This window comes from Oenanthe melanoleuca, chromosome 6, assembly GCF_029582105.1.
Source record: "Oenanthe melanoleuca isolate GR-GAL-2019-014 chromosome 6, OMel1.0, whole genome shotgun sequence".
Classification (NCBI taxonomy): Eukaryota; Metazoa; Chordata; class Aves; order Passeriformes; family Muscicapidae; genus Oenanthe; species Oenanthe melanoleuca.
Genome location: NC_079340.1, coordinates 25,570,159 through 25,714,337, shown reverse-complemented (window position 1 = coordinate 25,714,337; position 144,179 = coordinate 25,570,159). Strand labels below are relative to the sequence as shown.

General features: G+C 42.1%; 3 protein-coding genes and 2 long non-coding RNA genes across 11 annotated transcripts; 1 reads left to right on the top strand and 4 right to left on the bottom strand.

Moving 5' to 3' along the window:
- Positions 1 to 29,783: 29,783 nt before the first annotated feature.
- Positions 29,784 to 33,368, bottom strand: ADRA2A (adrenoceptor alpha 2A). Its single transcript, XM_056494677.1, has one exon. The coding sequence runs from the start codon at positions 33,101 to 33,103 to the stop codon at positions 31,769 to 31,771; it is 1,335 nt and encodes a 444-aa protein (XP_056350652.1). The 5' UTR covers positions 33,104 to 33,368; the 3' UTR covers positions 29,784 to 31,768.
- Positions 33,369 to 45,612: 12,244 nt separating this feature from the next.
- SHOC2 (SHOC2 leucine rich repeat scaffold protein) lies at positions 45,613 to 111,249 on the bottom strand. 4 transcript variants are annotated; one of them, XM_056494402.1, is made up of 10 exons: positions 111,126 to 111,249; positions 110,244 to 110,394; positions 86,436 to 87,370; positions 72,996 to 73,133; positions 60,700 to 60,830; positions 57,798 to 57,986; positions 56,409 to 56,531; positions 54,209 to 54,346; positions 53,611 to 53,728; positions 45,613 to 51,724 (listed from the first exon to the last, which is right to left on the bottom strand). In XM_056494402.1, exons 3-10 carry the CDS (start codon positions 87,136 to 87,138, stop codon positions 51,516 to 51,518), a joined length of 1,749 nt encoding a protein of 582 aa, XP_056350377.1. In that variant the 5' UTR covers positions 87,139 to 87,370; positions 110,244 to 110,394; positions 111,126 to 111,249; the 3' UTR covers positions 45,613 to 51,515. The 4 variants fall into 4 exon arrangements, with proteins under 4 accessions (XP_056350377.1, XP_056350380.1, XP_056350379.1 ...); XM_056494405.1 differs by having other exon boundaries at positions 110,178 to 110,394; positions 111,126 to 111,228; XM_056494404.1 differs by lacking the exon at positions 111,126 to 111,249 and adding an exon at positions 110,514 to 110,821.
- A 4,682-nt stretch (positions 111,250 to 115,931) lies between these two features.
- On the bottom strand, positions 115,932 to 122,950 carry LOC130254650 (uncharacterized). The gene is made up of 3 exons (XR_008840792.1): positions 119,847 to 122,950; positions 118,976 to 119,083; positions 115,932 to 117,682 (listed from the first exon to the last, which is right to left on the bottom strand). It is a non-coding gene; the product is annotated as an uncharacterized LOC130254650 (long non-coding RNA).
- Positions 122,951 to 123,262: 312 nt separating this feature from the next.
- Positions 123,263 to 123,899, top strand: LOC130254649 (uncharacterized). Its single transcript, XR_008840791.1, has 2 exons — positions 123,263 to 123,543; positions 123,577 to 123,899. It is a non-coding gene; the product is annotated as an uncharacterized LOC130254649 (long non-coding RNA).
- A 2-nt stretch (positions 123,900 to 123,901) lies between these two features.
- On the bottom strand, positions 123,902 to 142,880 carry PDCD4 (programmed cell death 4). Of its 4 annotated transcripts, none has more exons than XM_056494410.1 (13): positions 142,750 to 142,880; positions 138,531 to 138,678; positions 137,288 to 137,384; positions 133,681 to 133,977; positions 133,078 to 133,172; positions 131,330 to 131,443; positions 130,845 to 131,066; positions 130,484 to 130,581; positions 128,881 to 128,995; positions 127,926 to 128,033; positions 126,738 to 126,848; positions 125,853 to 125,992; positions 123,902 to 124,656 (listed from the first exon to the last, which is right to left on the bottom strand). In XM_056494410.1, exons 3-13 carry the CDS (start codon positions 137,325 to 137,327, stop codon positions 124,596 to 124,598), a joined length of 1,401 nt encoding a protein of 466 aa, XP_056350385.1. In that variant the 5' UTR covers positions 137,328 to 137,384; positions 138,531 to 138,678; positions 142,750 to 142,880; the 3' UTR covers positions 123,902 to 124,595. The 4 variants fall into 4 exon arrangements, with proteins under 4 accessions (XP_056350385.1, XP_056350383.1, XP_056350381.1 ...); XM_056494408.1 differs by lacking the exon at positions 142,750 to 142,880 and adding an exon at positions 142,490 to 142,652; XM_056494406.1 differs by lacking the exon at positions 142,750 to 142,880 and adding an exon at positions 142,437 to 142,587.
- Between the last annotated feature and the right edge of the window lie 1,299 nt (positions 142,881 to 144,179).

The following is a 144,179-nucleotide window of genomic DNA, read 5'->3' as shown; positions in this document are numbered from 1 at the left end:
GATACACAAAAATGTAATTTAAAATCAGGCAAGAGGAATCCTTGATTGATATTCATCCCTCCTCTTTTGTGTGTACATTGCTTCAATTGCAAGTCTGGACATTGCCCAGTGTTACCAGGATCCCTGCAGATTTTCTTTACACATTTAATTGACAGAAACCAGATTCTAACAGAAGAAACAGCAGTATGCCATTTGTCACTCCACGAAGGACTTTGGGAAAGCAAGAGATGTGAGCTATATTCCCCAATAATTCAGCAGGACTGCACAATCTGTAACTTCCTGCTCTGTTTCCAACTCACTCCCTCTCATAAATCTATCAACATCTATAATGAGCTTTTGATACTTTATGTAATAGGGGATACCATACAAAGGGCTTAGTTGCATGTAGCTAGTTTATATCTCCAATTATTCTTCTTTTTAGTTTGTTGTTTGTTTTTTTTTAACACTGGCCTTCCCTTCCTTTTTCCCACTGCTAAAACTGGTCAATATTAACACCACTGATGGTCAATGAACCCAGAATGATGGTAATCTCATTGACATACACACAGCAACAAAACCACTGTCAGCCACCAGCACATCTTTCCACAACATCCAAATCATTCAAGTCCCTCAAAACCCAAGCAGAAATTACATTTCCTAGTGAAGTCTATGGCTTGTTTCTGACAAGGTAAGAAATGCCCATGAGTCGCCATCTGTTGCACATCACTTCTCCCCACACCTCACTAAACCATTCCTTCACACAGTTTGAGAAATCTATCCCAGGTCAAAAGTATCACAAAGCTGGAAGAGAAGCATTAAATTGATTTTCCATGACAATTTAGGTGAACATCTGCTGTGGTATGTTTGCACTTTGTGTAGCAGAGCAATGACCTATTTTAATACCAGATATATTATGATCAAAAAGACAAGTAGCAAGACCCAAAATGTTTCTTGGATTCCTTAATTTTTTCAGTCTGGTAACATAATACTACAGAAAACCCCTTTTCCTTCTGTTGGTTCTGTTGGTACATCATATCTGTAATTATGGTGTCAGTAACATGGTACAAACTCAGGAGAAAATAGGAAAGAGAATTGCCCAATGCCTCTTTGCTCCAACCTTGTTCAGATGCTATTGCTCTCTCTGCTTTCTTATTTACCTTCATATAACACATCCCAACTGATATTAAATTGCAGTTTCTTCAAGACAAAAAGCAAAACTTGTGGCTTTATTTCTGTACTAGCTACTCAGTATTACTTCTTTCTTATTCAAGACAGTACCAAGAAAAGACCTTCCTTCATGTTGCCCTGCCATTAATCCCTATCAATCACAGCCCTGTCTGCACTGAGTGACCAGCCCTGAATCTCTCAGAAAAGGTTACAAAACTTCCATAATTGGGTAATAATTCACCTTAGGGAAGTTTGTGCCTAGTGACAGGATGCTAGTGGGCAGCTTAAGCACTCATAGGCAGAGCTAATGGAATTAGAGGCTTTCTGCAGTGTTTGGGAGGCAGCAGGCAATACAGTGAAGAAGGAAACAATGAGATGATTGAAAAGGATCTTGGACCACAGACACATTTTCCTGTTTTTAAGCAGTCATTCTGTTCCTTACAATAATACATGCCAGGTGATCAGAGTCCTCAGAATCTGTATAGCTAGAGATGAAGAGAGTTATAACATGTACAATTTGAGCATCACAGACCAAGGATATATATTTTAGATATTTATGTCCCCATAAAAGGTCTTGCTTTTCCCTTCCTGAAGCTGCCATATGCTGCCATCATGAGAGCTGACAGCCAGACTGGTTTGGAGACTGAGTCCATCTAACACAATAGGCTGTCACCAACAGCCTTGAAATTTCCCCAGCACACCTTCACAGCCTCTGGTAGTTTTGTCCTGAGTGCACATACACTTCCAGATCCAATAACACCTTACAGCAACCAGTCCAACAGCAGAACTCCCCTGAACTTCATCACCTTTTCTTTAGGTGATGACAGGCAACTAAGCTAAGGCTTTCCAAGAAAATTTGAAAGGCTTGAATTAACACAAACTACAAAATGAGTAATATGCACCTATGTCTCTTAATAGACTTAATAATTAGTGTATCAATGGCCAATTTGTTGTACTTTAGACCCCAGGTTCCACAAGCAGTTGAATAACAGTGTACTTCCCTGGAATGCAATAACAGTAAAGGAGGACTGACCAAAGATGAATCCTTTTCATCTGAGTCACTCAGTAACACACAACTACTCTGTAAACATAACAGTAGATGTTGCTTCATCAGTTCCTTCCAGGTTTATCTGCTGTAGAAAAGGTTAAGCATATTGACCAGGTGCTGCCTTTTGTGATATGTTTATTTTATTAGTGCATGTCCTTGAACTAACACTGCATTCCATGTACCTGTCAGATAAGTGACTGAAGGAACTGAGATCTGGGATTGAGAGCTCAGGGGAGGGAGAAGGGTGAATTTCAGTACAGATAAGGAGTTCCAATTCTCACGCTCATGCAAATGGCAGGGACAGAAGTGTCTCACCTTGTGGAGGACAGATTTGAAAACATTTTACTCTTCAAAACCAGGAATCAGGTCCCATTTCAAAATCTTGGTTTTTTTCCTAATAATGCTCTCATCTACTTTAGCCTGTAAGGCTGTCTCTGTTAGATGAGACATTTTGGGATAAAAAGACATACTGAGCAATTTCCCAAAGGTTTATCCATAGCCTAAGATAGACAGGTGGGTAAACCTGAAGAATTCCTTTCTGTGAACAGTCGCTGATGGTACTAATGGCAGGCTGATGGCTGAACCATGCCATGGTCACTTCCCAGTGTAGACTGGTTTGCAGTTTGCACACACCACCTTACATGGATTCACTGCTTCCAGAGGAGCCTGGGGCTGACCTGGGCTCAGGCATGTGCCAAGCTTAGAGACAAAAACTACTCTAGCACAGTGAAGGCTTAATTAAGTCCTCAGCTACCAAGTTGAAGACTTAAAAAAGAGAATCAGAGACATTGAAAAGCATGTGCTTGGCACTGACCTTCTGTCCCATGGTCCCAGTTTGACCCCCTTGAAGGCACTGCTGCAAAGGGAGCTCAGCATCCTCCATCAGCTGACAACTCTTCAGGTTCAACCTGGCAGCCAAGTTCAGGTTGGTCCAGCCCCACACCGAGGGGCTCCCTGCAAGTCAGCTCTTTGTCCTCCTGCTCAAGGCAGACTGCTTCTCTTTCACTCCTGACTTCTGCACCTTTCTTCCTTCAGGAATGCAGCTTCAGCAGCCCCATCCAGCAATGATAACTGCAGCTCCCCAAGTCCTTTTATTCCTTTTGTGTGTGTGTGTTGCATATGGAAGCATAGCAAGGGAAACCTTCTCCTCCCAGGTGTCTCTGAACTCAAATTGCTGCTTTGTTCCAGAACTAGCAAATGTCTTTTATTTTAAATAACCTTTTTGCCTGATACATATTTTAGAGGCCACTACAACACTTTGTGGTTTTAAATTATTTCCTTTGCACATGCCCACAGTTAGCCACTAGAGTGATTTTCTCCTTCCTATCCCTCCAGTTGCCCACAGCTACTGGCCTCACACAGATTCACTCTCACTTTACTCTGGGTGCTTGGTTTCACAACTCTCCAGCAGAAATTAAAACAGAGATTGAGCAGATCAGCTGGGAATTTCAAGACTTCTGGTTTTGCAGAAATTCACTTCTGTTAGAAGGTGGAGACAGAGACCACTAGATCATCTCCTGTCTATCACTAAATGTCTCAGTAGGTAAACAACATTCCCTAACAAGTGCTATGGAATCTGTGGAATGTGTTCTCAGCTCATCTGAATGCAGATGCTGAGGTTTGATGCTTTTTATAAACCAAGCACAGTTAGCACACAGGCATTAGGTCTGTGGTCCTGCAGCATCAGAAACTCTACAGCTTCTCTCTGGTGTTCCCCTCTTTTTTCTTTCTCTTCCTCCACACCATTTTATTTTCCTTACACTTTCTCAAGCCTGAAAAGGCCTCCTGTTTTATTATTTCTGTCTACTTTGGTTTTCTTTATCAGGAATTTGCCCTCCTTCTCTCAGTTCTTTTGGCAACTCTCCATCTTCCCTGTGCGAACCAAGAAACTCCTGACAGCTGCACTTCCCATCTTGTGTTTTGCCATCGTTGTCATTTTGTTTGTGTGCATGTACAGGATCATGAGAGGAGCCCAGCCAGGCAGTGACACGGTTTGAACCCCACAACAACTGCAGGTGGAGCCAAACTCTCCCTCCATCCTTGCAGCAGCTGCTTCCCTGGAGAAGGGCAGCCCCAGCTCGGTGACAAAAACCAAGCTCAGAGCCCCGAGCACCTGGGAGAGCCCAGAGCTCTGTGCCTTGGCACCCACATTTACCACCAGATTTGTTGGAGCTGCACGTCCCCCTGCACTGTTCTGCTATTGCTCTGTGCTGGCTTCCCACTTTTATAGCAGACAGCTGTGCTCCATGAAGAGACTGGGCAGGATTTAATCAATCAGTGTTAGAAAACTGACTGGTTTTTCCCTTATTCACTCTCCAGATCTCAGCACTGCTTTCCCCCCTATGCACTGGCTGGTTTTATCTCCCTCCAGCCCTAAGACCTGCACCAGCTGGTGCTGTTGCTGTGGCAGGGTCAGATGCTGCCCCACATTGACCAGAAATTATAACTGGCATTGATTCTGGACAAGAAAGAACCATTGGTGATATATATTGATGATTCTGAGTAAAGATAAATACTGAATCCTACAAACTCTATCTATAATCCATTACCTCTGAAACATCTCTCTCTTTATGACTCAGCATCTGGGAGTCAGCTGAATCCAAACTTTTATAGTATTGCATTAAAACCATCTTCAGAATGTTTTCTTCACATTCCTAGAACTGTACAAAACCACAGGAGCAGTCAAGTAAAATATGCAATAATTCATAGTTATCACTGCAACAATGGTAAAATATAGGCTTCCTGTTTTTTCTTTTTCTTTTTTTTTTTTAATTAAGAAAATTATTCACATGGCATCAGATGTTTGGAAAGAAATCCATCTTGTGGTCTGTTAATCAGAACAATAAACTCTAGACTATTGAGAGAGAATTCTCAGGGCTGAAAGGCTCTGCCAGTTATTTCCTATAGGAAGATGATGAGACTACATGCATTGTTCAGCCTGGAATTTGATGCTGCCTATCCATAAACATTTTCAACCTGAAAGCACTGATTAATTTTAAGCATATAAGAAGTGACAAAAAATTCAAGCTGAGCAGTTATGACCTGGAACACAAACTGCATGAGTAGCTGAAAACTCTCAAAAAAGCAAAGTGGCCAACATACCTCAGAGATTTGGTTGGAAGTTTTATATAGATTACTTTTTTCTCATATTTTGTTTTTATCATTAGCCCATGCATGTGACATCCCCAAGCACTACAGTCTCTCTCTTGAGGAATGGCTGCATTTCAGCTGTCTCTGCATAGCTTATCAATTTTGGTGTTACTCTGGGGCTCCTGGTAAAGCTGTTCCATAATGGTGTGATCTTGTAAATAATCCATTATAAATTATCCTTTGTCTGCACACAGGTAAGCAAATGTCTCACACCTTGCAGATGTTGTTAGCTGAGGTGAAAAATCACCAGCTGGCTGTTGGTTTCAGCAGAACAATCAGCACAAAGTAGCAAAAGGTGGTTTTGTCTCCACCCTACCCAGTGGTGTGATCAGCTCGAGGCTGATGCATTTTTTAGGTATGTCCTTTGTTTAGCAAAACGAGACAGCTGAGGACAGGATGCAGTCCTAGAGGCATGGTGAGCAGATCACATCTATCTTGTTCATCCATTTTTCCAGCTTCTGAGAGATCCACTGGAACACAGTATCACCAGAAAGATACGTGTTTTATAAATAAGCAATGACAGGCAAAAAGCAATTGAATTAGATCCCCAAAGCTTTACTAAGACAGATGATCCTTGAAACCACAGCTAGGATATTAAACATAGTGAAAGTATAATTCTTAATTTCTAGGCATCTGTGAGAATAATTACCATTCTTTTGGGAGCATTGTAGTGACTGTAGCTGGTAGATGTCTAAATGAGACAATATTTCCTTTTGATATTGCATCATTAAGATAACTGATTCCTGTACCCAGACAAATGCTTCATATAACTCTTTCCTCCCTTTTCTTAATGTGTGCAATTGTGAAAGAGGAGCACTGTGGGGATTTAGTGGCTGTATCTCTTTATGAGTCTGAACTGTGACATGGAGAACTTGGTGAGTTTATTGATTTTAATTTCTTATATTTGGGATTTATCTTCTCAGCTTTTACTTACAGCTGAGAATACTCACAGTATTGATACAGAAGGCTGTCTACCCAAGGGCAAATTTCAGATCCTCATTTCTACACCTGTGTACTTATTTTTCTGTTCCTGGATGGATACCAGCTGCCAGGCTTTGATCCAGACTTTGATCAAGAGTGGCTGACTGGTACACTGTGAGAGAGCATTCCTCTCTCAGCCTCCATAACCAGAGCTCAGAGTAGGGAGGGACATTAAGGGGATTTCCATGAGCAGCAGAGAGAAAATCAGGCATTCCCTTTGAAGGTCCTTTGTTATTGACATTGAGATTACAACCTCAAATTTGGCTTGAAAACCCTTAAACTACAAGGCACACAGTACTTCTAGGGGGTAAAAGGGTCTGAAAGGCAGGGGTTGGTAGCTGTAGGTGCCAAGATATTTCTTCTTCCCAGGAAGACAGCCAGAATGGTCTTAAAAGCAAAGACAGAGAAAACCTGGTGAGAAATCCCCTTTCCAGGCTATTACATAAGAACCACCATCCTGTTTTGCAGCAGTGAGGAAAAGTTTAAAGTTTTTGTTTAAACCAGACTCAGCAATTCTCAGACTGTTCCAGTATAGGAAAGAGTGTTAGGATGATTTACTTACTGGACCATTTAAAGATCAAGCTAATAAGGAGCTTTATGACTGAGAAATCTTGTGACAATATAAAAAAAGTAAAGAGATATGAAACAATAGATGGAGCTCATCTGTCACCCTCAGAAGAGGTGTTTCTTCCTGTGGATCACTGAACTCTGATGCCAGAAGGAGCAATATCTGTCAATGATTTGTGGTTCCCTTTGCTCACTTAACTGTTCTTTTCCCCTTGGCACCATTTTTATCTTCTTCAACTTCCTTGACATCTATGAGGAAAATACTTGTGCCCTATGGTGTCTCTGCATTCCAGCACTCAGAGCCATAGTCTGGATGTTCCTCCACCCTTAGGTATTGCTGCCAGAGAGAATTAATGGCCATAGGTTGCCAGGGGTAATGAACTCTAATGACTTCTCACTTGAGACTGTCTTGGTTCAGTAGCACAGGGATTGATGTAAGATTTTCTTTAAAAGGTATTTTACTCACATGATTCCTCCCCTTCTTTGGTCACTCCACCCTCCCTTCCTTTCCCTTCTCTCTGCCAGTACTGCCAAGCCTGGCAGACCATTACTGCTGTCTCCATCTTCTATTTTGGGATGGGTTCAACACCAACCAGGCACAGGGCTCCACCCAAATGCCTTTTCAGCCCTCCCTTGTGCAAAGGGCCAGCACACATTTATGCCCATTATGGTGCTACAGTGGGCTCATTCATGGACTTCTTCCTGCTGTGAGATTGCCTTGCCCCAGTGCTGTTTTCTTTGGCACAATCCATGAGCCAAGAAGGAATTTTTACATCAAAATTGCTCCATCTCTGGGAAACATTTCCCCATGCACACATCCTAGCAAGAGATCTACTGCATCCATAATTGCACTCAGCACTTGGAATGCGGTGACGTCCCCACATTTCATGACCAAATATAATCTTTGCCCTTGCCCAAGGGTGGAATAGGTTCTACCAGCATTGCCCTGTGGTCCTTTATCTCCTGCTTTCCTCATGCTCATTTTTATGTATTTGGAGGAAAGTTGTGCTATGATGCCCCACTGCCTGGCAAAGGAGATTTGCTGTATTTGTGATATTTCTTCTCTTCTCCTTTCAGCTTTCTAGGCAGCAGCAGGTCAGTGTTCTGCTTTGGGGTTCTGTCCTTCCCAACGCTTCTGGTCTCATGAAAGATTTTTCTAAAATTCATGAATGCTCATTGCAAGCTGACCCATAAGAGGCTCAGTGCTCCAGCTTTCCTTTCTTCTGGGACAAATTAAGTAAGGACAAGCCACTGTTTTATCTGGTGAGAGGATACTGCACAGGGATGCAGTTCTACCACACAGTACTCGAGCCTGGATGCCACACCAGCTGAGACCAGTGTCACAGTAAGTCTATCATCAGAGGTGCCAGAATGCACCCTTTGGACAGTAGCTTCAGGTTAATCCTGGTATTAGTGAGTCCTGAAAACGACCACAGCAAGTTTCAATCAACCAAAGCACAAAGAGTTCTCACCTAGGATGGGAGGGGAAATAACAAGGGTGATTTCACCCCTCCATGGCTAATGCAGACTATGACAGATGGGGGAACCATGAAGCACACCAATAAAATGGGATAGGAAGGAGAGCCTTCATGGTGGGAGCATCTGACTGCTGTGTTATCCTTCATCCCAGGTACCTCCTGGGTGTTTGAACAGGAGTTGCTTCATTTGCAGTCATGAGCACACACAGTTCCTCCCAGAAACTGGTTGTGCAGTGCCCCCTGCCCATCTCAGTGCTTCTCACACACAGTGCCTTTCCTTGGGTAAAGCTACTTCAGGTTTCCCCACACTTAAAAGTGAGATTTCTATTTCTAGCATCAGACTGGACATGTTCACTGCCAATGGCTGTCTTACATCTCTGTGCCCAGCAAATAGACCCCACTGATTAACACAGATGCAAACTATCCTTTTAGCACTGTGATTAGTAAAATCAGAACTAAGAAACCAGAGTTTTCCCATTTTTCCTTTTTTCCCTGCTCCACGAATAAAATCTAAGGATATATAATATGAATAAATCTATGGAGTGTTTGGTAAAATATTAATAAATCTATGGAATTATGGATTTATTCATGATAGTTTTTTTGTTTCTTCTGCAAAGTGTACCTCAGCTTGAGTTTTGGATGAACATTCAAACATTTGGATGAACATTCATTGCACCTACCAAATTAAGATTTGCCTTTGCTGATCTTATGAAGGGGTAAATGAACTCTTTAGCAGCCCCATGGCAGCCTGACTAAACTGCTTATTGTGCTAACTAAATTGATTATGGTTAGTTTGATAAATCTCCACTACATCATGCAATATAGATATAACTCAAGTCAATGGACAGCACTACCCTTTAATGACTGCACTTGAATCAGATTGTAGGTGAGCTCATGAGCTGCAGTCCAGGAGAAGCAGTTTGCTCCAGGCATCTCTGCAGAGAGATGGAGGTTGAATATGAGAATTGAGTCAAATAATTCTGAAAGAGTTTTTAGAGGAGCTTCAGACAGAAAGAAGAGAAAGGTTTGGTAATAAAGAAGATGTACAGGTGAGGGCTGAATAAAGAGAAAGCAACCACTGTCAAGAACAATTCCACAGCCCAGCAGTCAGCATCAAACCCCTGTCTCTTTTTCCATGCTCTCAAGACACTCCTAAAAAAGCAGCAGAGCTGTGCACTGACAGAGATGTTTCCCTGCTTGAGCACACCAAAGCCTGACCCCTGCACAGGGACTGAGCCCTGCAACAAGGCTGGGGCAGCCCAGAGCTTGGAGCAGAGGAAATGTCCTACAGGGACAGTTTTTCCCTGCATCACTACATCAGACCAGCACTCATGCAGGAGGCATAATTAAAACACAGTGCATTGACAGATAGCTGCTTAATGAAAAAATTAACGAACCTGCTCTGGAAGATACAAATCTAAGGAAAAACAAACAACACACTGGTGCCCAGCCTGACAGTCAGGCTATCACAAAAAATTGGTTTCATTATTTAACCACTGTTTTGTCCTTCCCAACACTTACTGTGCTGTGCATTTTTTCCATTTTTCTAGCAGTTTGCACCCTTGAAGCCCAGCTCTATATGGTTCTGGGGAGAAAATGTTCAGTCCAGGCTCCCTCTGCAATGACAAAAAAGTGTTTCTAGGCAGAGGAGGGCAAAAGGTATATATTCATTCCACTTTTTAGGTTATTTCACTGCATCAAAAGAAATCTGAAAGACAATGATGTGGGAGATGAGCTAAAATTGGAGATGAGAGTTAGCACCATCTCACTGGGGAAGGAGATTTCCAACTGGCCTATGCAAACAAAGCCAGGGGTGAGTTCAACTCATTAACTCAGCATAACCCATCTTCTTTCCTCTTGTACTGTTTGTTCTGCCACATTAGTGAGCTGAATCAGCATAGAGAGGGTCCTACTGGTGCCAGAGCTTGGATAAATGGCAGAATCTTAAATGCTGGACTAGAAAGAAGCTTAGTGAGCAGCAGGCATCAAGGAGATCTTACCACACCTGAGGGTACTGTTAGTCTGTAAAATTGGTGAGACAGCACTTCTGTGCACTTTTTGATCTGTGCTTACATCTGTGGAAGACAGAATTAATAATACAACCAGAATAAAGTATAAGCAATGATGAACACACCACCACCTCTACATAGAGTATAATATAATCTCTACAATAAATTTGGTAGGTGGGTGTGAAAAGTGGAGATCAAGGTTATGTACAGGAGCTGCTGGTCCTGCAGGACCAGTGACACTTGTGAATTGTGCATGGATCCTCCCAGAAGTCTGTCTAACATCTGCTGGGTTGGCTCCAGCTGAAGTACGAGCCATTGACATTTCTGCTCCTTTGGCTACTGGACAGAGATCTCCTCCAGCCTCCACAGAGGACACCTGGCCTCCCTAGGACCAGCTTAGCAGGACTGTGCTCATCCTGGTCTCCTGCCTGCCAAGGGGAGTGGCAGAGTCCCCTGCAGCACCCTCCCCTACTTGCTGCACCTATTGTCAGTGGGAGAGATGCCTCGAAGGCAGCAGAGGAGAACAGGCTGGCTCTTCAGCACCAGCCAGACACTCTCACACTGCCAAGCTGCCCTCCAGACTGGCTGGGGTAGGTGCCACAGCCACACAGCCACTTGCATCGAAGCCAAACAGCCTCCTTGGTGCCACTCAGCCCTGGTCATTCAGGAGTGAGTCACAGCCCTGGCCATGGCTTTCCCCTGCTCCAGAGAGCCCCAGCATGCACATTTGTCACTTGCTGGCCATACGATCAGGGATTTTCTCTTTTTCCTGCTTTTTTTTCTTTTTTTTTTTTTTTTACAAGATAGTGAAGCTTATGGTGTATCTGATTAGCTAACATCTTCCTGGTGCCTGTGGGAATTACTATATCCAATGCTTTTAGAGAAGGTATTTATACCTCTTTTACCTGCCACTCTCCATATCGATCAATTGCAGCTTTCAGGAATTTATTTCTGCCATATTACAAAGATCACCTTGCTTCAAATCCACTCTGTCTCCTGGATACATGCTAGCAGGAGAAGTATGGCTTGTGTTGCATTTTCTTAGACTGTTATTCTATATTAAAAGAAGATTAATTATAATGACTTTGCTTAAAATGTCATGGTGCAGTGAGATGACTTTAGTTCCCCCAATTTAAGGTACTTAAGGCTACTCCTCCTGTTGTGCCTGTGTTTGCATTATTTATATATATCTTTTTTCCCAGTAATTTTTCCTTCTGGTGAAGTCTGCTGGGTAACAGCCCTGGAGCCTGCAGGCTCACATCTGCAACCAGCTCTCACCAGAACTCTGAGTGTCCCCTGGGAAGGGTGACTGCCAGAGGAGCAGCTCTAGGAGGAAAGCAAGGTGCTTTCTCCTGGTCCAGGACTGCCCCACCCCTGCCAGGCTTTGGCAGAGACACACACTCAACACAGGGAGAGAAATTCAAAACAAACCCTCTGCCAGGTAAAATGTTATAAAGAACAAATAATAAAGAGAGTGAAGAATGCTAGTTTATAATCGCATCTGGTACAGAAATTATATAATATATAGTGTTATACTGCATGATATATAGGATATTTCAATGGGGTTTCAGTGTCTGGAAACAAAACTTCAAAAGAACTGTTTTCCAGTTTTTATGATGAGGTTCATTCTTCCCTTACAAGGTCCCCATGCCTAAAATCCAAATACTGGATCAAAAAGTAAGGTGACTTTTATTCAAACCTTCTGCTTCTCAATGCATTCTCACGCTGAAATTTGTAATTTTCTGCTCATCCTTTTTTACCAAATAGTAAAAATTTGAAAGTGACCTAAGCACAGTCATTATTGCTTGGCTGCTTGCCATTTTAGACAGAAATCTGCTCAGAAGGGTATTGCAGTCACACTAGCAGGACATATTTGTCCATGGTGAAGACCTCCCTGAAGACAACAGCAATACATCATTGGTAAATTTAATCTGTGGCATCAGAAGTTTGACACTCCCAGCAGCCACTTGCAGAGAGTTCCCAGGGACTCAGCACTGACCCCACTCATCTCCTGCCTGTATCCATGGTACCATGCCAATCAAGGATGAAGTGGGAAGGAATGCTTTGGAAAATACCACCACATAAATGGAAAACAATGGAAAATTCCTAGTTTGGGTTAATTTCAGAAACTGTCCAAGAATCTAGTGTCAGCAAGCTTTCAACTTGATGATGAAGTGGAAAAAGAAAAAAAAAGCAAAGTTAAAAACAAATATTCCTAGGTGGAAAGAGAGATATATATGTATATATATTAAAATTCATGGAAATATAGTAGCTTCCGAGTCAGTTACTGCCAATAAAGCAAGTGCTGTTGACTGCAGAGTATCCAGGATATGTCATTTGTTTATATTAATGAAGGAAAAAAATCCAACAAATTGGGAGCATGGTGCAGAGAGAAACTTCCTGGGTCATAAAGTCCAGACTACAAGTATCCCAGGCACCACATAATTGACTCCTTTCCATCTGAGTTATCTCTGGTCTCTCAGATTGATGTGGAAAGAATGTAAACCAGGAGATATTAGCAATCAGAAAGTAAAAAATGACTGTATCATAAACAAAGCCACACCAGCACTGAGAGCAGCCACAAACATAACAATGTGTAAGGCTCAGACAGGTAAGGCAAAGACTAAGGTGTAATGAAAAGTCTGATTGATTTTTGAAGAAATGTGTTGTGGTCTCAACACACATGTACCCCAGGAGGGCTCCTGGCAGGGCACTGAAGAGGGACCATGGGTGGGGATGTTGGGTGCCTCACTCCCCCTGTGCTCTGGGGTTTCCTCCACTCCCACCTGATGGTGTGAACACTCTCCACTCACAGAGTTTCAGCCCACGGTGATGAAATGTTCAGCCCGAGGTTGTCAGGGATGGGAGCACAGCTGTGCCCTGCAGGGATAAACCACGTGTCTGCCAAAAGATGTTCAGATCTGCTGATTCACTGCTTTTACCAAGTGGTTTACCATCACTGTAGCAGGCATCAGCATCACCCTCTCTTCCCTGCCCTGCAGTGCCCACTAAGCTGCAGAGTTCTATTTCCATTCAGTCTTCTTGCCTCTATCCCCTACAATCACCTCTAATTCACCTCTGTGAAAACTGAGATTTGGGAGCTCAATTCTCCTTGGATAGAGGTGGAAATCAAAGTCTTTATCTTTTGTCAAATTAAAGCCTCGTGTCTTTTACAGGAAGGGAAGGAAAGGGGGAAACAATAGCAAACTACATGAGGCAGAGGAAATTGATTGCAACCAGCCATATGTAATTGCATTGTGGAGGACATTTAATATTTCAGCTTGATCTTTGCTGTATCAGGAGAGCAAAGAAAATCAACATATGAGGAAGAGAGAGGCTGCAATGTCTCGATTTGAATTGTAAATGCCCACAAGCAAAGCCATGAGGTGCTTTACAATCTGTACTGCTGTTGACTGAATGTATGTGACCCAGACTGCAGGGAGAACCAGAAAGACACTGCACCTGCTTGGAGACATCATGGCAGGTATTTAATCCAATTCTAGTTATGAATTTCTCCCTCCCCTTCACTCCCAGGTAGCTACAAACACACTGGCAAAGGCTCTCAGACCCCTGCAAGGAGGAAAGAGCTTTGCATCCTACAGTCTTCTGACTGTACTCTGACTGGACCGACTTGCCTGTAGCACTTTGGCCACCTACCACAGAAATGCAGCTCCCTGAGGTGGATCAGAGCTGGCTGGAGCCACAGTTTACATCGCAGAGGGAATAATTGCCCCAAGGGCTCCATATGCTCATCCCTTCCCACAGCCCAAAGCTGCCAAACACCTCTCTGTTTGCCTTGATCATTTCCACACTCACTCAGCCAACTGCAGTTCTGCTGTACATATTCATTATTGCAAAAGAGGGGGAGATTTACTCATTGCTCCAGATGATTAATCAGCTAGTCAGGCATAACACCACCCATGCTATTGTAATTGCAGTCAAATAATAATGTTCTATGTACTGCAATCATAGCCATCATCAAACACCAGAGGAGCCTGGTAATATTAGCAATGTAATCTGTTCACAGTCTCTACAACCTGAAATTATCTAGAATGTGGAAAAAATTCTTAAAGACAGCTCATAAGATCAAGGTCTTGGTACAGAGAAAGACTGGAAACAGACCAGTGATGGAAGCCAAAACAAGAGAGGTTTTTTGGACAGCATGTGGGGACAAGGATGCACATCCCTTTCAGTTTTTGTTCTCCTGAGCTGCTAGCACACATGTGCAGACAGGAGTTGGTCAAGAGGTCAGTGCACTACAAAATGCTGCTGCAAGCACTGCCCCAGTCCCTGCTGCTGGGACACATTCCCCCAGCCCTGAGCATGCTGCTCATCCCAGGGTGTGAGGTGGGAGCCACCCCTCACCACCTAAGGGAGAAGAGATGGGCAGGGCCAAGCTCACCAGCATTCCATGCATCCAAAATCTTCTCTTGAGAGTGACCCCCACAGAGGTGAGCTGGAGAGAGAAGACAGATTTCTTGGCTGATTACTCCCTTAAAATAAACCTCAGTCTTCCTTTCGTTATCCACTCTGCTTTTGAAGCAGCCTGTGAATAGTCAAGACAGGGAATTTGTTTAACAGAATTTACCAGCTTTGCATCTTTATTTGTAGCTCTTCCTGGTTGGCTGAGTAAATACCCAGCTCTTAGGTTACCTTCTCAGTAATTCTCCATGCACAACTGGTCCTCTCATCTCACTGACCTTGTCACTGGACCTACTGCAATGAAATGCCTCCACTAAATTTCTGTTCATTCATTCTCTTCATCCAGAGCTCAAACCACAACCATAAAAATACAACTATTTAGCCCCCAATCCTATTGCTCAGCAGTCACAATGTGAATTTTTTTCTCTGCATTCTCCATTTCACAAAGTATCAATACTTCCTCCAACTTTCTAAACTAGCAAACTTCTGCGAAGGGATGGTAGTGTTGGATCCTGAAACTGGGCTGCAGCAAGGAGCAATTTTCACTGCCTATATATTCTTATGAGTAGCCAAAGTACATATTTACTAGGGAATGCAGGTGAGGATGCCCCTAATCCAGATCCTGCACAAACACAGTGACCAACAGTGCAGTCCCCAAAGCCACACACACACAGAGTAGGCAAGGGCACTGCCAACTGTGTCAACCCCTCTCAGATTCCAAAGCTGCTTTGAAACACTTTGAGCACTTACACAAATGCCTTGAACTCAGCATAAGTTTGGGCCCAGCACTTGACTTCTGTCTCACCACTCAAAATAGGCTCAACAAAGAATATTTGGCTATCTGTCAGCCTTGTAGCACTACATCTTACATCTTAGCACTGAAATGAAAAGACTTGATGATGCAGCCAGAGCCTAGAAGAAAGGATATAATGAAGAAGCAGCATGAGAGCTTACAGTCATCACAGCAAGTGTAAAAAAGTGTCTTCTGTGTTGTTACTTTTTTTTCCAGTGTGTATTTTGCCCAAGGCTGGTGGTATTCACTTGTTGAGCAGCTCTTTGGTGGTCTGCAGGAAGCTGATCAGTCTTCTCAGTGGGGCAGTTTTGGTTTGGAACAGATAATTTAAGACAAAGGCCATCAGCCTGTTGTCTGGCTTACAAACAGTGGCTGAGCCTGCTCAAGGCCTGCCTTCAGTGGAACTGGCACAGGGATCTTTTCTCAGCTAAGTAATGAGCTGTATTGATTTTCCTCAAAAAGAAAATTGGACTTTTACAAATAACACAACAACCTGCTTGAGTCAGGATGTTGCTGAAGGGGTCTTGTGACCACCACAGGCTCTTGTGCTTATCATGAAAGAGAGAAAAAAAACAAACCTCAGCAGGTTTTCTCTGCCAGGGCAGGTTACACTGTCAAAAGCAAATCTCCCTCTTATTACCTTGGACAGGTACCAGACTAACATACCCAGGAAATGACATTTACTCATTTGAAAAGCATCTGCATGAACAACTTTGTGCTTGTTCTTGTGAGTGAAGGCCCAAAGATGCACCAGGAGGCCACATCTCTCTCCAGCCTTCTCCCAGTCTCTTCCCAGTCTCCTGGAAATGCACCCACTGCTGCTGGACACCCCAGCAGCAAGGAGCACTGGGCCACTCCATTTAGGACACCTGGTGGATCACTGCTGTTCATCTGGGCAAAATAACTCCAAGGGTTGAGTTCCTGGCAACATCTGTCTGCTCTTCCCTGAGCTGTTGAGCATTTTGGACCTTCTGAGGAATTCTCATCACATGGCAGAACACATGGGATTGTCCCCTTCATTTACACCAGACTATTCAGGTCTGGCCATCATAGGTTTAGTTCTTACCTCCTAAAGCTTAAAATCATTAACTGTGATCTCCATTCCAATCTCCAAATCTACAGCATGTTCCTGAAGCTGATCTGCCAGGAGGAGAACATTCAGCCAGCTCCTCAGTGGTCACCACTCCTGCCCCAGCAGCTCTCCAGAGGTTCTGGTGGCCTGGCACAGAGCACAGAGCTCACACCCAGCACCTGGCTGTGTGCACAGCTTGCTCACACACCTCTGTCCCCTCTACCCTCCCCAGCTGCCAGGACAGAACCATCTCTCTGGCAGAGGGTGCCACTCTCTGTGCCCCCTTCCACCGAACCTGGGCACCCTGATGTGCAAGGATGCAAAGGAAATCCCCTTCCTCTGCTAAAAGGGATCATTGCAGAGCACCTGAAAGAATGAACCTGACCATGATGTGACAATGAAGCTGGTCTAATGGGGTCAGGCTGCCCCCAGAACCAAACCCCACAGGGTTCCCTTGGGGCTGTCACATCCTCACATCAGCACCAGCAGTGCCATCTCCAGCCCCCCAAGAGGCACCACCAGCACCAGGGCAGGCAGGAAGGCTGTGAGGGTATTCCCTGCACATCCCAATCCCAAGGCTTTGCCATGCAGGCATCCAGTGTTCCAGTGGCCCCAGAAGGCAGCAAGACACCCACCCAAAGCAGGAGGCAGCTTCAGCCTTGCTCTGTCTGTGATGAGGCAACACCCAGAGCCTGTAACTGCCATGCCATCCAATTGTTCTTTGCAGTTTCACTCAGAGATCAGGACTTCTAGCTCTGTCTTAAATTATATGTCTTTGGACTCTGAAATTAAGCACAACCTCTCTGAACAGGCACGGACACCCATAGAAACCTACAGAGGAAAAAAAAAACCTAATAAAAGTTTGCATAATTAGAAAAGTAATGAAAAAAAAATCAGTAGCAGTAAGCTCAGCAGGGACAAGAAGTGTTAATTTTGTGTTGGTAAATGGCAATTACAAGAAAATGGAAAATACATAATATGCAAATTCAAAGTCACAAAAAAAAAAAAAAGCAATTAGAAGAAGTAACTGACATGCTTACCTGGGCCAGAAAGGCAATTAAAACCACAAAATAGGCTTTTCTAATATTTTCCATTTCAGTCATTTTTGTGTATTATTTAGTGCATTATAAAATCTGGAGAAATATTAAAATCTCTCCAGTAAACCAATGTCTTATTATTTCATTTTAACACATGAGGGGAAGAAGGTTTTACAAGACCTCTGGCTTATGAAACAACATGTCTTCCTTCCTAATGGGATAAATAGAGATCATGGCAGTAAGTAAACCAGAAGGAGCTAAATCTGAAACACAAGAGCTTTGGTGATGCATGTAAAGATAAAGGTGAGCAGCACATTGCAGTGATGTGCTCAGGTCCTGCATGGTGCATTTGTTGTACCCAACCCCACTGGCAGCACCTTGAAAAGAGGGGTGGGAAAGCTGAGGTGATCACCAGCTCAGAGCAGGCATAATAATCCCATTTTCCAAAGATTCTCCATTTACAATCCCTCTTCCCTTTAATACAGACTGTGTTGTTTTAATGATGAATGAACTTCTTTGACCTAGTTTTGGGAAGTAACAGGAGATCTCCAAAGCTCAGGCTAGCAATGCCTTTTGCAGACAAAGAAAAAAATAGAAAAATAAAAGGAAAAAAAAAAAAAAAAAAAAAAAAAGTGACAAATTTTGCTCCCTGCCTTTAAATAAGGTGCTGATGTCACCTAACCAGATTCACATGACACCTGCCCTCCTTCCTAAAAATATATTAAAAGCAGCAAAATATCTCCTCTCCCCTTGCTTTCATCCCTTCAATAATTCTGCAGAATTAGGCTGAATGCACTGATTATTTTCCATGTGCATTAATCATGGCTAAATCATGCTAGAGAAGAAAAATGTGCAGCCTGCTGTTCCTTCTCAGCATCCTCCTCTCACCCTGCTCTCAGAACAGTCTCAGCCTGGAGGGCATCCTGCCAGTGTGATTAACAGTGTGAAGTGGGGAAGGGAAAGAGATGGGAAGATGAAGCAAAAAGACCTTTCCTTAAAGCTCAGACATTGCTTTTGGCTTATGAGAGCAGCAAACCCTTGAGAGCATCGTGTACCTGCAGCCATGAGCTTCCTCAGCCATGCAATCCAGGCATGATGGACTGCTGTCATCTTCTGCAGTCTCCTTCCAGTCCCTGTCCAGAGCCCCACTCCAAGCTTACATATCCCAACATTAGATTCATGAGAAATGCCTTTTTTCTTTTTCTGCTGTGGCTGTGCTCATTAAAATATTCAGTAAAGGTTTAATAAATTATGAAGAGTTGAGAATGGTTAGCCTATTGAGTTGGATGAAACACAAGGACAAAAGGTAAAAGGAAAGCAGGTTATTCCCTCTTTGACCAGATTTCTCTCTCCCAGTGTTGCAGCTCTAGAGTAAACATTTTCCTAGAGCTGGCCAGGAGGTTCCCTTCACATGGACCAAGAGAAAGTGAGTGCTCAGGGTGACTCAGCCTTGACACAGACATTTAAACAGGCTGAATCTATTAAGTCCTGGACTGGCTGGTCACTGTGCTGAGGAAGTTCCTAGACTACCTTTTGGCAAGCACTGGAAGACACTCACATTCACCTGCTTGGGCTGGACTCTGGTGTCAAAGTGAAACTGCATATATCTAATTAGAGCTGTGAATGTCACATTTCAAGCTTGATTTGGCTACCACCTCTTCCTGCAGGGAGGCAGCTTGTGCTACCAAGCAAGGAGAGAAGTATAAGCTCTGATCCTCAGCCTGTAAACTCCTCCAAAGAGGATCCCTGCTGCTGGCTCTCCTCCACAGCAGCTGCTGCTGTGTCAGAAGAATGGGTCCTGCCAGGAAGAATTTTCCATTTTGCTTTTCTTTTGCCAGAATCCTTGAGGGCACTGTCACTTAAAAAAATTGCATCCAAAAGAAAGCAGATCTTAAGTGGAGACGACCTGGCAGAAGGAATGGATGGCAAGGCCAGGAAGTGAGCAGTTAGTGCTGGGCTTTTTCCAGAGGCACTGTGGTCATGCCACACATTAATAAGTTGTGACAGGCATAAAGATGGGCAAACATCTGCCTACAAAGCCAGCTGCTTCACCCATAGATACAGTCACTGAGAAGCTCAGGAGAAGGTTTAGTCCCTGCCTTTGCAGCATAAAGCTAGAGAGTGGGGATCCAGAATAGGGGAAACCCAGAGTTCAATTATAAAACCTCCAAAGGCTGTTGATGCAGCTGGGGATGGAGAAACACACTCAAGTTTCATGTACCATGGCAAAAGGATTAAGGTGCATGTCAGAGCACTCAGTGCACGGTGCCTGAGTTTTTCCCAGGCAAGTGCAAAACTCTCCCCTCTACAGTGTCTCAGAGACAAAAGGGGTTTTTGCTGCAGGATGTTCCTCTTCCTCTGGCCTGGCAATCCAAATCCTCCAAGTATTTGCACATGAGATTCACATTCTATATTACAGATGTTTCATGCTTATAGCATAATGTTTTGGGTTGCATCCAAAACATGCTGAAAATTTTGCACTGTGAGGTGGATCAGATAGCAGAAGGCACGGAACATGACCTGAAATTTCAGATTTACAATGGTTTTGTTCTCTGGGAACAGAGACACACAGCAATCTGCTGTGACAGCAGGTGGCTTGAGGAGTATTTACTGAAAGATGGATTTTCCTCCCCATCATGCCCAGAGCAACACAGTTGGGCAAAACAAAGTGATCATAAAAACAACACACAGTGACAGAACCAAAACATGCCACAGAAAAAACACCTTCTGGTGTTGTTTTGGTTTTGAGGGGGGCATCCTAGTTGGGTTCTGAAAAGCTCCCAACACTGCCATCAATCATTCAATCAGTTTCAAAACAGCTCAAAGAAATATTGCAGCTTTGTCCCTGTGATAGTTCAAGCACTATTTGGGCTGAAGTTGTGAGGACTTGAAGCCATCCAGCTTTCAGGATATGGGATGTTCCAGCTTGCAGGGTCTATTTAAGTCCCAGGAACATTTATGTGGTTTTGGGCAAGTCATCTTGGAGACAGGGCTACCGAGCAAGGGCAGAGAGGGTGAGCTTGCAAGGTGGAGAGCTTGCTCACTACCCTCAGCCCAAGGGACTTGCTGTACAGCTGTCTGGCCCTCCCTGTGCCACCTGGCAGCTCCTGGCCTTAGGCATCATGCCAAAGGATTTGTCTGATGGGCTAGCAAAGGTGAGAGCAGCTGAGGCCACTATAAACCCCTGGGGAAGTACAGCTGACACCTACTGACCTTTTCCATTAGATCACCTATAGCTGACTCCTGGTGTGATCTTGGCCTCTCAGTCCCATCATGACATCATCTACATTTTCATGCAGACAGAGGCAGACGAATTAAATCCCTTTAAGAAGATCCAAGGGAAAATTTTCTCTACAGAGACACACTCTGATTCATACCTAGGAAAGGTCCAGTGCTACCCAATGCAAACACTCCACAGGCTGGTGGTCTCAGTGCTTTATCATTGACCATAAAGGACACAGGCAGGCTTTTCCCCAGCATACATTGCAAAGGTCAGGTGAAGCCATCAGGAGAACTGTGCACTCTGTAGGGTGCATGTCCCTCTACCCCTGCCTGAGGTGGAGTGCTCTGAGCAGTACATTTCAAATAAAACACACTCACATTCATCAGCTCCAAAGGAAGAAAAAGCTTCTTGTAACCTTTTCACTGAAGGGCCAGAGGACAGCTGGATCACTGCTTGGAAAGGGCAAAGTTGGAGCAGTGCTTAATATTAGATTAGTGAGAAGTCTATGAAAACACTCCAAAACTGCTTGTATGCTGTCTGAGTTAGTATTGAAGGGTACCCTGAAGGTTTTCAATCATTTGCAAGGTTTTGGCACCAGAACTGATGTTTCCAACCTGAACTCCCTTTGAACACAGTGTTCTCAGCTGTTGGCTGATGAAAAAAAACGCTTGAGATGCTGAGGAAAAGATGTGCAAAAATAAGATAAACCTACCTTGCTGCTTCTACAAGAGTCTCAGGGACAGTGCACCAGAGAGGCAAGGACAGCCAAAAAGGGCTTGGAAAAGTTGAACAGGAAGAGAGCTCTGATGTGGCCTCTCTTGCAAGGACCATTCCTTCTTCTACCCCATCCTTTGATATTGCTCCTGCTTCTACTTAGAAAATTAAAACCACCAGGAGTTACCAGTGGGCTTCTCCTTTTCTTACATCAATGCCATTGCTGATGGGAAGCATGGCCATCCACATGCCATTCCCCTGATCCTCAGAAACTCTCACATACTCTCAAAAATCCTCCCAGAGCATGACTGAAGATGGCTGCTAGCACAAGTGTGAACCTGAATTCAGCAGCCTGTGGGCAAATGCTGCTCCCTCACATCCCCATTTCCTTCCAAAGCTGTGCTTGGATTCCACACAGGCTGGTTTCTGCCGTGGCTCTGAGAGCCTGCAGCACATCCTGCCTCCAATGGGAGGTCTCCATCCCTCCTCCTCTGAAGTGACAAGCTGCATTAGACCGTTCAGAATCACATTTGGTTCTCATTTTCTAACAGACATCCAAGATATTATTTTTAGAAGAAGCTATACTGGTATTTGCAAAAAATAGCCTTCTTTGCTTTTATCCCAAATGGGGTCTTTTCCAAGTTTCTTTTCCTACTTTAGTCATATCTCTAAAGCTGTTTGCATTAAACACTCCAAATCCAAAAGCACATTAATCAGGCTCTCTTTGGGCTCCTACTGCATGTGCCTTTCTCTGTGTCACAAGGCAAAAACACAACCAGCTCAGCTGTCACCTAATTCTCTTCCCCAGCAGAGGAAGCCCCAGTTTGAGGGCCATGTATGAGTGATAGCAAGTCCATTCAGCATTGGCCTGGTGCCACTGACATCCATGCATCAAGAGGGCAGCCTCCCAGGACCTGTGCCCAGCTATGGGGAGTCAGCCCTCACCAGTCCCTCACAGTTAAAAATGCAGATCAAAAGCCTGGTGCAATTCCCCAAAATGAGAGGAGAGCTGCCAGCAAGGGTTGGCTCTCCCAGGTGCTGACCTGCCTGCCTGGCTGTGGTCCTGTGGGGGCCCTCAGAAATCTGCTCTGGAAATGGTTTTCTCTGCTTGGCTATATTTACAGCTCTGAGAAAACCTGGCAGGATAAGTGAAAAAAAACATCCCTGATGGGTATGGGGGTTCTGCTGCCTGCTGGCAGTGAAGCTCAAGACAATTCAGCAGCACAGAGATAAACCATAAAAACAAAGACAGGTTTGTTTGGGTTTTCTTCAGCAGATTCCTAGAAAAAGACCTGGATTTAATGAGGTATTGCTGCAGCATCCAGAGGCAAGGCAAGCCTGGAGTGCTGGTGTCTGGAGACAGACTGCCAGTCAGCCTGCAGCCACACAACAGGAGGGCAGAGAAAGGCTGGAAGCCCCACAGTCTGCATCCTTCCCCAGGGTGCCCCTCAGGTGATGCTGTGAGCACTGGGGATGCACACACCTTAAGCAGGGACCAGCATCATGGACATCTGTGACATTGGAATCCTGGCTCCCTTGCCCACCACCAGCAAATTGTAGAGCTGCCTTTCCCAGGCAGCATGGACAGCATGGACTCACGAGCCCACCCAGAGCAGGGATGCTCTTTCCTGGGAGGAAACCCAGAGGGACCCTAAAGACACCAAAGGACACAGAGAGCAATTGCCACCACACCAAACACAAATCCACCATCCCCATCAATCTCTGAGAGCCACAGTGAGATTAGAAATGGGGTGGGCAGTCATGCCCATAGAGCTTGAGACCCCTCCCAGAGGTCCTCAGCATCCCTTCCCTCCTGCCAAAAAGCTGGCCAGGCACTGCTGCACACCAAGCTGAATGAGATCAGCTTTCTGGTCCTGCTAAGCTCCATCAGCTGGCCCATGCTGAATTATTTAAAACCATCTTTTATTAATCTACCACAGCTTTTTTCCCTCAACCTCTAGCAAGTCACTTAACCATTCTGAATGGGTTGCACTGGCTTCATCCCCAAGCAGTGATGCTGGCAGAGGTGAGAGGGACAAGCCATTGCTCTGCTACTGCTTCTGAAATATTCCAGTAGACCAAAGAGATCTGTTGGACAACAAGAGTACTGGATTTACCCTCACTCTTGACGGGAGGTCTTATCTAAACACACAAGTCCTTTTGCTGGGTTATACAATATTTTGGAAATGCATCCCCAGCCCCTCCCCTCCAAGTGCCCACCATCACCTGAGCCCTGGGTACAGAACAGGCAGGCAGGGGCTGTAGCTCTAAGCCATCATTGCTAGGCCCAAACCAAGGGTCATTTTTGCAGTCTCCACACACTGGCAGGTGGATTTGGAGAGCAAGACCATTTCTAGTTCAGCATTCACCACCAAGGCCAAGCAGCTGATTTCTGACTTGGGGACAGTGGTCCCACTCCTGCTCTGGTGGGGGATACACAGCACCAGCCTGCACCACTGGTGAGGAATTAGCTGCCCTCCTTCAGGCAAGATGCTGTTTTTCCACATTTTCTTCTTCAGGAACATAATTAATCTGTATGAAGCAATGCTGTTTTCTTCTGTTTGTGTCCACTGCCCTGATAAATGAGAAGCACAGGAGAAAACCCTTTCCCATGAGGCCTCTTTCCCCACTGAAGATGAATGTGGCAGGAGAACAGGGGGACAGCCTGCACTGAAGTGGTACCTGAAGTCCCAGCAGGTCTTGGCTCAATAATCCCAGAGGAAGGAAGACCACATTCCCCTATGGGCTGCCAAAGACAAGGATCCAAGAGAAATTTAATTCATATCCACAGATGATACTCCCATGTAGCTCTGATCTTTGAACACACTCTGACATTCAGAAGATGTTCTAGCTTTACTGCCCACATAAACACCACTGGGTCTGCTATGCAGGGGGAAGAGGGATGTAAATATTTAATTTCAGTCCATTTCATCAAATATTTAATATATTTATTATTAATTAAATCTTGGTCTGAATAAACAACAGCTAAAAATTCACCTCTCCCCCCAAACATTTGATAACTTGAAGATGTCAGTCTATGCAATCCCAAGTGAGATGTCAATTAATAAGAGGGGAGGGTCCTATCTTTATGTTCTCTGTTGCTGTAATTGCTGTGGTGGGTTGTTTGCCTCCCATCACATTTCAGGCTGAATCCTTTTATGTACAGTACAAAATCTAGTTTACACCAACCATTTCCACACCCAGCTTCACTGATTCTCATTTTCATGGACTTAATTTGTACACCCCCAGGTGTGTGCCCCCCTCCCACTCCCAGTCACTGCCACATCCTCAGCAGTGGGGATCCACAAAGCCAAGGGGATGAACACAGCTATTGGACTCAGGGCAAATGAAACCCAGGCCCCTCATGGGTGGACAGCACTGGTGTGAATTGTTTCCTAGTCCTTGACCACCCTCCTGACATGGCTGCACATCTCTCACATCCCCCAGCAGCATGGTCAGGAACAATGAGCAGCAGCTGCAGTAGGAGCAGATCATTTCCAATGCCAAAGTTTTAGCCAATTAACACAGGGCTTTAAAGGCAGTTGCCACCATTGCATCTGTTGCTACAACCATCTTATTTCACTGCAGAAAACCCTGTTTGGACCCAATTCCATCCATACCAGTCACACCAGCCAGAACACATTCTCTGATTGCCCCCCACAGAGCCAGCAGTGATGGAAGATTGCCCTGCATCCAGCTCTGCTTACCTTGCTCTCCTCGGTGCCTGCCCAGCTCAGCACAGCAGCATTTGGCTTTTCTTTTCCTCCCTGCTGCACTGTTTAAAAGCCATCTCACCCAAACACTGACTGGTGTTGATGAAAGCAATTATACTGCTTCACAAAATGTATCAGATGAATCTTCATTATCCTGAGACAGCAATGCCAAAGGCCCTAGATGGTAAATCTTTCAAAGTAACCAAGTCAGGTGATTTCATTTAAACTGGACATTTTTACTCTTCTGTCCCCACTAAATTTTGAGACTGGTTTAAAGCCACAAGATATTTGTTTTGAAATAATAAATGCATGGTTACTTTTAACTAATATCCCTGAAGTAGAAATCTTTGGGTTGTGCTTTAGGTTCCAGGTCAAACTCATAACCAAGAGAAAAACAGGGAGACTCCACTCTCTTTTGTTTTGGCCATGTGGTTGACTGTGACACTTCTCTGTGTTTTGGGTATTCCCTGGGGAACAGAAGAGCTCAGTGCTGCACTTGGTGTCCCCTGTGGAAGTGTGCCCTGTCTGGGTAACAGCACAGCAGAGACAAGGAGCATGGAGAAGTGCTTGTGCCAAGGAAAGGCTGCCTAAATTAACAGGAACTTCATTCTGGCAAACCCTGCTCAAGGAGCCATTTCAGGTCAAGTATCTGCATTGTTGAACCAAGAACAAACTCAGCCTTACACAGAGAGGACTTACCACTAGATTACCCAGGAATTGTGACTGCAGGAATAAGCTGGGAAAGGGAAGCTCCAGCAGGGTATAAATCAGCATCCCAGCAGTCAAGCTGCCAGGTCTGCCACACTCAGGGTCCAACCCTGCATGGTTTGGTCTGCAAGAGTAATAATTTGTCCAAATTTTTCTAGTTCCAAAAGTTATCCTGGTAGCAAAGACCAGAATTCAACTTTTCATCCTTCAAAAAAGTTCAGTCAGTTCAGAAAATGAGTTTGGGTGAAGTGTTCTAAATATATATCTCTACACTTATTTCATTTTTTTACTCAGGGAATCTTTCAGTAACACCTTAAGGTGTCAAAATTAAGATGAATACTTTGCAGCAATGCCACATGCACAGATAAAGAAAAGGCAGCCTTCACCAGAAATTATTTTATCAGAGATGTCCAGCAGAGAGAAGCTTGCTCTTTTCTTCTTTTCTGTGGAGAGCAATTGAAAAACAAACAAGAAAAAGGCCATAAAGTCATGGTCCAGCAAAATACAACTGTTACAAACAGCAACAGAGCAATCTATTCCTCCATGTAGCAGCTGACTTAAAGCAAATGTTTCTCATGTCTGGGAGTGAACCCTGCAGCAGGTCACAGTGTTCTGGAGGACCTCAAGGCTGCTGCTGCCAGTGCAATATCCTGGGCTGTGCCCAAACCAATTTGGGCCAAAGGCTGCAGGCACTGCCCACAGGAAAGCAGGGGTGCTCAGGTCAGCTCATCTCACCTCCTGACAAAACCCTTTCACCCCACTGCTCTCACACAGACCCAGCTGCTGCCTTTTGACTCAAACATGCTCCTGAAAGCCATCCAGACCTCCTGCTGCAGAGCACTGCTGACAGGAAACACATGTCAGTGGAATTTCTGCACTAGTGCAAAAGGCACTGCTGACCCCAGGAAATCCCAGAGCACCTAATGACCCTGAGCTCCTGGGAAGGGTTCTTGCTCTTCACTATTCCCTAAAATCTGCTGCAGGCCACTCTCAGAGCCACAGAAGCAAAGCAGGACCTTGGATCCAAGGCAGCTCAGATGCTTCTCTGAGCTTGGCCAACATGGAATTGATGATCACACTAACAGACTAAACTAGGGCCAGCTTAAGAAGTTTTAAGCTAGTTTAAGCCAACAAGTTTAAACCTTTGTTGATGACACCTGTGCTCAAGTGAGGGAGTTGTCCTCCCTGCTCCCTTTTATGGTCTATGCTCATGTCTCTCTGCTGGATTTGGGTGCTGAGACCCACCTCACACCCCATACTTCTGGATGTGAGATGATGTCCTCAATATTTGTGGCCTCCTTGAGAAATGAGTTCTCCTAGGGGACAACTGAAATGGCCAAGAAGGTGTCCCAGGATGGAAGGATGTTGAATGACCAGCTCAAACATCAACATCCATTAACACCTCTCAACAACCCTGCTCCACAACAGCAGGCCTCCTCCTCTGCTTGCATGACACCTCCCTCCTGGGACTAGCCATGGTCTGACACAAAAAAGAATGGAATTTTGTGCCCTCCACAGCCCTGCTCACCATCCCCTCTGCTCAGCCTTGAGGATATTGGGCATTGAGCTGCAGCCTCCCTGCACTGTGCATTCCTGCACTATGATCTCCAGAGGCAATTTCACCTGGACTTCCCAGGGCTCAGACTACAACACTTTCTGTTCCCAGAGGGGTTGGGATCTGGTCTTGAGAATTTGTGAGCTGAGTGAGTACCAGTGGCTACTGCAAGGGTTGGGCTGATGCAAATTCTGTTCTCTCTTCATTCCACTTCTCAACTTGAGATAAGGCACAGAAATCACAGCTACTACTAACATTTCACAAGTCACAGAGATGTTCCTATAAACCAGCTGCAAAGAGCAGTTCAAAGCAGAGATGATGAGAGCTGCAAGTGGAGCTGTCTGCCAGGACACTGGCTGTAATAAAGGAGCAATCTCAACAGACTTTGAACTTTTCCAAAGAACAGAGAACATTAAGAAATAAGACAAAGAGCTTCAACAGGTGAAAGCTGCACAGGCAGCAGGGCTGCCACCCAGCCCAGAGGGAACCTTCCCCTGGGACTGGGGTACTTGCAGCACAGGAAGGCTGATGGACACTGTCTGAAATCCACCAAGGCTCCTCTGGGTCTGGGAAACTCATTTTGTGTGAGCAGAGTGACCCAGGCCAAGTCCCTCCCTCACTGGAAAGAGGCTCCTCTATGTGACCAGCTCCTTGGCCCCCTGAGAACAGGGACCAAAGTCCATGCAAACACATGAACACATCAGTACTTCTACATGAATACATCAGTACTTCTGAGGGGATCAGGGACAAGCCCTGGGCAGGCAGCCACAGGTCTCTGCAAGGGCAAGCCTGCAGCTCATGCAGCTCTCCCAGAAGCATTTTAGGACATTTGCTCCACCAGACCAACTCACCTGAGCCCCTCCTGCACATCCCCTGTCTGGCACAGCTGTGCCCTCCATGGGGGTCCCCACACAAGGGGTGATGGGCAGGGTGACCCCAGAGAGGAAGGTGGTGGAGAAACATCTCCCAGGGCACAGCTGGCAGTGGCATCTCTGCCTGCAGCTTGCTGTGCCAGCCTGGCTGGCTCCCACTCAGCTGGGGACACAGGTCCCTCCCCTCACACCATTAACCTTTCAGCCCCAAAATAAAAGGTTATAAAAAAACAATCCAAGTTCATTACATCCCTTAATGCATCATTTGCAAGGGAATGACCTGGAAGCAATGATGGGGAAGGAGTCAGGAGGGGGAAGGGGAAAAGCCTCAATATCCCAGCCCCAAACCCACCAAAATACTGCAAGCTGTCCACACTAGAGACTTGGCAGGAAGGACAACTGACAGCAGAGGGGTGGAGCAAGGGCAGTCAGTGGCTCTGGATCACCTCATGTCCTAGGAACTGACCCAGAGTCTCCCATGGGATCTGCTTTGTGAAACCCTCCAAGGCCGTCAGGGTGGAAGCAGGACACTCTACCCAAACCAAGCTCCCCTGGCCTGCAAAAGCCACCACGATGTTCATCTGTGGGCCACCATCAGGGTCCTACACCCAGCAGTGATGCTGCCTGCACACCCTGGCCCCCTGACACCTCCCAAGCACCTCCAACTGCAACCCAGGGCACTGGCAGAGTGGGGCCACTGGACCAGCAGCTCCCACACAGGGCTCTGGACATTTATTTTCTCACCAGAAGCAGCTCCACATTCAGAGGGAGAACATTCCCCCATCACCTCCTTCAGGGAGGGTCTTGGCAGCACTGGTGGAAGGGAAACCACACTCTCTCCTGGGGGGTGGGAACAAAGGCAGACTCAGGTGGACACTCCTGCATGTATCACCAAGTGTTGCTTTCCAGCCTAATTGTTTCTAATCCCACTTGCAAACTGACTATTAAAACCCCTCACAATAGCTGCAAACACCATGCCAGGCAGGCATCCCCAGGCTGCACTGCCAGGGTGCAAATCACACCCTCAAACCCCACACTCTTCTCTTTAACAAACACATTAATCACTTATTATAGCACAAAGAGGGGGGGTGGAAATACCCAAGAAATATAAAGGACTCATTTGTTATTATGCCACTGCACAATGAACAGAGCCATTGTTCCTACCTGGGCAGACACAGTGCTTTTCCCAGTGTGTTCTTCAAAAAATGGCAAGACAAAGCTACCAGTGGATCAGTGAACAGTTCAGAAAATAAAATACAATAAAATATCTTATATTATTCAGAGGATTTTCACACTTGATCTGTAAACGCTCTTTTATTTAATAAAAATAATCATCCATTATAGCAACTTCTGCTTGTGGTTTGGTTTTGTTTTAGTTTTTTTGTTTTTTTGTTTTTTGTTTTTTTTTTTTACATTAAAGCACAGTTTATTTGCTTTCCTCACCTCTTGAGGATACAGTTCTGGAAATGCAAGTGAATGTAAACACTGCTCTCCAAGTCCCAAGATGCATCCGGGGATTCTTGGAGTTAATTAGAAAGTCAAAAGAGAGAACAAAACCAACAAAACACTTCCCAAAAGTAAAAACATATTTTTAAAGTCTCTTCCTGTGTACCATACAACTCCAGAGAAGGCAAATTCAATTATACATTCAATGTATACAAACTTTGCTTTCTCCAAACCCTTTTTGTGACTTGTCAGCATTTGATAAAGCTGTTTTCCTATCATTGCAGATTCATTTATTTATTTATTGTGATAAATCAAAAGTTTTTTCCTATAAATGTTCTCCAGAAATTTATTCATGGCACAAGAATGTTAGATTTGTTCTGTCCATTTTTGTTTTGGGTTTTGTTTTTTTTTTAGCACAAAGAGTTGAAAGCCATTTCAGGAAAGAGTGTAAAAGCAGTATTAACTCTCTCTCCTGCTCCAATTCCACAATATTTACACTTTAATTAAAAAAAAAAAAAAAAAAAAAACAAACATTATAAAATAATGGAGAAACTGGAAGTTAAGTTTCCCACTTCAGAGTTTTGCCTTATACAAGACTGAAAGAGGGATGCTTCCCTATTTCCTAGGAAAGATGAGACTGGCAGGTTAAAAACTGAACTCTTTCTTAATTGAGAAAGACGAGTGACCACTGTGCACAAACCCCTTCCTCTCTGCAGGAAATCCTGCAGAAGTTAAACGATCACAAATCAGCACAGATGAGATAACATGATATGCAGAGCCCTGCTGTTTGCTTTGAAACGTTACCTATTTACAGTTGAGGTGGAGGAAGCGAGTGAGCATCGAACACATTTCAGTGCTGCAGAGTGGTGTAATATCAAACAAGATTAACTCGTGGGGAGCTTGGCAGGGTCCCAAGGCTCACGTTGCAAGGGAGACAGTCTCTGTTGCCTGGGACATCCCTGCCTGCACAGCAAAGCCACCCCTCTGTCGGGCTCTGCTCTCATGAGTAACGAGATGGCAGTTGCCATCTCAGCTGTGTTGTGTCACAGGCAACACAGAAATTAAACAGAAACTAAATTAAAAATAGCAACAAAGATAGCCAGTCTGGTGAGGTCTGTGATCATAAGCTTAATAGCCCCACCCCCCCCCCCCCCCCAAAAAAAAAAAAATACAGGAATTTGGGAATTTTGGTAATATTATCAAACTGTCAGGTAGGGGGATGGCTCTAGCTGTTCAGTGGTTTTGAGTGAAGGGCTTTGCAGGGGGTAGGAAAAGAAAGACTTTTTTAAGGTATCAAAGATAATTAAAGCATTCACAGTTTCAAAGCTGCTTGCCTTACAAAAATTAAGCATTCAAATTCAAGAATACAATACTGTATTTTACAAGGGGGTCAAAATTCATTACATATACAACAAGGGGGGGAAAAGACACAACAAAATAAAAAAGCCAACACCTCTGGCGTGGCATACTCCCTCTTTGTTGTTCATCTCGCAGAGCTGCACGACATTTGCCTTTAAAGAGTCAAACTGAGCAGTCATGAGAATATCCACTGAGAGATTCTGGCAGAAGGAGAAAAAAAAAAAAGAAACAACCCTAACAAAATAAACCAAGCAAGTCAAAGGCCATCTTTCCCTGGCAAGCCGAATGCCACAGCTCAGACCTCCACTTGCCTGCTGCTCTTCTCTGCTGCTGCCCCGTGCTCCCACAGGCTCATCTCAGGTTTTAAAGGCTTCCTGCTGAAGGAAACCATCCCACGCAAGCACAGCCCGAGAGAGACTCACTTCTTTACACTCCTACAAAGTCCTGATTAGTCCTGCCGGTAGCACAGGGTCCTTCAAACACTCCTTTTCCTCTCTATCCTGCAGAGGATCCTTTTGAAGGCCCGTCTGAAGTCATGGTTGAAAATGGTGTAGATGACAGGGTTCAAGGAGCTATTGCAGTAACCGAACCAGAAGAAGAACTTGAAGAGGGTGTCGGGCACGGCGCAGCTCTCGCAGACGGCCGTCAGCGTGTAGGTGAAGAAGAAGGGGAACCAGCAGATGACAAAGACCCCGATCACCACTGCAAGCACAAAGGTGAAGCGCTTCTCCCGGTTCTGCCTGCCTCTCCAGCGGGACCCTTTGGTGTTCCTCTCCTCCTCTGTCTTCCTGGGCAAACTGTCCCCGGGCTTAATTTGGCTCAGCTTAGTCTTGGTCTTTCCTCTCGATGGTCTCTCTGACTTCTTACACTGGTTGTTCTCCTGGTGCTCGGAGGAAGATGTCTCCTCCATGTCTATGCCATTGACCTCTCCCTCTTGCCCACCACTGCCTCCTGCTGCCTTCTCCCCGTTGAGCTGGGCTGTGGCTGGCAGGTCCTCCTTGTCAGTCAAGCCATTCTGCTTCTTCTCAGGGCGCTCTGCCCGCTTGTTCGGCGGGACCCTTGTTCTCCTCTTGGCTATCTGGTAGATGCGCATGTAGACCAGGATCATGATGAGGCATGGGGCAAAGAAGGAGCCGATGCTAGAAGAGATGATGTACCACTTCTCATCGTTGATCTTGCACTCTGCCACCCCCTGGTCAGCCTGCTGCCCGCTCTTCTTCTCGATGGAGATGAGTGGTGGGAAGGAGATGACAGCTGAGATGACCCAGACGATGAAGATGATGCATTTGATGCGTCGCGGGGTACGCTTGAGGTTGTACTCGATGGCTTGTGTGATGGACCAGTACCGGTCCAGGCTGATGGCACAGAGGTGCACAATGGAGGAGGTGCAGAACAGCACATCCAAGGCCAGGTAGATCTCACACCAGACTTTACCGAAGTACCAGTACCCCATCACCTCATTTGCCAGCGAGAAGGGGATGACCAGAGTGGCCACCAGGATGTCAGCTGAGGCTAAGGAGACCAGGAAGAGGTTCTGGGGGGCTTTGAGCGCCCGGCTGGTGAAGACAGCGATGATGACCAGGACGTTGCCAAAGACGGTGAAGAGCATGAGCAAGCCGGCCAGGCTGATGAGAGTGATGGTGGTGTGCAGAGGGTACGGCGTGCCCCAGCCCGGCCCGGCCCCGCTGTCGTTGAAAGTCCCATTGGTGCCGGGAGGGGGGTAGCCCTCCTCCTCCTCCAGCTGCCGCTGGTACTCCATGGAGGAGAAGAAGTGTCCCCTCTCCGTGAACGGGCGCTCCAGGTTAAACATCAACCCTGGCTGCGCGGACACCCCCGCCCTTCGCCCCGGCTCCACCCGCGCCGCGCCCGGCTCCGAGCGCGGCTCCTCCGCGTCCTACAGCGCCGGCCGGGGCGGAGCGGCGCGCCGGGGGCCGGGGGGCTGCGGGCGGGCACGGCGCATGCTGCGCGCTGCCGCGGGACCCCCGAGCGCGGCGGGGCGGGCGGAGCGGGGCCGAGCCGGGAGCTCAGCCGGCCGCGGCTGCTCTGCCTCGCTCGCCGCCCAGCAGCTTTATAGCCCCGGATCGGGCCGGGGCTGCCGCGTCAGCCCCACGTGGGGAGCTGCCCCCGGTGCGCGCTCACGCACACACAGACACAGACAGAGACACGCATGGACAGGCGGACACACACGGACACACACAGCCCGACTCGCACATCGCGCACCCCTGCACCGGCACGGAGCCGCGCGTCCCCCGCACAGCCCCTCGCCGCGCTCTCAGCGCACACAGCACCCGCTCGCACCGCCCGTATTTGCGCACCCGCTCGCACTGCTCGTGTTCGCACCGCCCGTGTTCGCACTGCTTGTATTTGCACACCCGCTCGCTCCCCGGCCGCTCCGCGCACACACCTGCACCCACTGTCACGCTGTCCCCATCCCACGGTCTCGCCCAGCCCAGCTCTCCGCCCCGCCCGGAGCGAGCCCCGCTGTCCCCGGGGATGGGCGTGCGAGGAGCGGCTGGAGGCGAGAACCGTGCGGGCGCAGCGCAGCCTCCGCGGGCCGGCCGGGGGTGCACAAAGCCGGGCAGTGAAAGCTGCCGCCCCGCTCCGCCTGTGCGCCGGGGAACGGACGGGCTCCGCTCCGGCTCCTGGCTGCGCTTGCTGGGAGCCCCGAGGGCAGCGCTTTCCCCACGGCCTCGTGTGTCAGCCGGGAGGGCTGAGCTGCCGGCCCCGAGGGCGGGGGAGCCCGCAGGGATGGAGGGTCCCCGCAGGGATGGAGGGTCCCCGAGCACGGAGGGTTCCCCCGGGCGGGCGCTGCCGGCGGCCCCGGGCAGCGCGGCGGGGCAGTGGCACCTGGTGGCCGCGGTGCCTCACTGCAGCCACCGGGCCGAGCGGCGGCTCCCGCTGCAGCATCCCCCCAGTGCAGCATCCCCCCAGTGCAGCATCCCCCCGACGGCCGAGGGCAGGACGAGCTGCCGGAGCAGCCGGGGATGGGGCAGCCCCGCACTGCCGCACCGACCCCGCTGCACGGGGGCCCCATGCCACAGCACAGGCTGAGCACACTCTCAGCACGTTGGCCTGGGGTGCCCCACACCTGGAAAGCCTCCCCAGCAGCACCGGGGCGGGCATCACCCACCTCCATGGCTGCAGCAGCAGCGTGGGAGCTCTGTAACAGCAACGGAACAACACTGACCTCCAGGTATCCCGCCCAGCCCCAGCACTGCCAGCTCTCAGCACATGCAGGTCACTCACCTGCAGAGCACACGGCCTCCAGCCCCGATCCTCTCACTCCTGGCCTCTTTTCCCTCGTTTTCAGGTGGTTCAGGTGATGCTCACTCCAGATTCAGGCTGCTCTCAATCGCCGCGCTGAATGCTCGGGCCAATGAACCGATTTCCTCTGCAAGAGGAAAGCCTTAGGGAGGAAGGCCTGTCATCTTTGTCCCTGTGCCACACACCGTGTTATAAGCCAGGCCCAGGAGCAGTGACGCCCAAGAGAGGGAACGGGAATGGGAGAGATGGGGTCTGGGAGCCAGAGAGCAGAGCCTCTGGGACTGGCACAGGGCTGAGTGAGGGAAAAGGAGGGGGAATCCTATTGCCTGAGTCAGTGAGTGCAGGGCCCACTGCACTGGTGTGTCTGGGAAAAGGGCAAAATGCAGAGTCACTTAAAACCTGTAAATTGAACCAAGATAACTGACATTCCCACAGAAAAGATCTCTGTCTGAGAATAACTGTGACATACGACAGACTTCACTGCAAGGATGAGAGGACTAAGTCACCTAGTCTATGGCAAGGCCAGGTGAGAGGTCAAGGATATGCTGGGCTTTGCAAACACCTCCTGCTGTTTGCAGGGGACTGCTGTGCTCTGCAGGGTGCCTTGCTCTGGCTGGCAGAGGGTCTTCCTCAGATAAGGAGTCTTCCTCACTCTTGGCAGAAGCCTCCTTGGTCACTGCTTGGGAGGAAGGACCCAGAGAGGGAAGGGCGTAGGCTGTGCTCTGTCAGCATGGTGAACCCCTCTGTGGTCAGCTCATCCCAGTTCTAACATTTCACCTTCACTAAGGGCAGCAGGGACTGTCTGAAATTCTTTGCTCAGACCTGGGATGTTGCCTTTCTGGAAACACCCTGCCTTCTCCCCATGCTCTCTGCATTCCCCAACACAGACAGAATGCTATTTAATGCTGATTTAAATGACAAAGCATGACCAGCTGCCTTGATTTTCTGTCTCTTTTTGTAGCTAGACACCCCCAGTCGGCCCGAAGTTAAACACAGCCAACAACCTTGCTCCTGATCCACTGCATGGCAAAAGCAGCTTTCATCAGTTCAGTTTGCTGGGACAAAGAGCCCAAGGGGAACATGAGGCCAAAAGCCTGAAGAAAAGGGTTTGTCCCAGAAACACCACTAGAAAGAGGGCTCTCTGCAAGCAGGGAACAGCTAGGATGGCATTGTGTTCAACTCAGAGAGGGAGAAAACCTGCCTCATCAAAGGCACTTTCCTCTCATTGCCACCATTGTGTGCGTGTGACACCTCTGTGATTTTATTGACACCAGAAGTGCTCAGCACTGTCTGCAAAGTGACCCAGTAATGATAAGTCTCCCCTTGATTTTCTCTGCAGGTTATCTCATGATTCTGCCCAGTTCTTGAGATGAAGGCTGGTCAGAAATTGCAAGTGCTGGCAAATGACCTTAAGATCTCACATGACAACCCACGGCACACCTTTTCCTACAGGACAGCTGTCTTTACAAGTCTTCATGCTTGATGATAATTTGTAATATTCATAAAGCCTGAACTCCCAGAGTCCTGGGATTAGGCAAGAAACTTTTAGCCCTGGGAAGACTGTAGAAAAAAGTTCCACAGGGACAAAAAACAGCTAGCAAAGAACATTTTTATAACAATTCCCTGGCATTTGCATCCAGACGCTCAATTTTTGCATGCTGACAACATTAATATGAGCAATAAGACTCTGCAGATCAAACTCAGTCGACAAGTGCCTGACAAGACAGCCCAGAAAACAGCCTGTTCTCTGCAGCATCCCCCAGCAAAGAGCTGCAGGAGCCTGCCCTTTCCCCAGAAAGCAGCCTGGTTTCTCAGCAGAGCCCCACGAGGAATTGGGCTCTCCAGCCGGGGGGGATGGCCTGGGTGCACACTAATGAGTGAGGCTGAAGCTGCCAAGCTCCTGTGCTGGCTCCCCTGCAGCAGCTCCATCCCGGGAGGGCAGCTCTGCCCTTTCCGAGGCACCGGTTCGCATTCAGCTCGCGTGCCTGGAGCGCGGCCCCGCAAACAAACTGACCTTTACAGCTGCTTTAGGTCATTAATTAGGCATGCTGCCTCCATGGTTGTACATCTCCACTCCAGCATCGCTCCCAGCATCATCTCCGTTGCAGGGAGCTGGGACCACTCTCCCCTGGTGCCTCAGCATCCGTGCGGTCTCGGAGCTGCTCACAGCACGAAGCAAACCACACGTGGAGAGAGGATCTCTGGAAAGAATCGCTATGGTAATAAGGATGCAAAACGTATGTTTTGAGCAAGCAGCCCCGGGAATTGTTTATTTCCAGAAGAGCAGCGAGATTCTGGCAGGGGAAAATTTAAAAAACGCTGGTAAAGTACCAAGGCTTGCTTTTTAGACAGTATGGGCCAAACCTAAGACTCTGTCAAGGCACGGCAGCACAGACTCCTGAGGGGGACCACATGAAAGGGGCAACCATTGGAACAGGGTGCAGAAATTATTGCTCAGCAGAAAAGCTTTCAAGAGCAACTTGACACAAGCATAAAAGAGGGAAGCCTTGTTTACCTCTGGGTGCACAGCACCCACAGCTACAGCAGTCACAGTTTGCTTTGCATGAGGTCTGTGATTTGCACTGATCTCAATATTTGCATATCCATGGCAGGAAGCCCTTGTTGTAGCTGTGTGTTTTGATCATGCTACTGGGCTTATCTGAATGTATCAAAGCAGGGTCTCGTTCAGGAGGATTTGCCTTACTAACTGTTCAGTTGCCCTTGGGAGTAAGGCACTGAAATCCCATGGCTTGTGACACCCTGTGGTGTTAATGACTGCATAGCCCTTCACAGCAGCTTCAGCTTGGTCAGTTTTCCAGCAGAGCAAGGACAAGCCAGCAAAGATGCACCCAAGTCACACAAAAAAATGGTTTTCCCTTTTACTGGCTTAACCCCAGGAGGAGAAACAGCATAGGAGCTATCAGGGAAGAGGCACAGACATTCTGCAGACAAACCTGGCTTTGCTGGGTTTATGATTTTGCTGGGTTTATGCAAAGTAATGCATCAAGCACACTATCATTTCCAGGCAGATGTTTCAAATGTGGTGATTCTTATTTTCCTTCTATTTCTAAATTAAATTCAAAAACTGCCTAATGTAGCCACCCCTCCAGTTGCTTTGAGACCCCAGGCACTTTTCCTCCTACACACATTCAGACCCACAGCCCTTCTATTCCCCTGCTGCACATGAGAGTTTGGGGTTTGCTCTTTTCACAGCAATCACTCCTGCAGAGCCAGGCATGTTTTTCAACATGTTTTCAGGCAAGTTTTTCTGAACTCAGCTGCTAGATGTACTTTTCCAAGTTTTTTGAATAAATCAGTAGGAAAGGGATAGGTGCAGCAGTGGTCTCTGCTAGCACCTAATCCCCTTGTGAGCAGGGATGTTGCTGTGGTATCAGATGTTCAGAGGGGAAGGAAAGGAGACACACTGAATATTACCTACAGTGGCAGCTCTACACTCCCCCATCTGCAGACAGCTGGCTCAAAACAGCACAAGATGGATGCTGTGTGACCACCTGCTCCTGAGGTAGTTTTTTTGCAAACAACTTGAAAGCTCTGCTTGCCTTTCCTCTGCTGTTTGGGTTGCCTGCCCTGTTCAGCAGGATTTTAACTGCCAGATTTGATTGCACAGCCCTAAACCAACAGCCAAGAGAAACATTTCCAGATTATAGCGTGGCAGAGTCAGGGTGAGGCTGACATGGGGATTGTGCTCATGCAAGCCTCTGGTTTATTTGTTCAGTATTTTCCTTCTTGCTTCTGCCTGGTGTCACAGTGGCCTCTGGAACATAAAAAGCTCGTTTCAGCACTGCAGGAGGAGTGATGCATAAGAAACCTCCCTGGCTGCCTGAGTGTTACTGGCTTGTGCCCCTCAGGCACTTCATTGCCTGTGGGAGAAGGGAGAGTGATGTGCATTTTCTCTCTGCAGCACCCACAAATACACACACAAGGTGAGTATGTTTTGATGAATGTTGGTTTTTTTTCAGTTCCCTGTTTGGGACTTCTCCTTCCTCACTGCATCCTGCAACATGGCCAGAACTAAACACCAGGGGGCCATCCCTCAGTGCTGGGGAGCAGCTCCAAATTCCCCTCCCCAGGCTTCCCAGCGTGCCAGCTCACAAGATAGATCCCACTGAAATTAGCCAAGAACAGTGGAAGCACAGTAATAAACAAACCAAACTGTCTCTGGACCATTCCTAATATACTACAGGGACCTTCCATACCACTCACTATCTCGCTCAAGGAACTGAGTCACTGCCTCCCATAAAACCCTGTATCAGACTACAATGGGCTTGCTTTTCCATACCTAAAGACCATAGAGCCAAAACACAGTGAAAACACAGTCAAATCCTTCCAGCCCTGCTCAGACCTAGGGTAGGTAATACTCCCCAACCTCTGGCCCCACTCCTGCCTGGAGGTTGCCCACACACAGCCTTGCTCCTGTGGGCACTCCTTGATCTGCTCCCGTGCAAAAACTCCCCTCAGCAGCAATACCCAGCAAGAAATGACCAAGCCAGAAGCACTACCACACTCCTGGAACCAGGGCAAGCATTCCAGCCAGTCACAAAGGGAATGGCTCTCCAAGCCTGCACTGCAACAACTCACCCCGAGAGGTGGTAGATTGCTGGAAGTGTCCATGGTCAGGTTGGTTGGGAGACTGAGCAACCTGACCTAGCTGAAGCTATCCCTGCTCATTGCAGGGGAGTTGGATTGGACTATATGACCTTTAAAATGCCTTCCAACCCAAATCATTCTATGATTCTATGAAAAGCAGGTTATCCTGGGCATGCAGAATGGTACCCAGGCCAGTATTCAGAGAGCAGAAAGGTTGGGCACCTTATAACCTTCCCTAAATGAAAGCAATAAAGTTTCTGCAGCTCAACAAGTTCCCCTTCATGAGCAGAGTCAGCCTATGTTCAAGACAAAATCGAAACCGTGTCCCCATAAAGCATTTAATTTCCCAGCTGGGAGACACTGACATTCAGTTACTCAGCTGAGGAGTAACTCATTCCTTCAAGTTCCACTCCCCAGTGCCCAAAGGTCACTGCCCAGTGCACCTGTCCTTTCCCCCCCATTCTCCACCATCTACTTCACTGCCTCTGGGGCTGCTGTCACCAACATTCACTGGATCCCTCTTGCAAAGGCAGGAGTGGCCCAGGTGAGCTGTAACTCTCTGGTCTATCACCCATCCCCAGCAAACACCTCTGGCACAGCCAGAGCAAAGCTTCCAGTGAAGCACACAGCTCTGAAAAGGGAAGGCACAGCAGAGAGCAGCCATGCAGTCCTTGCAATTCCCACCTGCCAAAGTGTGGGTCTCACAGCAGGTTCAGGTCCTCGTGGGAAAGGGGAAGCAGGTCATACACCCTCTGCAAAAACCAGTGCAAAGTAAATTGCTACAGCAGGAGGCAGCTTTCTGTACATCCCTGCATCAGGCAGGTTTGCCAGCTCACCATGGCTACATCAATGCAGGGTGGCAGCAGCAATTCTTGAAGGCTGAGCTGTATAAAATGTCCAGGGAATAATTTCCTGAAATTGCCGGGTTCCCAGAAAGCAGAGCACGTCAGCATGGTTTCACAGGGAGGGAGAGAGGCCAGAGAACACAGCATGTGTTTCCCTTATTCCTTACTTCACCATCTAGTGGCAAAAGCAAATAGCACTGAGGAGCCATCCAGGAGCTGCAGCAGCTCTGGAAGGAGACTGTGCTTTGCACCAGCTCCTCCTGCTTAGATCAGCTGCCTCAGCTGGGGACACAGAGGAGGACAGAGGCAGTATCCAAGACCCTCAGTCCTAGATCATGGCCCTGTATAAACACTCCTCTGCACAGGCTGACTCCCCTCCCAGATGGATCACCACCCACCCCGTGCCGCTGTGTCCCCGCTGTCCCCACGCTGGCTGCAGCCCACAGGCTCCTGTAATTCCTCCCCCAGGCACAGTTCTTCCACTCCTACTCCTGCCCCAGCCTCTCCTCAGAATGGCCCCAGCTCCCACGGGGACAGTAAGCACAGACAGCAGGACAAACCCAGGTCTCCTGGCAATCAAACCCAGCACAGGCTGAGACAAGCCTCCAGGAAAAGATGTCATGTTGAGCAGAGCCCTTCCAAGTTGAGACTTTGCCCTCCCCATCTCAGCTGAATTGCTAACCAGGGGTGTAGTAAGTAGAGGACAAAAGGTGGAAAGGGACACATACCTCCAAGGAAAAACCTTCACTGTGGGCTCAGCTGGGTGTTACAAGTACCTGGGGTGCTGGGGAGAGCTTGCCTTCATCAGCTTTCCAGAGCTGCTTTCTCCCTGTGCTGCCCCTTTGCCACCAGGCCATGCCAAAGGGGAGAGTTCCACCAAGTTCCTTTCCACATCCCAGCCACAATCCACCCACTTGGACGTGGCAGGAATGCTTGCATACAACCTGCTCCATGAGAGGGAAGGAGAGGGCACCTGTCTCTGCAGGTGCAGACCACCCAGAATGGGGAGGTCACAGTAGGTTCAGACCCCAGAGCAGGGCCAAGTGTTGCCCCACATTTGAACTCCAGCTGGTCCATGGTCCAACACCTTCCTGGCCTGTGTGCTGTAGTCGGGCAAGCCAAAACCAGAGCAAAACCATCTTCATCTGGTGGGCAGAGGATGCAGGGTTCTTCTTTCCAGGGCCAGAGTTTCCATCCTCACAGTGCTTTGCAGGTTCTGCATCCATCAGCATTACTGTGCTCATTCCCACACTGCCTACAAGACAATTACCCCTATGAAGATTGCACAGGGATATTGCAGACTGCAAGACACACTCACAGGAATATTGCAAAGGTATATTACAGATAGCAAGGCACAACTTGTTTTTTTCCCTGAGAGGCTCAAATTAAGTTTAAACACCATCTTTTGATGTATTTGCTTATTCAGCACTGTCAGTTGCTTTTCAGCAATACAAACTGGCTCTCTCCCCAGGAAATATTTATCCTATCTGGGAATCAAGGGTGGTAATGTGTAATGAGGAAAAAGCACTTAGAGAAGGCAGGCTGAGTGAAGCACTATATCTCAACTTGCACTTTTTCAACTCAGATTTTCCTTTTCCCTGGAAGCATGCTAGGTACCAAGGGAAATTCCTGCCATACAAAATTCAAGAGCAAAATAATCCATGTCATTCCCTGAAGTGTAACAGAAAACTGAGCACATGTCAGCAAGCATTAATCTCTGCTGCTTCAAACTCTTACTTTTTTTTTTCCTGAGAAGTAATTTTTAACCCTGAACGGAACAACAGCAGATTCTTCTGCCACAACTTTGTCTTTGCACTCTGATGAAGGATACAGGAGGTCCATGCTCCCATCAACACAGGACACCACCCCCATTTTCACAATGTCTTTAACACCCTCTGCCACTCCAAGAAAAAACAACAGGAGCCATAGCTGAGGGAAGAGAAAGGAGCAATCTCTGTTATTTCATGTATATTCTGCTGTTCAGCTTGTCAGACCCAGTGAAACTCAAGGGCAGGAGGAGGAGCAAGAGGCAAAGCAATCCATGAGAAACACTGGAGCTCCCCAGACAGGGAGAACTGAACCCATCCTGAACTCTTTCTTTCCACTTGCTGAGGCCAAGCCGTTTGCTGGGCAACAATCACAAAGTGGAAATTGCCATACAGCATACAAGCACTTCCAGAGGCACAGCACCAGTGCCCTCAGACATGCACAGGAAAACAGCACAACTGAAAACTCAGCACCCTTTCATTCTAGCTGGGCTAAAAATACCCCCCAAATCTTCAGAAAGGCATCTCACTGCTACTGCAACTGGCTTTAACTGAAAGCACTCAAAACCACTTTGTTGAGGAGCCCTCCTGAGCTACCCACCCAGATACCAGGCTCACATGCTTCCCTATGCACTGGGACACCCAGCCAGGCCAGCAAAGTCCTCTGGAGCTGAAGTCACTGAAGATCACCATTGATTCCCCACTATAATCCAATTTCAGTTTTCCTTAAGCAGAACAAAAGATAAAAATGGTAAAAAGCAATTGTGGCAAATTTAACAAATATCTTTTAAAAATGCAAATTTTTAAATTTTCTATGTGAAATGAGAATGTAATTTTCTTATTAATACTTCATGAACAATTTAACTGTGGGAGCATGTGGGTTTTCCTAAAGCAGAAGTGATGAATATTATTAAGCATTACACATATTTCAGAACTCTTTATCGGACTGTTAAGCATTTTGTGTCACTTCAAAAATTAAATCATCCATCCTTATTCCTAAATGGTTTGGAGCACAGATTGGCCACAGAATTGCCATTTAATCAAAATTCATTCCTTTCTGAGTCTTGACACGTACCCCAAGCCAAATCTTTTATCTGGCAGGTACTCAGACATCCATCCCTTTACAGGGACTCTGAGACACAATGTAAAAACCTGGCTGTGTCCAAGGAGCCAACAGAGAAGCTGTACAGCGATGCACAGCTGTGCCATGTGCAGCTGATCCATCTTTTTTATTTTCCTCTCCCAGCCATCTGTTCCCAAATCCTGTTTTTCTCTTGGTGCTTCCATTCTGCAATAGAACTGGAGAAAAGGGGCTCATAACCAATACAAAGCAAGTTCAGAAGAATTGGCTGCACCAGCAGGTACACGGGGCAGAAGTCACTGCTCCTACACCATCTTTTTACTCTCCCTGCCTTCCTCCAGCTTAGTGGTGTGGGAGGCATGGGGGTGAGATACCTGGCTGCTGGCAAAAGGATGAAATCTGAAGTAAGAGAATTGGCAGGTAAGAGCACAAGTGAAGAGGCTGAGATCAGAGTTGATAGGAGTTGAAGAGCTCACATGGGGAAAAGAAGCAATGCTAGAGAAACCCCTCCTTCTCATGGGGGATTCTGCTACTTCCAGATATAGTTCTGTTTTAAAGTGACACCAACTCAGCCCAAATTTCAAAAGCTTCTTCAGAAAAAGCAGTGGCCTGGCCTCAGGACCATCCATCTGGTGGAGCCACAGACCCAAGAATCTTGGCTGTGCCTGGAGCTGCAGCCTGGGCTACCAAAAGCATCAATCAAGAGAGGCTGGCAGGCTACCACCCGCTCTCCACTTGGCTCAATTTGCTTTTAGGGAATTGCCTCCAGTGCTTTTCAGTCTTTCCAGGCAAACCTCTGACTCCCTGGAACTGCTGGGACTCTCTCCTGGTCCCCCACATCAGAACCACCATGGCACTGTCTGATGAGGCTTTTTGGGAGGCTGGAAATGCCTGGCAGGCCTAAAAAGAAGTGCTTGACTTGGAGATGATTAAAAAGCCTGAAATCAGAGCTGCCTCACTGACCAGAAGCTCCATACCTAGTTAAATTTCTTGCCCACTGCTGCTCTGGAAAGGATAGATAATTCTAAGTTAGTTATAACTTCCCACTCAGTTAACTTAATTGGCAAGGACCAAAAAAGATGAAAGGCATCCAAAACCTTGGGTCATATGGAAAGGAGTTTTACTGCACTGTCTTTACCATGGCTGTTTTCAAACAACATCTTAAGATTTTCAAGGAAAAAATGTATTTCCATTAAAACTGACCACATGAAGTTTGGAAATCACTTCAGGCAGTACAGCTGTAATAGTGCAGGACAAAATGCAAACCAGCTACTGCTAGGTCAAGCAAAGCCAAGTACCAAACTACAGCAAATTAAGGATTCATTATGAGTCTTAACAAAGAAATACTTCACTAATAGAAAAGAAAAAGAGGGTGTTGTGGAAAGAGCTTTTAAAAGGGAACACTTGTCTGCAATTTTGCAGATAGCATCTTATTTGGAGGCAGTGGGGTAGATTGATCTCTGAAGACTCTTAAAAGGTTTTGCAGCAGAAAAAAAATAGTTGCAAGGCACATAGTCAGATCATTAACTGTGGAGCCCAGGCTGCCAGCTGCTCACTCAGAAACTCCAGATGGCTCCTCCTCTAAAACATCATCATTTTGATCTTGGTAATCAAATTATCTCCCACTCTTACAATCCGAAGTGAGGCAAGGGTTGAAGGAAGAGATGATTTTGTTTGACTGAGATGGATTTTGAAAATGAAACAAATTAGCTTTCAAGGCACTCAGCTGTTCCAGTTGTATCAGAGCTAACCATCTCCAGCCCTCTAACACCTTTTTTTCTACCATGGCCATCAAAAAGAGTTCACAGCACCAGGCATGCTCTACAGAGCTGCCCAGTGTTGATTTTATGCAGTATTTGTACACTGAACAATACACAGTGGGTGTCTAAAATGCTCAACCTCCCACCAGTGGGGAGCAGCACCTGTCACTGCAGAGCAGTGCTGGGACACTGGGTATCCTGAAGCACTTGGGCTGGATTAATCACACAAACATATCATCTGTTTGTCTCTCCACAGACACACAAGACACCATCTGCATATCTCTGAGGCCTTCTGTACAGCCTTAAGGACACAGGGTGGCAGAAACAAGACACATTCTTCACTTTTCACTCAATTAGAGCCAAACAGCGTGGTTCTTGAGGCCAGCCTCAGCTGGGGATGCTCACTTCAACCATCTGAACAAAAAGTGAACAGCCAGCAAGCTCCCCCCAGTCCAGGTGGCTGCCAAGCTCTGACTGACACCAATTGCTGACAGGATGCTCCCTGTCATGGAAGGGTCAGGAAAGGTTCCTTCTGTCTTTTTTAACTATGAGAATTTCTTATGGAGCTTTCTACAAAGACTTAAAGGAAAAAAAAATAAAATCCAACTAGTGCAGTCCCCAATTTCTCTTTCAAAAAAAAGTAATTCCAGAAATTTCCCAGTATTTTCAGAAAATGTTTGGCTTTGACAGTTTAAAAAGGTCCAGTGACATATTCAAAAGTCATCTTTCAAAACAATGAACTATTACTAGCATGAAGAGAGTATTTTATATCCTGGAATTATTTAAATCAGCACACGATGAAAACAATCCATATTAATTCTGGTTTTTTATACCTAGTTGCAAGAGATGATGGAAGACAATTATAGCTAATCAGAGGAAACAATTAATTATGGCAGAGGGTGGCCTGCATCTGAAGTATAAATCCCAATATGATCCTTGTCTAGTGGGAGTATTCCTTACCAGATCTTTAGTTCTAAACTTTATCACCCACTCAATTTTCATAACAGAACTGTACTTTTATTTCACAAACCAGAAGTACACAAAGAACAAAAGAGGTTGCTAAAGGCCAGAAACTAGAAAAAAAAAAAGACTCAGAGCTGGGACTAGAAAACCAGAGAAAGGCATCAAGAATTATCAGAGAATGGAAGAGGTTTAGTTTGAAGAGAAGCAAAAAAGCTAGAATTATGACTTGAAGAAAAAATTTATGAAAATAAACCCTAAACCTTCAAGAGTGGTAAAAAGTAGATAAACAGGAAAAAAACTGCTCATAAATTTCTAGTTCTACAAGAACTAAGGGTTACCAAATGAAATAAGGTGGCGCAGTTTGAAACAAACAAAAGGAAGTACTTTTTCACCCAGCACATAATTATATTGTAGAATTATTAGACACAGGATGTCGCAGAGGCCAGAAATACATAGAGATATAAAACCAAAAAAAAAAAAAAAAAAAAAAAAAAAAAGCAAAAGTAAAGTTTCTTCTGTGAATTTGCTTCATCTATCAAGGTTACTAAATGCCTTTAGTGATGCAGATGCTGTTTCCTTTTTGCAAGCCCTTCAAACTGTGGTTGGTGAGGTCTGGAGCAGTACAGCAGAGGAACTGCACATCCCTGTTCTGCACATCTGCACAGCCCTGTCAGACAGGGGTGGTGGTCCAGCACCACAGCATGGGACTGCCATGGTTAGGACACTGGCTTGTTCTTATGGTTACAGGGACTGACTCACCTCAAAGACAAAATTTAGGTATTTTGATCAGACCCTCTACTGATTTTAGGGATCAGGGATCTGATTAAATGGCAGAAGCAGTCATTATTGCACAGGTGACTGCTGCACACTCTGAGAGCTGTTTCCAGCTTTTTTAAGCACCCAGCTACAGTTCTCTTCCTCTTTCCTCATGTCCAAACTGCTGAGGTCTTTCTATTCTGACTTCCAAGGACACTTGCTTTTTGTTTGCTTGCTTGTAGGGCACAATGTAAGCATGACTTTCTTGAAGCAGTCTGTGCAATGAGCTTCACAGAACTGAAGGTATCAGTTTAATCAGTGCCATGGCAGCTTGGCAATACAGTCTTTTATTAAACCTGAAGATTAAATGCTGGTGTCTGTCTTTTAGGTATCACAATTCTATACCTATTTTAATTTTGTTGCTGCTGAAATGCATTTTGCACTAAAATCCAAGATTGATTTTCCCCATCAGAGAGAAAACTGTGGCATTTTTTACTACATGCCCTACTAAACCATCCCAAAATGAATATAAAAATTTTTACCAATATTTGCTTTACAGGAGGTCTCCTGTCTACATGACTGAGTAAAGAAGTGACTATCATCCAACTTTTGAAGTTTCCTGTAACTGCTCCGCATGAAAATCTGTATTTTGAAGAGTGATAAGTATATAATGAGAAAGCAGTTCTTAATAATTTGAGGTGCTGCAAAAGTAGATTTATATCCAGGTTAATGATAGACTAGAAAACTTTGAAAAGACTCAGTGGCAGCTTATTTACAAATATACTATTTATAATGAATGCATTGATACAGAATGACTCTTTTAAAAAAGCAAGGCAATCTTTTATATAGACATAACAACATTACAATAATTCAGATTAAAAGTACATTTTTGTAGACTGTTTACACTCTCACTTAGCTTTTAACCACAAAATTAGTGTGGTCTGAAATTTTTCCACAGCAAAGGTCCTTTGCAGTCCTGGTTAAGATCTAAATCAGAATAATAATAAACATAATTTTTTTATATTTGCTGATGTGAAAACAAACCCATTCGTAGATCCTATCATTTGTTTGTAATTGTCCTTACTGTGCCTTGAAGTTTGTGTTGTGCAAATTACTGCCAACTGCACATTTCTAACTAGAAGCTATTCTGGCATGTCTATTTGATGCAACTGAGGTGTGACACTGACAGGAAAATTCTTCATTGCATCCAGATATGAAAAGTCTCCTGATATGGATTTGTGCTGATTCAGAAGTTTAATTTATTTTTGGGTTTAAAAAAAATGGTGGTGGAGAAAAAATAACCTCTCAAAGTTTTCTAACTGTTAAATAAAAGATATTTCTTTCTCAGATTCTGAGGATTGAAGAAGACACTTGAATTCCAGGTGACACAATGGGTTTAAGCACTAACCAGAGACAATCTAAGTACTAATTGTCTAAAGCATGTACGTGAGCAAACACAACCTTCAAGATGTCTAAACATGCAAGTTCCTAAAAATACTAAATCAAAGAGAGGCACTGAAGCAAATATTCTACAATCCAAATCTTTCTAAAAAGAGTGTATGAAGGTCAACATTTCTATTGACATCTGCCAAAATGAAACACCCCAATTTTACAACTGTGTGACCCAACTTTACAAGCAGCATTTTCACTGCACTTATACCAGACAATTTTGGTGACAAACTTGAACATGGGACAGAAAGAGACAAATTTAACAGGCTTATGCTAAAAAATGTTGCAAAGAATTATCAAACAAATTCCTATTTAGTAAATTAAAATGCAATTTGTGACCAATGTGAGTCACAATAGCAACTGTTCCTTCTTTTCCTGGTTTAGGAAATCTCTGATCTGCTTTATACCTCTCCAGACTTCCAAAACACTACATAGTCTATAACAATTTAGCTAATTAAATCAAGGCATGATTCAGGACAGTGTCTATGGGGCATGAGTATGTACGTACACAGGCACAGACACATACAAAATTGATATTTTGGCTACGGACAAGCAATCAAGGTCATGATTTTCACCTAAAGTAAAGATTGTCACATTTTTCAATAACCATTTCAAATTCTTTCCCTCATTATAGCAAGGAGGATAAATATTTAATACAAGTATCTGAGAATCGCTTGTTTCTCAATCTTATTTTAAAAATGCTATAAATAATTTATTTCTCCTTGTCTATGCTTTCATACACACATAGATACACAAATACATTTTTGTATTTATGTATACATACAGTTACCAGAATGAAGTTCTTTCCATTTATACTTTAACTGATATGGGCAAATAAAATTCTTAAAGCTATGTAAGCCAGTACGTGTGTTCAACTGAATGTCACCAGGCAATAAAACCATTTAGAATCTATACCAGTTAACAACCCAGCATCCTGGGAAATGCAAGAGTCTTATTTCAGGAGGTAAGACTGTTTTCAATGATCAAAATGGCTGGATTTATATGGATCTATGTATAGATCTGGATATAAATCCATGTATTGTACCTATATGAATTTATATGCATGCATTCCCAATCTGTGCCAGGTACTTAATGCTTTAAACTTTCAGATAATTTTTAAGAACTTTTCAGATTCTTCTGACTTGATTTCTCCTGTACCAGAACTTCTCTCACATTGCTGTTATTCACATCTCCCTTGAGACACTGAAAAAATAAGCATCCACCTGAAAGTGTATAAAATTAAACTCCTAAAACAGGGCTCAGGATTATCTGGCATTGCAACAACCATACTAGTACAAAGATAGTTTGAAAAAAATATCCTGTTTTTAATATAGTAATGAATTAAAACATAGCTTTATTTATTCCTATAAGTGTACTGAAAAGAATAGCTTGTTTTTAAGTGAGTGTAACGAGCACTATTTTGGTAGCCAACTTCTCCACAGGAATTTATGTGAGAGAGGGTCAGCTCCAATCATACAGTCATTAACCATGTACCTTAACAAGGTGAATAATCAACATATTTACAAACTAAACAAATTCAATCCCTTGAACTCTTATAAAAATGGGATTGAGGAGCGGACAGGGAGTGAGACAAAGACGTTTGGAAACACAAGGGGTCGCCACTTTTGCTTTAAGGAACCATAATAATCAAATCAGTTTCCCCCCTTAGTGACCTGAGGGCACAAACACAGACTCTGCAGTATATTCAGAACTTAGATTACAGTCTTGATACTAAGCACTTCAGCATCTTCATATTTTTACACCTTAGTGCTGAGAAAGATTAACTCAGGCAGAACTGTAAGGAACTAGCTTTTTATAAACTAAAGTCTAAACTGAAAAGCTACAGTAGATGTAAAAAAAAAAAAAATGGGAAGGGGGGGGAATGACAGAGTGTGTGAGAAAGAATAGAACATTACTTAGTAAAATCCAGTGACATCTACAATAGTTTTACAGCATGTTTAAGCCCTCTAAGGTTTTATATCTCCACCTGCCTTCCATTTAAAACTTACTCCTTGTTAATGAAAAGACATACAACAAAACAAAATGCAAGTAGATCGAGGAAATATGTCTAAATAAGCATGCCTGAAAGCCAGAAATAAAATTCCCAAACTTCTGCATGTGAAACAGATTTCCCATGGCATCCATTGACTTGATTTTGTGCAAAAGGTACAGTCCTGTAAGTCATACTATCCCAGCAGCAATTCCAGTGAGTATAAACTAAACAGTTCTTGGGTAACCATGGAATGTGACTGCCTCAAGTTCTTACCCTCCTGAAAAAGGACAACTGGCCCTGCAAGTGCAGCAATAGTGTCAATCTCCCCTGAAGCATCTTCTGCCTTCTAAACAGCCAAGAAATTCATGATAAAACTGAATGTCCACTACTTACAGTGTTTCTCTTGAGCTACCAACATCTCTGCACAAATGAAAAAGGTGCCTCTTTTTTAACAGATCGGTTTAATACTGAAACAGATAGGATGAAGTTTAAAAAAGAATAATCAAGATACTGAACTGAATATTTTGAAGCAAGTGCCCCAGCTGTGGGGAAAAGTGCATTTAGTTCAGCAGCAAAACAGCACAGTGTGAAGATATTGTGCTTGGACACAGAAGTTCCATAATGGAAGGAGGTACAAGGCAAGTCAAGATATAAAACCATAGTACATTGTTAACCAACCTTAAAACTTACATATATTGCAGTGTTTAAAAGTAAGACACATTCATTTATTGTACAAGGTCTATAAGGAATCCTTAAAATTGCCTGTTGTAGTTTATGACTCAACATTGTAATAAAAATGTACATATATATTATTTCCTTGTCACTTAACTGTACTGTTAGACCTCATGGACTTGTTACTTCACACAATGAAAACCGCTCTTCACTGAGGATACTCCACATTTTTACCAATCTGAAAAGGTTTACTTGTGCTAGAAAAGACCAACTGCAAAAGGCTCAGTTCAGATATGTTATGCCTGCAACTGATAACTCAGGGAAGCAAGACTTAAAGGAATTCAAGCTTTTTTTTTTTTTTTCTTTTCTTTTTGTTTTGACTGCATCCTTTTCACCTGCCAGTTGTTTCGATGAATATGTTTTTAGTATACAAACTGGTTGATAAAAATTCATCAGCAGAGGCATATAAACTCTAGATATGTTTGATTAAAACAGAGCAAATCAGAATAAAACAAAATCCAGTGATTTACTCTGACTGTAAACAATATAAAAACACCATTTGCTTCAAATCTCAAAATAAGTTAAAAGAAAATCCCAACCTCAGGGCACGTGACCCTTTCAGGTTTTGACACAAAAAAAAAAAAAAGGGGGGGGGGGAAAGAAAACAGAAAAGTTCATTATATAAAGGTTATACATTTATCTTAACTGAAAGTAAATCTAAGAAAAACTGGTTTTTTCCCTTAAATTTAAACTTTGAGTTCATTGGCAATTGCTTTAAATGAACTGGCATTTTCAGATTATTCAGACAACTTCCATCAAGTTCAGCAAAGAAAACTTAGACAAGCATTTTTACAGAATAAAAAAAAAAAATCTAAATGGCTATGATTCCTCTATTAGCAGAAACACATAATGCAGTCTTAAATTTGCCTTTTTATATTATTTATATATTTATATATATATAATATAATATAAACCACATATATTATATTATATATACATATACAGACAATTACAACATTAATGCAGTTTGTATTTTGTACAGTGTATTGGACAAGTCGATGAGCATCAGACCATGGCACGATATGGTCCCTGCATTTTTAGGAACTGAATGATGAAGGAGGGTCCTCCTGCAACAATCTGAGGTGGAAGGTGGCTGAGTGGGCAGTTCTCAATACTCATTATTGACAGTTTGCTGCAAAGAGCCAGCTCAAAGGGAAGGCTGTGCAGATTGGGGTTGTCATTCAAATACAGTTCTTCCAGATTCTCCAGTGTACCTGGTTAAAATAAAATAATAGTAAGTAGTAGTAGTAGTATCTTTTTAATTCATGCAGTTTATAACTTTGAGACAGAGGCTCTGAGTCCACTTGAGGACTCTTTCCTATACAGGACCTTGTGTCAGTGAGACTCCAGTTCTGAAGCACAGCAAGTTCTGTTCACCAGTACCTAAGCAAGGACCAATTTGATTTAGTTTTCCTGTAAAAATATCCATTGGTGCATATCCTTTAGCTAATAAATGAACTGCAAATATAGAGAGTAAGACAACTGAGAGAGACTTCACCACAGCCATTCAAGAGCCATGTAAGTGCAGGCAACATGGAACAGCTACCTAGTGAAAAGGACCTAGGAAATACTGACACCATACAGAATCTATTCTCTCTTTAAAAATATCTATGTCATTCCTTTTATGTCATTAGAATCCATATATCAAAGACCCGAAGCCATAACTGTCGTGTCACAGGAAAAAAAGCAGAGGAGTGTGACTTCTTTGCACAGAAAGAAAAACTTATGAATTTATTAAATGGAACTAACAAGTGTGAAAATTTTCCTGAATTCAAATTTTACAGTCTGCCTCTACTACAGATGCTGATTAACCAGAAGCTGGAAAACAGTAATTTCTTGTAAGATTTCCATTCCTGCTTTCAAAGACATAGAAGTCCTCCGCAAAATATTCCCCACTTTCCAATCTTATATACCATAAACATCTCCTATAATCTAAGAGACTATTTAATCTTTCACAAGAAAATGAAGTAGGCAGGACTCATGGCATGGAGAAACAAAAGGAAAAGCTATAGAAAAAATAACGAGAAACAGTTGATAGTGTGATACATGAAACAGTCACACCTGACAATACAATAGTTACAATAAGTAACTATTCCCTCATCTGTGAGGACAACCAGCTTTAATAACCAAACTGTACTCCTGCAACAGTATTTAAAATTTTCTTACTGATTTTAATTCCACAGTTTGTTTCCACAGCATTCAAACTCTCTCCACTAGCTTATAAATTACAAAATTCTGGGTTTAGATTATTTTAGGTTTTTCTCACATTGAGGCACATACAAGATGAGCAGCTGTAATGGCTCCTCACCAAAGATGATGTGAGAGACAAACCATGCTTTCTTCATCTGTACATCACCATTTCTCACCACATTTTGCTTGGTGTAGCTTGTCTTATAATTTTTTCCTCCATAATAAGCCCAAACTACAAGATTTTAACTTAAGTGCTCAGAATCATGCTCTGGACTAATACCATGGAGACCAATTACAGAAGAAACATGGGCTCTCAGTTTCAGATGCTCTGAAACACACCTAGACTGAATGCCTCAGGTAGGCAAAAAAAAAAAAAATCCTACTCCTTCTTTTCTTTCTGTAGATTTCCTCCACTTCCTTTTCTAACCTCATCAAGGTGAAAAACAGTATGAGAGCTTATAAAGAAAAGTGTGTGCAGAAGGACTACAAGGGGCAACATTTGCTTTAGCAGTCTACACCTTACCACAAGGGTTTTGCCTACACCATGGCATTAGAGCAGGATCAGTGCACTTCCTTTGTCTCTCCAAGAACAAATTTATGAAGTTGAGTCATGAATAACATAAAAATTGTGGGAGAATCAGGAGATAAGGAATGTCACCATTACAAGTTGGTGTGTGTTCAGCAGCTTTCTGCAGCAGAACTGAAAGAAAATAGTGCATCCTTTCCACTGCAGTTCAGCAAGATGAAGATCATACACTCCAGCACTGTTCCTGTGGCACATGCTTCACATCAGGTTGTACATATTTGGAAGTTTCAAATGAATTTTGTGGCTTTTACTGATGAGCAGAATAGCTGGCTATGATATATGCTTTGCCCAGACACTGCATCAAATCAGACAACAGGATCTTACCAATTTCCTCAGGAAGGTGTGTGAGAAGGTTCTCTCCGAGCCCAAGGTGCGTCAGATTGGTAAGGTGACCGATTCCTCTGGGAAGGGTGGTCAGCTGATTGTTAGTCAGAACCAATTTCTAAGGGAAAAGCACATTTTTACAAATTAACTTAATGATTTTTCCTTGGAACGACAACAAGTAATGAGACATGTAGCTGACAAATGAATGGGTTCTACTCTCCTGAATTTGAACAAGACAAATTTCAACCATCCAGCAACAATTCAAATCTCTATTAAGGATCCTTGAATGTAAAAATAAAAAGGTGCCTCATAAAACACATGCCTAAACATAGAAGATTTCATGAGCATGACTGAAATAATTCCTGAGGTGGTACTGCACTCATGATACAACAGTTAAAACCTTCAAAAATTTTTTGTTCAGTATTAAGCTGGGGAACAGTTAATGGGGACTAATTGTGGGTGAAGTTGCACAAGACTCTTAACTTTTGTTTCTATGTCCAGTCTCAAATAGTTTCCATTCATCTAACAAGTTGCAATTAAATCAGCATGGTGTAAATAAAGGACATAAGATGTTTATCTCGACCAATTATTGTTTCACCTGCAGATCCTTGAGGTAAGCTATTTCATTTGGCAAGGATTCCAGTTTGTTTTCCTCTAGATCTAACTCTCGGAGTTTCCGTAGATTTCCAATTCCATGCGGAAGTTTCTTTAGGAGATTGTTTGACAAGATAAGAACCTCAAAAAAGAAACAACAACCAAACTCAGAATTTCAGCAACACAGTAAGTAAATAACATCTTAAGATACATTATTTTTAAAATATTTGCAAGTAATGAAGTCTACATTTACATTAAGGAAGTAGCTGAAAATTTTAAAAAAGAAAACAAGTCAGTGATTAGCATTTTTTTTCAAATCTTTAATGACACAAATGCATACATTTAGGATATACTTCTTTCAAATATTATTATATATAATAATAAATGCAAAGCAAAACCAATAGAAACCCTATTTCTCCAAATGACCGAAGAAAAACAATTTCTTCCTGAATTTGCCTATCATTTTGTAATGCTTCCTTATAGCCATCTTATAATCATGTTTTACATTATTTGCTGTGCTTGCCAAGTTCTCCTTAAAAAGCTTAGTACTTCCTCTTCTCCCTATGTCCCTTTGGTTAGGAGCAGCAGCAGATAAACACACAGATGGGAGAACCTAAGCAGAGCCCTGCCTTTCCAAAATGGGCTGCCATCACACACCCACGCCTACTACAGAGCTGTCCTCTTGTTTTTCTCCTCCTTTCTAAGTTCAATTATAAATACCCCAGATTCAAGATTGTGTATCCTTATTTGCAGGGTCAGTTAACAGTTATTCATAATTCCACAGGCAAGTCAACAAGGGTTATACTAACACACCATTTTTCCTCCAGAGAAACCTTGAAGTTCTTGGAAGTAATCAAGTCTCATAACAGCACTGTGAGTAGTCAGGTAATTAATTACTGATTAAACAATGCTATTATCTAGTTCTTTAAGAAGGCACATTGAAACATGAGGATGTGAAAGAGCAGCCAGTCCACAAGTGGACCCTTGTGCCAGCCACACACAACCAGCCAGACTGCAAGTGCCTGTCTTCTACCGATGATCCCAACTCTCACTGGCTCCAGGCAATGTGAAAACACCACAGGCAGGAACAAAATAAAGACATGGTGAGAATCAAAGTGAAAATCAAAAGCCAATGCCTGAGTATTAGCACAAGCAGCATTTCAGTGACCATCCTTCATGCACCCCACATGCACAGAGCAGTGAGAACAGTCATGTTTTAATCATGTATCAAGAAACAAAGGCAGGAACAGACAATATTACCTACGTGTAATGCAGCTGACTTAGCACTGCTATGGGAACCTTCACTTTTGTGCAAACATTGCCCAAACAGCCCTTTGTATTTGATTTTTTAATTACAGAGAAACACAGTGGTAACAGGTCAGCTCTCCAGCTTCACCAGCCCACAGACCATCAGCAAACCCAGTTTTTAGAGGTTACTAATTTCCCAATCACATCAACCACAGCCTTAACTTAAAAGGGAACTGGGCTATTAAGTAACTATTACTCTGTCATTATTTTTGCCCCACACTACAGGAATAATTAAAAATTCACAGAAGAAGTTACATTGGAAATTTGCAATTTCAAATATGCCGTTTATTATAGTTCTTTAACAAATTTTTCCCAGCAACTCACAGAGCCTACAAAGTCCCCTCAACTGCCCAAACAAGTACCTCTATCTTTCTGTCCCTCCAAGGCAATAATTTGTCTCTGCTGATGGTACCCTGAGAAACAGGATGAGGGGACAGAGCAGGTTTAGTTCATGCTTTTAACCTACAAGTTCTTTCCCCTCAAAGGCTAAGAATTCCCACCTGGCTGCCTACAAGGTTCACAGAGCTACACTCAAGCCACCCCCAGCTGTAGAATACTTCATCATGTTTTTCTGATCCCTGCTGCTTCCATGCTGGTCTCCAGGAATTGAGCCAAGTTCAGCAACATTACATTTACAACACTAATTCCTGTTGAGAAAAGTTTTCTTTCTACACGGCTAAAAATATACCTGTACATAGTGGTTTGTGCACACTCATCGAGAGCCTAAAGAACAACATTCAAAAGCTGTTGACAACAGCCACAAACAGCTGCAACAGGGGATTAAACAGCACATTTATTCAGCTTTATTTGACCCAAAAGTAATATTACTTAAACCTGAAGTAGAGAATCCCTATGTTGCAAGTATTCATTTAGCTGTTAATTTATACTCTTCTCACCTCAAGAGAAACAAGCCCAGATACATCCTCAGGGATTTTTGTGAGCTGGTTAGTCGCTAAGTTCAGTTCTACCATGCTTGTCCAAGTCCCGAAGTCCAAGGGGAGAGATGTCAGCTGATTGTCCTGTGATTTAACATACCAAACATTTAGGGTCTGTCCTTGCAAGAAGTTGAGAAGGCATCTGACAGATTAAACAAACTGCTAACAGAAATACTTCAAAGCAACGTAGTCAATAATGAAATCAGAAGAACAAAATGTTGGTAATTGGCCAATTTTTTTCAAATTCTAAGTATTAGTGGTACCAATCTGGAGTTACAGAATTGACTCTCTCTTACTAATATGAACTGAAGTGGAAAAATTAGAAGCACGTAGTTCTCAAGAATTCACACAGTGGCTAAAACATTTTCTGTTCTATTTCTGCTAATAGAATGGATGGTGGGTTCAAAAAAAAGAACTAAAAGTTCACCATAACTTACAAAGGTGCTATGAGCAAATGTTTGAAACCTAAAAATATACAGAGTTTAGAAAAAAAATCCAGCAAACCAACCAAGAGAATAAACACCACCACTAAAAAACCCACCAGAACCCACACACCAAACTGTGCTAAGGGGAAAAAAAAATTATCAAAAAATACCTGAATACTTTAATGGCTCAGAGTAAAAGCCATTGAAAGTACTCTGAACATGTTACTGCTCAAAATGTTTCTAAAATATATGATTTAGACCAGACACCACAAAATCTGTTTTAAAATGGTCATAAAAAGTTCTGGTAAGCAGGCAAAGTTACAAATGGATATGTGATAAAAACTGGACTCAATGCAAATTGAGGATTCATTTGTGTAAAACTGTATTCTAAAACAGCAGTTGAGCTTAGCTACTGCTCAAGCATTTCTTGAACTAAATCTATTAATAGAAAGATATAGTCTCTTTTCCCTATTTTAACTATATTAGCACACTTAAAAGTTCTTTTTCTGTGCACTTCAACTATTGCCAAGCCTCTAGACTTAGGTTTCGAAAGACTATATTTAAAAAAAATGTATTTTACATAAATCTGTTTATAATGTAAACTGTAACAGTGTCTGAGGGAGAAATAAGCTAATCTACACGCTTGTGTCCCACGTGGATATTCAAGAACTTTGCAGCCAGCTTTCATATTTTCATTTTTCAAACTCAGCAAATGTGACAAAATCTTGACTAACAAACATAAAGACAAATTAGTAACATCTTGACAGCACAGTTTTAGACTAATACATAATTATTTATATATGCGATAGCAGTGGCACTTGAGCGTGATAAATTCATTCCTTACATTTTAAGTCTGCCAGAATTCATGGAGCAGCAAACAGTGCTCCTCATTGATTTTACACAGTAGCATGTTTCTATGCCTCACCTTCATGTTCAGCTTACTTAATACTTTAGCTCTAGAGAAAATTCCAAAGGGGATTTTATTGATGCGGTTGTGCTCCATATTGAGAGAGTAGATTGTGGAGAACTGGGACGGGCCACCCACAGGATAGGACTGGAAGCAGTTCCTGGCCAATGTTAAACTAGTCAGTTTGACAAGGCTGGATAAAAGACCCTGTAGAAAGAAGAAAACCACCCAAGAACTTAGGACTGATTTATGTGAATGCATCTCTTTTCCCTTATGGGTCTAATTAGAAATGTTTATCCCCCCTCAAGTCCATCCCTTGAAGAAGTGTTGCAACACACAAACCAGTGTTAAATTTGATAAAACTTCCACCAGCAACAATCTCTGCTCACTGTCAACAGCCACTACCTTATTTCCCCCTTCCTCCCTGCATGCTGAGAGATACAAAAAAAGCAAACATACCACATTTAAAAGCACAGGTTTGGGAGGTTTGGTAACTTTTCTCCTCTGAAAGCAATTTTTCTAATGACACATTGATTCAGGAACACAGGGCAGTGTGTCCATCCCATCCCCAGCAGCTGTTTTGGCTCCAGCAGCTCACCCACATCCAAACAGGGCCCAAAGAAATATCAACCCCACACAATGGCTCCCAATAGAGGCATTTGATAATTCCAGCACAAATCATTGGTAACTTCATAAAAATCCATATTGTGATCACAACTTGTCAGTGTCTTGTAATTATACCATAATAGTTTCAGATAATCAGACAAAGAAAAAGAATAGGATGGGTTTGAAAATTCAGTTGTTTTTCCCATTTTCTAAAATATTCCTAAGTAGTTCATGCTCTATTTTTCCCCCTTAAAAAATTAAAAGCAAGAAGCCTGTAGTTAAACTGGATAGCAATGGCTGTCCATTGAATTCAGAGTTCCATTTCTCTTGACAATCTAATTAGATTCTGAAATCCCAGCAGCCCATATCTCAGTTTATCTGTTAGTTACGTGCCAAGCACGTTGCTGGAATTGTGGAGATGAATAATGAGATCTAAATTACTGCTGAAGTGTCACCTTTGCTTATTACTACACCAACTTAAATCCAGCCCTATTTGCTTAAGTATTACAGAAATTGGAGATTTATGCATGGCATTACATACCATAAATAATGCAACATCTGCAATCAGGAATGAGCAGTAACAAGATAATGATTCCAACCATATTCCTAATGCCAGTATTTCTGTATTATGATTTGAGCTCCATATTCACTGTAAATGCTTTAAGAACACATCTTTGCTGTTTCACCAGGAAAGCTTGTTACTTTTATAAAAAGTTTATTAACATTATTGTAAATAAAATAGGATCTAATAGGGACTTAACTGCATGCCCCAGCTAAAACTTTAGACACTGGGGGCATCTCAGCAAGTATCAGTGAAGCATTTTCTCCACTACATATAAAATAATGGATCTTCAAATCAGTATTAATCTAACCTAATCATTAATTAGTATAATCTTTGGTTAGGAAATGTTGTTTCTACCTATACTTTAATTAACAGATATTAGTTGTAGGGTTAGGCAGTCCCTGAGCTCTAACACACTTTATTGCTTCAGATGGATCTTGGCATTTCAAGCAGCTGGTTTTGAAGTCTGCTTGTATACCAAAAAAATATCTAAAATATGTTAGCTAATTCACTCTAATAGCCTGGAGTAATTAAATGCATTTGAAGAGAAGCAAGAGAGCTTTGGCAGTACAAAGAGAACAATGCTCTTACATCTATGAGAGCTGTGGCAGTGCTGCCTTCCTCCAGCCCATCCTTTTAAGATAAAATATTTATTAGGCATTGTGTCAGCGGCTTCAGCTATGTTTTGAAATTCAGAAATTTCTTTTACAAATACAGTTCTTTGTCTTATAGCACAGCATGTTTTATTTTAAACAGATTACACTATAAACTATACACTTCTGCAAACTTAAGTGTTAATATATCGTTGGCAAATACACCTGAAGAAGGCAGCACAGTCACAAAGAGGTTTGTATTATGACTGAAGGTGTTTTAAAGCAAGTAATCACCCCTCACATTAGCTTTTTGTAATTACACCGTTGTTGCTTTTGTAACATGTCTGGGTGGAGTGGGCTAGCTTAGCTCTCATCCTAAAAGCAGCCTGGTAGCTTTCATTCTGGCATTTTCTTAAATTATAGTCTTGCCCAAACATTTATTAAATTCTCTGTTTTAGTCTATCATTGCTGAGCTTAGAAATTTTTCTGAGGAAATTTAGTTACTTACTGCCCTTTGTTACTGTAAATACTCTGCCTAATTCTGAGTGCATTTCTTCTCTTCTGTTTATAGTTTGCTATATACATCTTTAGATAACCTTTAAACTCATTTTATACTAGTAATTCAGATGACTTGAGGTCGTGGGGATGACAGCTTAGGAAAGCAGTTTGATCATCATTAATACAGTACAAACTATAAACTTTACGTTGTGTCATGAAATCTTCATCTTAAAAGGTTCTAAAGAAATTGAATAAATATCCAAAATAAGAAACAATCACATCAGATTTTTCTCTGTCATCTGAGCAATTACTTCCAGGCACTAATGCCTCACGAAGCAGAACCACTGAGAAACACTTATCTGGCTTGAAGGGTGGGAATCTGAACTCATTATTTAAGGTTTTCTAAAGATACAGGACAGCAAATACAACCACATGTGTTTCTCCCAGTTTTGATTCAAATTGTATGACATTAGTCCTTCTACACTGATTAAATATACCTAATATTTACACAATTGACATAATTCACATTACTTTTAGTTTAAAACAAAGGGTATTCCTCAGAGTTAAGACACAAGATAATTTCCCGTGTTCCACTCCATTTACAAAACACTGATGCCCTCCAGCAGCACCCCCTCCCCAGTTCACTCCCTCTGCTCCTCACCTCTGGTAAAGTAGAAATGTTGTTGTTCTCCAAGTTCAGCTCATCAAGTTCACTGCATTTTGCTAAAGACTTGGGAATTGCTGACAGCCTATTGTACCTCAGGCCAAGACGACTTAGACTGGACAGATTTCCTATGGGTAGAAAACATGTGTTAATATACTGTGAGAATCACCTAAATGCACAGAACAAGGTTGACTTCTGATTCTGCTGTTGTCTCTCCCTTTACACTTCAGAATTTCAAATGGTGAAATGCAGCTATTATCCCAAAACAGGACATACACAGATTTCCAATGTTGAAGTCAACCATGCAGAAGTAGATTGTGCATATTAAATATTATTCTGAAGTTCTGCATAATAAAAGCAAGCAAGGCTTATGTCCTATTATAAAAGTTCTTCTACCCTGATCTATCAACAAACTGTATTATCATTTTCCAGATGCCCCCAAAATGACTTTTTAAAATTACAGACAGTATCATTCAATGCCATGACTCATATTTCCAGAACCTGGGCATGCATCATACAACTCAAGTCCTGGCAAAACAATTTCCTCTGCAGGGAAAAAAACCCCACAGCTTTCCCATCCTCCAAAAGCAAGAAAGTCTTTAATACATGATAGGAAAGCCCCCAAAATTTCCAAGTTTTTGAACAATACTGAAGGAAAAATCTGGAGGAAGTCTACAAAAATCTGGACAGTAGTACATGTAAAAATACTCCTGAATATTGCTAGGCCGAGGGTCCTAATTGATAAGTCTTTCTGTTAGGAAATAAAAATGTTGAGAAACTTGCAACTTGAAAATTTCCCATCTGAAGCTCCCTTTAGCTCCAACCTTTACCATCTAAAAAGTACAAAAGACCAAAACCAACTGCTCAAGGATGGTGCTGAACTACAGGGTACTGGAGCATTGAGCCTCTCCTGCAGGTAAGCAAGGCCTTGAACTCCACTGAAAAGCCAACTGTCAAAATGTACAAAGAAACTTGACCTCTGGCTCATCCCTACAGTCAGAAAATGTGTCAGTGCAGATGTGGACATGACACTAGGGCAGCTTGTGAACAGGTTCACACAACCAGTTCCTGCAAAACATTTGCTGTTTTACACTCGCTTTTACAACCACTCATGGAACACCACCTTTGATCTGCAAACTGAAGTACCAGATAGACACACTAGAAAGGAAACATGGGATTTAACAGATGGCAGAATGAATAACCAGAAGCAATTTTAAAATATGAAGGGGTCTTAATATGTACAGTGTAACTGCTCATTAAGTGAAGGCTGTATTAGTGTCCATGCAGGTGCACTTATACAAAGGTTACTGGAGCACAGCAAAGGAAGAAGTAAATGTAGAGTATTTCTGCCAGACAGAGAAAAAAAACAAGCAGCAAAATATCTCTTTCCTGAACCTGGTCAAAATATACAGTAAAAATACTCCTACATCACTAAATAGCTGGAAATAAAGATAATAAAAACTTGAAACTGGAAACAATGTTGTATGATTCACTGTAGTTTCTAAACCAGAGAAGTCACAAGAGTAGTGAAAGTAAAACAAAAACAAAAACAAAAACAAAAACAAAACAAAAAAAAAAAAGCACAAGAAAAAAAAATAAAATAAAAAAATAAAAAAGAGCAGAAAACAAAAAAATCTTAGCGCCACCATAAAACTGCAACAGAAAAAAAATCCAAAACCCACAAACCCCTTAATATAGAACAAAAATTATTTACATCTACAAATCAAGAAAAAAAAAATTATGAGTTTTCAGTGCATACTTGATAATTATTTAACAAGCTTGGCAACAAATTTTACTTAGTACAATCAACAACTAAATGAAAGTCAAAACAGGTAGCTACACACCATTGCTTAACTAGTAGTATCTTCAACTGGGATTTTGAGTTCTATTTTTCAAAGTCCTGGATTCTAAGCAAGTAAAACTAATTGTTATAGAAGCAGCAAAGAAAGTCTTAATCAGAAAAAGGCATTTATAATCCAAGGTTATCAATACTGCACTCCAGTGCACAAATTTTCTTATTTTCTTTTTACATCCTGCAATGTATATACACACTAAAGAGAATAATTAGGACCTATTCTGATCCTACAGTCCATTAGTATAAAGACACAGATTTGTACCTAACTTAGCTATTTCATTCTATATGTATGAGATCAGGCATTGCTAGCTGAATAAAAAATTGGCCTCACTTCACACAAAAAACATTCTATTGCAAGGCTCCAAGATCACTAGGATTTGCCATCCCAGGCAACCTCATGTTCTCTGAATTTTTTTTTTTTAATTCTCTGAATTTTTATTTAAGATTTTACTAAAGAATGAACAACAAACTTTACACAAAATAAGATATAAACCGAATATTCTTTTCACTACCTAAAACATGCGCTAGATGCTGATCTGGATTTTTCAGGCGAAAAGGACGACCAGGGAAGTCGACAGCGTGATGCCAACTGTTGCTTAGCAATACAACATTGCTGTGCCAGTTCCAGATTGTGAGCACAGGCTGTATGTATATGGCTCCCTTCCTACCAGCAATGTGGCATTTCAGAAAAATGAAACAAGGCAGCCACAAGAGAGAAGTCAAAATGTACCATAAAGAAGAGAATGACACACGCTGGCGATCCTCGTGACATTATCAGAAAGGAGGCATAAATAGCAGCTCCCAGTAATTTCTCCTTATCATAAGCAGCATTTCTTAATAGAACTTTATCACTGTTTCTTTACTAGTTATCTTTCTTCTCCATGGGAAAGGCACACAAAGGCATAACAGAAGACACATCCTGTGTGTACCACATTCCTTATGTTTGTTTTACAAATCACAGCACTAAATACAATTACTCCTGAGGACAAAACCAGCAAGATTCAAGCTGGAGCTGGATCAGTAGCACCTATCCCACTGCTCCTGGAAGGACTGTCCTGGGCCCAGCTGATGCAGGCAACATGAGCTACCTTCTTATTTCAAGCCAGAATTTATTTGCAGCCAATTTACAGCCACCCAGTCTTCTGTCAACAAGGCTCAAAGACCTTTTCATCTTCACACACCTCAATGTGAATGCATCTCAATATGAAACCCTCATTAGCTTTTATCTTCACATGCTGGACAAGACAGGTCTTAGTCCCACATTCACAACACAGGATGACCCCTATAGCTCTTCCCTCTGTCCCGCATGTACAAGTTAACGTTTCTTTTTAACAGGAATGCACCAGTACAACATTAACACTTGCCTCCACGGTCCAGGGGCCAGCTGACTAACACAAAAACCAAGTGACAAACTGTTTTACCACAGAAACTGTTTCATGTTGCTCAAGACCACACCTAGTGCACTCAACTATCACACATCCCACTTACAGCTCCCTGAGCTCAGGGTTACCTAGCTGATACTCCTGTTTGGAGTTGCTTTACAGTGCTTGCACTCATCTCCATCATTTCCAGCTCAGCTACTGCTTTCCAGGATGGAACAGCACTAGGTGTCTGTGGATGGGCTGTCAGGGTAGACCTAAGGAATAAGGCAAGAAAGGCAACAACTGATCATGGGCTGCTCAGACTGTCATCAGGACCATTTGCAGCCGTACTTCTGTCACTGAATCCGTACCTCAGCAGCTCCTCTGAAACAGCCCTCGAAGGTAATGACTCAGAAAATGCTGCACTAGTTGTTCATGTACGTGACAGTTTGATAACCACAAGCAAAAAGCAGATACCAGCAGGAAAAGCAACAAGCAAAACCTCTTCAACTTGTTTTCTTAGAGAGCCCATTAAGAAAACCCTTGTAAACTCAACTGCCTTATTCATTGGCACTTCTAAAAATAAGATCCCAAAGCCTAAACCCTAAACTCATACTAGGCCTAAGCAAGTCACTGAAAAATTGGTTTAGTTCAACTTTTGACAGAAACAGTCACTCTTGGGAATCAGGTTTCACAGACACCTTGTCTCAGGTCCATTTTCTCACCAGCACAGTATTCACACCCATGAGCAGATCCAGCTCCCATGGTTGAAGCAATCTAAGCATAGAATTATTAATCCTGTCACTGGAGTGACTTTTATGTCTCTCTTAGAATTAGCTGCTTCATTTACACAGAAGTGAATTAAAAATCTTTGGAAGCATGCAAATCCAGAAATATTAAACTAAACTGTTACAATAAAACGGATGCGAAATAGATGGTTTAAATTAATTCTTTATTAAAGGTACTTCAAAAATATTAATCAAAGGAAAAACAGGTGTTTGCCAAACCCAAAACAAAGAGAAGACAGGAAATAAAGCAGGAAACTACACTAACAAAACTATTTTTTAGAAGACCACCTGAAATGGTCTCCACATCTCTTTTTTAAGTATTTCAAAATCAAGAGGAAAAAAAACTTGTAAACTGAATAATATAAAGAAATACAAATTCCTAATTCAAAGTCTTACCAGTGCTTTTTAAATGGAGTGCTAAAAACTCTCTTCCTTCCCTTAGTTAAAATAATCCTCCAAATTCCCTATCTTTAGATGAAGGGAAACTTCGTTCATTGAGCTAATTTGCTATCAGGATCAGTTGCTTTCTTTTAAATAAAACCAAAAGCATCAGATCAATTTAAAAATCTGTACACTAGAGAAAACTTCTATAGATAACGTTAAAAACAAATTGGATTTACAAGAGCTGAGCACATCAAAACCCCATAAGGTCATAATCAACAATATACGTGAGCTTCAGCACACAATAAAAAACTGCAGGAACTTGCTACAAACAACATGGCACTATTAAGCATTTCAGATGGTCTAACTTGCATAAATATTCTAAGATTTTTATTTGACTCAACTTGGCACACAACGAGCAGTCACCTACTAAAGAACATCTTTTACATGGCCACATGTTACTCCATAGAGTGCCATGTGCTTAATTCACTGAGGGATATTCTTCTTGCAAAGAAAAATTGATGGTTTGCATACAAAAGATACCAGGTGTCATTTTTAACTACCTGAAAGCAAGAGGTATATCCAAAATTAATAATACTTAAAAGAAAAAAAAAAATAAACTTGGTGTCACCTTAAAAAAAACCCATATATGAATTAAATTTAATACATCACATGGTGTTAATCTTGCAGTGAGAATAAAGATGATAATATTAAATAAATTTCAAATTGTATGGGAGATAGTAGACATTCTAGGGATGGGCAGCTGTGGACAGAGATTAAACACTGAATTCAGGTATTTAAACAGCAGCTCCTGGTCTAAAATAGCCCTGAGTCAGAAGATGCCTGTACCACACTTTGTACTTACTATATACTAGTTTTCCTGATGTCAGCCAAACTCTGACAACTTTAAGTGTTTAACAGATTTCTAGGTGAAAGGAGCTGTTGGTGTGTTTAATCTAATCTCTTATCAGAAAGCAAACTGGTTCCCCTGATAGCTGTACAGTAAAACGAAAGGCTTCAGATAAAGTCTTTTAACCTTCAGTTGTACTCCACAAGCAGAGAGCATCAGCACAAAGTGGCTGGTCCAACAAGACACCCCCCAAAAGAGGTCTCAATCATCTAGCTGTAGAGGAAACAAGAACAAAATCCCATAGTCATTATTCATCTGGTCTGGGGGCACCTTCCTCCTAAACTGAAGCTTGTAGGTTTTTATGAATTCAAACTTGTGTCACCAATCATTATAAGAGAGACGACAAATCCCTTCTACAATTCCTACATCCCCAATGTTTAATATGCTCTGGCTAAAGCTGATGCCCTAGAAAAATCAGGAATGGGGACAGAAAGGTGATGGTGGTGGGAGGGCAACCACTCTTAGCAGAACTGCAGAAGAGAAGAGAATCCCTCCTGATCATTGCTACCAGCTAACAAAGCCAAAGCATGAAATGTAATTATTCTGTTCTAAATAAAAAAGTACAGTTAAACACAATACAAAATTCAACTCAATCACTGATTTAACAGTGAAGTGACTTTTAGTGTATTTTAGTTTTTCTTTTCAGCCACAAATATGTCCTGATATTCCAGGCAGGCCACGGTAGAATGCAAAATCAAATTCACAAATTAAGTCAGCAGGGTCCATAATTTTTTGCCCTTTGTCAAACCAAAGCACATTATCCTCCTTCTGCAAAGTCTAGGCGTTCTGATGAAGATGTTATCTATTAGAAAGCTACTTAACCTTAATTTAAAATTAGTCTTTACCACCCCTACGAGTTTAAATGCCATCTGAGTATAAAAAAGTTCTTTCTACTTTCAGTCTAACGGTACCACCCAAAGACAGGTTTTCCCTCATTGTATCAATATTAAAATGCTAAACTGTGACCATATCAGCAGTCAGTTATTTTCCAGCTCTGATTCCAGATGTATTCTGCTGACTGTGTGAAAGATGCACAAAAGATACTTGAAAACCTGAGCAACAGAGGCTCAGGTACCCAACATGCACTACACACAACACCTGCATAAGACTAAAGAGCACAAACTCTTAGTGACATGTTTCTGAAACTGTCTGAGCAATGAAAATTCAACTTAAAACTCATTTAATATGCATTCATCAAAATGCATGTAACTCACAGACCTGCTCATCTCAGTTCTGATGTGTTCCTTTGAATCACTCTTCCCTTGTGCCTGCTTCGCACAGAAAGAAAATGAGATTATTGGCTTTTTCTTTCTGCAGTATCAGTAATCATTCCAAAAATGCTGAGCTGCAGTTATAATATATCTGTACACACTGGTCTCCACATCTAATTACTGTGTCATGGTACATGCATTCACTAAAATAAACTGTCCCCACTCTAGTCTTACCAGGATGAATAGCCAACCAAAACACAAAATAAAAGATATTTTCATAAATAGATTGAATCAGTAAACTCAGAATTAATTAGCCACTAGAAGCTATCCTAACCTTTAATGAAAGCAGTGCACATGTATTTAACCATATTGGGTTTGCATTGAAAATGTATTAATTAAAACATAAAATGGAAATTATAATTAGCTGAAAATGATACAAAAATACTAAACCACTTCACGTTGCAAAAGAGACAAAACCAACAGCTGGACCTTATTTTGAGCTACCAATGAAAGCGTTGCATTTTACTCAATTCATGCTGCATACAGTAAGAAAAAGCAACTGGAATTTATTTAATTTAATTTTTCATTGGTAGTCTTTTCTTTTTCCTTTTCAAATGACTATTTAAAGCCTTTCTGTGAAATTAAAGATTTATATAAATGTAAATCATATTGTATGAACAGTTTATACCTAACTGGCAATGCAATAAAAACATTACCCTTTCCTAAATGAAAGATGCGTTTAATTTTTTATGTCTGCCCTACTATATAAAGCAAACATATAAAACGTACAACACACGAATATATCTTTACAATTTTAGCTAATTAAGCAACGTAAGAATTATTTTACGGAGACCAGGGTTCCACTTTGCATCGTCCCTGCAGCTGAATGCTGTCCAACAGCAGATACCGGGAGATGAACCTACAGAAAGGGGAAAGGACACCCTGAAACTTTCTGAAGAGTGAGGGAAGGTTCAACAGTGACTTCCCAAATGTAGAAGCAACTCTAATGATTTTCTTCTGCACAACTGCCATGTCATACTGTGAGTTTTTAGCATCTACATCAACCTGTGCAAAGACTGAGACCCAAATGTCCCCTGCCCATCACATGCAGTACTGTCTGATCTTCACTAGTGACATGTAACACCTCACAGCCTCATCCCTGCCCTTCTGAGCCTGAAGGACAAAATGAGCAAGTCACTTCCCATTTACCCTCCACTTGACATTTTCCAGTCAATTTCGCTACTTTACATTTACTAAGTCTAGAATTGAAGGCAACAAGAACCAGAAGTTTTCCTTTATGAGGACATCACAAGAACCAGACAGGGCTTAAAGTAATACAGAAATTAGGGTAAAAGAGTGGTAGCCACTGCTTTCAATCAGATAAAGAAAAGGCTGAACTTACTGCAATTGCCCAATACTAGCAGAATCCAATTAGAAAAGTTTAATTAACAGCATACTCCAAGAAAAAAACCTTGGACAAAGCACCAAATGTTGATCAGCTCTCCCAAAGTGAGCCTATGGAAACAGGCCTGATGCCACAAAGCACAGAATGCTCGCTGACCAAAGCATGAGGTAGTGCTTAAATGTGGATAATATGAATATTGAATAGATGCTTGTAACTTTGCTCCTTCAGAACAGTGGGTAATTAATAAAATCAAACCCAACGGTTGCATCTGAACATTGCCCCTGATCACTGAGGGAGATGCAGCTGCTCAGACGTTTCAGAACAAAACTACTGCTTTTGCTAAACCTGCCAAATTTAAAATACCCTTTTAAAGTAGTTTCACATTTCTTCAGAAATATCTTTACTTCTAGGGACTTAAAGCTCTTGACCACAATTTTGCATAACCTGAGCTGTACCAATGCCGTATGTGTGGTTCTGGTCAGCGCTTCATGTTTTATCAGCTGGTTTAAAGAGCACAATAGTGCTCTCAGAGGTACACTGGGATTAAACAGGTTAGAAGCATGGTTTGGAGCACAATTTCAACCAGTAAAACCAAAAAATAAATACTATTTAATTTAATGAAAACTGATTTCAGCTTCTGAGCTATAGTGCCACAATGAAGGCAGGAGAGTAGTGCAGAGTTGTAAATACACCTCCCATTTTGCTAACTATCTCTTAGAAACAGTGCTATGTCAGACACTGGAAAGTGTATCCATTGACATAATTTTTTTCTGCTTTTAAAGTATAATTTTGGAACAATTATCACTGACTACTCTTTTTCTTATTTAAATTTCTGTTGCCTTAGATGTCCGTGAATACAGCACATTTGACTACAATCAAACTGCACACATAAGCAAACGAAACTAGAAAATTACAAAGCAGATGAAGAATCTGGTATTTTTAAAAGCTCTAACTCTGTTTCTGTTACATTTCTTTCTCAAGTAAGTTTCTCTGTACTAGTACATATGAAATTGTGAACATATTTGTACACAGTGCTAAAACGAAAAGTTCAAAGAGGGAACACTCACAATGTAGTATTTGCAGGACAAAATTATCTAAGTTATCTTGTAATCATAAGAAACTATTTACTCCACCCAAAATTTGTTTTCAGTCTCAAAAGTTCAATTAATAATTTTAATATAAATGGTATTTTGTTCACCTTCTTCTATATAACTTTTGGATATATTAGTGTGCCAGCTAAGTATACAGAGATAAGACACACTGTAAATAAAAGCTGATAACAATTCCACCACCCTCCAAAAGAACAAAAAAACCCCACCACAACATGGGAGGGGGGTGCAATCTGCAATGAAAACACTAAACAGCTATGATCCCACTATGATTTTGATTCTGGGCTTCAGACTCTCAGAATGTGCTAAGCCATTCCACAAAGCTCATTTTTCTTACAGGAAGTGATCTAATATAAAAAGTACTCTACAATTTTCAATCAACAGAAATACAGATATGAATGTATTAAGCCAATATCTATAAAGCAAGGCATTAGGTCACTTCCTGACAACTAATATCTAAAATCGACATTTGCTACTGCACAAAAGCATGCTCCTACAGCATTAGCTGAGAGAAGAACTTGGTATTTTTACAGAGTATATTGGCTCTGTTACCTCTGTAATCACTGCTGATGCATAATCCCTTCCCTGCCACTCCCCTGCATGTCACCCTCACGTCCCTTTCTCCCAACTCCAGCACATTTCAGTACTGGCTGTTAGTTACCAAACAAGCATTTTTTAAAATTTGGCAGATTCCAAAATCTTTCTGTGGTAAAACCAAAACTTGTTTAGACAGTCCAGCAGCTATTTTAAGAGGGTTTTTTGATGGAAAGCAAGGAAGGGGTCCTTTCTGAGAGGAGAGAGAGACAGAAAGCAAAGGGGGCTGCTTGCTTTTCAAAGCAGCATGTGAAAAACATCCTTCTCAAGAAGAAACAAGGCCTTCATCAAAAGGGTGCCAGTGGGGGAGGAGGGGACAGACATGGCTATAATGGAAAGTCTGGTCCATAAGAGGAGGCTCATGGGCTCACAGAACATCAAATATTTATAACAAGCAAATGTGCTTGGTGTGTTTTGTCCCTGGTCTGTAACCCAAAATTTGACTGAACCGAGAACCATCAACAGCACTCATACAGTGAGTGTCCTGACACCTGGAAGCTGGTAAATGTTGCAAGAACAGCCAGTGGTGGCAAACACCAGGCAGACACCCAGGAGCAGGGAAGAAACAGAAACTGCAGTGAGAGCTGGAGAGGCCCAGGGGCCGCCCCCAGCTGCGCACACAGGCGGCCACGCGCCATTGACTCGCCGCCTTCTCCTCTGCGCTCAAAGCTTCTCGCTGAACAATCCCAACCACAAAGCAAGCTGTAATCTGAAAATCATGCCACAACTTGTTTTAATATGTTGAACCATAACTGTGATGACTAAGAAATAAAGCCAGTGTTGCTGAACTGGCTACGGCTGCTTTTCTGCAACATGCATAAATGTAGGCTGATCGTTATCATTTAAGATGGAACCTAAAGTTCTTCCCTTCACTATTAAATTCTGTTTGCAAACCACTGAGGCACAAACATAGATTTCTGATTTTAAGGTCTTATTTAAATGCTTCTTTTTTAACTTACTGTTTACAAGAGAGATTGTCCAGTGGAGCAAAAACTGAACTAGAATAAGGTTAACGACACAATGGCTCACTGCTGTCTCCTACCATTATTCTTTGTCTTTGGTGGTTTCTTGAGCTCTAAAACATCGATATTCAGCTCAGATAAGCATGTAAAGAGACAGCTACTAACATTTAAAAGCAAGTAACTTCTAAACATTATAGAGACAATGCAAGGGAAAAACAAAACAAAGAAAATAGAAAATCCAGTCCAACCAGGTACGAACCTGACTCAAAAGAAACCACCTAAGCTTACAGGACTTTCTGAAGAAATAGGTGAGTCCAAACTATCTTGACTGCAGAGTGAGCAATTTCCTATCTATCACAAGTGACTTAACTGCCTAATAACTTTGTGCCTCTCCTACCCAAAGACCTTTCCCTCCAAGTATAGTCTTGAGGCATATTACAAGTGAGATTTTTCTGGTCTTTCAACAAGTTCAGTGACTACCAGGCACTAAACAACTTGGTAAATCAAACTACTACTCTGCACAGGAATTAACAGCATTAGTCCATAAGCCTTGAAAATGGAAATCTCACACTTGCTTAGAGAATTTTTCCCATAATTAACAGTTTATCCAGGGAACTCACTCCCTAAATGTGACACATACATTACACATAAGTGTTATGTAAAACAACATTCAGCAAGATTTGCAAAATAGCAACAAAAATAAAGGCTGCACTTATGAATGGTGTAAGTTAGATGCAACCTCCAGATGGAACGGGATCTCCAGATCCCATTAAAATTATCATCAATCCAGGAAGGAAGTTTAGTTCCAGTGGATACATTATCAGTGTAAACTCTGCTCAGGTCAAACTTTCTCAACCAAAAGCCACAGTAACTTCATCCTCAACAACTTACTGCTAGAAGAAAAGCCAAAGTGTCACTAAATGGTTCCCCACTTTACTATGCAATCAAGTATATTAATAAGTGCTCAACACTAAATCCTATTAAACTGACAATGTCCATTCTTCTGAGTATGTTCTGGTGACAGAGCTTAAAATCATGATGGCCTCATTTTTAGTCTTTTTAAATCAAAGCAGCCATCATTTTCTGCCATCTGTTTAAAACTGATTTAATGAGATAGGAAAAGTCATATTTTGTTGATTTATCCCATATAAGATTCTGAAACCAACCAGGACTGTGTTTATCTTAGTCTATTATTCCCAATGTAAGATGCAAACTCTCTGTATTCTATTGCATAAGAGCACGATGACCTTGTGGACTTGGGAGATTTTTTAGATGTTCCACCAAAGCATGTAATATACATGAATAATTTAAAACATTATTTTAGTTCTGTTTTTCTTTAGGCAAAGATGTAAGTTAAAATTATCTGTCAAAGTACTACACTTCAACTATAAGTGAGCCTTTCATTTCTTTATAAGCTCAGTTTCATTACAGAATGAACAAACAAGCAGTAGACATTTGCTTATAACCACAGAACACCTTAAGATTTAGAAGTAATGGATTTAGATTTTTTTTTTATTGTAACTCTCATTCTTAAAATATTTAAGATAAAATTTAAGGCAACAAGTATACCTTGCTTCAAATCTCAAGTGTGAAGCTATGTTGAGCTGAACACCAGTCATTCTACAGTCACCAACAAAAATTCATTCTTAAATTAGTTCCCCTTACTGAACATTTTGAAATAGTGATTTATTTTCTCTTCTCCAGCCTCTTCACATACCTATGGTTTCTGGCAGGTCCAGGAGCTCATTGTGCTGCAAGTCAAGGTTGGTGATCTGCGTGCAGCTTCCAATCTCTTCTGGAAGATGTTCAAGCTGATTGTGCGCTACATCCAGCGTTATGAGGTTACACAACTCACCTAAAAGCACACAGGAAAAGCAAAACATGAAGGACTTTAATGTACAGCTCTCGACAATGACCTCCACACAGAGATTAATAGAATCAGATGGATTTTGGGATAAGCTGAAAAAAAGCTACTGCTACCATAAAGCTATACATATAAAATAAGGTATTACTGGATCATAATTTCATCAGTCAGATCTAAAACCTGATCAACAATTTTTGAAAATCTCAGATAAAGCCTTAATAGATTCTCCAAAGAAATGTTATTTATTGATTGATTTTATTCTGACAGCTCAAGCTGTGGAATTCAAGTACAAAACTCACATCTTATACTTGTTTCAGGCTGTCCAGAAGTTTAAAACATCACTAATTAATTTAATTAAATTTTGAGAAATTAAGAACTGGTTTTATATCATTAACTATTCCTAGGCACAAAATCAACAGTTGAGAAACCGCAAAATTATCTGGCTGACAACCTAGATAATCCAAAGTCCAGAATGCTATTTTTAAACATTTTTAGTCATCACAAAAGACAACTTATGATAAGTAAAGTCTATGCAAGCAGACCTACAGCAAACAAAAGGTTGAAATGAAAGGCTTATCTATTAAGCATTTAAAAAGTTTGGATTTGCTTGGAGTTTGGAGCCACTTTACACAGAACTGCTTCATTTCTGACATTTATAAATTAATTTAAAAGCAGAACTAAGCACAACTCCTTGAACAGTAGTTTCACCTATTTTTATGTCAAACACACTGTGTTCTGAACAGAAGATTGTTGGGTTTGAAGAAAAGAAAAAAACCAACTGTGTGCACCAATACAGGCGTATGTATTCACATTTTTTGCATCTGATGGAGGTGAAATTAATGCATATGATTTGAACAGCTTCTACTCTCTCCAGTAAAGATGAGGTCACTGCATTTGTATATTAGAGTATGACTCAGTGAGTAACAAATTTGGAAGAGTAGCAAATTCCTTTTGAGGAGCAAATGTCTATTTTTAAGCTTCACCATTGTATCTTTGACACAAGGATTTTCTCACAGGCCTACAGGATTATCCTGGGCAAGTTCTGATGTGTAGAGTGTCTGCTCATTAGGTCAGCATATAATCACAACTGCTGACTTAATAAATCATAAAATTCAGACTCTGTTTAGAGTTCAGTGACATGTAGCCACAATACTCACCATGTATCACAGAACAATTGTGAAAGACCAAGAAAAAAGTCAACTTCAAACGTCATTATTCTGTTTTTCTTAGATTGTTAACATACAAACTGATATGTTGTTGCTACATTAATTAACCCAAAATGGGATATTTTTCTAGGAATTAAGCAAATGGAAATGGAAAGCTGGTGCTCAAGTAGTTACTCCATCACTGTGTCCCCTCTCTTACACCAGCAATCGAGTGTAGTCCAGGCAACCAGAGGCAACAGCTAAACGGGGTGTATCCAGCACTACAAAACCCATGTCAGTGCCATTACCATGCAGAAGAAAGCAAACATAAGAAAAAATTGAGCAAGAGTTAATGGTCTGTGGCAATGGCATCTTTATTATTCATGGAAAAAGTGCAGAATGCAATAGGAGGAAGAAAATCTTGAGGAACACTTAACCCTCCCTTTAAACAAACAAAAAAAGAGCCTCACAAAACTTTACTGAGGCAACTCAAGAACCTTAACACACTTCAGAGCAGCAGTTTTAATTTCATGATTGCTGTTTTCATTTGTTTTCGCTTCAGACCTTAACCAATGATGTCAAATTTGAAATATGGCATAAATTCCATTTCATCGCGCTGAGTTCTCATTTACTTGACTCTTCCCACTCTACATCTGCTGAAGTCTAAGAAATACTTGGGGGTTTTGCAGCAACATGTGCTGCACTTCATTTTTGCACCTGCTGATATCTTTGACAACAGCATGCTAAATGTTTGAAACAAACATCTTACCACCTAATCCTGAGGAGGAAAAATAATTAAAAGTAATGCCTATGTCTCTCTAGAAAATTAAGGGCTACCAAACACTTCAGTTTAATTTGGATGCCCATACTTAATATTGTTACCTTAAAGATGCAGGCATTATTTTAAAAAGCAACACTGGTAAGTATTTAATAAAAATATTGAACATTAAAACAGATTGAGGACTGTTCAACAAATTTTAGACTTTAGACCAGAAATCAAAAGTTAAAGCCCTATCACAAAGCATAGCTACTTAAGGAAAGGAATTCAAGAGATACAGAAATACTCAGCTTTTAATTAAATTCCTCAGTAAAGAATCTTGTTCTTGAACATAAAAATACTTATAGTTTGACAGTATTTCATCAAAATGGGTTTATTGCCCCCTTTTAGGGTAGAAGAAGAGGAGAGACAAAATGCTGTTGGCACTGAATTTTTTTCAATACTTTGACTTGAATTACTGAGACACAACAGAGGGCATGCAAGTCAACAAAAATCACTCAAGGTACATTTCTCCTGTTGCTCTCCATGACATACGGCAAAAAAAATCTTACATCCAATATGCTCAACAAGGTGAAAAATGTTTGGGTGATGTGATAGAGACTCAGATCACAGAAGTGAAGAGCATTAACCCAGCCTATCAACATAAACACTCAATTTGAGATAGAAATGAAAGAAAATCTCAGAATCAATTCATACCCCTAACAGTACATATATAAAGAGGTTAACTCAGAAACTCAGGATCAAGTCCAGCTCTTTATGGAATGGTCCACAGGGAGACATGGTATCATGAGCACCACACTCTAATCAACTGAGCTAAATGTTTTTTACATCTTCACATAGAAAGGCATACAGAGGACCAGCTGTGGCCTAAGAACTAAAATAAATAACTGGGTGTCCCAGTAGGTGTGAGACTCAAGACAGTGCATAAATGGAAAGGCTCTTCAGAGCAACTGGCAGACTGAGGACTGTGACTGCATATGGGGCTTGAACACCTACTATGAGCTAAAATGAAGAGCAGCTAGGGATGGTGAGAGCTGCTAGGGAATCTTTACTGAATGGGAAAGGGAAGAATCAAGGTAGCTTAGAAGGGCAAGCATAGGAAATCAGAGGAATAAGGAAATAAAAGGGTCAAGTCCTTTACAAACCAATGCTGGTTACATCCTGTGACCAACCTGCACCACCTGCCTTGTCTTCTCCTCAAGCTCTGTATTCCTGGGTGAGAAGCTCTCTGTTCTGAGGTCTGAGTACCAGCTGCAGCACAGTTAATGTGACCAGCACTACTGAACACATCCCAGGCCCTGGGGTGAGAAGGGCTCTGGCCAGCAGAGCACAGGCACAGAGCAGGGGCAGCTCGTGCCCGGCTGAGTGACCGCGCTGACCCACCGTGAATGGCCACACTGTGCAGGCACCGCTCACAACAGCGGCTCTGTCAGCACTCACACCAGCACAAACACATGGCATCAGCAATCAACACAGCAAATAATGATCTGCAAGCACAGAGGCCAAACTGGAGGCCATCTGCATAATGCTCTTCCCAGGAGCTGCTGTTTCAGTGAGCGAAAGCGTCCTTCTCATTGTCTGCACAGTGGCAGTTGTACTGACTAAATGCTTCTCAAAAAAAAAAAAGATGAAAATAAGTTTCACCAAGATACAACTGAAATCTTCCATTTTTGCTTTGCCAAGACAAGACGCATATGTCAAAATCCAAAAGAAAGTTTTCCTAAAGCAAAGATCTGTTCAGGTACAAAAAGAAAAATGCCTAATGAGTAAGGAGTTCATGATCTTTTTGATAGTAGAAGAATCAATATTTGCAAATTTTTTGTGCACTATATAAAGTTTGCTGAAACACATTTTTATCTTGATTTAACAGAAATAAGTCAGCTAGAAATGCGCAGCAGATCAAAATCAGCCTTAACCAGAAAGCAGTTTCCTGAAGAAAAACCCATTCCTTTTCATCATATGGACAACTCATGCATCACTTCACAAAAATACTGTTCAAGCACCCAAAATCACTACAATGAGGCAAGGATTGCTTTAGGAAAGTACTAACCACAGGTTAAATGAACTAACTTTTTGCCACAAGTTATGTCCCAAACAGACAAGTTCTAAACTCACAGTAGTGAATAAAGGATTCTCTATAGACTATCCCTTCAATGCAGTTGCAAGTAAGCACCCTCTCAATAATTAAAAAATAAACTAGGAAGATGCTAGGGTTTGGAGTTAGTTGTTTTTTGCAGGAGAGGTTTTGTTGCCTTTTTTTTTTTTACTATATTGCACTGTGATTGCAAAGGAAAAAAAAGCAATTAAAGCTCAAAGTCTGCCAAGAAAGCAGACAGGAATTGCATGTACTAGCTGGCTTGACAATAAAAGGTTTTAAAGTAGGAGCAATGCCCATCTGAAAAACATAAAACAGTTTCTCTATAAATAACCTTCACAAAACAGTCAGTTACACCCTAGAATGTAGTTTTTAAAAATTTGTATTTTAAAAGGCTCTAAAAAAATCATGCCATTCAAATGCATTTTTCAGAAGTGAAGACTGCAACCACCTTCCATTTAAAACTTGTTAAAAATACACCTAAGTATTCACTTCAACAATCCTTAAAAAAGGTGGAGTGAGCAATCACCTCACTGTTGTTCTCATACACACAAAGAATAAATGTTATAGTATGAACAATGCTAAATATACCTGCTTAAAAAAAAAAAAAAAAAAACCAGCACAATGAAATGACTAATATTTTCAGCATAATGAGGCAGAATTACAGTCCCATTTCATGACCAACTTTGAAAGCCTATTATGACAAGAGGGCCAAGTTACATGCCCTGACATACAAAACTCAAAGTCCTTTTTGGCTATTTAAAACATGAAATACTGCTTCATCAAAAGAACACTGAAGTACACATAAATTAACAGCTGGAGAAAGTATATAGGTCAATAGCAAAGAGGCTTCAGTGTCTTCAATCACTAATTCAGTCAATGGACACCACTCTTGGATGGCAAACACAATTTGTAATGTAGCCTGTTTTCCACTGGATTAACAACATGCCTGCCCATGCTTAAGTAGATTGAACATTATGAAATCCTTCACAACATGATAAATCCTAGGCCAGATGACACAGCAAGAGGATCAAGACTCTTATGGAAAATAGAAGAGGAGAATGCAAATATTAGTGGGACTTCAGGCTGGTGTGTCAGAAAATTGGTCGTAAGCTAATTTGTAAGTATTAATTATCCAAAATCAGCAATGCTGGGAACAAGTTACAAACAGTTCCCATAACTTTCATAGTTATTCATCTTTCACTTGGTTCTCTGCTGGCAAAGGAAAAAATAAAAAGGAAAAATAAATTTGCAGTCCACAAAATGTCTTTGGCAAGAATTTTTTGTAGAAAAAACTAAAAGCAAGTTTCCTGCTTTCAGAAAAACATTTTAAAACAATTTTACAGTTTTGGAATCTTTTGCCTCTCTATGAGATCCAGTACATCACTGTGACACACAGCCTGAGCTCTCCATTCTGCATTACCAACTGCCAAAAGAACAGGTAAGCAGAGGTAAGAACTATTCTGAATTATTACTGAACAACTGTAACTTACACAGAAGAGTTACTAAGGACAAGAAATGTAATTTTAATATGGTCATGGATGCCTTACTGACTACTAAAGTTAAAATACTCATGTAAGTAAGAAATAAGCACATTAATATTATTCACAATTTGCAGAATGCACACCAGCATTTAGTTGTGGGAACCACTCAAAAACACAGAAGTGAAGCTCAGCTGAAATGACTTCAAATCTGCTCTAAAACAAGCTTCAACAAGACACAACAGCAGACTTTTTATTTATTGCTTATAACTGAAAGCAACAAACACAAATAAAATTGAAAACATGTTCAAACAAAATCCCAAACATGAGAAACATAGAAAAAAGTCTTAGCAAGGGCTCAAGACAGGATTTAAGGCAGACAGCAGAACCTCATTTGAGTACCAAGGCAAAGGCAAAGTCTGGCACCTAGCAGGGAATAACCCTGTAAAAAGGTACAGCCTTGCCCCAGGAGGTGAGAAACAGCTATGCAGGGAAGGACCAGGGGGTCCTGGTGATGCTGAACCTGGGCTAACATCTGGATCCCATCCATTCTCAGTGTCAAACAAGCTCTCAAATAAAGGCTAACCACCTTCCAGGCTACATTAGCAAGCACAGCCTGAGGGAAGTGATTTTTTTTTCCTCTGTTCTTATGAAAGTATTCAAACAGTTAAAATAATTGCAGCATTGAATTTAAAAAGAAAAAAAAAGAAAAATAAGAAAAAAAAAGCCTGGACTTCTAACAAGCTGTCAGTATTTACTGGAATTACACTTGGGGCATCGTCCCAGTAAGCTCTTCAAGTAGATCAAAAAGGCAGAACTACTTTATCATTATCCTAAAGCCAGTCTGAAGAAAATGTAATCAGGAGGAATTTGACTAGCTGACAAGACAAAACTGCATCCCCACAAGAGCTTTCACAAGAATCAGAACCTAGATACTAAAGCTGAAGCTGGTCAAAAGGAGTTCTACACTCTTCCTGGAGCTCAAGAAAACCACCAGAATTGGATCAAATAAGCAGTCATTATCTCTGACTCCTAGAGAGCAACACACATGCATCAAAGCCTGTATTTATTCCACTCACAACTTCATGCTTTTATCACATTAAAGTACAAATATATAAAAGTATTCTCAACCCCTGTTTTGCAGACATCACCACGCCAATTAAGTCCAGAAATACAATTTTTTTTCCCTTCAATATAAACAAATGTTTCTCTATATTTTCAGGTTTGCTAAAAAAAGGAAAAAAAAAAAAAGGAAATGAAATTCACAGCATCACCGAAAAGCTCTGCAACTAACAAGTTGTTTAATAAGGAGGCACCACATTCAGCATGGAGTGAGTAGACCTGAACTAATGTGGCTGCACACATCTGATCCACTGTCTATACTACCGAAAACAAAACAGGTGCAACTGTTATGAAAAAGAGTTTCAAAGCAGTGAAGAAACCACAAATTATCTAAATATTGGGTAGATGGGGGAAGAGAAGAACAGAAGAGAGTCTCGAAGACATTCCTAGTCTGGTGTAGGCAGATTCCCTGAATTGCATTCTAAAAATACTTCCCTTGCAGAACAGCCCTGACCAGATTCCCCCCAGAAAAAGAGCTGCATTCACAGACAGAAAACACAATATTTGGAGTCTCAAGAAACTTGCAGAAACTATGTAAATGTATTTTCAACCACATTTACAATATTATTTCTATTTGAGCTGTGTATGCTAGCACGACAAAAATACTCAAAACTTGTGTAAGATGTAACCTTGTCTTTGCAAAGAAAATATTATCAATTTGATTGTGCAAAACAATTCCTTCAACACAACATGGAGGAATGCAATAAAACTCCAAATATAAGAAATGCAAAAGGCTTGCTTAAGTAACAGCCTGCAAACTGAAACATTTGCTTGGCCTCATCCCAAGATAATTCCTCTGGTTTTCATCCTTCTCATGCTGACTGCCTGACTCACCAAAGCATTCACATTCTTCCATTCTAATCTTTCACTTTTTGATCTCAGTGGAATGGACAATTTACCAGATAAGGAGATGAAGCTGGTGTCCACCTTGTGAACTCATCCCCACAATTATCCCTCCAGACTGTCTTTTGGCAAAGTTTTCACATAGAAACCTTTCTGTTAAGGTTTTATTTCATGGATGCCACCCGAGATTGAACAGCCAGGAGAACAGGTAAGCTCTGTCTTGCACTTGCACTTGGGGGTGTGTGTGTGTGCGTTTTTATGTGTGTATATATATACATATATGTATGTATATATATATATATATGTATAGACATATATATATATATATGTATAGACATATATATATATATCCAACAACTGTGTAACAGTGACATTTACAGTCAGGAACAACAATCAAAGCAAATTTGCAGACCTTGCTAAAGATGAACTGCATTTATAGGAATTTAAAGGGAAAGAAATGGACAAGCCTTTGGAAGAAGAAAACTGAGAATTACTAAAAAAACAAGCTGCACCAGATTCAAGAAATTCCTGATAGGAAAATAGCTGGATGTGGGTAAGGAGTCAGGAAAAGCCTCATATCCAAACTTACTCTGTTTCTGGCACGTTTGTTTAGGGCTAGGGTCAGAACCAGGATACAGGGTAAGAGGCACTCTGAAACAATTTATCACCAATGTCAGGTAGGAAGCAATTTGTAAGAAAGAACAACATAGAGTAGCTTTGCCATCAAGAAACTCCCATCAATTGATTCTCACCACTACACATAAAAACATTACAAAAAATGGTTTCAGGAAGGTGCAGCTGAGCTAATGCTATCAGGATTCCAAGAGGCTACACCAGGTTCTGTGGTACAAGACATCAAAAGCAGCAGGAAAGGCAGGAAAAGATTCTGACAGCAAAACTGGATGTATTTTCAATAGCTCCCTGCAGACAGCAATCCACCCTTACCCAGAGCACCTGCAGTGCACTTGACATGCTCATACACAACAAGAGCAATCCTACCTGAGAGGCTTTGCAGTGAGCTGCAGTGAGCCCAGCTGACCCCACAGCTCAATGAGAGCCAAGGCAGGGCTCTCCTTGCTCCAGTTCACTTGTCCCACTCCTCCTCCCACACTTCAGTTCCAGGCTGAATTAGTGAATACACTAATTTCAATTACCTAAAGTAACAGACAACAAAAGTAGTAGCTGGGAAGCTGCTAGGAAGGGAGTGGATATTGCCATTTTAAGTATCAAGAAGCTGTTATACATCAGCACATCCATCTCATGAAAACTCTCACTAATTCACCTGCAGGCTAAACATGGGGAAAAAAAAAAAAAAACCAAACCCCAAATTATTTAAGTATTTTTACATCCTTTTCAAACAAATATGTTCATATTTGAAAATATAACAATGCATACCAAGACCTCTGCTTACTATACAGTTGACTGAAATAAATTTCAGATCCCATTAAAAATGTAGAGGCAATACAGATCTTCTAAAAAAGTGTTAAGAGAAGTCTGATAAATACAAGAAGAAATTATTTAGTACGTACCTACCTATAATAAAGCTTACCTATAGTAAAGCAATGGAATGAGAGGTGCTTAATTCTGGGGGGAAAAAGACTAGAAACACACACATCTGTTTTATTATCTGTAGATAATAACACTTCCTCTTTCTCACTAAAATGCTTGTTTTAAATGCGAAGCAACTTTTCCTCATGTGTAGTCACCTAATTAAAGTTCTTGTTAAAATAGAACCAAACTTTAGCTTATTTCCCAGCAGCTCAGAGCTGGCAGGTTCACCTCTTCCAGGTTTTCCTCAAAACAAACACTTTACACAGGTCAGTTGTAAAGCAGTTTCCAGGACCACCTGAGAACAAATGTACGCAACAGAAAAGGCTGCATCTAAGAACAATGGAACATCACTGACATAAAAATCAACTACTCAAAGACATACTGGGTGTTGGAATAAAGGTCTCAGTTATCAGAGCACTTAAAGCCCTACATTCAACTTATTTCAATGAGAGTAGAAGGAAAATAAACTTTATTTTATAAGGCTGGAGACTAAACATTCCTAGCAAAGCAATGGGATGATGGCTTACAAAGCAGGTGACCCTTTATTTTAAAGCAACAAGGTCCTAAAGTTGGAAAGCCATTTATCCTTATACAAAACTGAAAATTTCTGTTTAGTAACAGTGAAAACCATCACGAGTCTGTAGCACCAGGGTAAGATTTCATGCCATCCCTCTTTGAGGGAACAATAGTGACATTTTTCAAACTGAAGTCTGGATCTTTAATTTTCTTTTTTGTCCAGACCGACCTTTTGTAGCACATCTACTTTCAAAAGACAAAGTAAAGAAAACCCAGGATTCTTTGCACAGTGTGCACCAGATCAGCAACATGAGCACATCGTAGTTAACTGCTACAAAACTCTTCCTTGCTGGACAAGTCAGTGGGTTACATAAGCTTTGAATTTTTGAAAATACGAACAAGCACACTAGCATGCCATTGTGAGCCTTAGGCCCTAGAACAATGAGGCATTTTTAAAAAGAATTTGAAATGCTCCACATGATATTGCTTTATAAAAGATAATGGCTTCATTTTACTCACCGCTCTGCAGCAACAAAAATTTCTGTATTATTTACAAGCTGATAATATGAGTGCTTGCTAGTTTATAGTATTTAGATACTGCATTATAAAACATATAAAGGATTAAAGGCATTGAGACTTAAAAGGGAAGGGTTTTTTTGAAGTGCATATGTGAAATGTAGATAAATACTAAGTGTTTAAAGAAACAGAAATTCCATTGGAAAGCTAGAAGTACAGTTCTCAGTTTCATTTTTCAGCTATGTTTTCAACTCAAGCATTTCATTAGAAAAAAGTGACATGAAAGTGAGTGAGTAGAAATCAATTACAGAAGTTAAACTATCTTATCTGGTTTTACGCTGATGAAAAAGATTTTCAAATGCTTGTACTATGTGTCTTGGCAGTTTAAATTATTTGTATTAAACACCAATTCATTTTATTTTTCACCTGATTCAATTCCAGGCAACTTAGCCTGAGAAATTTACTTTGAATTAAAAAGGGTGCTGTTGAATATGATGATTTCCCTTTGAAATCCCTCATAAGGGTGACAGTTGTCCTGCATTTGTGCTTCTAAAAGGCCTTCCACAATGAGGTGCTGACCCGTAACAAGGAACATGAGCATTATCACAACTCAAATAAAGGCAGGACTAACTGCTGGATACAAAGACAGAAGTAAAGTAGTTAATGTTCTCAAGCTAGGGTTTTATAGAGAACTGAGAACACTGCCTGTACACACATCAAGACAATTAAAAAAATACAAAAGAAAGAAACAAGTCACATTCTCATGACACAAGTACCTACTAATTTTCCCATGAAGCAGCGACACATTATCTCTTTCAAGACTACTGTGAACAAACACATATAGACATTACACACTTCTATGTACATCATATTCAACGAACAAGAGAAATAAAGAGGTTTCAGCAACAGCAGTGTCTGCAGTATCAAACGCACCTAAGAGAAATTTCTAAAGCACATCACTAGGATCCAACACCTCATAGAAGCTCTTTTCTTCACACACTACTAGTATTACTTTAAGTTTATGCAGCACTATCCTCAGCTGAGCCTCAGAAGACAGCTCTTTGCTGTATTAACTAATAACTAAGCCACAAACAGAACCAGGTACAATACTGACAATTGTATAACAGCTCAACCAGCTAAATTGGCCACAATTTCTTCAGTGAATGTAGAAACACGCAGTATGCAGAGTCTTCTGTAAACATCAGCCCCATGGTTTCCAATATGATTTGTTGATCAGTAAAAAATTCAATGAGGTTATTGAACTTAAACTGAAGTGTCAAAATAGTGTAGCCATGTATCTGAACAATCTAGGCCACAATCTGTATCAAGTGCACCAACCAAACAATATTTAACTGTTCTTCTACATTTTTTAGTTTAGATAATTGTTTATAACAGGTGCAGTTGATAAGCCATTTTTAGGTGTTTTTCTGCAGTCTATCAAACTTTCTGAAACTCTTCAAGGCTACTGAAACATAAATTGTGCTAAATTAGGAGAGAAAAAGCTAAAACAGAATACCAAGATTAAAAAACCCAAAATAAACGTGGGCAGTGATGCTCTAGACTGCAACCAATCATCTTACCTGCAAAGCCCATATAAAGAACATAAACAAAATAACAGCACCAATCAAAAATATGTAATTGCACAAACAGTAGTTTTAAAATGTATAAATAAAGTTAAAAGTAAACAATAAATCAACTTCTACATAATCATATTAATTTACTGTCCAAAAGTCCTTCGTTCCCACAAAACAGGTGAAAATTGTAATTCCTTCATTCTCCCAGGGGAAATTTAAAGGATTTCTCATGACAACTCAAAAATTACATGGATCAGAAAATACCACATCAACCATTTCATTTCTGCCTAGCAAAAATGACTAGACTAGGCTGCTCCAGCAGCTGCCACAGGGAGCCAAAGGCTCAGACCAACAGCTGGCATCACCACTGCATTTCTTCACTGCTGTCACCATGGACAAAGCCTGACCTGGGCACTGCTGGTAACTGGGTTAGCAGTTTCAGGCATGTCCAGGAGTTCCCACCATCAACAATGTGTTATCTTATGTATCCTTCATATCAACATGCAAGATAAAGAGTAAACACTGCCAGCTTGAGAAAGATCTAAAGATCTAAAGCATTTCCCAAGTTTTGCAAAATTAGTGACTACAGGGGCGACTTCAGTAGCAACACACTGGCCTGGACAACAGGAAAAATCCCACAGTAGCCTTTGAAAACAGGGCATGGGAATTATTACTCACAGTAATAATTACAAGGTTTTTTTTCACACTTGAAGAAATTCAAAGCAGTTCCCTAATTGTGTGAAGTTTATGTTTCCCCACCCCCTAAAAAAGGGCTAAACTATTCTTGCATTTTAAAAACCGGTGATATATAGAAAAAAACCCTACTGATTAACAGAATCACACTTTTATAGGGTACACACATTGTTCAAACATTGTTTGAGAACAGTGTTACAAAGACATATTTTCCATGAAGCAGAACGAATTAGGAACAACACAGAAGTTCTTGATATACAGGTAGTCCAGCACATTTTGTGCAATAAAACATTTAAATTAATAATGCACTTTCATACTAGTTCACCATCTTTTTAACTTTTGTAACAAGGTTTGGAAAAACAAATACTACTCATTACAAAGCCATAAGAATCTTCAGCCATGTGTACTACATTTGGTCACTTCAGAGTCCATGTATTAATAGATTCATGACTTATAAAAGGCAAGCACTTGCACAAATTATTAACCTAGATTATTAACTGTTACAGCACCCAACAGCTAGCTCATGGTAATAGCATGTAGTTACCTATTCTACCTTGTATTACTGTGGTCACACCCCTCTTTTACATGCCCATAATGTCTTTATTACTTGGAAGAGTTCATAAATGATTTATAAAAAAATCTTAAAATAAAAAGTGCCCCTGTATCTCTTTTTGTTTTTTTAAACCATCTGGGCTCTCAAGACACAATATGCAAAAGCACAAAGCAAAGATGAAAACAAGGTACATTTGATTTCAAGATGACAGATGAAGAAAAAGGGCTTTTGCTGTTTGAGAAATAAAAATATATATATAAGGTATTGACTATTCTTGGGCTAACAGTGGAACAGTACGATCAAGAGCATAATTTTCTGTAGTTTTAAATGAAGCACAGTTGGAAAAGTGACAGTTTACATATAATTAACTGAGCTGCAAAGTGAATGTAAAAACAGCATCGCATTTCAGTCAGTATAATCACTTACCAATTTCAGCAGGTAGTTGCTTGATTTTGTTCTCTCGTATGCTAAGCATGGTGAGTTTTGACAAGTTTTTGATATCCTTTTCCACAGTAGTTATACGATTAAAGCGTAGGTACAGAGTGGCGAGGGAGCTTAGCCTGTACACCACCGAGGGGATTTCTCTCAGTTTGTTATGCCGCAGGTCAAGCATGCGCAGTTTCTTCAAGTTATCAAGAGAGTCAGGCAAACTGGTGAGTGAGTTTTCACTCAGAGCCAGTGTCACCAGGTTCACAAGACAGCCCACCTCTGCTGGTAGGCACTGCAGTTTGTTACTGTATAAATAAAGTTCTGTTAACTGCGTTAGCTCTTTGATAGCTGATGGAAGTAAGTGTATAGACCTCTTGGACAAGTCCAAGCGCATAGAATTCTCTTCCCGGCATTTATTTAGCTCTTTGATCACTTCAGCATTGCTGGATTTTTTGCGAGTACCTGTGGCAGGATTAGGTCTTTTTATCGTATTGTCCACTGAAAAAGCTACCCCAGGCTGCGTGCTACTGGAGTCCTTCTTTCCATCTTTGGCATCTTTCCCTTTGGTCTTCGGCTCCTTTTCTTTGCTTTCTTTCCCAAATCCTCCAGAGGCCTTAGCCTCCTTCTCCCTTTCTTTTGACGATTGGACTTTTGAATCCTTCTCTTTACAGTCCTTTTCTTTTCCTAGATTACTACTCATGGTGATTCAACGTTCAGCAAGCACCACATGAAATCTGTTTCTGAAGTCCACAAGAACAATTCAATGCTGAGGCAACAAGTATCCTTAAAACACGCAAATGTTCAATCCAGGCAGCAGCTTCAGAGGTGTGACACCCATTTGCTACATATTGGTTCTGAAGGCACTCTTTCCTAATCCTACTATCAGGAGATTCAGCTGCAGAGATCAGGTTAAATGCTCCGTATTAGTATTTCTGGAACACAGAGAAGAGAAACCAAAGTTAGCGTAAATACAAAACTTCCAGTTAAATATTCTGTGTTTCTACATCAAGTCCATGCTCACTAACTCAAATTAATGATTCTTCCTTCTGTTCAAATGTCAATGAAAAACCCAAGGCTAAACCAAAAATACTATACATATTGCTCACAAGACCCACCGTGGTACAAGAACTGTACTAATTAGTATATAAGAGGGAAGAAAAAAAATCACAATTCTTAAACATAATACTGCCTTCAGTACTACATTTGAGTTAATACCTTACATCTTATATTTGAAAATATAACATATTCTAATTCTTACAATAACTCCCTGGTCACCAACACAAATATTCTCTCTTCCTTCAATGCCCAATCAGCCAATAAATATCTGCTATAATTTTAAGTGCCTGCCTCTTCAAACAAACCCGTACAGGCTTATTCTTTCAACACAAAAGAATCTCAGTTCAATCTACAGTAATATCTAATATGCTCCAGTAACACAAACACTTTGCCTTGAGATCTCTCTTTTGACCAGCTCTGAACTGCAGGTCTCTTCTTTTCATGTGGAGCAGAACGTTCTCACCAGCTTCACATGCTTTGAAGAACCAAGCACAAAGATTTTTAAAATACATCTACCAAAAATTTAGCTGAAAGCCTGAATAAAAAAGCTGAATAAATAATAAATTATGCTTCAAGATAAGCAAAATTATGAAGGAATTTCTTTTGGGAGTAGGACACAATATATCTATACCATATCTTGTATTTTCCCCCTCAATGACTACAATGCAGCCTAATCAGTGAACAGAGATCTGAAACCTATAAAGACCCATTTACATTTTTACAAAATCATAGTGCATAATGGAAAATAGTTTTCTTTCACATTTTAATTCAAAGCACATGCCCAAGAACTTCATGATTCTGAGTAACGAGGAAATGTATCTTTGTGGAAGAAAACTAAACAATCGATAGCAAATATAATTTCATGTCTCCATATTAATCCACCTTTTAGCTTTGATATGCAGTATGCATTGCTGAAGAAAGGTCCCTTGTTTCCCAGCCACCTTTGTTTACTCTTAAAGCTTCCACAGGAGCCGTGTCACTGTCCTGCACAAGTTCATAAAGCTTGTAATCAAAATTAATTAAATAATATTTTGCCTACTTAAGCCATCAGCAAGTACTATAAACATTTTTTAGCAAAGCCCAAGTAACCATTTTTAACTGTGGTCATGCTGTGTATGCTTACCTTCAAATAGAAAAATATACAGGGAGAAAACAAAGCTGCACACTTTGCTCTGTGTATATATATTCATTCATATATTTTTAAAGGATAAAGAACATCTATTTAAAGATGATTAGAAGAACAATGCACTTTACTTCAGCTGCAAATCCAGCTGTTCAGTAACAACATTTGAAAGAGAACCTGCCTCAAGAGGTGCCTTCCAGTCCTCCACCTGATTCATTACATTACTGCTGCAGCATCACCAAGCGTGCTACAAACACTGTAGTACTAAAAAAAAAAAAAAAAAAAAAAAAAAAAAAGAGGAAAAGAAAGAAAGAAAGAACGAACCTCTACCCCCCAAAAGAAGCCCAAGACTGCCTCCAATTCCTGTGCTCTGGACAACTCTGTTGCAATGGACCATGGCTGAATGCTAGCCGCAGCAAGCAAAAACAGTTTTTAACATAGAAATTTTTTTGCACTGTTTTCTAAAGTAGCACAAGCCAGCACTTTACTGTACTTTTTTTACTGTATTCTTAAGATTTCGACATAGCTTTTATACTATCCATTAATCTGACTTCTCCTTAAGATTACTAACCTCACCAGATTATATTTAAAACTACTTCTCAGCAATGTATAATCTACAGGCTTGTAAAACACCAGTAATAGGAAATGTAATGACTCCCAATTCAAAAAACACAGATGACTAAAGGGTGGGAGCTCAAAAGGCTTGACAACATGTTTTCATTATGAAACAGTAACACAAAGAATCAAGAACACAGTTTCTGAATCCGGTAATACAGAAAAGAGCCGTGTAGCAGTGCCAGAACAGCCACTGCTCCTCATCCAGTCCCTGAAGTGTGAAATGCTCAAAGGGCTGCTGCTCTCTTGAGCTTTCAGTTTAATCAAATTTAGGATCCACCAAGAGATTTGTTTCATTCCTTACGTGCACAGCAGCTGGAGGAGGTTAAAAAAGAGACTCAGAAAGGAAAGACTGCTGGAGATTAGTGCTGCTGAAAGCAGCTCGGCAGTGCAAGTGCTCCAAATAATCTGCACCCATTTCACTGTGTTTGACAGCAATAACTTTAATTGTACCTAGACAGAAATTAAATGTTCAACTTCAGGTAAGTTGCTCTACATGAACACTACTGCAGATCATTTAAGCTGATGGGGTTACTCACACACATCAAGTCAAACACATATGTAAACTTTTGGTGGGTGTGAGTATAATTACATGTACTACAGAGGAAGTTAAATATGTTTCTAAAGGTTATGCATATTTTTCAAGCCCTTTCGGTTTAAGGACAAGAGTCACCATCAATTCTAAACTACAGACAAACAAGCACTCATTGTATCTCAAAAGGAGAGCTTCTTTTAGAGATATTTTTAGCAAAAGGAAATTCAGTGAAATTAGCTAGTTCTGCCAACCACTTCCATTTTCCAATGCTGTTCAAACTGACTTCCTGTCAATATTAATTGACATAAAAACATTTAACTATTATGTCCTGGAGAACTTGGAAAATTTAATAACTCTTGCTTGGCACAGTATGTCAGGGGAAAAAAAAAAGCTTTTAGAGAACTTAGGGAAAATAATCTCTTCCCTGTTCCAAATATTATTTTTTTAAAAGTAAAATATTTGTAAATAGCTCTAAATAACCATCTTCAGAATTTTGATTCACTCCTCCTGACATCTGGTGAACATAAACCAGATGTACTTAGTTTTTTCTGTCATCGGTAACTGATGAAATTTCAGAAACAGGAGCAACTTCAGCCTAAACTGTATCACCTGCCTTACTGTCGGGAAAAGAGGAACATATTTACCTTGTATATTTTAATGTTTTGGTTTTTTTAAAAATATGTACAAGTAATCGAAAAGACATTTCAGTTTTTCTGAGCAATACAACCCAAAACATTTGTGCAATAAATGCTTTATTAAAAGCGTAGTAATGTAGGAACATTTTGCAGTTCTAGGAATAAAACGACACTAATCACTGCAATTTGGCAATATAAATACCGATGTCTCCTGGTCACTATGTAACACAATATGAGGCTTGAGATAAAGGATTTCAGCCAACTGCTATTCAAGTAAAGCTGTAAAAGCCTTAACTGTCTCCTACCCACTACTGCAAAGCAGTGGGACCCCCCAGAACAGGCTTTCCCCGCATGAATTACTCTCAGCAGTCTCTCACTTCTCAGAGGATGTGTTCAAGTGTCTTGTGACTTGCAATTATATGAAAGTTTCCTGTGAGTTCACAGAGATGGCTTGAAAAAGAAATTGTTAAATGAAATAAAAGTCTCCCACAGCTGAAACATTTCCCTCTCAAGTGTCCAGGCAAACCAGTCTTCTCTGCCAAAGGAAAATCAAGGCACGTCATCTTACAAAATGGTCACTTTACAGCTCCACCTAAACCCTTACTGGCTCTCCTTCTGTGTTTCAGTAGCCAAACCAGGCACTTTAAACCATAAACATTTCTGATATTCAAAGCACGTAATATCTAAGGCATCATTTTCACTAAAGTGTAACACATTACACTCAACTGTAACAGAATTTTACTTCTGTAATGTAGCAAGAGACATACAGGCCTGCATTTGAAAATAAATTTTTTACTACATGTAAAACTTTTTATCACAATAGGAATTATTTTTCTCTGCATTCTGTGTTTGTACTAAACTTAACCCACACCACAGCTAGGGCTTTTCAACCTAAATAACAGCAGAGGATCATTCCGAATATTAAACAAGTCGAAGAAATAAGGAATCAGCTCATACTTGACACTCTGGAGTAAGCAGACAATTATTCTACTACATAATAATGAATAAAATGTTCTGAGACTGCAATTCTGATCTAAGTGTTTTTGACTAGTCAGCCGTAAGTGATTCTTAACAACAAGGCAGAGTTCAAATGCTATCTGGTAATTGCAGCAACACCTCTTCACAAACAAACATACACTAAAAAAATTCTACCTTGTTAGAAGTATTTACCTTTTAATTAGAGCAGCATGGGACACCTCAAAAACATTTCATATTCCAGTACACCACAAAGATGAACACATCAATAAGCAATGGATGAAATTTAAAGCTTAGCCCAAGTGGCTACAACGAGTTTCCATTCTCAATACCACATATGCAAAAAGAAAAAAAAAAAAAAAAAAGAAAAAAAGCCAACCCAAAAAAATCCCAACCACCACAGTCACCACTTTCATTTGGAAACCCAAACAACTTAAGCCAAGGAGTCACTTGCAAACAAAGCACATTCTCTCTTACAATTTGCTAGCTTCAAACATCTGACCTACAGAGTTTTCATGTGCATAAGTGCATTTCAGCTTCTGCCACTGCAGCCACCACGGGCCAGATGGGAGCAAACTGCTGAATCAGCCACCGGTGGTTGCACAGCTCCTCTGAACACAAAACCTCATTCAGAGGTATGGAGACAGCAAGGGAACAACCAGCCATCACTCCACCAGAGATCAAAAACCACCTCATCTATCTCAAAAGCAGTGCTGCTGAAATATGCCAACTAGACAGCTTCTCTTCTTTGGGAAGAAACCTACTATTGCAGAGTACAGGGTGCTCAATGGCAGCAGGGCAATACTCTTATGGTTCATCGTGCCAGCTACCCTGGTTGGCTTGTTCAATAGAGAAGGCTGACCATCAAATTCATCTCAGTCCTGAGAGTGGATGGCCAGCAGATGGTAGTTGACAGACTAACAATTTAGCCTGATTTAAACACCCCAGGATGTGGCACAGCTTCACCCCAATCCCCTCTCACACTGAGGGAGCGGCTTGTTCACTGCAGGCACAGCCGGAGCCTGTGGAGCTGGGTAAGGAGGAGGCCTGGGCTCTGACAGCCCTCCAAGCCCTTCAGAACATCTTCATCTGCCACAGGACTGCAGCCAAGACCATCCTGACTGTTTGCTGCTTCCATGGCTGCCAAACAGCCGAGCATAACCCAGCCTCACATTTGAGCAAAACCTGTGGGTCAAGGGAACTACTGAACAAACATCAGTCCAAGGGGGCAACAACTCCATTTAGACCATCTCTGAGGGCTTCCTTACACTTCATCTGTGGTGTCTTAAATCTGCAAGCACATCTGCAACTACAGGCACCTAAATACAAATCTATGTGCAATTATATATGGAGCTACTATATATAAGCAAATGAGTTTCTAAAGATTTTGAAGGTTGTGTGCTTGCAGAACCAGGCAGATCTCCCAGGACATCCCATCCCAGCTTCTGACACAACCATGCCCTTCCAGGTCAAATGGTTAGGCACATGGACATTACTGCTGGGTTTGAAGCTTTGGAATCCATCTCTTCACTGGTCACCCGTTTTGCTGCTCTCTGGAAGTATTTCCCTGCACTAAGTGCCAGGTCATGTACCAAAGTCCAGAGCAGTCAGGACAAAAAGGCTCCACACTTGCAGACAGAAAGTCACCTATGTAGACAGAAAGTCACCTACGCCTTAAGTTCCTAGGAGGCAGAAATAATCTTTTGTACCCTGCCTTTGAACTCACCTAGCAAGTACAAAAATATATATACTGTGATTCATTCTGTGCACTCCAACATTATTTTTACGAAGCACTCTCTCTTCTTCTCCTTTGCAGGAACAAAAACCCACTAATTTTTTAGCCAAGCTATAAAACACCATTACACATTTTTGCATAAATATACTCCAAGAGCAAAGAATTCTGCTAACTCCATGCAGCAGCTTATTTTAATATGTAAAAGGTACTTTTACATGTATGGCCCCCCAGCATGTACCTTTTGAGCTGCATGTCTCCATTTCCATGGTAACTCGCTGTATCAGCAGGCTGTGTAATCCTGCATAATACATGAAATTTGAAAATCCTAACTTTCTAGATGAAACAAATTTCCAGGATTTAGTGCAGGGTCCAATATCTCTTAAAAGGGTCATTCTAAATGGATATATTAGTCTAGTTTCAGATCTTGTTTATGTGACCATAGAACTTCCGTATCTACAGTGGCATACAACCTTGCACAAGAGCAAGTACTCCCAACACTCTCCTCTGAATAAAGACCACCCACTTGTAGCAAAAATTTAATTTCCAATATAAAACAACCTTTCACTATTACCACTACACAGCACCCAGACACAACTATTCAGATCCCTCAACAGCTCCTATAAACAAAGGAAGCAACCTGCCACACAGTGTTTTGTTACAAACTTGACAGAAAATGGCACTGGTCCCACCAAAGGTGATGATACAAACTATAAACCAGCATCAAATATTTTTCGTTCATTCATCATTTCCTCTGAGCAATAAAAACAATTTATCAAAACAAAACCAACTAAAAAGGAGACTAAACTTGAATAATCAGCAAGTAAGAAAGTAAACACACAAAGCAACAGCACAGTAACATATTATCTAGAAATTTTCTGTATTATCAACAAATTAAGTCATGTTGATCCTACAGAAATAGGGACAAAGCACACACAAAACCCCATCACAGCTAAACAAAAAATTGCCCAATCACTATCTAGGGTAGCATCCCACCCTGGCCCCTAACAGCAACACAGAATTATCTACCAAAAATCTTTTTTTATTGTAGTATTCTCTGTTTATTTATCTCTGAATTTGACACAGTAAGTTTGTTCACCTTCTTCAACGTGCTTTTCTGTAATAATTAAGACTATTTCACAAAGTTCAGTGCTGGATGATTCTCAGTCCCTGAAGTTTTCTGACCATAATTAGTGAGTGTAAGTCTCAAGATCCTTTTGCAGAGGAATATTATGCTAAAAAAAAAAAAAAAAAAAAAAAAAAAAAGACACCTATCTAAAAAACAACTTAAAATGTGTTTTGTTTTTAGCTAAAATTATTTGCAGTTCTTGATCTTCAGTTAAGATGACAAAAGCCTGGACACATTTGTTTTATTGAACACCTAGTTTAAATATAACTAATGTATCGAAAAGGAAATCTGTAGTAACATTTACTTTTCAACTAACATTGTGAGTTTGGAAGACATAGAAGTGTCTGTCAAAGTTCAAAAAAGTATTTTATCCAAAAGTTTCCAATTACACATCTCCTCACCTTTAAAATCATTAACATATTTTTGATCTGATTAATTCTTAGAAAATAACTAGCTCCTTGAACAGATCAGCATTCTTCCCAGAGAAAAGATAACAACCACAATCAGCAGCAAATTTGCTCTAAGTGTACATTTCTGCTTCATTACAACTAAATTAAATAAATTTTTTGAAAACCGCCCAATGATCAGCTAGAGTTGTTTCCTTATGATTGTCTATTTTTCCAAAAGTTTACATTATATATTTAAACATTACAGGAAATCAAAACAAATGTAGACTATTCTGAATGAAAAGTCAAAAAATTCTACACATCTTCCCCCATTACTGCTTCAGCCATGTTCTTTCGAGCGAATTCTTTTTGTGTTTGCTTTTGTAATCTGACTCTTTCATATAAATGCATCTTACTTGGTGAAAGCAAACTGATTCAGGCCATGTTAATGTTTATATATATATATATATATTATAACACAAGGACAAAGAAATTGCTGTGCTTCAGTTAACCAGATATAAGTTAAAATACTCTCATCTCTTTTCTCCACAATCATTTGCCTAAACATGATGTGACCAACTACTTCTGCCATCCAAATACTCAGATGCAAGAACTAGAAACTGTCAAAGACAAATGGTATTTTTCTGTATTATGTGTGCCCAGTCCAGCTGGAGTCTCATTTTTAACTGCTACATTTCTGAGGTTAATTGCATTCTGCCCACTCAGTTTCAAGTGGATTTTGCATTATTCCCTCCCTGTCCTCACCCTCTTATGCTGCATTACTGCACGTGGTTAAGCAGATTACCACATTCCAATGGGCACCACATTCCAATGGATTCCATATTCCTGCACCACTGCTTAGAACAACACTGAAGAAGCCAAAGCAACTCAGAAATACCTTGGGGAACTTCCCAAATTAACGGCACCATGGAAATGTAGACTCATTATACACCCTGAGGAGGTGATGAAGAACAAAATCACTCCCAAGCTTCTTTCAAAGTTTTCAACTGCTTTCTGAGCATAACAGAATTAAACACAGTGACATAAAGCAGTGAAGTATTATTGAAACAAATAGATGCATTCCATAGGTGATTCAGGTAGCCCTGCATACATCCAGTGCTCGTGGCAAAGGCTTCTTCAATCATGTTGATCTGTATAAGACTTCACTCCTTCAAGCTGATATTTATCAGCATCTGCCTCAGGGTTTTTTGGATTGTTTTGGGGCTAGAGAGAGAGGCCTTGAAGGAACATAAGAATAGAGGGAAAAGGCAAGATAATTTACTTGGCTCAGCTGGCAAAATCACAATGATTTGATCAAGTTGAAGGTAATCTTAACACCGATTTCATAACTATAGCATTTTTAGTTTAGATTAGGGGCTTCAAATCTATTATAATGTCTGGTGCCACCGTGAATTCCACCACATATTCACTCCTGGCCACTCAAAGTCTAATAAGGAAACAACCAGGAGTTCCTGTGGCACCAAAGCTCTGAGTATTTTGTACAGCCTGAGCCTGCTTCACCTCCTTAACAACAACAGCTTCTGATACAAGGCATTTTCACAGAGCAAGTCAAACCCAGAGGGGCCAAACATCCTTTCCTTTCAGCTGAGACATCCTCCTGCTGTCATCCCCTGGGTCACAGCAGCCATACAGAGGAAAAAGCTCCTGCCTGGAGCCCAGGCAAGCTGAAAAACAGGCAGGAGCTGGAGCAAGAACAAGGACGGGAGGCTGGCAGGCAGAAGTGATGGGCAAGAAGCAGCTGGCAAGAAATTCTACATAAGAGAGTATCACAGACATAAAAATACTGAGAAAGTAGTCAACAGGCAGCACTCCTGCTCCTACACACTGTATGGAAAAGGGATCTTGGAGATGGCAAAAGTATGTAGTGATTGGAGAGGTATTACTCTAACAATTATGGTCACCTACAGCACTGGAACCCATCTCATTCACACCTACCTACTTCTGATTGCTTTATACTGAAAAAATAATTTTCATAACTTCTTAAGAGTATTTTTATTTAACTTTTTACATGTTTTCTTCCCCACTCAACATTGAATGCATTAGCATTACAAAAAAAAACCAAAAATGACAGCATTTGAATTCATTGCAAGTTCATCCACATTCTTACAGATTCCCAAGATGATCCCAGAGACTTCTTTCCCAGGATAGTAGATAAAAGTGAAACACATAAGGATGAGAAAAAAAAGCTCTGTTCACCTTCCTGTGAAGAACCTTGAAATGTTGTCCAGACTTATCATGAACACTCCTCAGCCTCACCCCCACTGCCACAGAGCCTGATGTACAAAACACCCTCAGCCCCAGCACTGAATAATATTCTGCTCATAACTTTGAGCTTGATTAAAAGATTATTTCACATATACTAACAATTCTGGAAAACACATGATAAACTGGGTCCCTTCACAAGAACAAGATGTTTTCCTTACAAAAAAAAAAAAAAAAAAAAAAAAAAAAAAAAATTAAAAATAAAACCACTATGATCCCTTCCAAGCAGATTCTTCAAAATCTGTTCAGATGAGGCATCCTTCTCTTTTCTTATGAAAAAAAAAAAGAAAAAAAAAAACCACAAAAGGTCTTCAATTACATTTTCCTAGAAACAGTGAAAAACATGATTTCTGCTTGTCAAAAATCAGCTCAGTGATAGATTCAGCACACTTGAAAGGCCTGTGTACTGCAAAGGTAGAAAAAGCAGCAGTGCTTCTTCAGAAATCTGAAAAAACTGATGAATAAGCAGACTGGCTTAGAGCTACACTAAAGTCCATATCATTATTCTAAAAAAATTAAAATCAAAATTGTACTATATGCCCATTTATACTGAGTAACGTTTTTGCACCTTACTGCCCTTTGTTTCAGACAGAAAACAGATGTCATAAATGTCTACATAATTCAGCAAGAAATTGTCTGTTTGTGGACATTTTTAAATGCAACCTTTACAGCAGCTCAGGTACAACAGTGTCTCACCAGGCCTGCTGGTCTCAGATATTTGTGCCTTGCAGAATCTCTTCCCATTGAATACATGGACCAGAGGATTGCACTAAACTTTGCAAGCTGAGAACAGGTGATTTCCTGCACTGGGGTTGCCCACATCTGTTCCTCTCTGACCTGCACAGATGTGAGGATGCTCTGAGCTCCTTGCAGAGTGACCCTGACCCGACATCCAGCAAACAGCTCAACAAAGTGATGGAGCCTTAATTTTTGCATGAATGCACAGGGCAGGACAGGGGTATTTCAACCACCTAAGGTGACATTCACATGAGTTGTACAGATTGAACCAATTGAGATTAAAAGACAGTGAGTCCTTTTCAAACCAAGTGTAATCCAAAAAGTATCAGACATATGCAGAAAGCACTCAGAAAAAATACACAGCCTCACTAATTGACTTGAAGGACTGAACAAATTTTAGTATGACAATATGCTCCAGAACAATATGTTCAAAATGAGGGGACTATATATATATATTTATATGAACCATATGAGAATACTAGGAAAATATCTGAGGACGTGAGAACAGAGGTCCTAAACAGAAAGAATAAGAAGAAACTGAAATACTGTAAACACTGTAACTGAAACTCTAAAAACAAATAATTAAAAATTAGTTTAACAAGTTGATTAATTTTAACTAATACTTGCTACCTCCTTGTTCCTTTTTTACACAACCATTCTCGAAACAGTGAGGAAAGAACAAAAAAAAAAAAAAAAAAAAAAAAAAAAAAAAAAAAAAAAAAAAACTGGAATGACACTTCCAAGGAAAACATAAAGGATGAGAAAAAGAGAGCAAACACCAGTAAGGGCAAAAGAGAGATGAAAATCATCAGCACGTACCTGAAGTGAGACAGGAGTACTGGGTACAGGCTGCAAGGAACTCTGACAATGTACAGCAATAACCAAAGAGCAGTAGCAGACAGACAGGACATCAGACCTGGCTAAGGAGGATGTGTGGAGCAGGACCTGAACTGTTGTGACCCCTGCAACAGGGCATGGCCAGTGCCAGCCTCCCAGCAAGGCACAACCTGCCAGAGCTACTCCTCCATCCCATCACAAGCCTTGCTCCATCCCTCCCTTTGCTGCAAGGCAAGAAAAAGCCTAGCTACATCCAGTCTTTTATTCCTATATGGGGATAAAGGATCAGCATATGTCTGAATAAAACCTCCTCTCCACCAGCCCCCAGCTCCTGTGATTCTTGGACATAAGGTTGTGCAAACAGGGGCAGCTTCTCTCCCCCACAATCCCTCCTTCCTCCCCTTCTTACATTCTCTGACAATAATTCTTCACACAGGAGGTGGAGAAGTTACAATCTGAAGAGCTGAATATCACTGCGTGTACTGCACAAATTCCTACCAAAACAAAAGCTTCTGTAATTCTTACAGAGTAGCATAACTAGTCTGACAACTGTCAGTACTGGCTTAGTATTAAAGCACACTTAAATGCTATAAACATGAATTACCAATTTTTAAAAAACGAATATACACATAAAATCACTTTATATTAGATCAGCATCCTATGGGGATCAAATTCAGACATGATGTAAATAAGGAAATTTTAATTTTCAATTATTGTTGCTTTCCAAAGCCAAATTTGATCTGTGCTTGTGAGGACTAACAGTTGAAAACATGAGTGAGAGAAAGAGGTTTTAACCACAGCCTCTGTTTTTGACACACTGTGTGCTGTCCTCTAACCCCTAAATTCCTCATGTCAGATCTGTGCAGATGATACCATTTCACTGCTCATTTTTCTCACAACTAACTTTTAGCTTATTTTACAGAGCAAATAACACTACCACTAAATCCAGAGCAGATGATCCCTGCCAACACTCAGACTCATCACTGTGGGCTGCATTACAGCATGATTTTACAGGGTACCATCTCGTTCCTACGTCTAGCATTTATCAATAAATTATTATTTTGATTCAGGAGCTCTTCATCTCTCTCCAGAATAATGTGGTATCTTCAAGGGATGCTTCCATGAGTCCACTTCTTCTCATACTTATAAACACACCACAACTGTATGAATCTGCTAGAAAATTGTCTATGCCTTCCATCCTTTAGCCATGCTACCATTATGTCTAGATTGCACTACAAAGCACTACCTAAGAAAAAATTCAGTGTCAAAGTATTTATTGCCCAAATAGCCCTTCCACCTGTCCCTTAGAAAAGGGAAGCAAATCATTGCTCTGCAAGGCAGTTCTGGCCTTTGGACTGTTTCCAAGCCATGCTGCCCTGCATGCTCCAACATATTAGTCATGGTTGCATATACAATAAATGAAGTTTCTAATAGAGATACAAAAGACTGAACATTAAACAAAAAAGGGAGATAACACGGCAAATCCAAATTAGGCTGAAAAAATACCATCTGTTTCAGTTAAAATTTCTTCCTTGTCTGTGTTATCATCAGGAGCTCCCAATTTGTTATTTATTATTTCTAGATTCTGTTTCAAATGTTAGGAGGTTTGCATAAAAGCCACATTACTTAATTCAAGCACCACTAGCTGTCAATAAAGTTGGGAGTGATCCACAAGTGAGTTTGGTAAACTTCAAAGTGTAAAGTAATTCTCCTCCCCACCTTTTTATGTATATATGTGTATGTGTGTCTACATATATATATATACACACACCTGTGCATATATCATTATAATGGAATAATAACCACATCAGCATATCAGAGCACCTCATACTGACAAGTGACCCTTAAAGAGAAAGGAAAGTCTTGACCTAAAAGAACCACTTCCTTGCACTGGGTAATTACTCTGCTGCATGATCACTTGTTTAAGCTTTCATTTGTCACTGCAGTTCAAGCTGGATATTGTATTTACATTTGGTTGGAAGCACCAGGCAGTGGTAAAAGCCGCATGTTAATAATGACACTAATAATCAAAAACAAACAGTAGCCTTGGATGAGAAGTGCCCATGATCACAGGAGGTCAGAAAAGGGGCCACACAACCAACCTCCCACATCTGACTGACAAGAGAACTTACAGTGCTCAGTAACTGGTAATTAAGAGTTTTGGCAGCAAGGAAAATGAGAATCCAAATGAATCCTAAATGCTGTGATTCTAGACTAACCATCTCTATAATGCATCAACAAAAACTTTATTTTGGAGTAGCTACCTGAAAAGTGGTCAAAAACTGGTGAAAATATTATTTTCAGCATAATTAATTCTATTCTATTAATCAGGTTCTGCCCATTTACTTTCGGTAACTGAAGAGCAGCACATTTGTAATGGATGAATATACAGACACACCTGAAGTACTTATGGAAGATCCACCAAAGTGGAACCCCACCAAAGAAAACTTGCTAACCTGTTCCTTAGTTCCAAGTTATAAACCAGGCTACACAACACTGAATTTACATAAAAATCATAACTAAGATATCCAAAGCTGTTGCCCACCTCACCCTCCACTACTTGAGAAATTTGCTTGAACAGGAAAGAAAACTTACTTTTAGAAGGGATTTAAAGAGTCTCAGCAGTAATTTTACAACTTGAAATTCAGTCCATGAGCTTTTACAGCCACATACAACCTGAGCAGAACTTTTTGCTCTTTTTGCTCACAAGACATACAAGTCACTGCTCTATCACTGGAAAAGTTCAAATCATTATTAATTTCTATTTAGAAACAGCAATTTAAAAGAGCAACTCACATACAAACTTTCTATGCTTTCTCCCCCTACTTTTATTAGAAAACTTTATACCTCTAGACTTGCAAACAGAGTAATTCAATGATGGAAGCATACCAGTTACTTGAAAAAGTTCAGGCATGCACACATACCTAAGTGTGTGCATTAAGATGAATGGAGGCAGGATACCTCACATTACCTCAGGATAAGGGAATACAGACAAGCAGTAGCAGTGAGTAGCTTTCATGCTCTGTACACCCTTTTGCCTTGCATTAACTTGTTTCTGTGTCACAAAATAAGACATTTACAGCCAAGATTAAAAAATTTATTCTGGGCCATTTCTTTTTGTTGGAAGGTATTTCAACTATTAATTATGCAGCTTCAAAGATGAAGAAGGAACAAAAATCACATAAAAGTACAAAGCAATGAGAAAATCAATAGAAGCATCTCTCAAGCATACTTTTAGATTACCATGGTATACAACTGATCAGCTTCTGAAAGACAGACAGAAAGCTGGCCCAAGGAATCAACAGCCTGCAAACTGTGAAAGTCTCCCTGCTAACATAAAGCAGGTTTAAGTGAAAAAAAAACAAAACAAACCAGTTTCAGTAGACACTGAACATCACAGGACTGAAATCTCTGACAAACACAGATTTCTCATTCCAAGACTTTACAGGTTGGGAACACCACAAAGATTTGCCTACAGAGACTAAGGGTGTATGTCCATAGTTTATATACACCACAAGCTTTGAAGTTAAGAGCACCTTTCTTTTAGTATTATTAATACAGAGGATCATTAAGAAATAAGAGGTCACATGCAGACTACAACATTTCAGGATCCTTTTAAGCTACAAGACTACTTGTTTCCACACTGTATGTTCAAAAATGCAACATGCTACTCTCCATGGTCCCCACAGCCAACAAAGATCTCACTGCAGCCATGGTTCTGTGCCCATTGCCTTGCTCCACTTTCCACTTGGCTGGGAGGAGTAAGGAGTTTGGGGTTGGGATCCACCTCTGTTCCTCGACATGGTGAGCTTGGGGTCTCCTAGGACTGGTTTCAGCTCTCACTGGCTCACAGGAGGGAAGGCAGAGCTATCCCACTGCCACCGCTGCTGGTAAAAATCTCCCCTGTAATTTGTGGCTTAACTTCTCTAATGCAAAAGGGATAGCGCACATCACATATGAAAGCAAGAAAGTTTACTCAAGACTATAAAAGGCTACAAGGTCTTTTTGATACTAAAACAGTAAATTCAGAAGTATGATTTTGTCAGGGCTTCTGAAGCAGAACACTTCACCAAAGGCAAACGCACATCTTGAGATGTGAGCAGCTGCTCCAGAAGAGAAAAATTAGTTCCTTGTTCTCCTCTCTCTCTCTCTCTCTCTTTTATTTTTACACAACCTAATTTTGAGAAAAACATTTGGGTTTTCGTTACCACAGGAGGGCAGGAGCATGTAACGCTCCTGTCGATTTCTTCTTAGAGACTGCAGAACAAACAGTGGGAGCTGGAATGCAGGAAGAGCCAAGTCAGAGACCCGGAGCGTGATGAAAATTCAGTCCTACCAGCGGAGTTAACTGCTTGTTAATGAAGGCGTATGCATCCCATCTGCTGACTACAGAAGAGCTGGAGTGGTTTCAAGAACAGCCCAAGACAGACATACCACCAAATATGTGATGTGAACGTTGTGCTCCATAGTCAGAAGTTTGCCCCATGGATTTTGGCAGGGCACAGCACAGACCCAGACGCACACGGGCACCGAGGTGACAGGACACGAACCGTGCCCTTGTCATGTGTTAACTGTCACTGCCCGGTGAGAACAGCAATCCTTCCAGGGGTATTTGTTTGTTCATTAATTCTGATTTCAGGAGAAAGTTCTGGCTTGCACCCAGCAGCTAATTGGTTCAATAAACAGCATCTCGGTTTAGAAGAAGAAAACATGATACTACAGTGAGAGCATGTAACTGAAACCTCGATATCTGGGTATGACTTAGGGCTTTCTCCAAAGAGCTGCACTGCAAACAGAGAACTTTTAAAAGACAAGACAGGATACAGCTTAAATGCAAGAAACAACTACCAACATTTATCTGAAGACTTCTTATGGGGAAGAGAAAATAGAAAATAGAAATTACTACTGTAAGAATGTCCCTAACAATGAACTAAAACACAGAAAATAAATTTACAGATGAAATCACAGGGGGGAAAAAAATCCATCTTCTCGTATTTAAATTCTGAATTACAACTCATAGGTATAATATTTAAACTTTTGTTCCCTCCTAGCTAGGCCTGCCACACACAATATGCTACAAGAAAAGCTGCCAAACATTTTTTTGAGTATTCCAAAAATCAAATATGCAGCCCACCGTGAAAAACAAATATGAATACCTGAAATCTGTGATCAGCTGTACACTGTGAGAGAGTTCAAAAGACCTGGACAGACTTCCAAAACAAAACCTGCTGCACAAAAACAAGCTCCCACATATCTTCATTTATGCTATTTACTAATATGAATTTCCCTTTTGATGAAATCTAGAATTTTAAATTCAATAAAGTTTATGCAACTGCCAGTATTATATAATTCTCTTTAATAAGTAATATTTTTGGTTTTGTAAGTACTGAACAATAACTATTAGATTTGAAGAACTATTAGAAAAGTAATTGTCACAGATATATTAAGAAGAACATTTGAGCTGAGGCTTCATTTAACCCATACATCCCCTCAATAAGAAATTGTGCAAATCACTCCAAATTATGCATATTATACATTCTTGGCTTTAGACCCTTTGATTGTACAATCATTTCTTTACATGAACCATTTTTAAAAGTCATGTACTCTAAGTGCTACATCAGAAGCAAAAGTAAAATGAGTTTTAATGGTAAATCCTTCATATTCTGCTATGATCAGCATTTTGCAGGACTACACAGATAAATTCTCTGTTAGCCCTTCACTTCCCTGTTTAGGAGGTCACTATTTCGCACTATTTCTTTTTATAAAGATCTATTTTTGACTGCAGTGGACTTTTGTTTACATATTAAGCCACCTGATGCCTCCAGGAGACATGTAGTTTGCTAGTGAAGTCATTTTCTCTCTGCTACACACAGTGACTCCATGTAACCACACACTTCCATACAGGAGTTGGTATTTGCAGCAATCTGCAAGACTCCTGGCTGTGCAGTTATCCCTTGGAACCAAAAGAAATGCACAGTTCTGCTTTTCTGCAGCAGAGGGGGAAGGGGAATATAACAGAGCACAAAACTCTACCGCCACACTTTCGGCAAAATAACTTCTCATCTAATGAAGAGAATAATGATCACTCAGTTATTTCTTTGCCTTGGACAGTTGCAGGTTGATTGTTGAGTTGGGAGAGAAGCATTGAGAGAGATTATAAGGTTGCTTTTTTTTAAAGAGGATGGAATGATGCTAGATTACATAAAAAAATAAGACTGAAGCTAAGAGTTCTGAACCTTTGCATGGCACAATGCACTTTACTCAGCACCTGCAGTTGCACTGCACACAGAGATTTAGCTAATTATCTACAGATTTACTACAACCTTCACTACTGTGCAATATAAGCTTTAAGTTGTGACACACTGAATAGCTTTCTTTGGTTTTAAAAAAAGAAAAAATCTATGCAACAGTTAAGAAATAGTAAAATAGAGCTTTGTTTTTTTTTGCTCTAAACATTTTGACACAACAGGAGTATTTCTTCCCAGGACAATTTTCAATAACCACGATTAATGCTGTGCATTACAAAAGAGATTATCACTTTCAGCATCAAAAAAATTTACAGCAGTCAGAAATCCTATTATATAGGAGACTGGACAGCTCATGTGCTACAGTTACACAGACTACCACTACTGGCAGTCACAGGACAAAAGTCTTATAACAAAGAGAAAGCAAAATCCCCTATTTGCCAAGATTTAAATGGCTGGGGCACAGGCAAGAGAAAGGAAAAGAGAGAAGTCTGATTCTCCAAGATCACTATTGCACCTTGGCTACAAGCAAATATCAGGCCCTGGTTGTTCTGGCCGCCATTCAGGCATTTCTTCATAAAAGTAATAAACACACTTACTTTTCTTCCCAGTCAAGACATCATATCAGACCAGTGGATTGTTCTGACTATTCAAACTGTCATGAAACAACTCTTCAATTTCTGATTTAATACTAATACCTATTAGGATGGAGACACTGAAAACACAGGTCCAAATACAACAGCAAATCCTGAAGTAGTTTTGCCATATTTTTTGATGTACTAAACCAACATTATCTGCAATATCTAATAGATAATTAAAATCCATATATATCCGTACCTGAAGTATAGATACACTATACACTAGCTTAGTGTTTACAGGTATTGGGGTTTCAAGATTATTTGTATGCTTTCACATGATATTATTTAACCTGGCATTTTCATGCCCATCCCTATAAAAAGGTATTCTGAACTTCTAATAGATAAAATTTTTTGAGAGGATAACTGTTAAAAGTACTGTATTCTAGCGATACATATGCTGTTTGCAGCACTATGCAGAATACTGCATATGTAAGTGAATCATCAATCATCATATAGAAGTACTAAGTAAATTTAGGATTCCTGCAATACTATCATTTACTGTTTCAGAAAACAGTTTTTGCAATTTTAATTCTTACAACAAGCTTAATCTGCATATCCTTAACCCGAATAACTCATACTGCTTTAATATGTGCAAACAAGTGGAAGAGTGACAAGCTACTAACATCAAATATATTTTAAAAAAAACCCTAACACTTGATTTAAACACACCTTTCTTGCTGCAGTTTTCATACACTAAACCACGTAAGACAGAGTGGACCATGTAAAACAGAGTGAACCTTAGGATTAAAACAGATCAGCAAAAAATATAAAAATAGTTTCATGTACTACCATTTCCAAAATTTAACATTAAATTAATAACAAGTCTACAGCCACAAGAAAAGCTGACATTCTCTGATGATATTAAAAAGTCTCTAATCTATTAATTACTAAGAGTCAAGTACGTGATACTAATCACTGCTCTGTTTAACAACTCTGTAAAGCAAACTTTTGACAGATAGGTGATGGCAATCTGCCACCAGTTCCCAAAAAGAGTGTCTGCTTTCAGTCACATCCCTGTATTGACACTTTCAATAAGTCAACAAGTATTTCAGCACCAAAACAACGGTGGCACAACGCTTCACGTTCCTTATGTAGAAAATATTCTCCCAGACATCCATAGGATTTCTGGAATTAATGCAAAACGAAATCTCTAGCAAACATGTTTTGCAATCCCAAATATAGTGAGTTTAGAAATAGTTGGTGAAAAACTGCTCAAGCTTGAATTTTTTTGCCTCCGAGTGCATGTATCAACCTGTGGGCTGAAAGGAGTGGGAGACCAGAACATGGCTAAGTTAAAATTGCACCTCATCACAAACAAGCCTCTCTATTTAACAAGGATGCACTTCAGAACCCCTCTCCAAAGCAATACCAACAATGAACAAGATCTGTGCTACAGAAAGAGCCTATTTTAAAGCCCAGCAGTCAAAGCAGTGAGTGAATTGAGATGTGCTGCAATATTTATGCAGCCATTATAATGCAAATGCGGAAGGTATTAGAAAGGCTATTTGCATTGGTGCACAGCCCCTTCAGTCTGCGCACAATGCCGACAGAAAGAACAATTAGGATGCATGCATAACAAAAAGCCTCCGACCACAGGGTAGGCAGGTCCACTGAACCGGATACAATATCTACGGGATCAACAGGGCTCCATGGAAATACTGCCTGCTGGATCACACCGTACCTCTTGTTCTTACTTAGAACATGAAGCGTCCTTGGGCACAAAAGCACGCAGAGGATTAGCACAGCAAAGGTGAGAGCGAGCTACAACCGCGAGCACCAGCCCCATGTCTCACCAGGCAGCAACTGGGCTGGAGCACAGCTCGGTCCCCAGGCTGCTCCTCTGGGCAAAACCCCACCACCACCAACACACAGCAGCAAACTTTCAACTAGGCTAAAATATAATAATTAAAAAACGGGTATGGACTTTCCTGTGGCAAAAAAAAAAATGCTCTCCAGCACTGATTGAGACAGAAAGGGAGGCAGGCATGCAAATCAGATCTAATGAACATCCACTCTGAGAACAGACTATGCTTTTGTAGAGAAAGCAAAAAGTAAACTAAGAGACCCAAGTATTTCCTTTTTGTTTCCCTAACATGTACACCTTAATGGTAAAACTATACCAAAAGAACCAAGTATACAGGCAAGCCAGATTGTTTAAAAAGTTCCTTGACCGTGCATCCTAATATTTATCCACACCATTTCACAGCCTCTCAATATATTCTCACATCAGTCAGCATGTTTGCAATTATGTGATGGGCTCTGCTCTCTCATTTCTCTTGTAGAGCAACACAGATAAAGTACTTCTTAAACTGCAACAATCTTAAAATGGTCTAAAATCACCACATGGCACAAACTTACTGTTTTTAAAGAAATTATAAACTATCCATAATTTCTATGCAAAAAGATACATTACCTGGAGGTTGATGATGGAAAAAAATCTTAGCAATTAAAATCCACTTTTTATCCAGAGACCTGGATAAACTGAAAATGCCTTTATTGAACCAAATTTGTTGTTGGAGAATTCCCAGATTTATAATAGTACGTGATGTGTATTTCGCAACAGAGTCAAGGCAAAGCAATGCAACACAAAACAAGCAAATTAAGGTCAATGGCTAATACTGCAAACATTACTATGCTTATTACAATAACCCGTTACATTTTATTCTGGTCCAATTTGTAACACAGCAAGACCACTGTATCAAACATACTAGATACGTCAGCCAGTACAGTTTCCAAGAAAACCAGAGCTTTTTTTATCTGTACAATCAGTTGTAACTGGCTTTTTAATCTTCACTGCTGCATCCTCCCCAGCCCTCTCTCACACACACAAATCCACCAAAAAGCAAGAGGCAGAAATATGTCCTCTGAAATGCAGTTGCATGCAGTAAAAATAAATGCAAGGTATACGATGACAGAGTGGAGAGCAAGCCTTGCTTCAATTAAAAGAGCATCCACCGAAAAATAAAATCCGAAGCAATGAGCTTCGAAGTATTCTGGGTGGGAAACGCCGCTGGCCATGCTGAACGGGAAGGTACAGTGGGCTGGACACAGGGACAAGGCACCAGCTTTTCCTGCACCCAGGAACAGCACACACACCCCAAACCCAGGTGCTGGGAACCAGGGGCAAGGTGGGCATCAGGGACAGCCACCCCAGGGGCTGTGCTGGGACACGGGAAGGGACAATGCCACCTTCCCCTGCTGCGCACAGAAGTTTCCGTCTTCCCTCAGACACGAAGGACAGCCTGCTTCTAGAGAGACACAGCTCCTTCCTAGCACCCACCCAAATTCTCCACAGTGGTATTTTGGAATCACTGAGGTCTCTTCAGGCAGTTTTATTTCCCTGCTACCATACTAAACCTTCCCAAAACAGAGCTTTGTTATTTACTAGGCGTCTCAGCCTTGTCAAGAAGGGATTGCAGAATGTGATCTTTATTTCAAACATGCAGAAGATGCTTTGACAGCCCTAATTCAATTACCATGCATGAGCATTGTGCTCACATGCAAGCACGTACACGCACCCATTTCACGAGTGCTGGACACAGGTCACACAGGTTGGCTGCTGCTGGCTCACACGGTGACAAGCCAGAACTGCCACACACACGCAAACATGCTTTTCTAGAAAGCCAAAGCCAAGTCACAATCAATCCAAGGGTTTCCTAAAAGGCACACGCACAGCAGCGATCTTCAGAGCAATTTATTTCTGTACATAGGCTAAAAGTGCAGAAAGACAGCTGGAGAAAATACTGCTCGTCTGAAGGAATCCCTTCAATCACACGAAATTCCTGGAGGAGAATACACCCGTCAGTGTGATTTAAGTGTCAACATAACAAAGGAACGCCCCTCCCAGCACCTCCTGCCTTACAGATATGCCACGCTGGAAAGGGAAAACTACACCGGGAACAGCAGCAACCAGAACCGTTCACCGACCCTCCCCTGCCATGACCACAAACAAAAAATGCTGGGGATTGTTTCTAGAAAGAGCAGATAGAGGGACGTGGAAGAAGACAGCATCCTCTTTGAGGATGCCTCAGTATTCCTCAAAGGAAGGCTGTGGACACAAGGAGACCTTTGTTTGGAATCATCTTTGTGTATTACAAGGTTACATATAAAATTAGTTTTGCCTAATATACGTGCTTTGCCTTGCCACATGCACAGAAATGCTGATGGCCGACAAACGGCCTAAAATTAAAGGAATACAGCTTTAAATAATCTCCCATTTTACTCATCCAAAGCAAAGAGTAATTACAAAGAAAAGTAAAATAGTGAAATTCAAAACATTCAAGAGGAATTAAGATGATAAGGGTGGTACTAAAATTAAAATGTATGCACAGTAGTATAATAACAAATTCATAAGATACTGTAAATCTTTCCCAAAACCAGACTAGGTTTATATCAAGATCATCATACAACATATGCCTGAAATATGGCTGTAAATAAGTGTGATTTAATTTGACCATCACCTACTTTAAGCCCTTGATTTTATAAATAGAACTATATCATAATGACTAGTGATTAAAAAAGAAAAAAAAAAGAAACAAACCAACACACACAGTTTAGAAGGTAAAAAGAACAATATTATAAAGTCAAACATGCAAACAAGAAACAGTAGAAAATTAAGACCCTGAAGGTAACTACCAAAACCGTCTTAATTTCTATTCTGATAATCCAAAAAAATCCCCACCGAGTACTGCAGCAATGACAATACACATAATTACAACTCCTTGATCATGAATATTCTGCCTCAAAAGTCTGCACATGTGCAGAACTCAATGCTTCCACGGTCCCATCTCAAAAACACAACTTAAAAATTACCAGTATTATTTCAGCACTTCGCAGTTGTTTTCTCACACACTGTGACTTTTTATTCCATGTCCATACCTGCTTCTAAATAGGATGGACAAGTGAAGCAGCAATACAGTTTCACCAAACTTCAGTTCTGCTGAATTGCTGTGCAGCTCACGCCCAGTCGCAATTTTAGTCAACGCGGCCGTTCACCTTACTAAGGTTACTACAGCTTTTGAAGCATTTCCTAGGGAAAGACACGAACAACTCGGTGAAGACGCCTTCTACAGCCACAAATACACGCGGGAAGCTGTCACACCGCTTTTCTCTGTCACACCTCTCTGTTTTAAATACCGGGAAAATCACCTGGCTAGACAGGAAGGCGACGACTTTTGAAACGAGGTTCTGTCTTTGTGGCTCCATCAGAGCTGCCACAATAAATACATGGGGTGAAACAGGAAAAGAGCCTCACGCCTAAGCGAGAGGGCGGGGGACCGCACTGACACGGGCAGAGCAGAGGCAGCTGTAACCATTACCCGCCCGCCGGTAATCATTGCCCTGCGCGCCACCGCCACTACACACACAGCCCGCTTCAATTCCCCGTGCCAGCTCCCGGCACCGAGAGCTGGCGGGGAGGAGGAGAGGTGAGGCTGTAACACGGAGCTTCCTCCTTTCTTTTTGTTGTTATTGTTGTTGTTGTTGTGGCGGTCGCTGCCATCGCCCGGCAGCCCCTCAGCCGAGCCCCGCGGGGGCGATGGCCGCCCCCGGCCCGGTCCGGTCCGCCCCACCTGCGGCGGGCCCGCGGACCGGGCGGGGCAGCCCCGCCGGGGCGGGCACGGGCTCCCCGCCGCCCCCACCTGCGCCCCGGCCCTCCCCGCCTTTGTGCCCGCGGCCTCCCGCCGCCCCCGGCCGCCGCCCGCTGTCAGCCGCCGCCCGGCCGAGCCCCCCGGCCCGCCTGCCCCGTGCCCGTGCCCGTACCGTGCGGCTCCGCCATCCTCCCGCGGCGCGCTCGGCTCCCGCTCCGCGCCCGGCCCTGCCCTGCCGGCCACCGTCTGTGCGCACCGAGCCGTCACGGGACCGCCCGCCCACGGCCCTCCCGCGGCACTCGGGGCGGGCCCGCCGAGCGCGGACTCCGAGCGCTTCCAGGTTACGGCGGAAGCGCCGCGTTGCCCGTGGCGACGGCGGGAGCGGGGCCGTGAGGGGCCGGCGGGGCCATGAGGGGCCGTGCCGGGCTGGCGGGGCCGTGAGGGGCCGGCGGGGCCGTGGGGGGCTGTGCGGGGCCGGGCTGGCTCCCCGCGGGGCTCGGGAGGGCTGCCCTGCGCTGTCCCAGCCGGTCCCGGGGGTGGCTGCCGAAAGTTGCCGTCGTGCCAGCGCTGCCGGGATGTCCGCGGGTGAGGAGGGCAGCCCGGAGCTCCGTCGGTGAGCCGCTGCAGTTCATTAAAGTGTCACAGCAAACACGAAGCGTTTTGCGGCCGTTCTGGCGGTCCCAGCGCAGGCAGGCTCGGCAGCTCTGCTGGGATGGGTTGGTGTGAGCAGCTCTCGGCTCTGGACGCTCCGGGCTCAGCCACCCGCTCCGGCTGCGAGGAGCGGCTGGGACACGGCCCAAGAAACCGGCACGGGGACCGCCACATTCCCGGTCTCCTTTTGCGACAAAACCGCGACCATCCCCAGCTGGCAAGCGCTGTAACCTCGGGCCGATGTCCTGACTCTTCTTGAGCCCAACCACGCTGCCTTTGCAAGGGATACGTGGGAGCTGCAAGAAAGGGCAGCAACTATTCAGAGGTGACAACCACACCTCTGTGTAGACAAATACACCCCAGTGTGACAGAGCCACTGCCATCAGTCGCCCTTTCATTTAGGATGGGCTTTAAAAGCAAGTTCTTTGACGACTTGTAACAGATCTTTCAGTATTTTGCTGAGAAAGGTTTAGCTTCTTAATGCTAAATTCTCAGGTGGCTGCAATCAGTTCCCCTTTCAAGCCTAGATGGATTCTAGCACTGCGGTAGTATCTCAACTTTCTAAGTTCTAAAATTCGTCCAAATTAATGGGAGTCTACTAATTGATCTCAGTACTTGCTAGTCTGGACTGGTCCCACAGGCTCACGTTCAGCAGCTACTTCAGCAGAATCAAAATCATTAGTAAATTTGGGAGACATTTCCTACATCAGATAGTCAAATCTGAGTATCTGCTATTTCCATCAGATTTTTTACAACTTTTGGCAATCATCTGGGCTGGTTTCAGAGAAACAAGGTTATTCACATTCAATTATCAAATATCAAAATTCTGCCAATTTCCTTTGTGTGAGTCTTTGGCAAACCCAACAGTTCAATGTGGTTATGTGGTCTTTTACCAATAAATGCTGGACAGCATTAAAAGCAGAATTGGATTTTTGGCATATTGGATCATAAGACAGAAACCAGTTGAAATTTCCTAGTGACAATATTTTTTACAATGACTGGATGTTTATTTGCTGTTATTAATCAATAAAACTTCATTGTGGACACTGCAGGATCTTTTATAAGACATGGAAATACACACTTTGCCTTGAGAGCTAGGAGTCTGAAAAAAATATTTATTGTGTGACTTAATTGAACACAGCCTTTTGCATTAAAATATTGCAGTGTTGTAGAGAGGATCTGAATGTTTTGTTGGCTGTGTACCTTTGCATTTCTCAGGCCCTTTGTGTGCAAAGTGTCACTGCCCAGTTGCCTTAGCATTTAAATATTTACCAAGGATACGTGCTACATGTACTCTGGTTCTGTTAGAGATCCTACTTTTGTTTCTACTTGCTATGCTTTAAGAAATATTATTTGAAATCTAAAGAAATGTTACTTTTTATTCAAAAACCCTGATTTCTTCTAAAAAGCTGATATAAAGCAGAGCAGGACAATTGTCACAAGAGATAAATCAGCCAAGAAATTTACACTGGCAACTCCACCCTTCTACTGCAAATCCTTAAATATGTCATATGAGATTAGACTGATACTATGGTAATACTTGTGCCAACAATCAGAACTAACAGACATTTTTTCAAAGGCAGAATTCATGCATTAAAGATTTGTTTTTAACCTGCTCAAATGGAGTAGTTAATTTTATATCCTCCTACTGGATACAGGAAAGCTCAGCTCCAACCTACTCCCAGTCTCCATCAGCAATGTTTGTCCCCAGATCTCATTGGCACAGACCTGTCCCAGAGCAGAAGGTGAATATAAGAGTTCACAATCCTTACAAGTATTAGTGAAGGGTCTCTCAGGATCAGGAGACTGTGATAACAGGCCTGTCTTTTGAACCTTGTGGTACTGGGACTGAGGACCTCTCCTTAAGATAAATCCACAGACAGAAAGTCAAAGGTTCCTCAGTCTTTGTTACCCCAGAAACCCCACAGGACTGTACAAGCACCTTGAGTTATTGCCATCCACACTGAAACAAGCAGGAGGAGAAATATAATTAAAGAACATTTCATAACCTACATGGTTCTGAATTAAGGTTTCACTGGCAATTTCGTTTGGACATTGCCTAACTTTTAAAGGCTTGGCTTTGCAACATTCATAATGTTCCTGTAACACCTGTAGCACTTCCTGGAAAGGACAGCTGTTGGTGCAGGATCATGCAGCATCACAGCAACTCCATGGGCCACCAGCTGTGTGTCCCCACCAGCACACACTTCTGCCCCTTTCACTGAAGGAGAAACAGCAGCAGTGGACTGTTATCCTCCATCCAGACCAGCAGCAGAGGGGGATGAGTGTTGGAATTTGGATTATTCAGTGGATTCACAAGATCATTCCTAAGGCTATTTGGTATTTACACAGTTGTTTCAAGCATGTTTCTACAAAACAGAGTGATTTATTAGGAGCTAGCTCTTACACAATGAACTAAAATAAAGCAATTAATTAGTTAAGCTTGCTTAAGCCGACCACAAGATCAATCTAGTAACTTCAGAATCATCTTTGACTGAATTCAGATACCTCTGATATATAGTCCCACTTGCCTTTTCTTAATTTAGTGGCTGCCAGACTAATGAATTGACCCTTTCTCCCTCAGTCATGTGGCCTTTTCATTACCTCCTCCCAACTGTAAAATTTTTGTCATCCAGCTACCCAAAAGCCTGCTCTCCTCCCCCAGGCAGGCAGCTGCTGCTGCCTCAGCCAAGGACACTGAGCTCCAGTCGTTTCTGTACTGCTGCTGGGGCAGACAGCACAAGAGGCAAATTCTTTGCTGGCTGAGCCTCAGGGAAGCTCTGTTCCATTTCTAGCTCTGCAAGTCAGGATGTCCCAGCAAGCACAGCCCTTTGTGCCCCTTTCCACCCACATTTCCCTCTGCTCTGTCCCGTGTGGGGCTGCTTCTCACAGCTCTCCCCTTCTCCTCTGTTCCTTCCCTGCTGCCTGGGCCCAACTTCCACTCTCAGGCTTGGATCGCCTCTTCCTTCCCCAGACTGTCCCTCCTTTCTTACTCTCCAACTTTGGTTCCCCATGCCAGTCCTAGTCCAGTCTCTTGTCTGGTTCTTCATGTCACTGCCTATCCCCCTGACTATCCACTCCCTTCTTCTTTCCTTGTACTGAAGTTCTGTTGAGTCTTCTGTCTGACAGTTCCTTGCCAACCAGTCTCAATATAAAACTCTAATGCCCAGTTATTGTTTCTTTCTGTATCTCAATCTCCCACTATCATGATTAAATCTCAAAATTTCATACTAGGTTTTACCTTCCTCTCATCTACACTTCAATCTATCCAGACCTCCCTGTCATATCCTATTCCTTTTCCTTGATTTGCCAGTTTACCAGAAGTTTGGCTTTGGTCTCTTGGCCAAGGGCTACAAGGGGTTTAGTTATTCTGGGGAAGAGAAGAAAGTTTTGAAGGCTGATGGCACAAAAAATCCCACTTAGTTTTGTGGGCACCATACCCATCGTGGAAATAGTGTATGCCTTTGTCATTCTTTTCTGTCTTCCACACAAATGGCACCTTGGCTTCACTGCCTTTATTCTCAGTAGACAAAAACTAGGAAGCTTGGACCACTTGCAGAAAGGGAGAGAGGAAGGCACAGAAACCAAACCTGGAGGATGCACACGGAGAGCCAGAGCCCTTGTCAATATCTAGAAGCTGATACTCAATGCACTGGCTGACACCAAGCTCTGTCCCATCGAAATCAGACTCTGACCCTCCAGAGCAAGAGCTTCTGCTTGAGGCAAGATGCCTTTGCAATACAAAGAAGGATGCAAAGAAGGGGAACCTCAAAATGTGCTTCTCTGCTGAAGGACTATGTTACAGTAAGATGTTGCTATTTTTACTGTCACTTCCTTTTATATATTCAGAGCCAGGTCTGCTTATTTGATTGACAATAAGTTATTTTTCCTTTTTTTCTCCAATTATTTTTACAAAGCAGATGTATGATAAAAGGACAGAGTACCTATGTTCACAAAAACAAGCAGCATGATTTAGGACTTTAGAACTACCATGTAAAAACTAATTCTGGGCCTGCCAGCTTCTACTTTCAACTCATTAGCCACCTATCCATGTCTGTTAGCAATTTATAAACAAGCTTCCTAGGTCTCACAAGAGCTCTTCCAGGTGGAAAGACAGGACATATCAGCACTGAAGCAGCACATCCAGAATGTCATGCATTAAATTATTTTCTTATTTACCTGTATGCACACAAACATTTTCCAGAATGTGCTGTGCTCTAACTGCCCCAAGCCCAGCAGTTCTTCAATTTGTTTAGTGCAAGGGAAAACTGCAAATCCAGCAGGCTATCAAGCAAGCTAATCTTCAATTATACAAACAGAGAGTCAACCAGTTCAAACAATTTATCTTTCAAAGTCAACACAACAAACAACAGAAACAAGCAAGAGCTTTTTCATTCACAGACAATAAACTGTATTTTTCTAGTGTAGCTATTCTAGACAGGAGAGTAACAGCTGTTAGAAACTCTTGTTTTTCTCTTCAGTGAAAGACAGGGCAAATTAAAGGCTTCAGTTGCCTGTACTTTGAAAGGGGAGAAAGGCCAGAATGAAAACCCAGTTAAAATGAAACAGATGCTGAATATTCCAGTTCCAGTCAGGACAACCATGAAGAAACCAACCTTTCTTGATTTAATTTTCTTTTCTGGTACTTGCAAATCCATTTCTGAAATCCCAGGATAACTCAAAAGGACAAAGCTATGCTTTGGTAGACAAACTTCTTTTAGCTTTGGTCTGCAGCACCTGAATTTCAGTAGGTAGTGTGGCTTCCCAGGACTAACAACATCCAGGTCCAGTATAATTCCCACAGCTAAGGGGCAAGAGGGGATGAGTATTCTCAAAAGTGAGTTTAAATCTACAGAGGCTGAGCTTCCTTTGTAGTCAATAAGATAAGCCCTATGCTTAGGCACTCTGAATCATATTCTGAAGAAATCACTTTTTCCATTGACCTCATACAGACCCTGGGGAGTTGAGCTTTCCAAGGGAAAAGCCACTTCCTCCCCAGGAAAGAGCATTCAAGTCTAAGTGGCCCTGGGTTCACCAGCTTTTCACTTGCCTCACGAGCTGCTCGAGTGCTGTAGGTCTGTGCCTGCAGGTGGTACAAGGCATCTTCTACCATTTTACCTGTTTCCCTTGGCTCTCATGGCAGTCTTCTAAAACTGGCTGGCACCAGTACTGTGGTGTGGCTCAGGTTTCATTTGCTCTGCATGTTGTTTCATGCCTTCAGAGATCCGTGGAGATTAGTACCAGGCTGACTGGAATGGCACGGTGGGTAGGAATGCGAGTGCAGCCCGAGTTTTTCTCTGCTGAACTTCATACAAGGGCATATCCTGACTCCATTCCACATAAAAGAGGGAGAAGGCTTCCACTTCCCCGTTGTCCTCTCTGATCTTCCCGCTCTCAGCAGCCACAACAGAGTGGCAGTGTAGCCCCTCCTTCTGGGACAGAGCCTGACCACAACCAGTTCTGAACTGCATCATTTTTAGCTGATAAAGGTGTGCAGCCGAAGGAAGGAGGCTCCCACAGTAGCCAAGAAAGGGGAAAGGTCTCTGGGAGTGGTGGCTCCAGGAAGGCAGAACAGCTTTATTACAAGGTTTTTTGAGATTGCTGTAAACAACTCACCTGTGTCCTAAAAGTGGCTGGGAGTGGCAGCACGTCCATGCTGAGCTGTGTGAAACGGCTGCCCCTGCCCAGGCACGTATCACTGCCAGCAGGTTAACCCAGGCCACAGGCACAAGCACTTTTCCTTGGGATTACAGCTTGTCACTGCTGCAAGCTCTGCTGCCTGAAATGTGAATAGGAGAGTCTCCAGGAAAACAAACAAACAAACAAACACAACCCTCCTTCGCATCCTCACAATCTGAAAAATATTCTTTAACAGTGACCTAGGAAGAAGAAGTTGAGTTTGAATAAAATATTTGCCTGTTTGTTTTAATGGCTTTAGCTCTGCTATTTTCTCTTCCTCTTCAGAGTGCCAGCAGGGATTGAGTGCTGGAGCCAGAGATGTATTTCCTGAAGGGTGACAAATAAGAACAAAGCCTAAAGTCAATTCCACACTGAAGTTCTTACACAAATTGCTTCTTCCTGAAGAAAAGAGATGGATGAAAAAAAGACCTCAGAAAGTAGTATGAAATAAGTAATCCTACAGTTCAGTTACAGGAAGTGAAAAGAACAACCCCAAAAATTTGTCAGGGAACCAGGCATTACAGGGAGTACACCTATAAAGGGAGGTTTCAGCTGAGGAATTCTAAATGAAACCCTGAAAATTAAATCATTCAGGTGCAGATAGATCTTCCAAAAGGACATCTTGAAACTCCTTCTGCCCAGAGCCATGAAAACTAGAGCAGAGTGAGTGCCAGCAACCTTAACATTTATTATTATTATGGTAGTGCACCAGAGCCTTGAGCTTTTTGTGAGGGGCTCTACAAGAAGAGTGTTCTAATTCAGAGGCTGAAAACCAAGTGTAAGACTAGAAAAATGACACATATTTGTCACAGGCACAGGGAGCATGAGAGAAGAAAAGCAGTCAGAGTGCTGCCAGGTTTTTTATAGGCCATACAGACAAGGAGAGTGTTGGAGAGAGCTCAGAAAGATTATTTTTCAACACACATGATTAAGAGCCTGGTTGCAGGGATGGGAGGAAGCACAGAGATGTTTGAAATGGCAGCAGGTGGAACTGGTCATCACAAGCTGATCTTGGGAAAAGAGCTGATATCCCAGTAATAGTCTGGAACAGATGAACAGGGATGGGCTAGGGAAAGACAAATCTTGAAGAGGAAGGAGTGACACAGGGCTGAGAACAGTCCTGCATTGTGAGGACAAGGGCTTGGTTATTCAAGAGTTTTCTTTCCCTCTCTTGTTTCTCCGGGGGAGGAGCGGTGTTTCAAGGGAAAATAATACAATCAATTGACTGTGTTGAGAGATTTATGGTTTGACTTTACCATGTGTTAAAATATTGATTCTCTTTATAACATATGCTTGAGATATTGACAATAGTTTTTTTCTGTATAGAAGACTGACTCCTGCAAACAAAAGGTGGGACTTCATGGTAGGATGCAGTGAGGATGGGCAAAAACAAAGTGATACAGGAGAAGCACAAGTCTCGGATTTCTTCCACTCAATTAAATAAAGATAGCAAGAGAGACACTGAGCAGTGTGTGGTGGTGAGAAGCTGGAATAATTAAACAATAATCTGACAGACGGTGCACTTACGGGCAATTACAGCAAGCCTCTGCTGGCACTCCAGGGCAGGAGGCCAAAGGCTTAAGCGATTCAAACCACACAAGTAGAGCAGTAACCTCCTAGAAATGCCAGTGTAGAGCATTTGGCTTAGGAGCCCAGAATGGGACTTACATGGAGCCAGGTCTCTGCACTTACCAGGTGTTAGCAGGAAGAGCAGCCTGTCAAAAAGCTGTTTCTGTGTCCCTTGGATAATGCATTTCCAGGCACGTCTCCTTGCCTTTTGCATACAGCTTGAGGATCCCACTGCATCAAACAACAAACTTAAAATAAGTGTATTCAGAAAGCTCAACTAAAAAAAAAAAAAAAAAATCACTTGTCTGTCAACTCCCTTTCAAAAACAAAGACTGGGTTAAACACCAAGCTATCAAGCTTCAGGCTCTGAAGGCATTTGGGATTCCCACAGGGAGCCACGCCAGGCTTTCTGTTTCTTGCCTTACCCCACCCAGTAAACCCAAACCACCTTCCTCCTCCTGTCTCTGAAGCTGGGCTCTGTGTCCCATGGTACCACTCAGCGGCTTCAGGGACAATTGCATGAAATCTGCAGGTGTATTTCTGGAAGCACTGGGATGCACCGTTCACCAAATGCTGCCACACTACATTTCTGATCTTGTCAGCACATAGAGAGGTGAAACAAGCTCTAGAAATTTAGAAAAGAAGAAAATAGAAAGCGGTCCAAGTGGAAAGCAAACACAGATCAGGTGCTGTTAAAAGCTTCTTAAAATGTCAACAAAGTATTTACTTAAACTCAGAACAGAAAGTCACCTTCAACATGGGTAGTTCTCATCAAAGTGGCTTTATTTTTAAACACCTCATGTCTGGAGCTACATGATTATACAGGACTGAACCAAATTTTTGCTTTTTAAAGTAAGGACTTGATTCCAGACTTTCATATGGAAAACATGAACTTGAAAGGCATAAAAAGCAGAAGGAAAATAAAAAGCATTTAAAATGTATAAAGACAAAAACCAAGCCTCATAAACAAATGGGACTGGCAACATTGCTTCACCTAAATGCTTTTTTCTTCTACTTAGTAGGAGATGTTTCTCAAGACTTGAAATAAGTGTTGTTTTGTATCTGCAGGGCTTTCAGCAAGCGGCTGCCAAATTACGAAACCCTCTGGATTCCAGCAATGCACATCTCTGCTGTCTGCTGCACTCGGAGTATCTGGGAACAGGAGGAGGAAAACAAGCTTATCATTTATAAAATTATTGCTGGTTTTGTGGTTGTGAGGCTCTCTGCAGTGCACAAGAATAACTTGTTTGTGACATCAGTAAAATAAGGATGTGCAACCTAGAGCGAGTTGCCTTCTCCATGGATACCACACTTATACTTTCTCAAATAACACTGAGTTTCATCCCGAGGTTGAGTCTCAGGACTCTGGGAAGCTTCATGCCATGGGGACACAACTTGAGACCTGGGCACAAGGACAGTCTTGTTCTGACTGCTTCAGTCCTGTGGAATGACACCCAGATAATGCACTGACTCAGCACAGCCCCATTGCAAGTGCATGGTGCTTTTCCCAGATGGAAGGGTTTTGGCAAACAGCTTCCTAGATATTCCTGGCAACTGGAAAGGCCTGTGAGAGAAATGAATGGGTATTTGAGCACATGTCGACCCCAGAGGCCAAAAAGATCAAACAAGGGGGTATAACTATTGTTTCTTTATCAGAAGAGATTGGATCCCTCATCCAAAACTGGAAAATTTACTTTTTTTCTTGTTGTTTCTCTGCCAAAAAGACAAGGGGAATTAGGTCCTCTATTAAATGCTTTTCCCTCCTCTTAACTATAGCCAACAGCGTTCTAATGAATTAATACCAGCCTTACTCAAAACAAAACCCAGTCCTGTTTTTAAGGCACTTTGAAAGTAGGATATTAAGCTGCATGTCCATGTCTTCCTCCTCTCTCTCATCCAGATCTCTCAGTCATGAAGGTGGTAACTATGATTTTTTTCCCCAGGAAAGTAAAAAAAGGAAGGAGGTGTCTTAAAAACAGACTTACTAGAAACTGTTGAAAACAACCTCCACAATCACGCCTGTCCCAGTGCTATCAGCTTCCTAGATAGGCTGCCAAGCTGGCATTTGAGTAGCTAAGAAAATGGATCTAGTACAGGATGCCAGACTCCTCAGTCACTAAAATGCTCAAGTAACAAACTGAGTTGACCATTGTTTCTTATCACCAAGCAAACAAAAGCTGTTGGCAGGAAAACTGCTTTTGGAAAGTGATTCCCTGCATGACCGAGATGGGCTCCAAAGGCAAGTGTTCACATAATGCTGGACTCCAGGTGGCCATTGGCACTGTGAAGGACACTGGAAAAAACCTGGCCTACAATTTGATTTCAACATCTTGCTTTCAGCTCATTTGTGTTGCTCTGCAGCCATATTTGCTACCACAGGAATAACTCCTGTTTTCACAGTGCAAAATTTCCAGTCACAACTGGGTCATTTATGTTCATTTTTAGCCATAGCCATATCTAAGATGCTGAAACAAACTGACAAACAACTACAAATTACTGATCTGCAAATTGCATGTACCGTTTAAAATATCCTGGTCTAAAAACATCCATCATAAAGCAGTGCCTTGTTCTTTCCCTTCCAGTCAGCACAAAATACTGATTGGCACATGGAAAAGCACATCAGACAAAGGAGCTTTTCCCACTGAAATCAGTGGGAATGCTTCTGAGCACTTCAAAGAGTAGAGAAGGATGTCCCCAGCAAGCACATCCATTTTACAGCCTCATCAACAGCAATCCTCTGACCTGAAAGTGGAATATATGAGTAAGGACAAAAAGGGCCCGTTTCTGTGCTGCCCAGGAGTGTTGTCTTTGGCCAGCTCCACAAAAGGCAGGAAGGAGGAGCCCTGCTCTCACCCTCTGAGGGTTCTGCTGGCCTCCAACCCAGCATCAGGCGAGGCTTCAGCGAGGTGGAACCGGGCTACCTGAGGGATTGTCAGCTTCCTACTCTAGGTTGCTTAGAGGAAAAAGGAAATAGTTCTGGAACAATGCAGACAGAGGCTTTAAATAACTATCAGAGAGGTGCCACTTACTGGAAGTTAAAAGTTTTACCACTGCTCTCCTCGCAAACCTTGGATCCCGCAGCTGACACCTGAGTTAGCAGAGGGAAGGAAGCAGGCAGACAGCCACCACCAAGGCAGAATGGAAAAGAATTATTAGCAAGGATAATTTTCTCCCTCATTTTACTAATCCACGGCCATCCCTGTGCATAGCAAGAAGCCAGATCTGAGTCCCAGAACACTGAAAGGAGCCGTCCCCGCCTGCCAGGGCCAGGTTAGCAGGATTACCAGCCTGGACTGGCACTCCCCAGCACACAGGGTGTGCAGGGCGCACAGGCAAGCTCATTAGCAAACTCTAAAATTACAACACATCGCGGAATCGGGGCTTGCCGGGGCACGGCCGAGGCGCAGGGCAGGTGAATCCCTCTCCGCCCATCCCGGGGCACACCCGCGGGGGTTTCCCATGGAAGCTGCTCCCGGTGCAAGGATCCTCCAAAAGGCGGACCCTGTGGGGGATCCCGGTGCGCTGGCCCATCAGGTTCGGCGACATTTAAGCTCTCAGTGTTTAGAAAGACAGCGGCTTTTACTGCTGTTTACATGTCAAACAGCCGCATGATTCACATCGCGAATCCCGAGGCGCTGCCTGGAAACGAAAAGCGGGACGCGTACGCCCTGGCCACGCCCGTCTGCTGGCCGGTGTCTGCTGGGGATTTTATTTACAGAAGCAGAAAATAAACCATAAAAGCGCCTCAAAGCCTGAGTTCCGCGGCGGGCCCCGGCGGGCAGGCAGGCAGCGGCTCGCCGGGGCCGGGCAGGCCCGCGCAGGTGGGACGGCTCCGCCCCAGAGCAGAGCCCGACGCAGCTGAGGCGGAGAGCGGCATCCCCGAATCCCGGGCCCGGGAGAGCCCCGGAGAGCCGCTCCCGGGGCTGCCCCGCTAAGCGCCACGCTACGGACTACAATTCCCAGCGCGCATTGGGGCAGCCGGAGCCCCGTTAAGCCTACTACTCCCAGCATGCTCCGGGGGACATGACCGGGTGCGTGGGCGTGGCTCCGCGCGGTGCATGCTGGGAGCTGTAGTTGGCCCCGGGTGCGGTGCCGTGCCGGAGCCGCCATGCCGGAGGGAGCAGGAGCGCTGCGGGAGGTGCTGCCCAAGCAAGGTACCGGCGCGAGCACCGCCCGGCTCTGCCCGCCCAGCCCGCCGCTCGCTCACGGCCCTTTTCTCCCTTTGCAGGGCAGCTGTCGATGGAGGACAAGGTCGCCCTGGTGCTGTGCAAGCCCAAGATCCTGCCCCTCAAGTCGGTGTCGCTGGAGAAGCTGGAGAAGCTACAGAGGGCGGCGCTGGAGGCGGCCCAGCCGCCCGAGGCGGCCCCGCCGCCGTCCGCGGGGGCCGCGCCGCCCCGGCAGTAGCGCGGGAGGGTCGCGCCGGCCCCCGCGATCGGAGGTACCGCCGTGTAACGGGGCTGCCATTAAAGTGCGGCCTGAACGAGGCGGGGCTGGGCGGGGAGGCCGCGCGTCGGGCGCTGTTGGTGTAAGAGAGTTGCGCTGGGCGCTGCCCAGGCCCTGTTTCAAACGCGTCTCTAGAGGTACCAAACCCCTCGGAAAGCGGGAGGAGGCGAGTTCCACAACCCCCTGCTCCAAGCCGGCCTTACCAGACCTGCTCCAGCACTGAAGCACTTGGCTCCTAGAGCGTCTCCGTGGCCCTGAAATGGCTATTCCCATCATTTCAGAACACCTGAAATCTTGACATGAGACTGAAAAACAAAGGAGAGGCTTTACCGTGTTCCTGTAAGCGAGTCTTCCCTTAGAGCCGTCTTGTTCTTGAGCAAGGGCTTGGCGAAGCTGTGCTGCAAAGAGACATCACAGTATCTGTGCCAGCCTGGACACTCCTACGCGAGTCAGTTGTGTTTTCCAAAACAGATCTGGTAAATACTTACTTAGCATGAGCTTAATTATTCTATGCTCTCCTCCTGATTGCAATACCAAAGGCAGTGTTAGATGTACCGCTTAATTTATTCTGTTTAAAATAAATAAAAAGGAGGCAGAAACAAGAGCTTCACAAAAAATATTTTTAATATGTTTTACCAGAACTTTTCACTTTTCCAGTTACATAGAAAAAAAGACAAGTTTGGTACATGGGGGCTGAAACCAACCAGTGTTCTCCCCTGAAACAGATGAATTAATCTTGTGACCCAACTGCATTTTCTTGGGCTCTTTAAAACAAAGAAACTGCTATTTTTTTTAACTCCCAAAGCACAGTATTTCTTTAGCAGCAATGGAAATGGGATCACAGCAGCTTAACCTGACCCTTCTATAATAAAGCTTTGTATAAACCAGTGATTTTATGATGACAGCACTGTCCTGGAAAGAGCGAGCGGCAGTCAGACATCGATGCACACATGGAATGATTAGGTCATAAACATGGCACATACAGAGATAGCTTATTTCAAGGCACCACCACAGCAGAGTGGCCAGTTGTTCTACTATATGCCCAAAGAAAGAACACTTCTTCCTGAAATTTACAAAACTATTAAAAAAAAAAAAAAAAAAAAGGAAAGAAAACAATTTGTACCCAAAACATGTGCTCTTAAAAAAATACGAACTGTGCTAAGCAACTCTTAAATTTGGTATGTCCTAGATGTGTGTACACGTACACATACACACACCCGAGGAGCATGCGTGCTGTATATATCGATAGCGAGCTATGTTCCCTTTCAACTTGTAAGGCTTCAGGAGGCAGCTCTCACATTCAGTAGCTTTCTAGCTTCAGACGGCCCCCATCTCCTTCACTCACAAAACGCTTCCTGCCCCTGTAAGAAAGTAGAAAGTATCTTTTCAGTAATTCAGAGTAGCATTGCTTGTTTTTTCTCGCTGAGAGGAATCTTCTCTTGTGTCTTGGTAGTCAAATGTAAAGTGTGAGTTCAGCAGGGTTAGCAGTGATCACAGTATCAGCTCAGCTGCTTTAAAATGCTAGTTTGGAAACCTAGGGATGGTGGTTTTCTACTTAAAACTGAAGTACACAAACCAGAAATGCCTCTCAACATATAACTGGTAACCAAAGTATAATCAAGCTTTTGATGCAATGATGACTCTCAACCCTCCCACACACCCAAACCTGCAAAACATTTGATACCAACACACACAGTTTTAAGTGTAAAGTCCACAAATGGAGACTGTTCTTGATAAAAATGCTAACATTCCAAAATCCAAATTTATCACAAGCTGTCGAGATGGTTTGAGAACTCTTAACAAAATACCAAATTAGAAAAGACCTGTCAAACAAATAGTATTCTGAATGCATAAAACTGTGAATAATAGTTTTAACATCCTATTTTAAAATTTACATATATTCCCCAGAGGAAATGAAACTTACTAACAGTTTTATGACCAGTAAGGAGGTAAGAGCATACTGATTACATACAGTTCACATAGCATTATTTATGCCATGACTAACCAAGCCATAACAAACCAAATTCATTATACAAATCACAAGACAGATACAAGGAATGGGGTGTGCAGAGCTTATCCCATATTTGTGTCCTGTTCTTTTTTATATAAATATTAGGACTGGTTGTCTCATCTTAGAACTCTACTCCTGCAGTTTGGTAAGTTTAAACGATTTTTAAAGGATTTTTTTCTTTTTTTCCATTTCCCCAGTATAGCTGAGAGTTTTCCACTATCACCTACATGGAATCATTGTGACACCTGGATCTTCCAGCTTAGTGCTGTGCTGGTTTCTACTGAGCAAATGGGGAAACCAGAGGAGAGACAGCCTTTATCCTCTGGGAAGCACTGATGGGTGCTGCCTGGGATTCACAGGAGGCTCAAGTATTTATCCCAGCCTCAACAGTGCAGCTTCTTAATACACGTTTTACCAGTCCAACTGTTTGTCCATCCTCCAGCTTCCACTTCCAATCAGTAACACTTTGGTCTAAGATGCTACTCTCTGTAACCTGTGACAGGAATGAAGAGCAGTGCCTTTGCCTATCTGCAATGAAACAAGTACCTTGAAGGGCAGAGGTCTCTCAGTGGTTTGGAGATGATTCCAGCCTGAAAGCATTCCTCTACAAAGCGCTCGAGCACAGAATAGGAGTGTGGCACATCCAGGTTAATGTCTGGGATTTCACAGTAAACCCGTTCATAGCCCTGCAGTGTAAGGATTCAAATAATCATCAGTTTATTCTATTATTTTATTGCAATGTTTTTAAATACTCTTCATTCCAGAGGTTTTTTTAATATGGTTTCACTAACCTAAAGCATTGCAACTACAAGTCAGTAGAGAAACAAGGTATATAATATCAGCCCATACCATGGCAGTATACAAGTATTTATCTACATAACAACACAACCTGAACTTTTAACTTCATTAGAAGTCAGAAATACAGACAGTATGAAATCTATATGTTAGCCTGCCTGTTACTACATGGGTAGTAACATGGGAAGAAAATAAGTCTTCCATGTTAGTGAAAAAATGTGGTCACAAATGACCAATACAAGTTTATGCAGCAGGGGAGAGACTGGGGACAACCAGAGATGACTTCATCACCTCCCACCAGCAACACAGCTGGGCCAATTTTTATGTAAGTGTTTGTGTGATCCCCAGTCTGCCCTGGGACAGAATTGCTGTCCTATACTCATCCTGAGAAGTAAAGTCACAGCTGATTCCGACTGTGCAGAATACTGGTTTCTATACTGCTCTACTTGACATTTGTAATTAGTAGGCCTTTATTGTACTACTTCAGTTACAAAGAGCTACTGGATAAAAAGACAAATTTAAAAGATGAAGCAATATTGCAGCATTTTAGATTATTAGTTTTAACCATTTAACTGCATAAAGGCAGCTGGAAATTTTGGAAGACCTTATGCAAAGTTCTCTAAATGCCATACTTACTCTTTTCATTTGGTCCACAGTAATGACAGAAGACTTCCACAGAGTTTTCAACAAATCCAGTATCATTTTAAAGGTCTTTTCTCCAGTTGACTCCAAAACCAGTACAATGGCCTAAAACAAATCATGCAAGTATTTTGACTAAAATGAAAATACTGCTTCAGGTACAAGGTGCGTGACCATATGAAGTACAAAGAAGAGTGAATGTGTTACTATGACTTTTCTGGGGAAAAAATCCCATTTTGCTACATGCACTCACAATTTCAGTTTAATATTATTATTATCATTATTATTATTATTATTATTATTATTAGAAAAGAAAAACTGATGAAAAGTTCTTTGGATAAAAGGTAGGAAAATCCAGAAAGGACTAGACAGAGTGAAAAGCATTGCCTTTATCTGGTTTCAGCACTATGGCTATATCCATATGGCTGCTGCAGTACAGATGGCAATTAATTAGTTTTGTGAAATTAATTTTGTATCCATGGGGTTTTATCTTATCTGTGATTTTAGAAGGACTCAGATGCTTAAAATCTACAATACTGCACAATCCCTATCAACTGAAAAGATTCTGTAGTTCTATTGTGAAGGAATTTTCTATAACATTTTTCTATAACAATGTACTGAAAAGGGAAGTTTGTAGATTGTGGGTGTTCAGCCTTATTGGTAAATAACCATTTCCCAATTTGGCAGATAGAGTACAAATGGGAACAGTCTCCCATATAGGCTGAGTCTGAAATATGTAAGCTTTTACAAATAGGCTGGGTGAAACAATCCCACCCTGAAAAAGGAAGCTCTATAAACTTAACGAAAACAGGTAACACCCATTAGAATACCCAGATATCTGAAACTAGGAGGAAATAAACACCAAAACAAAGCATGGGAGGGGTTTTTTTTGTTGCTATTCCTCAGCAGAAAATAAACAGAAATCTTATTTTCAGGAATTTATAATAATCTGAAGTCAACTATTTAACCCCTCAAAATTACTTCTGGATTTTCCCAGAGTCAGCAGCAGCTTACTTGTTGCACAATGCACAAACAAATGAGGACACAAACCATTAACTTTACATGAAACAATTTAGTTATTCAAATAACAGAGCAAGCAACCTAAGCTTCAGATGCCAGTTATATTATTTGCATGCCCACATCAAAATATCAACAATTATTAAAGGGACTCTGATTTCTCCTTACTTCATATACAAGTTCATGGTGAAAATGGGGTACTTCCAGTTCCTGAAGGCAGCGTTCTGCTTCCAATACATCTCCAGAAAGCAAATACTCTTTCAGCAACATGTCAATCTATAGAAATTTAAAATGAAAACCCAACACTAATTAGATACAAAATTTAAAAGCTGTCAACTATTTCGATAATTCACTATCAACCCAACAGCAAGTTAGTTCCTCAAACGTGCTGCTAATGCTTTTATATATGTAATTAAATTCAGGCATTAATTAAATGGAGACGTTATCAGTAACCTGAAACACAGTTGTAGCCAAATACCTATCCACAGTGTTGATACAGAAGCACCAAAATCATTGTTTTATAAGCTGGGTCACCATAAAAGGTGCATATGGGTGTCATTAAGTTTATCCTCTCCCTTTAATGCCTCCTCCTATCTATGATCTGTTACACTCCCTACCTAGAAATTATAACATGTCTTTTTCCTTTAGATCTGCTTACTTTATAGCACAGATCTCTAAACATTCCTGTTTCTTCCTCTCTCTTTTTTCAGTAAGTACTGTGGTTTTGATCAGCAATGCCAAAAAAAATATTAGTTTATCTAGTTTAGCCAGTTTCATCTTGGCTTCTTCAATTACTTCATCACTTTATACTGTGAGGTCTTAAAAAGCTGAATGCTTACAAGTTTTGCTTAAAGCAAAAATAAACATACTTGCAATACAAAACATTGTACTAGCATGCTCCCACCAGTGACAAATACTACAAAACCAACGAAATTATCTCCATCAGTTCTACTACTTTGTCTAAATTATTTATATAAAAAAGAAAGTCCAAACAACAAAACAAAACCAACACTCATGACATAAGACATCATTTTAGAACAGGATACATATCTCTCATCCCTCTACCCCAAACAAAGTAAGTTTAGACCACGACCAGCTGGAGAGAGGGGAGTTCTGCCATTACCTCTTTGACCAGGTGTTTCACAGACTGCTGGCCCCCTCCTGCCCCCCAGACGCTGTCGATGCGCTTCCCTCCCTTGCTCATGCTCAGCAGCACCGTCGCTCGGTCCAGCGCAGCTCTAAAGGCAAAGTCAGCGCTTAAAACCTCATTACAGAACTTCATTAAACACATCTGCCACTTCTCCTCAGACAAAGCTACCAGATCTTTGGGAAGAGGTCAGGGTTATCAACTCCTCAGGAACCATCTGGATCATAAAAACATCTGTCTTTCTGTCACCCTTACACTGCTGCTCATACCAAGAGCAGGTTACAATCCTGTGATGGCAGTAGATTAAATCACCAATGCAGAACCTGAAACATCCTCACAAAAAACAGCTGAATATTTTCTTATGCAGAAGTGGATTGTATCCAGACTCTTTCAAGAATGCAGCTTGGCAGGTGGATCTCAAACTAAAAAGGCCTGAGTTGCTGCCACACTCAAGAACAGTTTTCTACTGAAATACTATTTTCCATTTGGGTCTGAAGAATTATGAAACCTTTAGAATTTAAGCCAAAGAAAACACTTCAGAAGGTAAATATGTAGTTGGAAAAACAGCACAAGCTAGAGATGCCTGCCAGTTTATTGAAAAGAGAATTAAAAAGGGAAGTAAGGTGAAAAAAAAAAAAAAGAAGTTGGGGATACAGTATGTACCATCCGTGTAAAGGCAGAACAGTTCTCCCAGTCCTCATGCTGGGGGCAAGCCAATAACAATAACTCTATTCACCAAGATTTAATGAGCAGGAAAGACTGGCCAAGAAATAACAAAGGCAGCAAAGCATCCCAGATGTGCACAATGCAGGCTACAATCCTTCAAATCACAGGACACATTCATATAAGTGACAGACAGTTTTCTCAATTTGAGCCCCCAAGGTAGGCAGCCTTCCTTCTGAAAGTGCCCAACTATAATCACTGCCAATGCAACTTCTGGAAGAAACAGGAGGTCAGCACCTCCATATTAAGCCTGAAACATACACTTATGGGGATAAGAAAAATAAAACATGACTCATTATTAAAACATCCCTCTTTGTCAGAGATTGTTCCTTCAAACTTCTCACACTGACATGGAAAACAATTGTACTTCTTGACAAACAGAGCATTACAGAGAAAGTCTCGGAAATCACTGCACAAGCTTCAAACCTTTGTAAGGCAAAACAGTTAATCCCTTGTGTATTTCACAACATATTTACAGCAGCTGTCCTGATGCTATATTTACCCATTAATCACATTAAAGCTTTTTCTAAGACAAAACCTTCTATAACCACTTCTTCTTTCAGCTCATTTTTCACCCTCAAACATAAGCTAGACAACGAACCGAGCAAATTGAACTCAAATGTATTTTGTATTTGAGTTTTTTCAGAACTCAGTATTTCTCATCTGACTTAAGTAATTCTGGATTTTGTTGGTTTCGTTGCAGATTTTGTGGTTTGGTTTTTTTCCATTTCAAATTGAAAAAAAGAAAAAAAAAAAAGTAAGTTAAAGAACTGAATGATTTATTCTGGAGCTGTAAATTCCTGATCATCATCTTTGGCATAGAAAACTATCTCTATATAGAAAGCAAGGAAATTACCGAGCTTGGACACAATCCACTGTGCCCTTGTAGCCATCTATGTAGGTACTGCTTAGGATCCCATCTCCAACAGCTCTAGCAATGAACTGGCCCACCAACTGCAACAAAACAGAAGCATTTTTAATTAAATGCTGAATTTCAAAGAAGTTCTAAGTAGATAATTATAATGTGCCTGGTTTTCTGATTTTATTTAAATGAGCTGTTTCAAAGTGAAAACACAGCCTGGGTAATTGAGAGAGGATTACAGACAGTAAGAAAATCAATAGATATTTTTCAAAACACAGAGTCTATTTTAGTTTATTTGATCTATTTTAGCCACAAAAAGCTTTTGACTACTGGCATAAAGATTTACAAATAATACCTGTGGTGCCCTGGGAGAATCCAACACCAATTCAGGTAGTTCTTTGAGCAGTCTATCAAAGGATTTTTCCACATCAGTTTTGCTTACTACTGTCCCACAAAGGTCGGAGATAAGCTTAGATGTCATTTCCCTGTGACTAGCCTTCCCCTCTAATGCCAAGGAAACAGCCAGCACTGGCACACTGTATTTCATTTCACCAAGGTTTAAATTCTTCAGCATCTCCTAGATAAGATTTGGAAAACAAAACAATGAGATTTCATCATTTTCATTATTTAAATATATAAATAGACCACAAATAAATATTTATGTGCTTATACAATTATATATATGCTTCTGCTCCTGTAATTAATATAACTGCTTGTGTATTCTTATAGTACATTTCTTGCCAACTTCTCTATAAACTCATTCATAGCTGGCAATTGCATTACCCTGTATACTACAGGTTTGACCCCCAAAACAAAGAAATAAAAAGACACATAACATACCGAAACTTCATTAGTATCTCCATGTTCAAAATACTCCTGGATGATCGGTGTTAAAGTTTTTTCAAATGCTCTTTCATCGAGAGGTAAAACTACTGTTTCATAGACACAGTTCTCCTGTTTTAAAAGACAGCAAAAGCAGATACCCATACTATCTTTTCTTGCAACTTATGTAGCACTAATAGTATCAAAACGGTGTTTTTTTAATCCTTAATGCTTTGTTCTTGGTAGTCAATATCCTGCCACAAAACACTAGACTCTGTCTCTACTATTGAACGCGGACAACGCTGGCTAATTGTCATACTTCTTCGTATTTTGAATTTACATTAGCGGAATTCAACTGAAAGGCTGAATTTACTGTTAAACAATGGCAAACACACTGAACTCTGTTCCTAGGATTTAACTAGGAGCACCACAGGAGCAGAAGTCAAGTGCCTCCATACTGAAGGGAGAGTGACAGAAGCTCCTGCCCCAGCCCAGCAGAGCTGGCTGTACCACAGCACCTTCCCCTCCGAGTGGCACTCCTGTCCCTGGCAGGAACCCTGCCTTATTCCCTCTTCCCTGGTGACTGTGTGACCAGACAGGTGGTGCCATGCACAAATCACAGAAAAGGCATTTGCAGAGTATTTGTGAGCAAAGGCATTCCCTGAGGAAAAAAAGAGGCACACAGTAACTCCCTTATGTATCACCTGTCCTGCAGAGTTCCAGCAGCACCAGATCTCCCTGCTCTAATTCAGTTCCCTACTCTGCACCTACAGAAACAACATTCAGAGCAATACTACAGAGCTGAATAAAAACATCTGATCAAAGATGTTTTTCAACCAATGATCAATGGAAAGAAACTTTAATGATCAAGAAGTATCGTAGGAATCAAAAAAGCTATCATTCCATCACACCTAAGTTACACAGAATGTTCATTCTTTATTAAACTTTGTTCTATGCACTTGTCAGCTCCCTTTTTAATGGCTATTTCTGTCAATATAAAGTGCCAAATTTTAGGGAAAATTGATCCTGGAAGAAGGCTTTGATATTGTCAGATACCATTCTTTCAGCAGCTATGGCTACAGCAAACAGCCTCTACTCAAAGGACACACCCATTGTTCTGCTTATGTCATACAGAATGTACTTCTGGTCAGTCTTGCAATTGTATTGATCTCAGAGACTTTAACAATCTGTGTTTGTAATCACCATTTCCCTTTCAATTACAGAAAGACTCTCTGCCCAATAAGCTTTGCTTTCTTTCCCCTTCCCCCAGTAACATGGCTGTAAGATACAATCTTCCAAAACATATTTTAAATAAATACATGTCAGAAAAATATCCAAGCTACCAACTTCATAAAGTGTTTATACCAAGAAGTCAAGACATTGGGCAGGCTGGGAATACAGGGAAGAGAAAAATCTATAAAGGATAAAGGATACTGTCCCCACTAAACTCCCATTTTTAACACAGTGTCTGTGTGCAATATAGAGCAGCACTGCAACATCCACCTCCCTGGGAACCAGCAGTGGAGAACACACCAGGAAAAGGGATGCTGCTTACTCAGGCATAGAAAGAGGGCTTGGGGATAAGATCTGTGAGTGTTACACTGTGACTTGTACACTAGCTGACTTTTTACTAGCCAATAATCTATTCTTGAGCATAAAAATGAGCATTTCAGTGTAGCCAGGCTGACATTCATGCTAACTCACAAGGCCATTGAAATCAATAAATGGAAATATAAACCAACACTGCAAAGAAACTATTTGCATACCTGGTCATCGTCGTAATTAGGATCCTTAATATCTACTTCTTCCACATCGTACACTTGACCTGGTGTTCCCCAAACTCCTTTACCACCTGCTCCACCTGGCAAAATATGGGAGAGTAAGGACCACCAGTTTACAAACAAAACTTCTGATTTCAACACAACATTCTTTCACTCAAAAGTGATCTATCACTGACAAACAATATATGCTGAATAGGGTGTGTTTGTCTGACATGTCCCACTTCCTCAGCCACTTTTCATCACTTTCCAGTAAGACACTAGAAGTAGTATGGACTGCACACGAATTACTGTTGAAATTGTACTTTCAAATGCAGCCATAGTTTAAACTTGCATTAGTAACAGTCCCATGAACCACCAACAGTTCAGATTTATGTATTAAACCTGCTAAGGAAATGAACTTCTCTTGAAGATAGATGTTGATTGATCACAGACACATTATATTTGCTGCCACCTACTAACTAACATAAAGGGCCAAATGCCTGCACAGAGACTGGTTTACAAAAACGATTCCCAGCCGAAAAAAATGCACTGTGCTTTGAATAAATTTTTATCTTTCTCATTCTACTCTCTTCACCAAGCTACACCAACCTTTCTTTGGCAGACCTCTTCCCTTTCCAGACCGGGATCGCCTGTCCAGGAGTTTCCCCTTTGGGCTGGTTGGTACAACTCCAATCTTCAGTGTCTCTCCATTCTCACTGACAGAGTCTCCTCTCCCAGAATCTCTAGAAGAGTTTTTCCTCAACCGTCTCTTTGCTTTAGCATTTATTTTGGCTTCAGTAATTGAAGTTGCAGGAATCCAATTTCCATTGATTTCAGTTTTTCGTTCCTCAGACCCGCCATTTTCTTCATCACCAGAAAATGGAGCATCATTTAGATTCTCAAGTTCTTAAAAAGAAGACAGAAAAAAAAATCTTTTCATTTTAAACCATTTTATATTAGAATACTAAAACACACTGCATTTCTAAAGGATTATTACATCATACAGAACTCTTGTTTTCAACAGTGTAAAGGCAAACATTGTTTTTAAGGTATGTCTACATATTGCAGTAATAAGGAGTTCCTTATACCCCTGCACAAAATATCCACAATCTAAACAGAGCAGATGTCAAGAGTTGGAAAGCAAATTAATAAAACCATACATAAATATATAAACAACAGAAAACCCCACCCTTGCTAAACAAAAACCATACAAACTCCTAAGTGCATTAGATCTAAGTGCCTCATTCTCACTCCACCCACTCTTCTCTTGATTTAGAAACAAATGAAACTGCCAATACAGTAAATTCTGTAGGAACTCACCAATGTTACAAGACTCTTTACCAAAGTGAAATTAACTCCCTAAATCATCGACCAACATTCCCCTTATTCAATTCAAGGCATTTCAAATACAGCTCACTAGCAAGAAAAGCAACAATTTAGGCATAGAAGAATATAAAAACATCACTACTTTTATTTTATGTTTTTAAGGTTATGGGGGGGAAAATGCTGTTCAATACAAAGCCTGGAGAGCTTGGTAATGAAGACTCCTACAATACACAGTACTTTGAATCAGTGGGATCTCTCTCCTCTATGGATTGTCCCTCACTGTAGCTTCTGTCAAGACTGCTTCTAAACACAACACAATCAAATATAATAGGTTTGTTTTGTACCCAACAAAAAACTCTCTCATAACTTAAAGATCTGTAACTATCTTAGAGCACTGAGAAGCACAATAACTTCACTCTATGTGGAAGCTAATGCACATTTAATGTTTAGGTCTAAAGTCTTGTTTCACAAAGTTAAGTTGTCCCCCACTTGAGCTGTGTGGTTCAGCAGAATGTCTTATTTAGAACATTATAAACAAAAGCTTTCACAAGGTATTCTTCCCCTTCTTAACTAACCAAGATTGGAAAAAAAAAAAAAAAAAAAAAAAAAAAGCACCTGAGAATCTATTTACTTTCCAGTGAGTACTCTGCGAGTCCTTGCAAACTGAAAGACACACACAGACAGAGAACAGCCTCGGTTCTCTGTTACAAAGTTCTCTGTTCCTTCAGAACTGAGTAGAGTCCTAAAGACACAACCCACAGCCCCAGCACTAGGAGGGCAATGAGGGCACTCAGAAGAAGCTGCTTTTCCAATGCTTTACAAAAAACCTCACTGCCATAAACCCAGAATATGAAGAGTATTCAAAATTTACATTTGAACTTAGCTAGTGTACTAATTCACCCTTCCACTACCTCCTCATCAGCAACATGCATTTCGCAGTATTTCTCAGAATAACGTTTTTTCACTTCAAAACAAAAAAAATTCATGAAAAATTGTTTTTAAAGCAGAGTGGACTAATAGAATATTGCCAATCTCCAAGTATTTACCCATATCAAAGAGTATATTAAACTGAGCAAACTTTGATGGAACTGCCTCTTTTGTGATCAAAGAATTTAGATACTGGTGATCACAGATGTGAATGCTACAGCTCAGTAATAATGCCGCCATTCCAGGCTAAGCTTCATCTTTCCACTCATTACTCCCACAAAAGCATTCCTTTTACGCTTGCAGCAAGCTAAAAAAGAAAAGCATGCATCACATCCAGGAAAAGATTTCTCACAAGCAGCTTTCTCTGTTTGTCTAACATTTTAATAAAACAATGAGAGATTTGCATAAAGCTAGCAGAGGGGAAAAAAAGAGCAAACCCAAACAGGTTTCCTTCCTCTCATTCCCCAGGAGACTCCATCAGCAACAACCAGCTCCTCTCAGTCAAATGCACTCAAATTCTTCTTCATGCTCAGTCTCCCATGAATTTCTCCAGTTTACACCTGAGACCTGGCTGTCCAGAAACTTCTCTCTTCAACAACCACTTACTTTCTCAGCTTCCAAAGAAAATGGCCAACAATTAACACAAGTCAGTCCTGACTCTGACAGCTTTAAGGGAGGCTACAGTCCAACCTCCCTACACAATCCTGATCCCAGGTTCAAGACTAAAATAAATCCTCCACAGGAAACACCTAACCCATAAGAATTAATATTTCTTACTGTTTTTTATATAACACTGTCACTTCCAGCTGCAACCTCTTTCTCCATAATATGGTAACCAACCGGCCTTCCACTATTAGTTACCCAGTTAGGCTTGAAAAAACAGACTGAACACATATACTGCTTTCCAAAAACTTAAACTAAAATAAACTAATATAAAATAAAATAAACCTATACAATAGTGCAGATCTTCCTTCCAGCTTCTCATTTTCACATCATATAACATATAGGCAGTAATAGTCTTCAATCAACTTTAATACTTTGCTTACTATATATTAAGAAGTTATCCAAATTTATCTCATTACCCTGCCACTAAGCCTAGCAGGCTCACTTAAAATCTGTGCTTTTATGGGCTACTTTCATTAACAAAGCCTTCTATCAATTTAAACTGCCCAAACCCTGTCAACCCAGCTCTCCTGCAGCTTTCCATCTATTATCCAAAATAATTCTAAAACGTTGAGAATCAACATGTCTTCTGCATTAACCTAATCCTGCTTAAATATCAGAAATCATATGGATTATATTCCCACCTCAACTGCATTACCCACCATCTTAACATATATACATTATTCTGAAAAACATTTAAAACTTCTTTGACATGAGAGAGTCAGTGTAGACCACCATAACCTTTGGAAGATATAGAAAATAACAAGAATCTGTGTTACCCTGACTAAGCATCATAAAATAAATGTGTGATATGGACAAAACAGTCCATTTCATGGCAGTCTCTAACATGTACTTCCTAAAGTTTTCCCATGCCAGCCCACTTCCAGTCAAGCCCTTCAACATTCATTTCCCCAATTTTAAGTTAAATTGTTGCATAAAAGCAGAATTTGTACCTCTTAAACACCTCTACACATTTTTCTTTTATTTTTTTCTTCACACCAGCACTACTTGAACACAGATGGTAAGGAGACAAGTGCAACCACTATCCAGTAACTTACAGAAATAATAACTTTATTATTTTAATAAATTTTAAATAATCACAATAGAGCAGAATTCTATTATATATAATTGAAAGAACTATTTTGTAAGTTTTTTATGGTCTTTTTTAACCAGTATTGTTAAAAAACTATCAGGTGATACATTTCTTTCTAAAGAGAACACTTCTGGTCAGCTAAATTTTGAGAAAAAACTTTAAGAAATTTTAAGAAAAAACCCCAAAACAACTGAATATATTACTTACCTGTTGGGGTAATGTAAATGTGTTCCTTTTCTATTTCCATAGCTGCTTAACAGAGCTGACTGTGAAATGTAAAGTCTTAATGTTTTCCCTCCAAGGCCTAAATAGAAACAGAAAAGCTTAGAGAAGAAAAAACACTAGATCAAAGTAAAATGCAAAGGCTTCACTCACAAAATATAAAAATGGGGGGGGCTTAAGCTATAAGTTAACTATTAGTCACAGCGGAAAAGTTCCTGGGAAGGTAAATGGTGTAGCAAGAGAGGAGTACCACCCTCCAATACATCTAAGCCTGGATGCCTTAGCAGCTGTCAGTTCTGTTGTTTTTAAAGGGGACAAAAGCCGTTATTTTAAGGCTAAAAGCCCCATGTACACCACTTTTTTTAGCTGATAAAAGCCACCTCTATCAACCTAGACTGTCCTGTTCTGCCAAGTGGTTATCTGTATGAGTGTACAATATCAATGTTATAATTGCATCCACGAGAGAAACGTTCTTCATGTGAATGATGCTGATAAAATGGTACCAATTTATCGAGTTCAGCCCAGCCCTTAGAAAACAAGCTAATTTTTGATCCTCCCCTCAAGGACATAGTCTTTGTTTTACTGTATGTACATATAGCTATCAAGCTTTCACATCTGTGCTTCTGCACCATCAAACACTCCTTGCGACCAGCAATCCGCAAGGAATAAAGTTCTCCTCGTTTTAACACTTCTCTTTTTCTGCTCCTCTTTCTCCCCTTTCCTAGCACCTGCTATTCTCCAAACCACTCCATGTCACTCTGAAAATGATGGCATCATCCATCTTTCCTTTCTGTGCACAAAAAATTAGGCAGTCCCAGAATTCCCTTGTATACATTTTCACAAATCCCTTCATAGGCCTGGGAACATTACTGCTATTTGTGTCTGTCCCATAAGAATTCAGTAGTCCTTTTTTCCCCCCATCTCATCCTTTCCTGCCCTGAAAACTGTTCACCGTTGAGTGGCAAGATTGTGACACCAAACACTTGCATTCCCTTCCCCTTTTCTTCTCTTCCCTGGTTTTCTCCTTTCATGCCCACTCGCCTGCCACAGACCCACTAACGGCAAATGATTCATCACAGACCGTTGGCAATAAAGAAACTCTGGTTTGGGGCACAGCTGTCATGGTCTTGTATTTCCTAATGCCAAACCAAACAGTTCCCAGCCTTGTGCAATAAGAGTCTTCCCTGCCCCACACGTTTTTTAAAATAAAATATTTTTCCTGAGTTACCTCAAGCAATCATTCAGGAGTTCTCAAGTGTTCCCAGTCACTGTTGGTTGAGATACTTTTCCGTGTGGGTCTCAGTCTAATCTGCTCAAACTACCTTGTAAGAACAGTTTTATCCTTCCTAGTGGAATGTTCCATCAGTTGTCCACCTCTTGGGAAAACACAAAAAAGGACAAAACCTGTGTTAAATAACAATCACAGCTCTCATAATTTGTAACCAAGTTCTACATTTCAAGCGGAGAAATACTCTTCCTGTACAGGATCCTCCTTGAAATCCCCCACCTTGCAGGTGGCAACAAAATAAATAATAACCCAATTTCCAAGTGATACCATTCTGAGATTCAGCACCCTACTTGGCTTATAACAAGGATGATGGAATATCCAAGCCTTAGAAGTGCTGTTGTCATACTGATCAGGAGATAGGAAAGACACTCTCAGTTTAGCAATGCACCTTCTCACTGACTCAAACCAGCAGACTGCTGGAGCTTCAGGATACTGGGATTTATCACTGTATCCAAAACCCATCATTTTCTGATTTGCAGACTTACATCACACAGCACTACCAATAAAACTACAGAACACAATTTGCAAAACTGCCTTAAAAACACCAGAATCCATGTTGGAAGAGATAATACAGAAACAAAATGGAAAGAAGCCACCTTAGGCAGAACAGAAACGCCATGGAAATTTTTAAGATGAATCAGCGATATGAAAGGTACTTTTAAAGTAGTTCATAAGACAAGGGTATTTTTCTAAGTCACTGAAATTCGCCAATAAAACACGCTCGGTGCTCTGCACCCACTACCATTTCTTGCACTCCATCTAAACAGGCAATTCTACCTCAGCAGGCACATTAATCTTTAGAAAAACCACACGCAACAGGACAAAGCTTCCAAAAGTTATCAAGACCTCCTGTAGGTGCAAAGCATCCCTGAGTAACTTCCACATAGCACACGCTTTTTTTCCCTTCTCCCTAACTTTCGGCAAACACCTCCCATCACCGAAGCTTTGGAGACGTGCCAACAGCAGCTGCCGTTCTGCAGCCGCACACACAAAAGCCACGGTACGATTCGGTACTCCTACCAAGCCCGTGCCGCCGGCCGGGACCAACGGCGGCGCAGCGCCGGCGATGAGGAGCGGGCGGGATGGACGGCTCAGGCCGCCGGACCGCGGGCTGCAGGCCGCTGGCAGCGGGGCCGAGGGCTCAGGCCGCCGGGGCGCGGCTGGCGTGCAGGCACGGGCCTGGCAGTGCTGCCGCGGCCCGGGAGCGCCCGCAGCGCCCGGGATTTGCCCGCAGCTCCGCCGCTCCCTCAGGGCCGCCGGGGCCGGGCCGAGTCTCCCTCAGCCGCCGCCGCGCGCGCTCCCGCTGCTGGCCGTGCGCGCGCCCGCCCCCTGGCCCCGCCCCCGGCCCCACGCGCGTGCCCGCCCCCTGCCTACCCGTGTATTCTGCCCCAGCGACACGGCCACCCGCCGCGCGGCCATTGGCTGCCAGCCGCCCGCCCCGCAGCCAATCGGCGAGCGGCGCTGGGCGCGCGCTCGGCTCCCAGGGAAGGCCGGCGGAGAGCGGGGAGGGCGAGACCATCGCGGGTGGGGTGGAGGGAGCGGGAAGGAGCCATTGGTGTGGGGAGGGGAGCAGTGGGTGAGGCGCACCAGAGCAGCGCTTTCCATTTCCCTGTGGGACACAGCCCGGAGCGCCCACACCGGACAGCATCGCCTGAGCCCGTCCGTGGAGGGGCCGGTGTGGAGCGGCACCCCCCGCGATGTGGGAGAGCGGCTCCTCCCATCCTGCCTGGGGGTGCTCGCTGTTAGCACGGGGCTGCCGCGGCGGCAGCTGTGCCTGGTTCCTCCTCCACGTGCTGTCCTACTTCTTTAATTAAAAGTCTGGGGTTTTTTCCCTTTTCTGAAGCGAAGCCATCAGTACAAATAATCTATTACGTCTTATCTGTGTGTGTTTCTGCTAACAAGGGCCTGCCTCTCCACGCCAGCCCTTCCCTCAGCACGGGGACAGGGTTGGGCATGGCGGCGGGGACGCTCCGAGCTGCCCTGAGCCGGGATCCAGACGGGATTCCTGCTGCTCCAGAGCCGGGATCCAGACGGGATTCCTGCTGCCCCAGAGCTGGAATCCAGACGGGATTCCTGCTGCCCCAGAGCTGGAATCCAGACGGGATTCCTGCTGCCCCAGAGCTGGGATCCAGGCAGGATTCCTGCTCGGAGCTGCAGACGGGATTCCTGCTGCCCAGCCCATCGAGGAAGAACTGCTGCAGCCACCTTCTTTTCTATTTTCCCCTGCCGAAACGCTTAACGCGCTGCAGGTTTGGGATGGACAGCCAAACCCTGCATGTCCGTCCACAGCCTTCCAAACCTCCCACCTCGTTTTAGTTTACATTTACCCAGTTTACTTTGTACGAGCTGCCTGAGGGCACACACCTAATTAGAGATGACAGTCTCCTCTCATTGTCATGTGCCTTGCCTCCATTCAGGTCTCTCCTCAAAACTCAGCTCGCCCTTTGTTTTCTCTCCCTAATTTGTCACTCCAGAGAGCCCTAGCAATGAGGGAAGAAAATACAGATCCTTTCTGCTTTGGTACTTGTGCATTGCAGGATTTTCCAGCTGCTAGCAAGAGAAACTTCCCCACTAACCAGATCACGACTTGAGTTTTGTAGTATTATAACATATTTTCCCCATATAATTATACTCCAGATTGGCATACTTCTGACTGAAATAGCCAAATGAGCCAAAGTTCCCTTGTATAAGAGCCTCTGAATTAATTTACTGGCCTAGCTTTGTATGAATCATCCAAAAGAGGTTTAAGATTTAAAACAACATTATCTGTTAAAAGAATGTGCAGCACAATTGCCATGTTTTCATGATGCTTTCCTCATCAGTCAAACTACAGAAAGAAAGTCTTGCTCATGAGGACACTAAATTGCAGATTTTTCGAGTTAGAACAGTCCAACGTGTTCACACAAGATTTTTTCACACACGACCTAGAGGCAGCTTTAAAAGATGTTGTTTCCCCATTAATCAAAAAATAGTTCCTGGTTTGCTCTTTACACCTCTGCTGACACCAAGCAAACTACCACAGTGTCATCACCGAGATTTATAAAATTCATTCTACCTATTAACATTGATCGTGGAATTCAGCTTCCCCTGCAGGGCTGAGTGGGGCTTTAAAGAGATGTTTCAGTAAAGAAGAAAGAGGTAACAGAAAGACTGAAACAGTAACCAGAACCTGCATGAGAGAGAAGATGGCACAAAATACTGCATCATGCCAATCACACCTTTTAAAGCACCACAGAAAATTGCTAGAGGATTTTCTTCTAAAGTTTAAGACTGGATCACTTCCAAGAGGCCTAAAAGCTGGGTCGGTAGTTAAAAGAAGATTAGAACCCCCAAACCATCCAGCACACCTCCAGACAAGAAAATGGTGTGTTTTTTCTTCCTTCTGCTGAATGTCTCTATTAGCAGCTGGGTTATCAAGCACTGAAAATCTCATCTGCACACATTTTCTGATTTCTAAAGCACTGTGACCTGAAAAAGAGCTGAGGTGCATGAAAGATAATTTGTATTTCTCCATTGTATCAACCAGCCTACTAAAAGACATCACCTCCTTTTCCCTTTCTAACCTCAAAGCTGCCTGCATTAACTACAAAACAGCTGATCACATGCTAACCGCTGAGCTGTAGAGACCTATTTGCTCCCTCCTGCCTCCCTCCCCCAGACATATTAACAGCAAACATACCACCAAATCCCCATAAAAACAAAACAGCAAAATTCCCCCTCCCATAGGAAAAAAAATTAATTAAACCCCCAACTCTTTGGGCCGTTTCTGGTGGATTTGCAGCTCGAGGCAGCCAGAGAGGGGTGTTCAGCTGGACCCCGCTGCCCGACACCTGCACCCCGGGTTACCTGTGCCGTGCCCCGGCCCCTCCTGCGCTTCCACCCCTGCAGCCGCCGATCACCTGGAGCAAAATGCTCGCACGGAGGCGAGCAGGTCACTTTCTAGCAGTCTTCCTTCCTTAGAGCCTGCTGGGTTGTTTTCAAACTCTCCCCTCCCTTTCTCACAAGCAGGCCAAGCCCTCCCGTAACACCCAGGGGAGGAATCCATTGGCTGGAGCTCCCCAAAACGCGTGGAGCAGCCCTTCCCCCCGTGCGATGTTTGGTCACCACAGCCCCCGGTGTGTCCGCGCTGCCCTGGCCTGGCTCTGCCTTCCCTTCTCACCGAGCTCTGCCTGGGCTGGCGCTGGGGTGACTCACGCACGGCTTCCGACCTCCCGCACCACACAGCAGTGAATGGCAGAGAGAAATCGCCTTGGGTTAGAAACACCACCGAGCATTTCCCCCGCGCTCCCCACTGCGGATTTTTCAAAGTTTTACTTTCTGTTTTAGATATTTTCGATAGGAAGCATCTGTGCTCCTGACACCTCAGCAGCGCTGTTTGATTACAGTCGAGTCTGTTACTGTGTCACTTGGAATAAGACTTTCCACACATAATGCAGACAGCAAAAATGTATCATATCTGTTAAATCAATCTGCTCTGTTCAGTTGCCTGTCTCTTGGCCTTCTGCTTTCTTTCCCTTCAGACTACTTTTATTTTTGCATCTTCGGCTAAGGTGCCTTCATGAAATGAACTGCAAACACAGCAAACCCATTCTTCTTCATCAGGCAGCGTCAGCTCCAGGTTGAAAGGCTACTAAAACACCCCTTCGCTTTTTTAATGCTCAGTAATTAGAGCTGCTTTTGAACATCGTGGTGCGGCTCCATCCGAGAGGGACGGGCCGCGCTGCAGACCGGGGCGTGCAGCGCCTGCCGGGGCCGGGCGCCCTTCGCGGGGGGACCGCCTTGCGTTCGCCCGGGCGCGGAGACTGAAGTGTCACCCACTGCCAGGGCTTTGCACAAACACTTCCCCGAGCCACTGCCTTCCTGTCTCTCATGGCTTCCCAGGACTTGCCCCTCACATGGCACAAGAAGCCTCCCCTGGTGAGGGTTCTGAGTACACCCTGCTGGCAGCGGCAGCGCCGGGTTTGCTCCGTAAAACTGTTCCAGGCATGTCTCCTCCGTGCTGCCGTTGTCATCTGTTCATTCTTGCCTTAACAAAGGGCAATCACGCATCTGAAAAGACGCTTTACTTGAAAGGGCTGAACTTGTGAAATGTGCAGAAAAATGGGAGTACTTGATTTAAGAGTTCCAGACAGTGAGTTCATTTAAAAGCTAACAACCAGAAATACAAAATGCCACCTCAACCTCAGAATAATTGTCCCTTTTTACTGGTTTACTGTGGGAGAAAATCTTAGGGAGCCATTTATTAAAACAAGGTGTGTTATTGCCTTGTAATTATTATTTGACAAGATGAGGTCCTGTGATTAATAAATCATGTGCCTGCTTTTTGTGTGTATATAATCACATGCTCTATATTTATATAGGCAGAGGGTTAGAGAACATTTACCTTTGTGCTTAGGACTGGCAGGAACTTCTGTGCTATCAGGTCTCCTATCAAAGGCAGCATGTGATATAATCCTTATCGTGACCTTGCCAAGTTCCATCCTCAAAGAGATTCAATATTTTGCATGCAGGACTGCAGTGGGGAGGCTATTCCAGAACCACATTGTCAAATGGTTGGTAACGATCTTCTGATCAAAATGTCTGATGCCT

Bases quoted from the DNA above. Each gene is read 5' to 3' on its own strand.
- ADRA2A (XM_056494677.1), bottom strand. From the start codon at position 33,103: ATGTTTAACCTGGAGCGCCCGTTCACGGAGAGGGGACACTTCTTCTCC.
- SHOC2 (XM_056494402.1), bottom strand. From the start codon at position 87,138: ATGAGTAGTAATCTAGGAAAAGAAAAGGACTGTAAAGAGAAGGATTCA. The intron at 73,134-86,435 runs GTAAGTGATTAT...GTGTGCTTTTAG, and splicing joins GCAACTACCTGCTGAAATTG to GTGAGTTGTGTAACCTCATA. The intron at 51,725-53,610 runs GTAAGATCCTGT...TATTTTAACCAG, and splicing joins ACACCTTCCTGAGGAAATTG to GTACACTGGAGAATCTGGAA.
- PDCD4 (XM_056494410.1), bottom strand. From the start codon at position 137,327: ATGGAAATAGAAAAGGAACACATTTACATTACCCCAACAG. The intron at 133,978-137,287 runs GTAAGTAATATA...CTTCTTTTTAAG, and splicing joins CATTTACATTACCCCAACAG to AACTTGAGAATCTAAATGAT. The intron at 128,034-128,880 runs GTAATGGCAGAA...AAATTTCTATAG, and splicing joins TGAAACACCTGGTCAAAGAG to ATTGACATGTTGCTGAAAGA.